The sequence below is a fragment of the Haliotis cracherodii genome, unplaced genomic scaffold (genome assembly GCF_022045235.1).
Source record: "Haliotis cracherodii isolate W230 unplaced genomic scaffold, xgHalCrac1.p SCAF_15, whole genome shotgun sequence".
NCBI classification, from domain to species: Eukaryota; Metazoa; Mollusca; class Gastropoda; order Lepetellida; family Haliotidae; genus Haliotis; species Haliotis cracherodii.
In genome coordinates this window covers 14,814,448-14,958,626 of record NW_027266270.1, presented here as the reverse complement: position 1 = coordinate 14,958,626, position 144,179 = coordinate 14,814,448, and the positions used below count along the sequence as shown (strand labels likewise).

Here is a 144,179-nt window from a genome sequence, read left to right as displayed (position 1 = left end):
CCGGAAGGAATATCATATTCCGTTTGTCATTTTGCAGTATATATGGGCTTACCAGAAAGCAGCTTCGTCACCTACAGCATCACACAGGAGATAGTGACATCAAAGATAAGCGAGGAAATCGTGGGAAGAAGGCAAAAAATGCAACAGATGATTTTGTAATAGTTGAAATGAGGCAGTTCATATAAAGTTTCCCTTGTCGTTCCTCCCATTACTCACGCAAAAAGAACCCACATAGACGCTATCTACATCAAAGTCTCAGTACCAGGCGGACGTGGATAATGTTTCTTGACAAACACGACAGATCTGGAAAAAATGCTGTACTTGGCGAAAAGTCCTGCAACGGTAAATACAAATTGTGGCTTTTCCGTCGCATGTTCAATGCTGACTTTAATCTGGCATTCGGTGCACCAAGATCTGACACTTGCGAGACATGTGACAGACTAAATATTCAAACTTCTGACACAGAAGGTTCTTTCGATTCACAAGCGAGAACAGAACAGCATCAGCACCATCTCAAACTAGCTGAGGAAGGTTACACTTCCCGGAAAGCTGATACCGATGAAGCTAAATCGTTGTGGTCAAGCTATGCACAGAGGCATGGAAATCCATCATGTAGTGTAGACGCAACTGATGCTTACAGTACTATCAACAAAACTTCCCAATTCCCAATCTCACACATTGACAAGTTTTTTATCAAAGACAGCTATCAATGTACAATTTCATTGTTCACGACCATGTGGAAAATACTGCTGTAATGTATTATTATAGAGAAGTCGACGCAAAACGTGGCGGGTCAGAAGTAAGTTCATTGCTTCAACAAGTGTTTTCATATGCTCAAACAGGTGCCCCAAAATGTGTTCTGTATAGTGATGGCTGCAATGGTCAAAATAGAAACAGGATGGTGATGAGCTGCATGCTTAACCTAACCGACAATGAACATGTCTTTAAGCAAATTGATCACAAAATTCTATTGCCTGGACACAAAAGAATGCCAAACTTTACTGACGGTGGTCTTGTCGAACAACACCAGAAAGTGGAGCTGTGTTTGCTGCCTGAGCAGTACGGTGCACTTATCCAAAATGCACGAGTGAAAAACAAGTTTACAGCTTTCTATCCTGAGCAGAGTTCATTCAAAGATTATGATGTGTACTCAAAACATGTACTTAAGTCAAGCTATGTTGATCAGAATGGGGACAAAATTAAGGTTTCCAAAATGCGCTGGTTCAGTTATGATCAGTCAGATCTTTTCAACATTGAAACGGGTGTAAAAGAAACAGTCCACCATCCTCGAGAAATATGGATGAAATCCACACTTTCTCAGTCTGAACTTTGAAAGTGTCACTGTGTAAGGAGAAATGCAGTCAGGGCTGAAATCAAACCCAAATATAAAGGCAAGCTACCAGTCTCTGAGGCCAAATGGGATGATCTTCAGAAGATCGCACAGCTGCTTCCACAGGAATGTAGGTCGTTTTATAACAACCTAATGCATGAAGGAAGCTTGCCATCCATTGGAGACAATGACAGTGAAAGTGATTTGGACTATGAGTAATGTTTTTGGCTGACCAGCAAGCAATTTTGCAGTTGATTCTACTGTTCAGTGTTAAATGAGACTTGAGTAACCTAATGGTTGAGACTGATTGAAGAGATTTTGAAATTTTGAAATCACTCTTTTTACGCTTCAACTATTTTAACAATGTTGACATTTGTTTAAGTTTTTAAAAAGAGCTTTATTAGTATGTGTTTATACTTTCAGTAGTATTGTTATGTTAAATCCCATGTTAAATCAAAAGCAAATGGCTCAGAGCAAAACAGGCCAAAATACAGATATTGGCCCTTTCGACCCTACAACAAAACGTCAGTTAATATTTTTTAATATTTTTTTTCGAATGTTTTGTTAGCAACATTTATATGTCTGCTGCCAGAATGTGTTCAAGTTTTGGAATTTCTTGTTGAATAAATAATGTTCATTCCCAAGCATATGGTTATGGTTTTCATCACTTTTCTCAAAACACACTCCACATGACATTGGCCCTTATGCCTCTCAGCTCTTCAATTATATCTACTATCAGCTGTGTTCTGAACCAAAAAGGGAATGTCACATCCTGGTATATTTGCTGGTGCCACATTTACGTCGGAAGTTGATGAATGGATGAACGTGTACTTATGCGCTGTGATATAGCTGATATTAACGACATACAAATCACTGAGAAGGAGAACAAAGTTATACATGCTTTTCGGAAGAACCTACACCGACTCAACCGTGCCTGCCCAGATTCGATTATTTACACGCTGTGGTAATATTACTGATTCGATTATTTACACGCTGTGGTAATATTACTGATTCGATTATTTACACGCTGTGGTAATATTACTGATAGTGGTGGCCAAACAGCATTCATTAATGTCAAGTATCATAATGGCTTCACTTAGAAAACAAACCTTGTTTGTTACCATCTATATCGACTGGCATTCATTAAGTAAGAAGCGCACTTTTTTTGTTATTTTGTTTCTTTAGATGAGGAGGTTGCTGCCACATAGCAAATTCACCTAGGGAAATTATCTTTAAAATTCAAACTAAACTTGACACCATCTATCATTTGTGACTTTCCCATATTGGATAAGGAGTATAACTCAGTCCATGCTGAGACAAACTCGGTACATTTTTTCAATTAGCAACTAACGTGTCGCTGCTAAAAATGTCACCCAACGTTTCGCTTATTATATGAGAGGGTTTATCTTTCAAAGCTGACCCAAGAGGCAATATTCATATAACATTATACAGGCTTTACACATATAGGGACTTGTTCATAGTTTATTGCTGCGTTTCTACCCTCAGAGCGTCTAAAGATAAATATGGTCAGAAGACATGATGCAGGAAGTCAACGAACAAATGTCAGATTACTGGCGTTTACTTTTATGGAGATTTCTCCGGTTAAACTCCGTATTGGAGAATCACGTAACCTCTCAATACTGTATTCTTGGTATGTTTCTGGTGCATTTATGATATTAATGAATCATAGTGAGTGAGTATGGTTTTACGCCGCTTTTAGCAATATTCCAGCAACATCACGGCGGGGGACACCAGAAATGGGCTTCACACATTGTACCCATGTCGGGAATCGAACCCGGGTTTTCGGCGTAAGGAGCGAACGCTTTAACCACTAGGCTACCCGACCGCCCCTAATGAATCATAAAACAGTAGACAGTTAATGTTCAATGATTTTGTATTAAGGCCATAAACATTTGTAAGCTGTTTTTGTATCACCACTAAATAAAGACGACAAAACCATTTTCAATAATCATAAGAATTATCTGCTAAGATCAGAGCCAATTGTACGATTCCGATTATATCTTGAACATGTGCGTATTCCTTACTATCAAAGAGTGATAACAGCTTTATTCCAATTCTGTTTCTTCTTTCAGTTTCTGTTTTCTATTCATCATAATTTGAACATTCAACCAACGACAACTGACACACTGAAAGATATTTACAATTACAACCACAAACAGTCAAACAGAGACATCCTGATATCTGGTACCAGAGACCCATGCTACGTTTGCTGTAAATGCGCATCTATCGCCTGAGACATAAGTGCAGTTTCAGAAATACGATTCAGATGCATTAAAATGATTTGTTCAATCATGTATTTACATTTGGAAAATAACTACCACATTTCGTCAAGTATCGGCTATTGATTATTTTTAATTCAAAACCAAGAACTTGAAACAGACATTTATATAATCCCCAAATACATTCTCATACGTTTTACAATAGTAAATAAATAACATTTACACTGCATTGGAAATATAAATATGTTCAAATAGATGCGTGTACTCAAACACATTTTGAACAAAATTACTTAATTGGGATGATGTGATGTTTTCAATCATCTGCAGCCGCAACACCGAAACAACATAGTTACCAAAACTAACATACAATCAACTAAAGTGCTAAATTATTTCAAACATAGTTTATGATAATATGTCTATATTTAATGTTATATATATTACAGGGAATATGTATAGTTCACCAACAGCTAACTTATATGGTGCGCAACTCAATTAACATTGGAAACTATTAAACATCACAGTTGGTTATCATAATTAATGTAACTATGCAGTATTGATTCTTGATGTAAAAACAGTACTGATATAAGTTAACGTGTAACTGCTATTAATCTTACACGACATGTTGAGGTGTAACATTCCGAGGTAAGGTTAGGTGCTTGTACTAGTACCGGTTTTATAGTACCAGCTCTCTGATTTTCCATGCCGCAATTTTAACATGAATACCCCACTCAGACACAGGGTATTGAGTCCGACCCGACCAGTGCTTGCTTTACCTACTTAATTACGAACGCCAGGCAGGGTAACAACACGTACCATTTTTAACGTATTTTCCTTCGACGCGATCGAACCATCGACGGTACACTTTTCGGGCAAACGCTCTACCCACTAGACCACAGCATCAGCAACATTCTGAAGTTACGTTTGTATAAGGATCCTGCACAGTTTATGCATTCGCTATCACTTAGGAACTTCGAGGACCCAAGGGAAGTATGCAAAGAAAGTTTTTACCAATTACTATTCAAGTGTTTTTTAAATGTACAGCCATAGATGCCCGTCGACGTTGTCTACAATGGCATATAGATTCAATTACACGCTTGCATACTAGTGCTTCAGTTTGGACGTTTAATGTGAAATAACGCATTCAAAGACAGATATTAGTGCCCGATACTAAATGTTCATTGTGCGTTCATTCTGAAAGCATCTGATTGCTTCCACCAGCTTGGCGTCTCTTATTTTATCCGTGTGCGTTTTATGACGACAGCGAATCAGCAAATAGACGGCTACCATTTGCTTCAATTTCCCACAAATTGCATATGGTGCCATGGTCTCCACATTGGTTAAAGGGATTGATATTAAGGTCTGGCATCGGTAGCCATGGACGAGGTTATCATTTTTATTTCTAATAAACGACACACATTAATGTTAATTGTTTGATAGGCATTACTTTGAAGTTGACGGATGACAAGATAGACACAATTTTATGGATAACAACTTCTTTAATACTGTAAAAAGCGACGTTTCGGTATAGATCCTTATACCGTTGTCACGCGAGACTGAATGAGGGACATCGTACATAATATATATAGTAGGTGGGGGTTTAACAGTAACAACAATTGCATACATGAGTGGGATAACATAGGTAGGTGTTATCAACAAAGGGATAATACTGTCACAACACGATGGACAAGTTGTTTTAGATTTATTCGATTGGAAGATCATATGTCATGCTTACATACAGGAGCTCATTATTTAACCCAAATGTACAACTTAATCGAAATGCCTAAAAATAAACACCAACTGAATACTCAAACAAAACTAACGATTTTTCGCGCCCTTTTAATATTCCCAGGCCTGAAAGACGATAGCAACGACGCGTCGAAATCCGGATTGGTACATTTGAGAATAATTGTTTAATTTACAGTGTACATTTGAAATGAAAGAATCTCCTCTGAAGCATAATCTAAGAGAGGAAATACGCAGCTTCTGTATATGTGCTCGACTAAATTTCTGTATACTCTGACATATCTGTCTAGCCTCCGTTGGATTAGGAGTCAGATTGGTTCGTCTTAGACATTGAGACGCAGGTATATATATCACCTAATACAGACTGACACAATGTTGCCAGTAGGCTGTGCTTTGCTGCAGACAACATCAAATTACTAAAAATGAAACGGAACCATCTGTTTACTGTCAACTGTTTGAATAGCCTCAAGTTCGTTGAATTTACCCCCAGCTGACACATGTCGTAAATTGATGTACCTTGTACAAATGCCAAACTATCATTGTCCGTTTCAATGATGTTCAATGATGTAGGTATTTGTATCTGCATTGCATCTATCACAATAAGAAATATCTGCTTGTAGAGTAATCCACGTAGATTAATGGAAGTTCAAGTAATGTGGGGCGTTGTTTATGTGTTTGCTCGTCACGCCTACAGGGGCGGGTTCGGTTACTCACGTTGGTATAAGGTGTCAAATATAAATGTGAACACAGAGGCGAACCCTGCGTATGCAGCCTTTACTAGTTAGTAAAACTAGAGAAAAACATTTCATATCTGAAAGTAAACGTTATGACAAAACACAGATCTAACTTTTGGTCATGTATCTGTATCTTTGTATGTTTTAGGTGCTAATCACATCATGTTTCCAGAGTTGATATATTCGCCAGTAAAAATGAAAATGTGACATTTCTGTCCGCGAATGGTTGATATTAACCAAGTATGTAAGCCCACTCGTTTCTTTGATGTTTCTTTGTCATTTTCTGAAAGGGGTTTATTTTGCGGTTTTGATGATAATAAAGACTTCTTTCGCAACACGTGCACGCGCCTGACTAATATGTAATTTTATGACAACAAATAATGCTCCATTTCACAATAATCACTCATCGTGAAATAAAATGTCTTTAACATTAAAGATGAAATGAGATACATGTTACTGTGACTAGGCAGTAGCAGCTTTTGAAACTTCATGTTGAAAGAATTACTTTCACGTCTGCACTTCGCTGCCATCTTTTCATACATCACAGGGGCGGTCGGGTAGCCTAGTGGTTAAAGCGTTCGCTCGTCACGCCGAAGACCCGGGTTCGATTCCCGACATGGGTACATTGTGTGAAGCCCATTTCTGGTGTCCCCCGCCGTGATATTGCTGGAATATTGCTAAAAGCGGCGTAAAACAATACTCACTCACTATGATTCATTAATATCATAAATGCACCAGAAACATACCAAGAATACAGTATTGTATACAGTATACATCACAACGCTAGAAAAACTGTTTCGCTAAGGCATGTAGCTCTCCAATAGAAGTTCTGGCATAATTGAACACTTAAACAATTTAAGAAATATATGAATAACTATCAAAGTGACCAAACGTAAAGAATGAGGATTAAATTAAATCTATTGTCAGTCATCATTATCTACATTGGCCATAGTGACGATCCTAAGATTTGAAATTCAATTGTGCCAAGTATTGTCTTTTTCTGTACACAAAATAGGGTCAAATGCCACCATGCATAGCAGTTTGAAAGTGAGAGATACATTGTGGTCTGACTTTCCTTTTCATATGAATACGCATTAATGCAACTGTACATCAAGCCATCATGTTCTTCCTTTACAAAATTTGAGTTCTTCACACAGAATGGTCCACCTAAAAAGCTACATCGTCCATACTATCATAATCATTAGTAAATTCCTGTTATCAAACTGTATAACAGGCCAGAAGATCTCCATGCTTGTGGAAAGAATCGACGGATACAGCGTCATCGTTCTGCAACGGCGTGCATCTTCTGCCGTGCTGTCATCCACCGGTTTCCCGGCACTTATAAGATTATTTAAATGTGTATTACTAAATGTGACGATAAAACCATGTTCGACCACGCCCTATAAATGGATTCATTTAGAAAGCACTAATATTTTATCCTCTTAACATGTACTTGCAGGCTGTACAGACGGGACGCAGCTGGTTGGTTTCTAATACTGTGTGTGGACTGGCTCAAAATGTTTTAATAATCTGTTAAATTTCTTATATAAACTTATTTAATATTATCAGAATCGGACTGGAGATTAGTATTGGTCTACAGCAACCTTTGCTTGTCGTAAGAGGCGCCTAGGTGGAACAGATTACTTTTTCGATTCATGTCATCGTACCCCGAGGCGTGAGGCTTGATTATTTACAGCTTTAAGGCTTGAATGTCACATGAGAACGGCGTTAAACAACAAACCAACAATCCAAACGAAATGTATCTTTCGCTAATTACAGATATAAAACACGATTGAGATCGGAGGCAGGCATCTTCAACACCATCAGCGTATGTTCTATGCTTTCGGGGGCGGTCGGGTAGCCCAGTGGTTAAAGCGTTCGGTCGTCACACAGATGATCCGTGTTCGATTCCCGATATGGGTACAATGTGTGAAGCCCATTTCTGGTGTCCCCCGCCGTCATAGTGCTGGAATATTGCTAAAAGCGGCGTAAAACCATACTCACTCACTCTGTGCTTCCGCGAGCTCAAGTAATAATTATTATATTTAGACCTTGTGTTTGACCAATCCAGTAACAATATGGATTTCTCTTAATACGAGCCGTGATGGCCGATGGAATTGAGCCGATGATAATATTTGTTCAAAGGAAAAATATCTGCTATGCTGAAACGTGTTTGATCATCCGTTATTACTAGCATTACGTTTATCTGATGTCAATAACACACACTTTAAGAATGCATCCCTGAATTCTGAGAAAAACTGGGTGCTTGGATGGAGTATGATTGGAGAGGTATACAGAAATACAAGAAATGCAGGATCTTCTGAAAGACAGCACACTAGTCGGTTGTACATTTGGGTTTCAAGTGAATGGGACGGCCTGTCTGTACGTGATACACCGACGACCAACACTGCAGCGACTATGCAGTCCTCTCTACTCATTGGAAATGAAGCAAAACGTTTCTTGTTACTTACACGAACTCTCAGTCGGATATTCCTTGTGTTTGCCACTGAACCTGATTGTTTTGTCTTTAACGCCGTTGTACAAGTACTTCAGTCAGAATACGTATTTCATTTTTAATATGAATTATGGGAAGATGAGTATCATCAACATTTATGACATACAACAACATTTAACAACGTTCACACTTCGGTGAAACCTTTCTGGACGCCCAGGGTGCTAATATACATCTATATGAAACAAGAAAATGTAAAGCCGAGTGGGCTGCCCATATATCTACATTGGTCGCTGTGTTCACATCAGACCTTCCTGGGTAGTGTTGTAAACTCTCGCACCATCACGGGAAATCTCTTCTGTCCGTCATTAGGCCACGCGCAGAAGGTGGACATAAGGGCCCTTGACTATCGATCTCGGTCAATGAAGCGATAGCACTTGCTCCCATTGAAACTCATTTCATGGAATTCTAAAAATACATCATATTGTTCTCAGTTCCTCATATACGTATTATCTTTCCCTGCGCATTGATTTTAACCCGTAAAACACGTGTAGAGTATACAGTGTATCTATCATTTCGAAACTGATTCTCAAAACAAACAATCAAGACAAGCGACAAAACAAATTTCCGAAATCATAAGAAATCCCTCCTAAAAGCAGAGTGCAGAGTACGATTCCGACTATGTCATAAGCATGTGTTTATGAAGTAGAGATGATACCAGGTGTTCGCTAAAATGTGAGCGTAAAATAACTTTTGACCAAGAGACGCATTACACTCCTTAAAAACTTCGTAGAAAGACCATGCTCAATTGTACCTCAAAAGTTGTGAAAGGTAACCGCCAAAGGTTGAAGCTGCTGGAATATTGCTTGACTTAAAGGGAAAGTTAATGACAAGTTTTGTCACTGTGAATATTTATGCATAGACATACATTTGAAATAGTTGTTTCACTGAACTCGTTTATTTCTAGTTCAGGTTCATCGTCGATATTCCTGAAGCTTACACGTTCGTGACATTTCTGGAAACATATGAAACATAAAATTTGAGCTGGATAATTATCATTTATTGGATACTACGTCACAATTTGTTCGATAAAATAGCTGTACCACAAACGATACCTCGTCGTTAGACACGTTGACATTTCTTTTGCCCCTAGCCCATGGCAATCGATATCGTGTTTTCTGTTTCAATATCGGCGGTGCGTTTATTGAGACAGTGTGTGACTTCTCCAGTTAATGCTTGACACTACACCGGCAACATTTCAGCGATACAAATACAAGCATGCAAGATAGAACAGAAAAGATAATTTCACAAATTCAAAATACACAAACTAGATAGATAAAAGATGTTAACATATACGTCTTTTCCATTGGACGGAAGGCCGGTCACATGACCGCAGAACTGACGTTCATATGCTTCTCATCAACAAAACATGGACGTTGATACGTTTTTCACGAGACTGTATTCTTGAAATGACGTAAACACAGACGGACTACGTCCGGAATTCCCGAGCACAAATAAATTCAGAAGCGTTGTTGCCGATCATTTGACACTCTAATCTTGTACACAGCGTGTTGTATACACTGGATCAAAATATCAAATATCCTTGTAACGACCCATCCTAGTGAATAATACGACGAAACACATGCCAACACTGTACTCTGCACAAATGAAACGCCGAGGTGATTTAAGTTGTATGTAGTATATGTCATATAAATAATCAACAGATGGTAATCGATTGTTCATAATTGGCATTGACCCTAGTATTATATGGCACATATGGAACATTGAATTTTTAAGGCGAATGTCATATGTTCTCAATATCTTGTATAGCCACCATTACAGTCCAAAACTGACTGGCATCGTCGTCCCATTGAAGCAGCCAGATCCCGAATTGTAGCCTGGTTAATGTTTACCCACTCTGCATGCAGTACTTGTGCCATCTGTCGGAGGTTCAGTGGTTTCTGCTGACGTGCTAGAGGACGTTCATCCAGTGCGTCCTATAATTGTTCGATTGGGTTTAAATCTTGATACCTGGAGGGCCATGGCATGAGCTGAATGTTGTGAATTTTGAAAAAGGCTGTTGTCAGTCTTGCTGTGTGAGGTCGGTGGTTGTCTTGTTTGAAAATGACGTTCGCTTGTTGAATAATAGGACGTATGTTGTGCAGAAGAATCTTATCCGTGTAACGTTGAACCGTTACAAATTCCCCAGAACTTGCACCTTATCTGTTGGCTGTCCACATCATCTCACTACCACCACATCTGTCCACTTCCTGTATGCAGTTTCGTGCATAACTGTCCCCGCGACGCCTTAAAACACGACGTCTACCATCCGCACGGCGAAGCATGAAACGTGACTCGTCACTAACTCGAACTTGCCTCCATCGCAGTTGTGGCCATACGCTGTGATCTAGACACCAATGACGTCGCAGCCGACGATGAAGGTGCCTCAAACCGACACCTCGAATTTGTCGTCAAGCGCGAATACCTTCAGTGCTTAAACTGTTCCCCACTGTCTAGGCTGATATCCTGGTATTGAATATAATCCTGGTATTGCCGTGGTTGTAGAGGTGGCCGTGGTGGTTCTTTCACGTAAATGACGTAGCCGTATGAATCTGTCCTCTGCTCTATTAGTAATACGTGGTGGACCGGATCTGGGAATGTCACGAGTTGTCCCGTGTGTCTGATAACGGTTCCACAGTCTTGTAATGGTGCTTGGTGCTACGTTGATAAAACTGGATTCAGCTAAAGATAATTCTCCTGTTTGCCGTCGGTCGATGGCGTTGTGGCGTTGTGCTTCCATCAGTCGTGACATGTTTTCGCGGTAAAATTGCTTTAAGATTGTGATGACATGCAAATGAAAACCCAACGTTTTTGGGGGCCCAACAAGTGATGTTGCACGTGCATGTCATGTTGGTGTGTTTCGGCGCCAGGCTCTGGCGTGGATGTTATATTTCCAAACTTTTCAACAAAAGTCTGCAGTACCCCATTCTTTCCGAACAAATTAATCTCAATCGATACATAAATGACCAATTCATTCAGTTATTAATTTTGTATGAATGTTGGCAACTCCCATGAACCTCCTATTCGCCACATTGACAACTTCGGAAGTCTCCCCAGTCCCGCTGATTGTGTCGGCCACTGTCACTAACGAAATAAGGTTGTTCTTCACAGACATTTCTCGTCCATGATCATTTAAATCTGTTAGTTGTAACCAACTACAAAAGATGTTACTATAGTGCAATTTCAGCACACATAAGCTACTGTCTTGTCTTGGCTTGGCTTTGGGAACTATTTTATCCGTGATACCGTATGGCTATAAACGTGTAGTCTACTAAATGACAATGTGTGAATGCACCCTTCGAGGTACAAAATAAGGTCTGGATATACATCTTATGAGAATCCCCGACATTATATCATGTTTGCCCTCGCTCTATGATAGTTCATTTTCCAAAGAACTCACACAAATGAAAGTCAATTCTCAAGTGTGCGTGCTTACATATATTCAAACTATTTTTAAAGCGCTTACATGTACATATACAAAAAATGTCACTATTTTTATTATGTCGTTAAAATGTATGAAGGTCAGCAAGTAGTAAATTTGTGCAACACTCCACTACCTTCAACAAACCATCGTCATGAGTGAATATTGTCAACCCTAAACCCGTGCTAGTGGTCTTTACTAAAATGGTAAACGTCAAAGACATGTATTACTTCGGGGTTTCCTCCCACACTAAGCTGATATACATACTATGCGTTATTATTGCATAATGCCGTAGCAACACTCAACTAAAACTTCACGCTTTGGTATAGTGTATGTTTACTCGTATTAAAACAGTTAAAATATGCACAAAAACTGTTACCATAACAATACTAACGGGTTTTCTATGTTTATAATGCAACGAGAACAACTGACTACGACATGACAAAGAGAAAGCGATAAAAGGAATTGTCTATTTAATTTCTTCCTTTTACGCATAGACACAGAAAATAATATGTCCTCAGGACGCAACTGTGTGTCGTAAGACCAATTTTGGATCAGGTCGTCAGGCAAGGTGACTTGGTTGATTGCATGTCATCGTACCCCAACGGTGTAGAACGGTGCTCATATTATCAAACACTGCTTCGTCTGTCCCCGACTCGAAATTTCCAGACAAACGTGATATGGCAGGAAAATTGCTATACGACCATTGCGTAACACAACAGATGAATAATTTAAACAAAACGTGTGATTATCTGATGCATGGTCTTTCGTTGTGTATACGGTGTCCCTATGTGTTCCTTGTTACGCGAGAGTGGTGAGATAGCCTCATGTTTAAAGACCCGCTTGTCACGCGAAGATCCGGGTTCGATTCCCCACATGGGTACACTGTGAAGCCCATTTCAGGCCTTCTCCGCTGTCACATTGTTGGCATATTGCTGCAAGCGGCGTACGCCAATACTCACTCTCACGCACGAATGGTCTAACACAATGTCATGATTTATCTATACATCAAATGTCCACTAAGTTCGCACTAATGTATAGTTACAAGTGTGTTTATTCATGTATGGGAGGCCATTTCAGTTATATATAGTAATATACAATTGACACAATTTACATTGCAAACAATCTTAAGGGTATAATATTACGACTTGGTACGTAATAATAGGGCTTCCTTCACATACTTAGCTACATGTCTGAGTATACAGTCATTTTTGGTATTTAAGAGATAACTAAAAGTCTTAATACATGGATTGTTATAGATGTATTATAACTGTCATTAAGTTTCTCAATTTGTTTTCTGTTAAATCTGTTAAATCTTCAATAAACCACCTTCACTTCACTGAAATCGTTATTCCTATTCTGCTTCTTTACTTTAATACGTGGTTCAATATGCCCAGTATCACATTACGTGAAGGTCGATTCACTACTCAGATTGCACAATGCTGTAATTCCTTTTAACGATGGCCCAAAAGAATTTCTTCCAACTGTAGAACGAAATCGATTTTGGGACTTCCACATTCGGGTGATAGATAATATTTGTAGTGACAAGAATATTGCCCTGATGTGACGTCAGTTGATAACGTCTTACGTTCAAACGTTATTGTGTTTTCATGTTGACAATTGCAAAAACGGGTTTCACACTTGCATATGAAACCCCTAAAGAACACTGGTTTTGTTTTCACCATGACATTTAGATCTGTTATTCGACAGATTCAGACCATTCGCTTTTCTCTGACGAAGCTAAGGAAAGGAAGCAAAAACATCCTTGAATGTTTCGATGGCCCCCAGGCCTGTCACGATTGATGTTTCGGCAAAACCTGTTAAATAATAAGCGTATTATTAAAACATTAATGGCGTATCCGTGTACCTTTAAATGCGCTCTCAAAACGCAAACGAGGTTTTCATACAACAGTGACTTACGTTTCATGTCAACAGCAGATATGTTTCTGAATAAAAACTATTGACAATCAGGCCCACTAAGGTAAATGGAAACCTGAAGAGAAAACAGAAGAAAAATACCAGAGAATATTTTATGAAACGAACACTAAATAGGTTCAGTTAAGTGATACTCCTCTTATTACAGCAGGCGACAGACGAGCATCTAAGACGCTTTAAATTTCACCTACAGCTTTATGTCAGTGTGTGACAAGAAAACGACGATTTTCCTTAACGCGGACATGTTTGTCATATATCAAAAAAGGGACAAAACCATTTCCACAGTCTTCAGTCCATTGTCCGATTCCGATTATATAATAAAATGCGCTCAGGAAACTATCAAAGAGAAAAAATCGATCGCATCTATGCCTTTCAAGCTTTTCGCAGACACCTGGTGCTATCACTGATTTTCAGTGTTGTGGTGAAGAAACAATTTGTACAAGCTTTAGGTAACAGTTGTTGCCAAAAAATACTCTTTTTGAGACAGAACTAGCCTGTCCTCTCTTGAAGAAAATATGTTCAAAACGGGGGCGGTCGGGTAGCCTAGTGGTTAAAGCGTTCGCTCGTCACGCCGAAGACCCGGGTTCGATTCCCGACATGGGTACAATGTGTGAAGCCCATTTCTGGTGTCCCCCGCCGTGATATTGCTGGAATATTGCTAAAAGCGGCGTAAAACCATACTCACACACACACACACATGTTCAAAACGTGAGTGAGTGAGTGAGTGAGTATGGTTTTACGCCGCTTTTAGCAATATTCCAGCAATATCAGGGCGGGGGACACCAGAAATGGGCTTCACACATTGTACCCATGTCGGGAATCAACGCTCTAACCACTAGGCTACCAGACCGCTCCTGTTCAAAACATGTACAACCAGCTTAAAATTGGTGTTTTGTTTTTTAACCCTCAGTTAAATATTAGGTGTGCGAGTATCATTATTTTACTATTCAATGCTCATAAAATTCATTTGGAACGGCGGCCAGAGGTTTCAACGATTATAATACAATGGAATAGAACACACAATAGCAACCGAAGCTCTGAACACACGTTATGTTTATCGTCATTGTAAAATGCAACTAGTTATCTATCCTTTTCCATAGCACTCTCTCCCCACGTGAATCACACACATGACGTCATTCTGCAATGCTAAACCGTCACATTGGAACGCTTTGACGCCAGGATACAATGGATGACGTCATATGAAACCGTGATTAACGAGTAGAATGTTCTCAATTTGTGAAAAAACATAATCTGGTTAATTTCGATCAAACTTCAAATTTAGTTAGTGAGGTATCCATTTCACCCAGGCGAATGGTCCGTTTTCTTTAAATGTGGGATGAAGAAAGAAATACACTAGCGCACAGAAAAAAGGCGGTTATATATTATGATACCACAGCTCTAAATATCAGCCTCAAGCTATGTACACTATCCTTTTTTCAGTTTTAGGAAGTAAAATATAGTTTGTTTCTTAATTGTAAAAAAAGATACAAAGCCATTCCCATAACTACAAAACATAACAGCAAAAAACGCTACCGTGGACTCCAACCTTACCAATAGCATGTGTCTATGAATCACCATCAAACAGCGACGACACCAGGCATCCGCCAAAAGGCATTTCCTGCCCTACCCGTCACAAACACAAGAACATTGTTTCCCCGGTCTCTGATGTCTGAATGCAATTTGATAGAACTGACATATTTGCTGAAAATAATTATGGTTACTTCGTATATATATATAGTGAACAACAAAAGTTCCTCTGACATTGAATAAGATTAAATGCAAAGTTATGTTTTTACTGAAACAATTTCGGTTTGCAACAGATAAAAGACTCCTGTAAGTGTTCAAATGATTTAATTTGCCATACTGACTTCAGGAAATGCGTGATTTCATAACAAAAACATGAACATGCCAAAATGTCAGTCTACAAATCAATAGCGTGTTTGTCCACCTCTGGTTGGATGCAAGCAATACATCTTCGTCTCATGGAATGGACCAGGCGTCGCACAAAGTCCCTTTGGGATATCTGTCCATATCTGCTGGGGCATGTTTCGAAGTTCCTGGAATGTCGGTGGAACACGTGGTTGACGTCGAAGGCGCCGATCCGTCTCATCCCACATGTGCTCGATTGGTGATAGATCAGGGGAGCGAGCCGGCCAGGGAATGACATTCACGTTGTTTTGTTGAAGAGTATCCCGAAGAAGTCGAGCAATGTGAGGCCGGGCGTTGTCATATTGAAAGGTAATGCCTAAGCCATGACGACGCAAAAATGATAGAACAGCAGGACGGATGATCTCATCGCGGTAGCGCTTTCCATTGAGATTTCCCTTTCCCACTATCAAACGGGTCCTCTGTCTTGCCGTAATCCCATCCCCGAACCGATCTTCTTCCATGACACAATGATTGACGTAACGTTCACCTCGACGTCGGTACACTCAAATCCGTCCATCGCTGTGGCTGAGGTGAAAACGAGAGTTGTCAGTGAATAGAACACTGCATGGCCGGCCAGCGTAGACGCTGTCTGCACCACTGTAGACGTGCTTGACGGTGGTTTACAGTCAAAATGGGACGTCTGGTGTGTCTTCTGGCGACAACCCCTGCAATCCCGGCGACGACGTACGGTTTGTGGAGATATTCGTCGAAGGCCAGGGATGCTTCTTGCAGTCACTGTTGTTGGCTTGAATCGATTTCGTAGGCGTGTTGTTCGAATCCAGTTTGCCTTGGCGATTATTGGTTACGCGTGGCCTGCCACTCCGAGGATGGTCTCTGACTGCATTCGTCTGCTGCCAACGTTGCCATAAACACCAAATGGTGTTTCTGTGGACGTTAAATTGTCTTTCAGCATCACGTTGACTCGATCCTGCTTCAAGCATACCAATGGCTCGCAGAAGCTCATTTTCGGACAGGCGTGGCATTTTGTAATGTTGAATAATTGCGTAATTTTGTTGTTTTTCTGAGTGGTTGTTGTCAGCACGATGCTAAACAATGCATATGGAATCCCGTTAACGCACATGCTTTTATACCCATTCTTGGGTAGTGAAATGCATTGGGCTTGCATAAAAGTCAACTTTTGCATGGAATGCATGCTTTTCTGTAGCAGTTGCGTTTTTGTGACTTGATTCGATACATGTACTACAATATTGAAAAACAAATTTTACTTGTTTGAAAAAAATACTAAAATATTGGTTTCACAGGACACTTGTGTAACGCCACACTCCACAATATTCCAGCTTAATAGGTATGAAGTAATGTCTAAGGTATCAGCATGATATGCGGGACATATTATATGGGTTTTCGATTGGTAATCGATTTAAAGCATGATTATTGTTACTTTGGCTGACACTCAGACGGAATTTATTATTCTGGGGAACTAGTGAATGTCAGGAGTTTTTCAACAGCATGTCTTTTCTCCCTTGTCATAATCCCCTCTATGTGAAGGACCACTTTATTTCTAAGATGGCACAGAGATCGTTTTAGGAAAGTTCAGCTGTGTCAGATATATTACATTGGATTTTTTTTTTCAGACCTTAGGAATGTTCAGCTGTATCAGATATATTACATTGGATTTGGTGTTTTAGGTGTTTTATGTAAATATGGAATTATATCTTGGCTGGACTAACATGTCTATGCATGGTCCAATCAAAATTGCTTAACGAAATCGACATCCGGTCTGGCGTGCAAATTTCGGTCGATTTTTAAAGCATGTGTACCGTCAACTCGGCGTCATCAGATATTTTGCTAATCCTTCCATATCCTAGTAAAGGTGCCCACGTGATTTGACGCACTTCTCGAAGTAAGACCCGTTTTTTTACAATACAGATCTTGATTATCGTTCATATTGTCTTGCCTTTGCACCGCCACTTTGTTTGAAGAAAATGCAAGTGACATGAGAGGTTGGATCTGATTGGTCAATATGAGAGGCATAGAAGGGGCATAACTCGTAATAGTTACTGGGGGTATTACGAGCGAGCCTGGAAATTTTGGAATATTGGAATATTGCTAAAAGTGGCGTAAGAGCGTACCTACGCACCCTCTAACACATACCGTATAGTATAGTATAGAATACCAATGAGACGTTGTTAGGATGATCACCGACAGTTGTATTTAGGATAAAGGAAATTTGTTACGTGTACACAGCTGGTGACATCATTCATATATATAATTCATATCCATTTATATGATTTTCACCGCTATTTTGCTTTAACGCCTAATGGAATCGGTTTCTTCAGACAATCGAGACTGATTATTCTCCGGCGTTATATATTTACCTGTTATTCCCAAAGTACACATAGTCGATGAGGGTATAACATCTTTTAGTTACCCATGGTGTTAATACACTTTTAATATTGGACCAATATTCAACATCTGTCTAATCTACCGAACATTGTAACCTACGCCATATTTGTACTTAAAGGGGCATTCTACGCCACGATCTACAAATCAGGGAGTCCTAGCAAATCTCCGACAGCAGTCACTCTTTAACTTAACTTTGGCAAATTACCTTCATCAGAGGAAGAGTAAGCAAGCATTTACGTGTTTTGCCACCAGATTGAAAGTGACATTGGGTGATTATTTTTTAAGACATAAATCGATCCTATCCAAGAGGATTCGTTAACGTTTTGGGGATTAATCAATTCAACCATAGGATTGGTAAATGTGTACCAGCATAAAAGGTGGTTATATCTTCTTCTTTCTGTCTGTGTTCCACGGGAAATGGAAATACCCTTTAGAAAAGACTTTACTGTCATGAACCTAAATCAACCGACTGAACCATTAACATGGCATATGTAATCAAAACAGAGTCTCAAACTGACACAAAATAATAACAAGCTATCGACTCTGTGAAATAACATCTTCGTGGCTTGTATTCTCTGACTTTTTGACTCAACCTTTCCCGCGAGGAGTTCCGTGCCCAATGCTGGCCAAAATGGAGTCATCTTGGATGCATAAGTTCGGGGATGATATTTCTTCACAAATAACCTTTCTGGTTCAATTTTGTTGGTGGTTTCTTTATACAAATCCTATGTACCGGAGATAATGATGACTTACACCCCACATAATTGCCTCGGTTACCCTTTCTGAAAACTTGATAATTTACCATTTTTACGTTTCATGAATAGACAAAGGCATCACGTCTCCAAAGGGAGCAGTTGCAAAAAGAAATCCTATAGTTTTGAGACATACCCCCACATTCATCCCTTCTCCACACTTTATTGTGAGAATATAGAAAATATAACATATAAATCTAAATACCATGGCATAGAGGGTATCAGAACGTTCAACAAACGTTTTGGAGCTGCATCAGCACACAGTCCAAAGGATTTTTTTTCGCCGTGCAGAGTTGCGTCCTTCGGGCACGCCCGAAACCCATAATTGCAGATCGGCTCGCCCCGATTGTGTTTCTAGGTTTGTCAGCACCATACCTGTGCTCGCGGGTTTCATCAAAGTGATAAACGTCTGAGACTTCTGGCTTTTCTCCTACATGTACATTGCTGGTTGTGATGTAACTGGAATACTGCTGAAAGCAGCGTTAAACCCAACTCATCCATTCACTTAAAGAAGATTCTTAAACGGGCACGTGCCGTTTTATATTTCAGCTCAATTTTCTTACGATGTTCATTTTCAGAGTGAAAGAAATGGGAGCTCTCATGTATTGACTTGAACTGAACAAAACTGAAACGTTGAGTTTATCTGGTGGAAAGCTTACAGAGTTCAGACAGCGATAAACCGCTGCTCACTCACACTCATTATCAAATTAATGTGATTGTGTCCCTGGGTGTACATATTGAACAATATTCTACTTGAAGACTTTGGATTTATTTATGTATTCCTCCCATAATATACATGCTGGCTTTTGTTATCTGTTCTCCTGAAAGCAGAAACTGGAAAGGCATGATATTTGTAAATTTCCCATGACACTTATGAAACCCATCAAAGAGTCTGTCTCGCACTGAAAGATAGGGTATGGCTTAAGTCTCGCCAGTAATTGAATGAGTTCGTATTAGTAAGGAATTATGTAAGGACCCTTGAATTCACATAAATAAAAGCGACAAAACCATTTCCATAATCATAAGAAATATCTGCTAAAATCAGATTTCGATTATATCATAGGCATATGTTCATGAATCACAATCAAATAGTGATACTTCTGTTTGTCGGATAATGCTACCACCCTATCCTGAATACTCATCTATGAGCAGTTGTAACAAATCACAGTCACCTTATTTCGATGAGAAGCATAAGCGCTGGCCCTATTTTCATTGTTGCATATAATTCTGCCTAGGGCCTTCATAAGTGGTATAAGTGATATGAAGCCCTTTACAATTGTTTCTGAAATAGGCGCAACTGATATTGGAGGTCAAATTAACTTTCAATGTCTGCTTCATTGAAGTTTGAAACACAATATGCCTCACTCTGAGGGTGACATGTACCAGATTTCATTGCACTACAGAGAGCACTTCCTCAGTTACTGTGAACATTTTTTACTGAAAGCTGGTATGTCTAGATATAACAGGTACTTGTACCGTTACAAATAATGTTATTGTCATCTCACCAGGACCAAAGGCCCAAGTGAGCACACTCGATGACTTTATACTTTCACTCAGAACAAACTGAAAGTCTGAACATGAAATTTAAGGATATCATCATTCATGTATTAGAACTGATGTTTGTTCATTAAACAGTTTAACATATAAAAGGAATTATAGATGAAATTGAAAAATTGTCTTCTCCACAAGTACATGCCCATAGATCACAACTTTAACAACTAAAATAACACAAAATAAAACAACAGCTATCTGATATGCTCAGGCTAACATTATTTACTAGAAAAAAGACATCTCGAAAATCCTTATCCGGATACCTACCAATGTTCAATTTTCTGGGTTAGTTCCAAATATATTTTTAGGTGTTTCACACTTAATTGAACAAAATGCACCGCCAAATTGTGACATTTTCTTTTTGAAATTCTGAATGAGGTATCCGGTGTGGTATTCGGTGCCGGATCCTTTGACAACCAGGTTGAGTTATCCGGTGAGGTATCCGGTGCCGGATATCCGGATTCCAGGAGGCATGCTTTCCAGTGAGGTGTCCAATGCCGGATACCACGGATAAACAAAACTAAAAATCACATGAACACACATTACACAAATGAAAGTTGGTTACTACATGTAATTACTGGCAAATGTTTTGTTGTTATGCATATCGGATTATTACCTCGAAGTATAAAATTCCCAAACTCCACAAAGTTCACGAAGGTCAAAAGGTATTATAACCAACTTTTTTCATCCCGAACTGTGGCTTACTTCACTTTGTTCTGTGACAATGAGAGGGCAGGGGTGGCCCTGTCGTCTAAGGCGCCGCGATTCGCTGTGCAGAGTTGCGTCCCTTGGGCACGCCAGAAACCTATGATTGTGGGTTCGAATCCCGGTCCGCCCCAATTATGTTTCTAGGTTTGTCATCACCATACCCGTGCTCGTGGGTTTCACCGAAGTGGTAAACGTCTGAGACCTGCATCACTTCGGGCTTTCCTCCCACATTAAGCTGACACGCCGTGATATAACTTGAATAATGTTAAAAGCGGCGTTAAACCCAACTCACTCACTCACTCACTCTGTGACAATGAGGATATGATTTGCAGTAGTTGCAAGGTTCTTTGGGAAAACAGACCTATTTTGATACCAAAAACGAGAAACATAAGACGCTTTTGAACTTTACCTGCACTTATTATGAGCCAATATGTTTTATACATGTAGTGCATCTATCTGAAAGAACATTAAAGAACCCATTTAATTTTGATATATTACGCACATGCGGCGTCAGTAGGTCTAGTGGTCAGAATCTGATCCAAGAATGTACTGTCGAGGTGAGCAGATAGATAAAAAGCACAATACAATCATTATAATGTGTCAATTATTTTGCAATGGGAGGTAGACTTTACATATAAATTGAATCGGGTGTTTTTTTCGTCTAAAAGGTCAGTCACGTCCAACTTACTGTAAACAGTTAACCGGGTGGTAACGAGCACGTATATATTGTTGACAGACCTTGAATCATAATTGTGACGAATATAGGATTAGAACTCACGACCATCGGATCCTGATAGCTTAGAGACATATAAAGACTGCCCCCAAAATCAGTAAATGTCCTATCGTGTGACTGGACTTCTGGTCCTTCATTTTCTCGTCTGCTTTGTTCATGACTTTTACGCCCAATGGAATCTGCTTCGTCGGATAATCGAGGATGTTTATTCCTTGGCGTTGACGTTTAATATGAATTATTAGAAATGAGTCACCCAGTGACTAACTACCTCAGGGGCCTGAATACTGATGGTCGAATAACTTCGTGTAAATCCTTAGTCTGATTGTTGTGACACTGCATGTGTCACCTGACTTATCAGATGTTTTTACGTTTAAATAGGAATCATCCAACTGGACTGCGTGGGTGCTTTTTGGAGAATTCATTCGTTTATTTAAATGCAGAACTCGTCATGACCGTTTTCACTTTTACAAAGTGGCGGTTCATGTGACACCTAAGTACTAAAACATGCATTTGTTCCAAGACAAATGGACCTCGTTTAAGAAACCATTTCAATATGTATGAAATCTATATGCAGTGCCGTCTGGGGAACCAGCCTTTCTAAACTATACAGAGATTCTTGATTAATACGCTTATATGAACATAAAACTCGTCATGAACTTAATATTCTCTTTTACAAAATGTTGGATGATATGACACCAAAGTACTTCCAAACACTTTGTTCCACGATTGCCTCATTTACGAAACCATTCCAACCATTTAAGAAATATTAATTGACATTCCCAACTATGACTTTCGCTCATAATGCAACTCTTTCCCATTTCCCCTCAAAGCTATCATAAAATGATGCAAGACGTCCATCACTGTTATATTCTAGGAATTTCCATGATATGGCCACTTTCGACTTGGCTGCTCGGATTTAAACGCCCACGTGTTTCACTGGCATCATCCCTCGACCCATTATGTTCCTTTGGTCACCCATATGAAGATTAAGTTCACTGTATGAATGTCCACGCTCTGACAATAACCGCAAGTGTTCATATTTCCACAAGTGGACCATATGTGACAATATAAACGGTTATGTGTTTATAACGTTAACCCTATCAACTTCAATCAGCGATAATTAACGAATCTCTTCATCTTTTCTTTTGTTATATTTTTACCGCTATTTAACATTTACGCCATATGAAATCTGTTTCGTGGAATAACCGTGACTGGTTATTCTCTGGCGTTGACGTTTTGTATTTTCGAGACCCATGCAAATATATTCATAGTAATCATAGGTCTATACAGTTGAAAGAAGCCTAATTTTGGTAGATAATCATATTACAATTCCTGCAGTTTGTTCGTTCTTTTTTGAAAATTCTCATTATATCCTTTCGCTTGATTTCAAAACGTGGTCTGAGAAGTATGGCTGACTGCACCAGGGAACGTGATTTCTGTAGCCAGTGTTTACCAGCGAGTATTTCCATATTTTTTCCAACTGATTGTCATCAACTGTGTTACTGTTTCTTGCCAATAAAAATCAAAAACTGATGTAGCCTGAGTTCCATGTCACTTTTCATCAGTTAAATGTTACCAATATACTTTACATTTTGTTGTCCAACGGACATATGGCATTATAACCAGAAAGGTGAAAACTAGTCCTCACTGACACAAGATAAAAGACATTACATAAGAACCAAGACACATCCATTTAATCCAAGTTATTTATTCTAACAGGACTTCATCGTGTAAATGTGTTCCTCATAATAGTGAGTGAGTGAGTTAATATTTAACGTCACATCGGCAATATTGCAGCCATATTGTGACGAGATAAAATTTGACTTTAACAATATATATCTAAACTGTAAAAACATCTGTCGACGAAGGACAGTAAAACAACTAGATTATCACAGATATATGTTTAAAACTAGTACATAACTATAAAATATGACAATTCGGAACATTACAATAGATAAAATGAGGCTATATATCACCAGCAACTAAAGCGATGTCACCTTACTGAGGACCGAATTCGAAGGGACTTACAGTACCTTTGCTACCTGCATGGACCCCAGCAGGATTTACACCATCCCTTTTGACACTAGCGACCATTGACAGTGTTTAGCCGGATATTTAAAACCAACAAATATACTACGATTAAAACACTGGCAGATATAAAATTACTTTGATTAATGTGGGCTTACATATGCTCTCAGGGGGACAATAATTTTACGCTACTTCAACCCCCTTCGAGGATATAGCCACTAACAATCTCTGTTAATTATCATATACTACCAATTTGTAAAATATATATCTTTGTACATCAAAATTTAATAATTAATTCTATTTCCTTTAAAAAACCGATGATAAAATGAGGATATACTTGATTAAAAAGATCCTTTATTGATAACACTTTGAAATATTTATCCCTTTTGTTGGAAAAATCAATACAGTCAAGCAAAACATGCTTGACTGTGATTCTTTCATCACAAGGGATACAAAACGGAGGATCCTCGCCTTTTAACAAATATTCATGGGTATATCTTGAATGGCCAATACGACTTCGCCGCAAAATGAACTCTTCAAATCTGGACTGACAGCCCAAGTAGGTGTAACCGACATTTGGTTTAATTTCATGTAATTTATTGATACCTACTTGGGCGTCCGACTTCTTTTGCATTAAATCACGGATGTAAGATCCAATCACGGGTTTAAAATCAGTGTATGGGATCAGAAGTGGTGTCACAGATTTGTTGAGTGCTGCTTTTGCAGCAGCAGCAGCAAGTTGACATCAATATATTCTCTTCCTTATGTGACTCTCTTCTAAATGCCTTTCAAAGACCAGAAGGATTATGTCATATATTATCCCAGCTATCGAGAACGAATATTACTTTTTACAATATGTCCACCTGTAAGTCCTTTCTGCTCTACATTAAGGAGAAACTATATGCCTGGGTATCACATTAATCAGTCACATGAGATGAAATTCCAGTGTTTATTAAAGCTACGCTACTCGTTGTACAGACACAAATTTGTACATATAAGATAGCTACGCGATAAATCGCAAAGAACAATGAAGAACGAAGCATGGTTCATTTCACGATAAAAAAATTGTTCTATCATGACGTCATTTCTGGAGATTTGAAATGCGCTCGCAACTTGTTGACCTCGTAAATTGGACGACTTTAGTATTTAGAGGGAAGTGTCGAGTGTGTTGTTCCCCATAGATATAGCTCGGCAACGGAGATAAACGCAATTGCCGAACGATCTCATTCAAAAATTGAAATGATATAATGACAATCACTATTGGGAGAAATGGTACAGATAATTTACGTGAAAATTGTGAAAATATTCGGTAAATACCAGACTAACCTCCCTGTTCATAAAATGGACTTGATCGACATTGCCGAGGTCGGATTGTATTCAGTGAGTTATCAATATCTAAATACCGGTAAAGCAGCCTCTCATGGTTTAGTCTCCCTGCAGTGTTGTATTGTACGATAAACAACACCCACTCGTAGTTAAACACCTCTGATTAAATGTACTATGGGCATGGGGCATTAAATAAAGTGCATATACAAATTGATTGATTGAAGCGCCCGCTAAAGCAAGTAACGCAGGTGGTTGCGTGTCACGTTGTCCCTGTGGCATGTCGGTAGTTGATCATGTTGCAATGCATCAACCACTGTTGGCAAGCACCACGTTGAATTCATACCGTCGTAAGATAGTTGAAATATTTTTGACTGCAGCGTATAACGATATTAACAAACTCTCATTACCAGAAAAGATTTGGGGTGAAAATTAAGAATGGAAGACACTCCTTTTCAGATAATTATAATGTATGCTGTTAAATTCATAGCAATTTTCAGGTATATAAAAAAGCTCGTTCTTTCAGACGTGAAGTATTTCGCTCCGATGACGTTCACATCTAATCTGAACCAAAACAACTCATTACATTTTAGCTATCGTCATACAGATATATTTCCGTGACATAACTGGAATACTGTTAAAAGCGGTGTTAAACCCAACTCACCTACTAATACACCTATAAACAATGCTTGTAAATATTATTAATAGTATTCTATAGGGTACTGCTGAATTCAATACATTCCATTCAGAGAACTGATACCTCTGTTCATTTATGGGGTTATATTGAATAAATGTCGGTAGGAAACGTCCAAGTTGAACACACTCTCATTAATATGACTACAATAAGTCCATACCTGCGAGGGAGCGGGTAAAGATCGCTTTGTGTGTGTGGTTCACGTTCTGAGAGATAACTACAGTTTAGGTTAAAGTAACTTTTCTCCCGCAGGCTACACATCCAGAGCAACAAAACCCTTTGATACAGCCACTCATTCTATTACCGTGCCAGGGGTTCATGGTGTGAGTACAGTCAGATGATTGGGCTCAGTTTCATGGTCACACACCGAGGAAGAAACAATATTTGGCCACTCGATGCCCTGTACAGAAACAATTGATCTGCACAAGCATGCACGCACGCACGCACGCACGCACGCACGCACGCACGCACGCACGCGCGCTATTCCATTGCAACTACATGATTGTTCTGGATTTTTTTTTAATAATCTCACTTGACAATCCCGGCCTCGCTAATTGTGATACATATTCGTTATTTTTTAAGGGGCTTTAGACATTCTGGCGTGATCGAAAAAGTGATCCCAGCTCTCAACATTTATACGTAAATGTCAACTGCATGCAAAAGCATATTTTTCATGACACATCTCCCTCGGTTCAAGTAATTTCCAACATGTCGCCATCCATATTACCACATGTGCAGAGAAAAAGATATATAAAACCTTCTTTTTTTTACCAAATGAAGGGATTAATGTAACATCCAAGCACAGCCGCATCGGTACTTGGTATGCTCTGATAAGCACTTGTGTTTGGTTGCAGAGCTAGCGTCATAACTATTTATGTAAATGTTATACTATTACTACTATAATTGGATCTATTATTCATTAACTGTGCATGTAAAAACACACACACACACAAAAAAACCTGCATGTAACTACAGATAAGAATTAGCATGTCACATATGATCCACAACGTACATTAGCGTTTGATGATACATTGCCAGACTGCCGGGAAGGCTGGGATTGTCAATTAATGACACTCTGAGTGGTACTTTCTCCACTGCCGTCAATGATTGTTGCTTTTTCCTCTGCCGACACTTGAGAATTACTTTCTCTAATGCACACAGCGAGTGTTACTTTCCCTACTGCCGAAATCGAGTATTACATTCTACACTGTCCACAATGATTATCATTTTCTTCAATGCCGATAATGGGTTTTACTATTCTTGCTGTCAACACAACGTTATCCATTCCCCACAGTTGAGAGTTACTCTTTCCAATGCCGACACCGTATTACCTTCTGAGCTCCCGAAACTAAGTATACCTTTCCCATGCCGACACTAAGTATTACCTTCTCAACTGCCGACACTAAGTATTACTTTCCCATGCCGACACTAAGTATTACCTTCTCAACTCCCGAAACTAAGTATTACTTTTTTTAACTGCCTACACTGAGTATTACCTTCTCAACTGCCGACACTAAGTATTAATTTTACATGCCGACACTGAGTATTACCTTCTCAACTCCCGAAACTAAGTATTACTTGCCCATGCCGACACTAAGAAATAATTTTTCAACTGCCTACACTGAGTATTACCTTCTCAACTGCCGACACTAAGTATTACTTTCCCATGCCGACACTAAGTATTACCTTCTCAACTGCCGACACTAAGTATTACTTTCCCATGCCGACACTTAGTATTTCCTTCTCAACTGCCGACACTAAGTATTACTTTCCCATGCCGACACTAAGTTATACTTTTTCAACTGCCTACACTGAGTATTACCTTCTCAACTGCCGACACTAAGTATTAATTTCCCATGCCGACACTGAGCATTACTTTCTTAACTGCCGAAATCGAGTATTACTTTCACATGCCGACAGTGAGTATTACCTTCTCAACCGCCGACACTAAGTATTACTTTCCCATGCCGACACTTAGTATTACCTTCTCAACTGCCGAAACTAAGTATTACTTTCCCATGCCAACACTGAGTATTACCTTCTTAACTGCCGACACTAAGTACTAATTGTCTTCGTATTGCAATTGCTAGGATCGATGCTCATGATATCAATCAATGGATTGATTGTCTTGACCAGATTCGATTATTTACAGATCGCTGTCATATAGCTCGGAGACTTCTGAGTGCGACTTCAAACAACAAACAACAAACACACAAACACACAAACACTCTCTAAGCACACACAGATGTGATCCCTAAATGAAGGACTAAGAATAAATATTTTGGTTTGAACAATAATTTTGAAATTATACTTGTTTGAATGTATACTACATAACGTCGCACAGCATATGAATATCTTACTTTTATCTTTCACAGTTCACACCACGTCCTTTTAGTTGCGCTTTTATCACTCAGCAACAAAACCTATTCCATGGCCACAAGAAATCTTTGCTGAAGCTGAGTCGATTGTACGTTTCCGGCTATGTTTAAGAATCGCTATCTAACAGCTGTTTTAGAAAAGGTGAGCGTACCCTGCCCAACTAATGTTCAATTTTCAAATGTGGTTATCCAAACGGTTGAAACGCAACGTACATATCAATTCTCTCTCACCGCTCTATTTGGAAAAGCTTTGCTAAGTGTGTATGCTATAAACTATATTATCCCACACAGAGTTAGATACTTCTGATCTGGACGCCGCTGTACATGTTCATTTTCCTGTTATAGATTATCAGCTTGGATCCCTCTTACCCCATGCAGAGAATGGACCATTCCTCCTATTCACTGACAGCAATATTTACAGAGGTCTGTCCGAAATGTGGCAGCGGCCGACGCTATCGTGCGACAGTCTCAGTCCCCTAACACTGACACGTGGTTTTGGACGAGGCTTCTATCAAGCCTCCACGGATTGATTCCCTGGAACTATCGTTGTTAGAGAAAGCTACGAGAGCGATAGTAAGCGGTGACAGCACTCTGTGACACTGTGAAAGAAAGTAAGAAAGTGTGTTTTCAAATCATTACTGACAACATAAATCACACTTTTATTCGTATAAAAAACGTTCACATTTAAAAAAGCAACATCATTTCTTCAGGACGCATGCAAGTATATTAAGTCACAGGACACAGGACTATATCTTATTACATTTTTCTGGTTGTTATGCGAGCCTCCGAGGAAGTAAAGGATTCGCTATCACGGAGCTGAAGATCAGGACTTCTCTTGTGAAACTTGTGATGATAATCCAGCATCATGCGTGACTGGTGCCTGACATGGTTTATTTGCCTTGCACTGACTTCCCTAGGTAAGTGATGTTTTTGTTTTTTCTGAGATTTGAAATAACCTCGGACCTCGGTGTTGTACCCATGTATAAAGCGAACCCGGGTCATCGGTTGACTAACATAACCAACCTCCCTTTTCAGTAATGTGTGCAATGTTTTATGAACTTCATATGCATATGCGCACTGTTTAAGTGTTTGATATACCAGTACTGGGAAATAGGTCTTTGAGGTCATAGTTAATCATTATTTATTCTCTACGTTGCTTACTAGTGTCAGTGTTAATGTGTCATGTGAAACGGGGTTTAACGTTGCGTTTGAGATTATTTCACTTATATAGCTACGTGCATACACGTGTGGCTGTAGCTTTTTTCAAACGATGTAAGCTCTTGGCTACCCCAAACATACTTAAAAATTATAGATGGTTTGCCCACAGCCCTCAAATATGTATTTTTTATTATTCATATATGTTTAATTTGATCTTATGTTTCTTTACACGAAAAATCTTAAGCTTGGTACTTTATTACACGATACGTGTCCGAACTTTTAAATATATTTCCAAGATAAGTCATAGCAACATCTACTAATGTACTGTGTGATCTCTGGAATTTGCTTTAGTAAGTATCCAACTAATATATTAGTGCACATAAAGGCTGTCTGCTCCTCGAAAGGATTTTCACCACTAAATATAGATAGGCACATACGACGATCGCAGACAGAACCATTTTAGTTAAAATTAGTATGTGGTACCATGAGTGAAAGTAACGTCCATCTGAGGCCACTGCTATAGACATCAATCATTCCTCGCGGTCGGCAGTGGCCCAGATAACGGCTATTACAGTGTAATATTCACAGTCCAGTTCCGCCTAATTACTACTGACAAACATGATTCTTCTGCTGTGCGTCACATGCATGGACAACATGTGGAGGGTTATACCGAATTCTTGAATTCTATGTGAACCATTTTAGCTGCTTCTACATGGGATGCCCTATGTTCATTCGTGGAGTCGATCCTAAATTGTGTCAGAATCCACTGACGTCAGTTCGAATCCCAGACTTGCGCCGATTACGACCTTGCTCATGGGCTCATGTTAAACGTATGGGATTTTATCGAAAAATAGACATTGCTTGAAAACATACATCTACTTCCGACTGTTTAAAACAAATTATCTGCCACCAAAAATACATTTTGGCAAGGTGCAAGGTGTAATTCTAAAAATCTATTTAGGTTTTTACTTTTAAATTAAACAAACTCTAGTTTTGCATGGAAGCTGAAAATGTATCTAGTCTCCATACAAAACCCCAATGAATAATAACCCTTTTTGCTATTATTTATGGTATAGACTTTTATGTCATGCTGCTTATTCAGTTTATTTTCATACAAGGTAATTAAATACATGGACCCGTGAAGATTCCGGGGTTGAATAGGTCTTCAGCAACCCATGCTTGCCGTAAAAGGTGACTATGCTTGTCGTAAAAGGCGACTAACGGGATCGGGTTGTCAGGCTCGCTGACTTGGTTGATGCATGTCATCAATCCCAATTGCGGGGATTGATACTCATGATATTAATCACTGGATAGTCTGGTTTAGACTCGATTATTTACTGACCGCCGTCCGTTAGCTGGAATATTGCTGAATGCGGCGTTAAACAACAAGCCAACCAACCAACCAACCAACATGGCTCCATGTTTACATTACATTTACATATGTTTTACATCACCGAAATCAAATGTTGATTTTTACTATGCGGCTGAAAACTACCTTTTAACACAATACCAGTAAGATAATACTTAGCTATACAGACTAGCTTGGACATTTGTGAAACTATTTCATCCAGGAATGCAAACGAATTACCATTCCGACATTGTTACTAATATTATGTAATGCGTAACAGTGAGTGAGTGAGTGAGTGAGCTTTTAGCAATATTGCAGCAATATCACGGCGGGGGACACCAGAAATGGGCTTCACACATTGTACCCATGTGGGGAATCGAACCCAGGTCTTCGGCGTGACGAGCGAACGCTTTAACCACTAGGCTACCCGACCGCCCCTATAATGCGTTACAGTTTTAGTTTTAGTTTTTACTGATTGATCAGTCTTCTGTGTAGACAAGGAAACACGTGCCAAGACTGACCAAGGCAGCTTGATGGGTATTTCTTCATATATAACGTAACGAACATTTGAATTTGAAAGTTTAAAGAAAATAAATAATAGTGATTCTAGTATACTGAAACCTTTAGAAAGCCTTTTAGTCACATTTCCGACCCAAGTAAACAACGAGTAAATGTTAAGGCTGCAAAAAAGGAAAACAGTCTCCTTTGGGATAGAACAGGTCCTCTGCAACTATGCATGTCACATAAAGCGACAAAATCGACTTGGTTTCCCAACGACGTGAGGCAATACTTATAATGTCAGTCACAGGTTCGTCTGGTCCAGACTCGATTATTTACTGGTCGTCGTCATGACGCTTGAATACTGTTCAGTGCAGCGTTCAACGACAGACAAATAAACGCAGTGACACCTCATTGAGCCTCTGATCTGTTTGTTTGTTCTTTGTTTTTTTTACGCCGCACTCAGCAATATTCCAGCTATATGACGGCGGTCTGTAAATTATCGAGTCTGGACCAGGCAATCCGGTGATTAATATCATGACCATCGATCCGCGCAATTGGGATCGATGACATACATCAACCAAGTCAGCGAGCCTGACCACCCGATCCCGTTAGTCGCCTTTTACGACAAGCATAGTCACCTTTTACGGCAAGCATAGTCACCTTTTACGGCAAGCATAGTCACCTTTTACGGCAAGCATAGTCGCCTTTTACGACAAGCATAGTCGCCTTTTACGACAAGCATAGTCGCCTTTTACGGCAAGCACAGTCGCCTTTTACGGCAAGCATGAGAGACTCATGACCTTGACCTTAACATTAAATAATGATCACCTACATGACGAATTGAACTCTCTTGTTGCAAGGCAAGCAATGTTATTGATTGGAAGCAACTCAATCCATACATTAATCCACTTGTGCAACATTGGTATCACGCTCTCACACTCTCCAGCGTTCCTATAATAAGATCACATTGTTGGACGCAATGTCCGTTTAATGAACGTCATTTAAGAAGCATTATCCGTCTATACGTATGTACCACTACGACAAGGTGTAACACTGCACTGCTCTTCTACCCTGTAGGGATTGAATAGAAACTAATGAGTTTAAAAATAGCACCATCTTGACAGAAATGTGCATTGGGACTATCGACTTGTTCTCGTGAACTCATTGTTATGTCATGATGCAACAGCTTCTGGACCACAAATGAGACAATCTGTTAGACAAGAGAGAACTGATATGAAGTTTGTATCAACGTATGTTACAATCATGAAGCATGTGAGTGGTGAAATAGGGTTTAACGTCGCATTCCATATTTTCGCACTCATATAGAATACATACAGAGACAGGAATGACAGCAACATGTGCCATTTTTAAGTCTTCTGTTATAACGCGGCCTGCCGCGATCTAAACACCAACCTTCCGCTCTCCAGGCAGACGCTTTATCCACTAGACCCCGGAGGCTATCTCTGAGTCAGGCGTATGACCGGACGTATGCGACCACGATACATGTATCACTCATACTTGAGTTAGTGTACTTGGTTTAACGCCAGTTTGAATAATATTCTTTTAGTCATGTCATGATGATTAACGCCGCAATTGCCCATCTGTACCTATAACATCTGTAAATAGTCAAGTCCAGGCAAACGAGTGGTTGATGAGCATGATGAACACTGTTGTCGAACAACAAAAGACCATAACCCACAGAGCCTGACCACCGAACCCTATTTTAGTGAGGTGAAGTCGGATGGGGTTTAAAATTGCGTCCAAGATTATTGCACTTGTATAGCGACGTGCATGCACGTGTGTGTGTGTGGCTGCTTGTACTAGTCCGGACTGATGCCGATTTATTGTGCTAGCCCACTGAGATACCATGCCGCAGTTTAACATGAATACCCCACTCAGACACAGTATACTGACTCCGAGCCTACCAGTCCTTGTTTTAACCCTTAATGCCGAGCGCCAGACAGGGTAACAACAAGTACCATCTTTTAACGTCTTTTGGTATGACGCGGCCGGTGATCGAATCCTGGACTGTCCGCTCTCCGGTGGACGTTCTACCACTAGATCATGGAGGCGGTCCATATTTCAGTACGTTTTTACGATAACCATGAGTTATCGGGGTCATACTTCGACTCGGAATCCCAACAAGGATTGTCATCTTAATGTGAGACGAAGCCCCAAAGTAACATGCGTAAACATGTACTATAGCTACATGAACTGTAGTTTGCAAACTCACAAGCAGTTGTATGGTGTGAATAGAACCGTAGTCAATGGGAATCCAACCATGATAGCGGATCCTTACACAACCCTGAAAAACTGTTTCGGCACCATGGATATGGCCACATGTGTACACTGCTGTAGGGATCATATGGCCACATGTGTACACTGCTGTAGGGATCATATGGCTACATGTGTACGCTGCTGTAGGGATCATATGGCCACATGTGTACACTGCTGTAGGGATCATATGGCCACATGTGTACACTGTTGTAGGGATCATATGGCTACATGTGAACGCTGCTGTAGGGATCATATGGCCACATGTGTACGCTGCTGTAGGGATCATATGGCCACATGTGTACGCTGCTGTAGGGATCATATGGCTACATGTGTACACTGCTGTAGGGATCATATGGCCACATGTATATGCTGCTGTAGGGATCATATGGCCACATGTGTACGCTACTGTAGGGATCATATGGCCACATGTGTACACTGCTGTAGGGATCATATGGCCACATGTGTACACTGCTGTAGGCAGCAAACGCAGAACATCTACAATGTATTAGTGACTGATCAATACTTGGATATAACCACGTTGGCATGGGGTTCTTAAGCTTCTGCTGTCATTTCGACCCAGTAGTAATAACAATGTGGCGATATCGTTGATAACTATAGGGACATATGAGGAGGATGGGTGGTCACAATAGCAGCTACCTTTTGACCGTCTCTTATGTTGCCTGTGGGGGAGATCGATCAAATGTTGTAACTACAAGCCATATATTCACTGAACAAGACCATATATGCGAATAAGACCACATGTGCATATATGAACCGTGAAGGTTCGGGGTAGAATAGGTTTTCAGCAACCCATGCTTGCCATTTAAGGCGACTATGCTTGTCGTAAGAGGCGACTAACCGGATCGGGTTGTCAGGTTCGCTGACTTGGTTGATGCGTGTCATAGTATCCCAATTACGTGGATCGATGTTCAAAATGTCAGTCACTGGATTGTCTGGTCCAAACTTATTTATGTACATACCGCCGTCATTAAACAACAAACGAACAACATGTACATATAAAGATGGTCATGGTCAAATGTCATTTCCTGGTGTGTTTCCCATGTCTCAGGATGATCTCCTGGCGTATATGTAGTGCACACAGGATTAGGTTCTAAATAAATAAAAGCGACACAACCCTGTCCATATTCATAAGAAAGCAGAATCGATTGTACGATTCCGACTATATCATGAGCATGTGTTTATGACTCACTATCAAAAAGTGATGATACCAGGGATTCGCGAAAATGTGAACTTATAAAGCCCCACCGGTTGCTCCCGTCACAAACACATACAAAGGCAAGTCAATTGTTCACCTGAAAATAACACGGGAAAATATGGCAAAAGTCCAAATAGGCAACTGCATCGGACATTATATTTGTCACCGATGCGTCAAATTTGGAAATGTCCTCCAAGAAAACCATAAAACTGTTTGAAATCTTTACTGGTGCCCTGGGTGATGTAACCCTTATCAAACAACGTTTGAGCAATCTTGTGGAATGTGGGATCAAGGGCGGAGACTGCAGGAATATTTCCCGACACACATATATAACATCTTTGTTACATTGCTGATCTGTTCCTTAACACTACTGAATCCTAATTTCTGGTTGGATTGGCAAACCTAAAACAAGGGAATCTGGCCAAGCGTAACTTCATGTATACAACAGATTTACCCACCCGAAGCAGAACAAAAGGTGCCCAGTGAAATTGCATCAACTGTTTCTTATTTTGATCTATGCATAAAGAGAAAGAGTGACAAGACTGTGTGATGACTTCATTGCGTAAACGCGTTTCCTTACTTATAAGCAGCAGAATCTCCGCGCTTATCTCTGCACATAGCACACGTAATTCAATATTGACATATCTTTTTAGTTTCAACAAAATCATCAAATGCGTCATCAGGCGACAAGCGTTTGGTTTTTATGTAAATTGTGAGTGGCGGGAGCTACCTGGAGGGCAGGACATGTTTACCCTTTTCAAGAACACCTGGTTTTATCACTGATTTTAGTGATCCACTCATATAATTTTCACAGCTATTTTGCCTTATACGCCAAGTGGATAAAGTGATAAACATGTTAAAAGTTTGTAATCTTATACGTTTCTCTTCAAGGAATAAGCGCAACGGTAAAATGGTATATTTATTTGGCCATGTGTCCCGAACTTATTCGCTCAGTGAATAAAAGATAAAATGTTAATTCACATCATTCCACAAAGATTTGTTTTATTAATATGATATCCATACTCGTGGCATCTTTAAACGAGTCAGCTGTGTCACCTACTATGTCTGATTGCGTCGTACATATATTTATGACTTAACATTCAATAATGCGCGTCACCTCTCGTTTCATCAGAATAGAAATAACCTACCGTGCTTTCAGTGAAAAGGTTTCGAACCTAGATTCGATACCTGTAAATTACATTCGAAACCCATACAGGTTGGAATCACATTTTGAAACTTCTAAATTTGAAAACATATACTTAGTTTATCTGCATGACACAATAACAGTTGTATTGTAAGTTTTTTTGTCTGTTGTTTAACGCCGCACTTAACTTATTACAACCTGAAGGTTTGGTGTCTCGGTAAATGTTTATTTGTTTGATGTAACAGCAGACGCCACAACCACAGCACTGATGTTATTGCAGAACATTCAGTCAATTTCAATTTGTTTTTATTTATTTCTTTGTTGTTCAACGCCACACCCACCAATAGTCCAGCTATATGACGGAGGTCAGTAAAGGATCGAGTCTGGACCAGACAATCCTGTGAACGACATCATAAGCATCGATCTACGTAATTAGGATACGATGACATGCATCAACCAAATGAGCGAGCCTGACCACCTGATCCCTTAAGTCGCTTCCTAAGACAAGCATTGTCGCTTCTCACAGCAAGCATGGGTTGCTAAGGACCTATTCTCTACATGGATCTTCACGGAGATCTGTGGAGATCGGTTTGAATTCAAGACTATTCAAACCGACATCCAAGGAAGCAAACAGAAGCGAGCTTTCTCATTTGTACACACCACTGTTATGACATTTCAAGGTTCTACAGAACTGGAAGTCTTAGCATTGTGGCGCAGTAAACAAGACGCCACAGTACACGATAGTTGCTTGGTTGGTTGGTTGTTTAACGCCGCACTCGGCAATATTCCAGCTATATGACGGCGGTCTGTAAATAATCGAGTCTAAACCAGACAATCCAGTGATTGATATCATGAGCATCGATCCATCCAATTGGGATCGATGACATGCATCAACCAAGTCAGCGAGTCTGACCACCCGATCCCGTTAGTCGCCTTTTACGGCAAGCATGGGTTGCTGAAGACTTATTATACCCCGGAATCTTCACGGGTCCAGGACGGGTCCAGCGCCAAAAGTCATCCCGTCATGATGTTCCTGGATATTACAATACGCTCCCTGAGTATTTGTTCGTTTTCTGCCTGAAATGTATTCCATACCTGTAAATAATGTAGGAACAACACGTTGTTAGCAACGTTAATGAAGTAAGATCTTTTTTTGAAATTTCCAAATGAACGGAAATTTCTGATAAATAATTTCTTTCGGGGTAAGCAAAATCATGGTCAAAGGGGATTCAGTATCGCTGGCAGAATCATCAGAATGCAGGATTCTAAAAGGTCATGGTAGAGTTACACATTCGTAATACAACGTTGATTTTTTGTGCGATTTATCCTGATGTATATATTTTAGCCGACGTCTTTGCTAGAATTGCCCTTTTCCCATATGAAATAGAACTTTATGAGTGCCTACCTGGGTAATGTGATATTTCAACCTTTACAATTATTTGTTGGGGATTACTGTTGACGCCTTTGTACATTGTGTGATATTTTAAAGACTGTCGTGACATTTAGAGAAAGCAAAAGGCTTACTCAATCATAAAACCCTGAAGTCCCCATGCACTATGCACCACAGCACGAAAAGGAGTGGTTTTCGTCGGACGGATTTGAGGCGTATACCACCGATGTGGCCCAAAATACATCCGGGCATCCGTACTCAAGATACTATATCCGTGATTGCAAATATCAAGCATTATAGAATCCGGGTATACTATTGTGGATACACCACAAGGAAAGGCCCATTTTTTTACGTTTGGTACAGTGTTGGCATTAATGTAAATGCATATATATTTCTCAATATTCCCAATAATTTGGTTATGTTCACAAACGTGTCTACTTAAGAAATACAAGGGAATGTTGCAGAAAGTAACATCAGTATCCATACCCGTTCATCATCATCATCATCATCATCATCATCTTTTATGCAGCATAGATGTAGGCCATCGGCACATACGCTTACGTTACAATGCAACCAACTTGCAGCCTTTGAACTACCTGTTAACACTATTGTTTCCTGATCCTGGCAGGTGCGTTATATCATATATGTCGGGGTTAGTGACACGAAACCAAATTAATTATATCTACGTGTGTGCACATACCATATACAATAAATTGAAACTCAACCAAACCGTATAAAGTACATCGGAAATATAAGGACATGTAACTCATTCAGTGCATGCATTTGGTATCTCTGTAGACTCGTGAAGTTTGGAACAAGAAAACATCGTTATCACTATCCCCCGCTACGGGGAACATTAGAACATTTGTTCCTTCATTAAAGGACTTTGGTTAATCCCAATGCCAATTTTCTAAACGCATACGCTGCAAACAGGATGAACAAATACAGTGAGAAAGACAGAATGAAACCAAAAAGAAAGAACGAATCAATGTTTGCAACTCAGTCTTGAAAAGTATATCTTTAATATTTAGACGAGCATGCAAACTTCCATTCATGTAACTTCAGAAGTTAGAGAAAGCGTGTCCCTATGGCAGCCACTATGCACAACGTAAACTAAATTATATTTACGGCACCAGTGTTTTAGCTTGGTCTAGGCATGTATCTCTTATATGCATGCAAACTTTCATGTAACTTCAGGGTTTTCTCGGAGCACTTGTCCCCTTTGAACATACTATGCACAAGGTTGCAAAGCACGTAACAAGGGCCATAACTCTGTACAATATGAATTTAGGACACGCGTTTCAAGTCATAACCAGTAATATCAGTGTGTAAAATTTCATTTCTCTAACTTAAATAGATTTTGAGGAAATTTGTTCTCTTTGAGAAGCGGACGGACGGACGGACGGACGGACTCCGTTCCTATATCCCCCGCCGCACTTCGAGGCGGACAATATGCAGTGGCATTCTGGATTTCAGTGATCCCGCCCAATATATTTACAGACCGACCCCCAAATCGTCATGTAATCTTACGTTCGCCAGGACTCTTCAAGACACGTACATGACTATCCAGAAAATGCAGCGTGAATTTCGACTCATCTGATAACATTTCACGAGTTTCCACCGGTTTCCTCGCTCTGCATTCCAATGGCATCTGGCCAGAAGATGTCGCATGTTGATGGTGCTACAACAAGTGGTCGCCTTGCATGCAGATTAGCTGCATGCATAGGACTTCTAATCGTCTGGGACCCGTCCCACAAAGCGATCTAAGCGAAAAGACGATGTTAACTCCTGTGCGGGGCCGATTTTGTGTCTGCAGAAACCTGTTCCAAAGTCTGTTCCAAATCACAGACTGAGACACATTGAACGTAATGAGTACCTCTCGCTGAGTTCACACACTGTAGACTTCGTAGTGGGGGAGGACATTGATACCTAGTACTATAGATACTAAGCTGCAAGTGGTCATGTGAAAGATAAACTTTAAGGTCGTTTGTAACATTAAAACAAGTGACCCAACAATATTATGAGGTAAGCGTTTTACGTTTAATGCCACCAAGAACACGAAGGTTTTATATAAAGTACTTATTTTTTTAACAAATCCATTGTATTCCAAGATAACATTCATGTCAACCTTTAAGCACCATAATAATATGCTCCGTGAAGATCCGGGGTAGAATAGCTCTTCAGCAAACCATGCTTGCCGTAAAAGACTACTATGCTTGTCGTTAGAGGCGACCAACGAGATCGGGTGGTTAGGCTCGCTGACTTGGTTGATGCATGTCATCGATCCCAATTGCGTGGATCGATACTCATGATATCAGTCACTGGATTGTCTGGTCCAGACTCGATTATTTACAGACCGCCGTCATATAGCTGGAATATTGCTGAGTGCGGCGTAAAACAACAAACTAACCAACCAACCAACCATAATGGTATGCTCAGTGAGAGATGCAATAAGAGTTGAGTTCATTTTGCAATGTCCGGGCAGAAGATGTAGGGTAGAACAATGCAGCCTATCAGACAGGTACCCGACCTACCATACTGTATGTCGGTTCACCTAACAATGGTTGTATTACCCCTGCAAAATTTAATGATCAAATAATGCATACTATTGAAAAGTAAAGTCAAATCAAATGAGACAATTGTGAATGGAGTATCTACTGTGCAGTGTTATTCACATTAGAAAGCCTTGAAGCACTTGCGCATTTGAGCTAATGATACTTGTTTCAAGTTGTGATTTATGTGTAGGGGAGATGGGTAGACGTTATATGTTTTGAAACGTTCGTTTTTGTTTGTTGTTTAACGCCACACTCAGCAATAGTCTATCCATATGACGGCGGTCTGTAAATAATAAGAGTCTGGACTAATTTGTAATTGTACCAGTGCAATTTTAATACACCTTTGTTATTTATAATCTCTTATCTCACATACATGCAGCTTCAAAGTGAACATTATTAGAACTGATGTATATCTCAACTACTGATCGACTTGGACTATATATCAATATGTACACATTTCGAGGTTGAAACAAAAGACGCCAAAAGGGAATTTCCATGGCAATTAGGATGAATTAAGAAAAAACAATCACATGTGGTGGTCATAACTCACTTTTTAAAAAACACCAGATGATGATGTCTGATAACAACGATTCTGAACGCTTCCATAGCACTTCGGTAAAGGCACCACCGTCAAGTGAAGTTTGTACAAACAGCCTGGTTCTTCCAGATAATTACTGTACAAACAGTATTTCATTTATTGTATAAACATGATGACCATCTACCACCTACATCCCTTCATGCCGTGATGTAACTGAATCATTGTCCAAAGCAGCGTTTAACCCAACTCACTCAGACAAAATACCCTTCACCAAAACATCCCTTTGTAGATCCTAGAAATCAAGATAGGCAGGCCAACTATAATACATTTTTGTGTACTGTGTCTCGCTCAGGAATAGTTCTCACGAATCGACAAATGTAGTATGACGTCTGTTAAAGATGTGTTTGCGTATCTTTAAAATAATGTTCAGATCAACTTCCTTGTTGCCCTATGCTTCATTGGCCCCCGTTCCATCTCGGCGAGTCATCTTAGAATGAAACGCTAACTAGATCAACTACATGTACATGAAATTAGTTGTCCTTCTAATGTCAGCTAGCTGAGGTCGGTTGCTCTGATCTAGTTTACGCCCATTACCGGCAAGCCATTAAGGTCACACGATGTTTTTGTGTGACATCTTTACTTGAGTTCGCCTCATTATATAGTTCTTTAACAATTTTAGCCCCGTATTTAACATCGAATGCTGAGGTTAAACCCCGGGTTATCGTTGATATCCAGGGGTTAAACCGAGTGGTGGAAGCCAATATTTTCCCTCGGTCAAAGTTACCCCTCTCACCACAAGCCTTCCATCTATTCCTACTCGTATTACATGCAGTTATCGTGAATAAATGTACATACATGGCCTTAAGGCTTAATAAGGTGCTGGCGTATACATTGAAATTAAATACAGAAGCTTACCCGAGTGTCTTTTGATATCAAATATATCAACACGAGTTGATAAAAGGGGAAAAACTCAGAGGCTTGCGATATATCCTGTGGGAGCCAGTTTTGGATGATAAATGTTGTTCACAGTCGTTTATTAATATTTGTTGTGCAATACAGGAATAAAAATTTTATGTTCAATTTTTTATGTTTGTGAAGATTATACAATAAGACCTATTTCTCCACGTGGTTTGTTGTGAGCTATGGTTTAAACTTGCTATTTGGTTCGTATGTAAGCCTTGGCCTTGCATAACGGTGGTAAATATCACGATCGCCCATGTAGTTGGAGTACGATGACACACAGTCTGCTTATGATTCACGTTACAGACGCTGAGCAACCGACCCGCACGTTCTTCAAATTGAGTGTTATCTGTGAATTACAGGGGGCATATTCTTACCTGGAAGTGCTACAGGGGAATTGAAACTTTGCAAAGGTGAACGTGCTTGTCAAGAGAAAATAAACTGTTTCACACAATGCTCAAGCGCCTACAGTACTCTCACGCTAACTACACAATCTGACTGTTTACTGTTCCATGTTCTGTCAGGTCTCCGATGAGACAGCAGTGACCAAATCAAGCCATCAACTAATGAGACCCCCGTAGCCATTCAATCGATACTGTGCAGTCTAATAATTAATTGTTTGTGTTTGCTAAGGACGAGCTAGCCACACTGCTCTGTTACTAATGACGTTCTCCTTAAATGGCAAGCGTGTATGAGAATGAGAGTGTTAAGTAAAATTGATACACGCGATTTATTTGTTTGTTTGTTTGTTGTTTAATGCGCATTATTTCCAGCTAGATGACGGCTCTATGGAAATAATATCGAGTCTGGAACAGACAATACAGGGATTGAGATAACGAGCATCGATCTGGGTAATTGGGATACGATGACATGCATCAACCAAGTCAGCGAGCCTGACCACCCGATCCCGTTAATCGCCTCTAACGACAAGCATAGTCACCTTTTAAGGGTTTATGATTTATCGCTAGCTGCTGTGAGAACCTTCTGCGCTGAGCATATGTCGGTGTTCTTTGAGTTTTGTTGTTGATATTTCGTAGTTAGTAACACTATAATAACCACAATAATATACCATCGGTGCAGCTGTAATATTTATAATCGTTAATTAATTCACCAAAGAATAAAATGAAACAAAACATTAGTCATTTAGGGTTAAAGATCATAATAGTATTGGGAATATAATGTTCCGTCGATACACATTTTTATGGACCTTTTTAGTACAGTGCATGAAGAGTTAATTACTTTTAATCGTTGACTGAGATTATTTCATAACATATGCAGCTAAAATATATTATTCCAAAATAGTGTTTTGAAAATGAAAAAAGGGGAAAAGAGACACTCGATAAAAGTTTAGGCGTATTCCCGACATCACGTGACCCGTCGTCATCGACGTCTTTGGCAATTACAGGGGATGTTCCTAGTACGACGTTATGCACTTTGTAATGGCATCGCAAGACAGTACAGTATACTCATATTTCCAAAGAGGTATCGATTTACGATCTTGATGTTACCGTTTTTTCAGCGATATTTTTTTATTCTAGCATTGTTGTATCATAAGACAGGGACAGAGTAAATACACATAGTCGATATTCAGATCTATTCGCACCACGTTTTATTCGTCAGTTTTGAGTTGTTAGGTTTTAGATTGATTCTATCATATACTTAGGCTGCATTTCAGAGGAAATCTCCCACTTGACTACCGACGCTGATCTCGCTGTACCCAAATTGTACTCATGGCAACATCATTAAATCGCCTTTTTTAGCATATAATGATCCCTGTGTTAAATAAATGTGTATACCGACATGCTTCACGCTAAACCATTTTTGTGGCGATAAAAGCGAAAAGTCAGTCCATTGTGTTTACCAAAATCATTTCTTACTGACAAAATATTTATATGGCACAAGTTAAGATCACAAGAACGAGGCCACGTTTAAGCACATTAACTAATGCAGAAATCATTGCTGTAAAAAGTAAGTTTTACTCAACATTTAAAACCTTTTTACATAAATTTATTGTGGGAATAGAGGTATTTCATGAACTTTTATCATGTTTTGGCATTGTCTGTATTTACCATTCTCCTGTAACATATTGCTGACCACACCACACCGCATTCATTCACGCGGCATCAATCGCGAATTCACAGTTGCGCGTGTCCAATTATTTCCACAAGCCCTACAAGATGATATCTCGTTCTCTATCGTTTGTTCTTGTTTAACGTCCCAGTCAGCAAAGTTAAAGACACATCACTGCGGCTGTTAAACAACTGAGTCTAAAACAGATAGAAGACGAGACAAGAAAAGAATAGATTAAAAGAGACTTGGGCACTCAGGCGCCTCGTATTTTACAAACCACTGGTTGATATTTTGAATTACATGCCTACCATATGAATATTAGCGTTGTCACCATGAAGCCATTCCAACCAACACCTCCCTCACGATGTCAAATCCTCCAATAGATAATGATTGAGGTCAACGTTGCCCCTAAATGTTATTGAATATATGTGGCCGTGGACGAGTTAGAACACACATATCGTTTGTTTGTTTGGTGTTTAACGCCCCACTCATCAATATTCCAGCTTTTTCACGACGGCCTGTAAATATTAAGAGTCTTGACCCGGATTCTCACGGGTTGTCCAAATTGTTCGCCTCTTACGACCAGCAGTGGGGTGCTTGGGACACTTGTCCTAATCATATGGAAACAATCTATCTTACCTTAATCTTTCAAAACAGTATCTGATTACAGCTTTAAATGCATTGCGTTTTCCGCAGACACAAAATCCAATGATTGTAGCAAACAATACATATTCTTCATTTGATGTATGATCATGTGGCGTCTGCAATAAATCTCCTAATGTTTTAAGAACAGTCACGCGGCATTAATGGTACCCTGATATAGCCTTCCTGTCTTATGCTTTGATGATAATGAATTCATTTCCAGGTGTATTTTAGCTGGTCTGCGAGTCTGTGAATGATGCTCGTTACCAGCATACAAACAGCTGCGATGAAGTAGCTCAAAATGAACAGTACACGAGAAACCGATACTGTCTAGCCATTGCATTGAGCTAATGTTGTGTCACGCCGCACTCAGCGGTATTACAGTTACATAACGTCGACCTGTAAATAATCATGTCTGGCCAAGGCAAACTAGTAACCGAAATGGTTTTACGCCGCTTCTAGTAATTCTCCATCAAAATCACGGCGGGGGGCACCGGAAATGGGCTTCAAACATGGAAACATCATGGACGGTCTACGGTTTTGGTGATACAATGACACGTAATCAGTTAATTCACAGCACCTATCCGACAAGCAGCATGTGTATCTGAATCACCACAAGTAGTGATGATACCAGGTGTTCGCAATAAGATGAGCGTATCCCCCCGCAGCGCATGCAGCCATCACAAACACATGCAAAGGCAAGTCCAATGTTCACATAAAAACACAACACTAGAACACATGGTACAAGTCAAAATAAGAAATTGCATCAGACATCATTTATGACACTGTTGCGTCACATTATGAATGTCCTCCACATAAGTCTTGTTAAAAGCGCTGCGGAGGCCTTGAAAGTTGTAAATATAGATAGGTATTTTATTCGGTATTTTAGGCCACACGGCCCATTGTACGTACAGTTGTCATTTTCAGTTACATTTGTTTAGTCACGTGATATACATGATATAAAAACTATCTGACAGAGAATATATGTGTCAACAATATGGCTAATGAACGTATAACAACAGAGTTCTTAGATTTTATAAGAGTGATCATTTACATCTTATTTTTATGCCTATTGTTAAACATTTGAATATACTTTTCTCTAAGATGTTCAAACTTTTCACATACTAATAAAACATGAAATTCATCCTCAATTTCTCCTTATTGGCAGTTTTTACAGATACCCATTTCAACGTCCCTTTTTTCACATCTACGTCTACAATTTACACTGAAATTGTGTAATGACACTCTGAATTTACATAATGCCCCAACCAGCGATTTACCATCTAACATACTTATATACCTCTCTGGTTCTATAGCAGACTTGACATCCTTGTAATGGCTAAGGAAACGAGAAGAAGATATACTATCGTGCCAGTTTTGCTTATATATATCCTGTAACCTTTGTTTAAAAGAGTATAGGAACAAATTTGTATCCCCTACATTTTGGGATATCCACACAAAGGAATAGCCAGTTGTAAGCCCAATCAAACAGCTCTTAAGCAAGAGCTGCATGACAATCTCTGCGTAGATAGAATGTGCACGGTTGCACATCAAAAGTTGTGAAATGTAGACATCAAAGGCTGGAGCTGCTGGCAGTTGACTATTGGAATGTTGAAGTCATCTCTCTTGTCTTGTGGATAGTTTGTTTCACTCTGAATCTGTTAGTTAATCCTATGGGTCAAATACTCTTGTCTTGGATTCAGTCAGAAGAGGAGCACAATAGGTTCCCATGTGGATGCCAACTTCTTGCCTGTATGTTATATCCCCAAATGTCACATAAATGTTATCAATGAGAAAGTCCTGCATTTCACTTATTGTTCTTTCAGTAAACTTCAGCATGCAGATAACATTTCTTTCACTTGTGACACACTGTCCTGAACCTTAGAAGAGGAAGGTGTTTGTTTGTTTGTTTGTTTGTTTAACGCCACACCCAAGCATATTCCAGCTATCTGTAAATAGCTACGATCTGTAAATAATCGAGTCTGGACCAGACAATCCAGTAATTGGTATCATGAGCATCGATCCACGCAATTGGGATACGATGACATGCATCAACCAATTCAGCAAGCCTGACCGTGTTGGAATACCGGAAACAGGTTCCAAATACTGCAAGACATTCCATTCACAAGGACGATTTCGACTAAACCATAAGCATGCGTTCATAAATCATCAGATAGTGATGATACCAGGTATTCGCAAACATGATGCGAAAAACATATGCAGACAATATAATGCATAACAATATCGACCATGATGTAGGTATGCTATTTAAGTGAGTGAGTGAATGAATGAGGTAGGTTTTGCATCGCTCTTTGCAATATTCTAGCTGTGGCTTGGAGTCGAACCCGGGTATTCGAACCGACGTTTTAACCATTTGTCTATTGCACCGCCCCTTATAGGCGGTAGAGGTATGGTTAGACATTATGCCTATGTATTAGAAAGAATATGGTTCGAACAAATAATATATGTATCTATTATTTTATTATCAGTTCGGTAATAAACGGTAATACTGCACTTATGTCTGGTCAATGCACGACAATACCATTCTTGATTAATTCTCACGAAACATAAGAACGTATTCAGATCATTTTTAATCTCACCTCTAGTACCATTTATTAGATATACGAACACGATATTGCAATCGGGCAGAAACAATGTGATCTTTGTGCTGAATGTTTCTCTAATGAAGAAATACTTCCTACTGCGACACAAAGAGTCATTTAGTGTTAAACCACATCAGTATAAACTGGAGGATATGTACCCAAAGATGAACCAATTAACAATCAACGACATGATATGTTCATAGATCTTGAAATGTCATTTTGTGACAGAAGATGATTCATCGCGAGTGGTTTTAATGTGAGAACTATCCATCATGCCTTGGTTAATCGGTATTTCACGATCCCTTGGCGCGACGAATATCGATTAATGGGACATGGTTGATATTTCTCAGATGGAAAGTACGTTTGAAATAAAACTACAACAGATAAGACGCGTTATGGTCCATACAGGGCCATGCTCTCAATTTAATGTTCCATATATTAATCAAATGATAGACGCGTGATCGGTGTATCGCCCCGACCTTTGATGTAATCTTTCACCTGATTTTGTTCAATACACTAAATGCAATTATACCGAATCTTATTATGCTGTTTCTTTATAAAATAACGAAACTACATCATTCCAAGGGAAATTATTATTTGCTTTAAGACAAGGTCACCAGGGTGATCATGGGTGGTCAGACTAGATCACTGGTTTATTTGCATTATACGCCGACGGCGTGGGGTATACTACCATCTGCATATTTGTCTGGATTATTTTTCGTGAAATAGCTCGAGTAGTGTTGACTGCATTTATAACACATTCATAAGATACGTCACTGCACTTGGTTGCCACGTTAAACCGAGAAACACATCCAACGTGACTAAAGCGGAATAGTTCACTCATTTGCATGAACCATAGTCTTGGCCAGGCAATACAACAGTTCCTTATGCTTCTCTAAAACGCCCACCAAACGGACATGTAGGTCGGTATAATGTGGGACATGCCTTTTCTTTACCATAGGGACCCTATGGCGTTGATCGATGTTTCAACCACTGGCTTACCTGGTCTATATTCAGCTGTTCGCAGACAGACGATAAATCTGTAATATTGATGACTGTGAAGGTTTTTTTGTTTTGTTTTTTCATATTTAATACTCTATTTCAGTTTCGTACATTATGAATCTTGCCATGTAACGCAACCATGAAGTTATATAGGTAATTATTTATATTTAATATATAGATAGGTTTATTTTGTTGTTTGTTTGTTGTTTAGCACCGAACGTAGTAATATTCCAGCTATATGATGGCGGTCTGTAAATAATCGAGTCTGGACCAGTGGTTGACATCATGGGCAACGATCCAAGCAATTTGGATACGATGACATGCATCCAAGTCAGCGAGCCTGACCGCCCGATCCCGTTAGTCGCCGCTTACGACAAGCATAGTCGCCATAGTAAATGGCGGACTGGGCCAGAAAATCCAGTGATCATCGACTTGTTATTGGGATACGATGACATACATTAACCAAGAACGCTAGCGACCCTGACCACCTGATCCCGTTAGTCGCCTCTGACGACTAGCAGAGTCGCAATAGTAAATGGTGGACTGGACCAGAAAATCCTGTGATTGACATCATGATCATCGACTTGTTATTGGGATACGATGACATGAATCAACCTAGAAAGCTAGCGAGCCTGACCATCTGATCCCGTTAGTCGCCTCTTTCGTCAAGCATAGTCGCCTTTTACAACAATTGCTGAAGATCAACTCTAACCCGCGTCTTAATGGGTTGGATATTCTGAATATCTCTATGACAACAAAAGCCATTGTTGCCATTGAAAGGAACACCGTCCAAGCAGATACATACTGATCAATCTTATCGACGGTATATTTCGTTCGCCTACTGGTTATATTTGAGATGACGGACCAAATGTAACTAAACAACTTTAGCCTCCAGCATGCGTTTCTGAACATTTTCCTAAATTCAGACTCATCCAACTGGGATAATTGGATGAAAAAATAATATGCAGAGAGGCAGGTTCCGCTAAGAACTCCTCCGAGAAATAATCTCAGGTGTTTTAACGACCTTTGACCAAGATTACAATCCACCACAAGAATCGTCTCAGAGAAAAAATACTCCATAAACTCTGTTATCGATAGATGTTAAGGCAGTGTGAATGTGTCCCACTTCAAAAAGTTATATTTTGACTTATAACCCGGGGAAGTCTCGTGGAAGAAAAACGACTTTTATGTCCTACCTTTGGCATCAGCTGGAAACCGAGCACAACTTCAAACAATGAATACAGGTCGAGTTGAAAATGAAGGTCAGAGGGCTACACGTAGATCAATACGTGGCTGATAAACCTCCCCATGTTAAGGTTTATTTCTGCATTCAAATATTATTTTTCAATTTTATTCAGTGAGTGAGTTCAATCTTTGCAGTTATATTGATTAAGTTATATAGATTCAAGAAGAAGTTATGGAATTAACCAAGGAAGACACACAGAGAGAGCACTGAGGGACGCCATGCACAAAATGTCCATATATGTTAGAAATAGAGGGGGGTGGGGGGGTTATCATTAATAAATGTTGACCCTAATGACCTAGAAATTTCAGTTCCACACAAGGCACTAATTACAGCGTCTAGACTTACTTTGAAAATGTCACTCTTATTTATAACATATCGCCTATAGATCTGTGCGCTATATACCAGTCGTGATTAATTGATAAAACAGATTTCATTACGTTATAGGATATCAGTAAAGAGTTTATGAATAGATCACTGAAAACTAGATGAATTGATCACTAAAAATCAGTGATGACACTGGGTGTGCGCGAAATGGGGTAAACATGTCCTTCCCTACAGGTAGCACCCGCCAATCACTAAACTTGTTTTGACGAGAATATGTGTCTTGCCTGAAGCCTGCCATGCGATGGGGGCGTGTAAGCGTGGATCTTTTTCTCATGCCGTGCTCTATATTCGTCTGAAATCTGATCCTTGTATTATATCACACTACGATATTACCCGACCTTTTAACACGAGTCTTAATCAAGTCTGCACTCTGCATTAACAATGGCATGTTTATGATAGGTATCTGAATGCTGCTTTATTAGCTCTATCGCCTCTATCGCACGGAAGAGGCAAGATGAAAATTTGGCGTTTCCGAGCAATTTCACCGAAAAGAGTATTCTGCCATCCATATCATTACCTACTTTATCAAACTGCCATACTTAACCGGAAAGCTCGTCAAATCTCAAATAAAACATATTGACGCCATTACAATTCTGCACTTTACAAATGAATATATTCAAATCCCTCGCAGAGAGCCAGACAATAATCAGCAGTACTGCGAGATATATTGAGATATCTCTCAACCAGAGATAGCGTACTTCTTTCACTAAGTCGAGGGTTAATGAATCAGTTCCTCATGACATGCGTCTCGAGCCCTACAGATATATGCTTCAGATACTCTACACAAATACTACTTGACTCTCAGGAGACCACGACACAGAGTCTTCTGACCGTTGTGCCCAGTCTGTCTTTGTTGGTTCCAGACTCATCTGCCCCACTGGATACATATAGCATCCAGTTAATTAATTGAGGGGAGCGTTTGTCCCAACTTTATTATACCCCCGACCTTAAAGGGCGGCGGGGGTATATAATTATGCCAAGGAATTCCGTCCGGCCTTCCAAGGACATTTTTTGTGCGACCTACAACTTAAAATCTACTGCATAGATTATTTTCAAACTTGGTGAACACACTTTTGATACTCATCGAAGAGATGCAGTGCAAAGTTCGATTTCAATATTTTGATTTGCTGAACATATACAGCTTACTTAGAATTTATATGCAGTGCAGACTTTCACATGTGTATTTTCTGAAATATGATGTTTTTCATGTTGTGAACAGAAATGTTTTTGCTTCCACTTTTGTGCGACATGGATTATTTTCTAAATTGCTTGTACAGTTTCTATACCAATAGGAGAGTCGCCGTACGACGCGTTGTGTAAATATATGGATTTTCTGAAACATTACAGTTATTTTACATTTTTTTACTTAATAGAATGTTTTTACTGAAAAATCTGTGCGATCTATAACTAAAAAACTACTTGATTTATTCTTTTGAAATTTAGGGAACAGTTTCCATACTAATAGCAGAAGTGCAGTGCAAAGTTTAATTCTGAAAAAAGTTTGAATATTTGTGACTTAAACAACCACTTCATGGATTATTTTCCTATTGGGAATACAGCTTTTTTCACTATTAGGAGAGATGCATTGCAAAGTTCTATGCCCTTAAGTGGATTTTCTGAGAAAATTTTGCCTTTTTATGTTTGGAGCTAAGAAATATGTTTAAATCGAAGGCGGGGGTATCAGTGAGCCCTGCTCACTTTTTGCCTATATTCGTCAAGCTTTGACTCAACAGGACGCGCAGGACAATGGAGAGCTCCTTATGTAGGCTTATTGTGCTATTGGATTTAGTACCTTTTAGAGATGATCTGGTGAGGCCCTGTTCACGTCATGCCTTACCCGCTCATGTCACTGCACGAGACTGTTGTTTGTTCCCTTGAAATACGCCTTGAGAACGTGTCTTCCATCCTCGATTATCCAGTGTATTATGTCTCAATTCTAAACTGATAAACACCCTTGACCCATTTACTACCATGGCGAATGGGCCCATGGTATTATAATTATCGAATGGAGACCTAGTACACTGGATACACGATGGTGCATGTTATGGTAGGGGAGACACGCGTTTAGCTTCTGGTCTTACATTTTCAATCAACAAAGATCGATGATGTGTCCGAGTCGGTCGTAATTCCTACAATACTTGACACAGAGGCTGTCCGTTGTGGCAACCCTTGTACTAGCGAATAATATGCCGGGGAGATTCAGGCCTAAACACAGTCCTTTCACTATGTAACTTTGGAGTCGCACTTTCAATAAACACTCAATTCAGGTGAGTTGCACGGTTCAAATGGCTCCGGAGAACGTGATGACCATTGTCATTACCAATGAAAGAAAAAGAAAAAAGTGAGTGTTTTAGGTTTTACGCCATTTTAGCAATATTCCAACCATGACACAACGAATGACCTTCATACATTCAATCCGTGTATAGATTCAATATCTTCGACGATAAGAGATAAATAACACTTTAACCACTGGACTACCTCACTGCCCCTTTGAAAGGGACAGACGCATAACTCTAAATAATATTATTGTAGACATTCACATTAAATACAATGTATTTGATCGTGTTGCCTCAGCATAACCCCATCCAGAAAGTGGTTCATTTCTAACTAATGAAATATACAAGCTTCATTAATAACCAGTAACTCTGTCCGCAGACCTTACACTATGTCAATTGGATAACAATAGACACTGCCAATTCCGAACTTGTACGACTTCCGGTTTCGCATCCCAGATCAGGATATGCTTCTCCGGAGCCATTTGAACCGGTTTAGGAGCAAGACAACCTGTGGTGGACATTTCAAATGTATTTTATAACCAAGAATAATCCTCTTGAGGGAAATAAGAAGATCCTCTTTGTCTAGTTAGACTTTGCGTCTTGGCTAAATTGCCTATAAATCAGCGCTGGATTTCTTAAGTTGGGTCGCCTTCACTAGGGTCATGTTTTGAACAAATGAATTCGATTAGCCAGGCTATGGAAGGGTGACCTTGCCAAGTCCCTTCACTCAGTGTATTTATTCGCTCGGGAGATCAAGTGTTTCTGAGTGCGCTTGTCTGGCGGGAAATAATTTGCTATTTACGTCTTGAGCAGTATATTGTGTCCTTGTGTCTTGGGGGTAATTTAGTTGCACACTTGGCGTTAGTGAAATTTAATCATCTTATTTGATGTGTTATTATGACAAGACTGCAATAATCACTCTTTCTCTATAAAAAAAAACAACTTCAAGAACATAAACATTATATTGTTCAAGATATTACCAACAAATGTAAATCATTTCGTAAAATTAACATTAAAAATAAACCTCGCAGTATTATTACATGTACGTTTTAACTAGGTTCCAAGTGTCATTAGAAATCGTTCCTTATTTTGTATTCCATTATAGATCAAATGTTATAAACATCAATATTCTTATTCTGCTGACAGCATAATTTTAATATTATACATGACCAACTGGCTTTTAACATTACAGCGGCAGCTGACATCTTATACCTGGTACGGAAAGTTCATCATGTATTGATTGTTGCAACCAGATATCACGTCGTGTAGCTTAAATCAGGCGTTTTAACGCATTTGCACACCATTATACCTGCTTACTGGGACGCCGAGATGCTCTAAGATTCATTCTTTACGTCCAGTTTGATCATGAACTTATTGTGTGCATTATATTTAACCAGAAAATGCCTAGAAACATTCTATTGAGGAGCCATCAACTTCCTCTGGGTTCACTCTGTGGAGCTATCCTCAAAGTGAATAGCGCTGGCGGGCACGATGACAGGGTAATAGCAGCACTGTATGCAGGGATGTGGTTCCAAATGTTTTAGAAGGTGAATATGCAGGATCTCTCTCAAAGCAACCTAGAAATCTCTTATGAAAGACCTTTACGGCAAATTATGTCCATGGTCTCAAATAACTGCATAGTGGACTTTGCTGTCATAAAATTTGGAAGAACACTGGTTAAAAAACCTACAATTTATCCCCAGACAAAACTCTTTTACTACAAATACGAGAGGTTGTGAGGGGGATTTTGAAGCTATAATTAGCTTCCTCGACAGCACACACGGAAATTGAACATTATGCTCGCTGAGCCCTCGGCAATCTAGAAAATAGAAGTGAGAAACATTGGGGTGGAGCGAGCGTAACGAAATGGTAGCCCACGGCTATGTCCTTGCATGAAAGATTGATCCGACCTTTTGCAGAAGATTACATCTTGCAAAACCTTCATATGAAGGACAGGCTCTGTTTGCGTGTGAGGAATCTGTTTTGTAGAAATTAGAAGCTCCATATTCATGGTTGATATGGAATCGGACTGATTGTGAAATTCAATGATAAAATTATGGTAATGTTCTTAGAGCATATGTTTTTACAAATGAATCACGATTGAATTGGTTTTCTGAATGTTATGAATTTTATTGGAAGAGCAGGTTCAGTATATTCAATCCTGAGCGGTACACAGTAATATTTCACGTTGACGTCTTGAGGACACCATAAGTCCCCAAATACTAACGTGTATGTATTAAGACGGTATAAATGTCTTGCTGAAAGACGCAGTTTTCACGGCTAGCTGTACATGTAAATAATGTAGATAGGATCAACCAATTCAGCGAGCCTGAACCTTCTCTCCAATTTATCGCCTCTCACGGCGAGAAAACATTACTGGGGATAAATCCAAATCCGGAATCCCGTCAGTGCCGATCATGTATAGGTACTTATATTCACAGGACATTACATGCTGAGTGTTATATTCACGAAGCTTTTATCAGAGGTTTGGTCAATCCCAGTAAACGTGTAGAAAATAATTCCGCGTCAGAATACGTCCACAGTTCCTCAAGGCCGACTGCAATGGGGATCAGGTAATCGGGGAGTGAGTGTTGTTTTTCTCCGCGGTCAGTATTATTCCAGCTGTCACGGCGTTCTGTAAACAAGAGATTAACCAGTCATGATTAGCCATCAAAACAGGTTCCATTTGGCGTAAAGGGTAAACTAGCTGTGAAGACTGTATGAATGGACCAATGAAAGTCAGTGATAACACTAGGTGCTTCATGTAACTCCCACCATTAACACAATTTGCATCAAAAGTGAATATTTATTCCCTGCCTGACGTAAGTAAACGGTTCTTGAGCAAACAGAGCAGAGTCTGATGTTATTGTCAGCGTTCCATGCCGACTCGATCCACTCTCGTCGACGCTCACAAGTAGCAATAAAGAGCTGGGGATAACGTTTGAAACTCGGAATCCACATGGTGGTTCTGTAACTCGGCTGAAGACGTTTATGCTGTCAGTCACTGGTTTGCCTTGTATAGACTCTACTTTTCTAAAAGTTGTGTGACATTGCAAGAATAGTGATCACACTATGACGTTAAACATTCACTCATAGGACCATTAACAAATATTTACTAACCTTTTCGCGAACAACTGGTTTAATTACTATTTGATAGTGATTCATAAACACATGCTCATGATATAGTAGGAATCGACTCTGTTTTATGCAGAGATCTCTATTGGATATGGTAAGGGTTTTGTCGCTTTATTTATTGAATATATACCAAACAACAAACGTTCCTGTGACATTGAATAAGATTTAATGCCAAGTTATGTTTTTTTACCAGATCTGAAACAATTTCGGTTTGCAACAGATAAAAGACTCCTGTAAGTGTTCAAATGCCATACTGACTTCTCAAAATGCATGATTGCATGAAAAAAACCATGAAAATCCCAAAATGTCAATTTACAAATCAATAGTGTGTGTGTCCACCTCTGGTTGCGATGCAAGCAACACATCTTCGTCTCATGGAATAGACCAGGCGTCGCACAAAGTCCTGTGGGATATCTGTCTATATCTGCTGGAGCATGTTTCAAAGTTCCTGGAGTGTCTGTGGAACACGTGGTTGACGTCGAAGGCGCCGATCCATCTCATTCCACATGTGCTCGATTGGTGAGAGATCAGGGGAGCGAGCCGGCCAGGGAATGACATTCACGTTGTTTTGTGCCGAATCCTGAACAAGTCGAGCACTGTGAGGCCGGGCGTTGTCATGTTGAAAGGTAATGCCTGGACCATGACGTTGCATAAACGGTAGAACAACAGGGCCGATGATCTCGTCGCGGTAGCGCTGTCCATTGAGATTTCCCTCTACTACTATCAAACGGGTCCTCTGTCTTGCCGTAATTCCACCTTATACCATAACGCTGCTGCCCCCGAACCGATCTTCTTCCATGACACAATGATTGACGTAACGTTCACCTCGACGTCGGTACACTCGAATCCGTCCATCGCTGTGGCTGAGGTGAAAACGAGAGTCGTCAGTGAATAGAACTTGTCCCCTCACCATGGCATTGTGAAGATTTTTGTCGAAGGCCAGGGATGCTTCTTGCAGTTGCTGGCTGGAATCGATTTCGCAGGTGTGTTGTTCGAATCCAGTTGTTGTGTCGATTATTGGTTACACATGGCCTGCCACTCCGAGGATGGTCTCTGACTGCTTTTGTCTGTTGCCAACGTTGCCATAAACACCAAACGGTGTTTCTGTGGACGTTAAACTTTCTTGCAACATCACGTTGACTCGATCCTGCTTCAAGCATACCAATGGCTCGCAGACGTTCATTTTCGGACAGGCATGGCATTTCGTAATGTTGAATAATTGCGTAATTGTGTTGTTTTTCTGAGTGGTTGTTGTCAGCACGATGCTAAACAATGCATATGGAATCCCGTTAACGCACATGTTTTTATACCCACGTTTGGGTAGTGAAATGCATTGGGCTTGCATGAAAGTCAACTTTTGCATGGAATGCATGCTTTTCTGTAGCAGGTGCGTTTTTGTGACTTGATTCCATACATGTACTACAATATTGAAAACCAAACTTTACTTGTTTGAAAAATACACTAAAATATTGGCGATAACGCTTTAACCTTCATTTTAGTCATTCATTATTATATTATTAATGTCAAACAATTAGTATTTCCACACACTATGTCTCCTTCATTACGACTCCAGTGTAGAAACCCGACGTGTCTTAATGAGTGTATGGATTTTCGTGAAACACGCTCTTGGAAGAGGAATAAATTTAGTTGAAAACATTGGAAAGTGAAGCAAAACGAGGATTTAATGGCACGTACTTAATAGGATCTAGGGGACATTCGATTGAGAAAAAATGTGGTACTTGATGGCAGTGAAGGGTTAATGTATGCTGAATTATTTGTTGTGCTTTAAAAAAATGAACGCACAAGTATATCCCAACCTTTTAAAATAGAATGCAATGGATATATGACATGGAGAATGACCAGTGGCATGGTAAGTGTGAAATCGGAAACAGGGCGATTGAATTAGTTTTACCTTTATCAGCCATGTCGTGACGTTTCTTGGATTCTCAAAAACTCAAAGGATTTGCTTGACTTTTTGAAATCTCAAAAGAACCAAGTTCCATTCTGTCAAAACATTTGATTTTTCAACATTGTACACCACTATGCCACATGCCAAACTTAAGGAAAAATTTCATTCCTTGATCCATGGGGCATTTGTTACTAAACATGTGAACACAGATACAGTTACGTATCTATATTCAGAGGTTCAGGACAATTTGTGAAAAAGGAAAACAAATGCTGACGTTTACTGAGAAAACAATATGTGAAATGCTGGACTTCTTCATTGATAACATCAACTTATGAAGCCCCCCGTTACACTATCAGAATTATTTGGACTGACGAGATGTTGGAAGAAATAATTGATTTGTTTCAACAAAGAGCAGCAATTCTCGGGACCAAATATACATTTGCCTACCCTGACGCCGCCTATTCAACATAGCAATACACAAAATACATATAACAACAGCAAACAATTCAGTTGCATCCACCTTAGCAACATAATTCCCACCAAAACTTTGACGGCGTATCCAAAAGTTTGTGATAGCGTAACTGGGGCTTAATTTGGGGGCAAGACATTAAGGCATGAATTAGGCATCCACGTGGGCACCAATGTGTTTCTTTATGCATATGAATCGGAATTTCCGTTCGGATTGGCAAAGTCAAAACAATGTAATTTGGCCAAGAGGTTTAACTTAAGCTTCATTTATATCGATGATGTGATATCGTTCAATCACAATCAAATAGTTAATTCCCTTCCACTGATTTACCCACCTGAACTAGCAAAATAAAGGAGACCAGTGAGACCGCCTCACCTGTTTTATATCTATGCATACAGTTTCAGAGTGACAAAACACTTTGATGTTTACATTTCGCCATTTTTGAGATACAATCGAGCATGCTCTTTCAACCAAGATTTCAAAGAGCGTCATACGACTCTTGCGCAGAAGGTGTTTGATCAAGGTTCGTTACAACATTCAAGGCCTCAGTAAAGCTTCCGAAAGGTTTAACATGTTTAATGGTGGACATGTTGTGGAAATTACCTATTTTGACTTGTACCATTTGTTCCCATGTTTTTTTAGGTGAACAATTGACTTGCCTTTGGGTGTGTTTGTGACGGTGCCAACGGTGGGGCAAGGATATGTTCACCTTTTCGCGAACACCTGGTATCATTGCTATTTGATAGTCATTCATAAACACTCGACTACACTCGACTCTGCTTTATGCAGAGATTTCTATTGGATATGAAAGGTTTCTGTCGCGTTATATAGTTATATATTTTTTTATATAACGATATGCTATATACCTGATGTGACGTATCAGTCAACTAACTCTCTGAAACCTAAACATTGGACCTGTGCCTTGTTGTTTGCATTTATTCATTATTCAGGAAGTATACACTGCATACTCAAATGGTCTTTCGAAAATCAACATTATATTTTTGAGTAACTTGTTTCTTTTCCAAAATGTTACTGATTCATGAGTTTCGTCTCATCAAATGCTACTTTCGGCCATTCGCCACGGTCAGCCACGAGTTATGTGAAGTAATTTAGTGGCGGGTAGCCATGTCGTAAACCAAAGTGCTTTGATAAATATCTTCCATACTTTCTCGCTGACAACCTTTTTTTATTAGAATGAATAAATATTTTGAGGACAATTACATGATTAATGTAACTCCTACTTTCATAATGATTGAAATAAATCTTTGAATAACATGTTCAAATCATAGTTTTATCTGTAAAATAAATGTTTATTCATTCATCTAATGTTACCGATAAAACGCCCCTCTTTTTTGAAAAAAAAGAAGACATCGACGGTTCCTCCTGACAAACAATTTCCAGAGCAAATCATTTCCTGCACAAATCTGCCAACTTTTATCGTATAAAGCTGACAGCGCAGATAGGGGCATGTATTACTTTTAAACGAATGCCTGACATGATCGTTATCGATTTTGGAATCTAAAACTGCAGAGTGTTCGCATGCGGATGCGATGTGATCACGTCGAGATCAAATACAGGCAGAAGAACAGGTGGGCAGGCAAATACACCTACATATAAACGTGGTCAGTGAATTATTTATTTTACAGAAACTTATTCTGATCGCTATATAGATTATAGCTACTTGTTGAATAAAAAGATAAAATTTTCTTTATGATGGTCATTTATGATCAGAAAATTTGCTTGGTTGTTACACTTAAACATTTTATTTGTTGAAATATAGACGTTGTTTTGCATCCATTATTTCAAGACCGTCTTCGTGGTCTAGTGGTTGAGCGTCCGCCGGAGAGCGGAAGGTCCGGGGTTCGATCTCCGGCTGCATCATTCCAAAAGACGTTAAAAGATGGTACATGTGTGTACTTGTTGTTACCGTGTCTTGCACTCGGCATTAAGGGGCTAAAACAAGGACTGGTCGGCTCGGAGTCAGTATACTTTGTCTGATTGGGGTATTCATGTTATACTACGTCATGGTATCTCAGTGAGCTAGCACTTTAAATCGGCATCAGTCCGGACTAGTACAAGCAGCCACACAAACACAAACACAAACATGCAAGTCGCTATATAGGTGCAATGATCTTGGACGCGACGTTAAACCCCATTTCACCTCACCTCACCTCATCATAATTTCAAAAAATGATATAATGTTAATTCAACAAATACTGAAGAAACTAGCTGTGATTAGTGGAGATAAGTACTTGCCATTTCACCTACTGATTGACAGGCATACAACCAGATATTTTGATTATTGCCAATCATAATGACTGAAAATTGAAACACAAATGTGATTTTAGATGTATGCCATATAAATAATAAACAGATGGTAATCAATTTTCTAAATTTGCATACATCATTATCACTGACCCATGTTCCATATGGCACACATCGAACTGCCGATTTTAAAGGTGAAGGTCATCTGTTCTCAAAATCGTGTATGGCCACCATTAGAGTCAAAACTGACTGGCACCGTCGTCCCAAGGAAGCAATCAGATCCCGAATTTTGGCCTCGGGGATGTTCACCCACTCGGGTTACAGTGTTTGTGTCAGCTGTCGGAGTTTCTGGGGTTGTTGCTGACGTCCTTGCAGTCGTTGATCCAGCGCATAAATGTTCGATTGGGTCTTAATCTGGTGGGCCATGGAGGGACCTGTAAATTGTGATTCCTGAAAAAGTCTGTTGGAGGTCGGGCGTTGACTTGTTTGAAAACGGAGTTTGCTTGTTGCATAATGATAAGGACGTGTTGCCGAAGATTCTCATCCGTGTGACGTTGTGCCGTTAAATACCCCAACATTTGCACCAAGTCTGTTCTACCAGTGTAGAAGATAGCTGCACACATCAAGACACTACCGCCACCAAAGCTGTCCACTTGATGTATGCAGGTTAGTGCATAACGTTCCCCGCAACGCCTGTAAACACGACGTCTACCATCCGCACGGCGAATCATAAACGTTACTCGTCACTAAACCAAACTTCTCTCCATCGCAGTTGTGGCCATACTCTGTGACCTTGAATCTGTTCTGTGCTCTAGTTGTGATACGTGGTCTATAGGATCTGGGAAGGTCACTAGCCGACAGTTACAGGGGTCCTGCAGTCAACACATGACCCTTCATCACGGCCGAGAACACCACCTTCATAAATCCTATTCTGACTATGGTGGCCGATTACCCTCGTATTTTCCTGAGATGTTTTGAAAATATTTCCCGTGGGTTTGTGACTGAAATGTTGATGTCGCTGTACTTCCAGAAAAGACCTTCAGGCATTCAGGTCGTAATTTCTCATTTGTTGAAATATGAAGCAGTGTTAGAATGTATACGGAAAGCATACTGAATTTTTTTAAGGCAAATAAGTTTCTGTTCAAGTCAAGTCATGTTCTGGAGAACGTAGATACGCATAACAGAACCTGAGTCCAAATACGGACAGAATGTTAGGAGAGAGAGAGAGAGAGAGAGAGAGAGAGAGAGAGAGAGAGAAAACCTGGGACCATATACGAACAGAATGTTAGGAGAGAGGGGGAGAGAGGGGGAGAGAGGGAGAACCTGATACCATATACGAACAGAATGTTAGAAGGAGAGAGAGAGAGAGAGAGAGAGAGAGAGAGAGAGAGAGAGAGAGAGAGAGAGAGAGAGAGAACCTGAGACCATATACGGACAGCATATTAGGAGAGAGAGAGAACCTGAGACCATATACGGACAGAATGTTAGGAGAGAGAGAGTTAATGTTTTGGGATGGTTCTACTGCTGGCGTTCCATGTATAAATAGATTACCCATTTCAAACATTCTCGGATCCCAAATGTCTTATAAGCTGCACGGGACATATTTTAACCCTGAATCCACAGAGGGTTGTATGGTGTATGATTTGTGATGTGCTTACAAAATTTCATCTTGGAATATTGAATCATAAGAACGCCATGTTGAAAAGCAAAAAAATACAAATTTAAAGACTTCCTTTATAGCAAAAGGCAACACTATAGAACGGTATCGGAGTTATGCCCCGAAATAAAATCGAATAGACGAATCCCGTTTCAGTATTCCCCGAAAAAGATATTACTCCAAAGATAAATTAATGTCTTTAGACACATTGATATTGAGTCTTACTAACAATAACACAAAGATATCGTTATGTGTGTTTCATGTGCGTCGATAGAAGTACAGTATCTTCGGTGTATAAAGTTAGTTGCATCCAATGTGTTTTCCGCTGTTGACAGCCGGTAGCAGACAGTAGTACCACACACAGGTTGTAGAAAACCCATGCAGAAACAGACTACAGAAATCCAGCGCATGCGTACACAATGTCAGCTCGCTTTCGTCGAAACATGAAGAGGACGGATTACCGGTCCGTCATTACTTCAAACTGTGGTAATAAAATTATGACTAGTACGTGTATACCTCATTCTTTCCGCCACAAATCAATGCTAATACATGCATAAATGACCAATTCATAGTCGTTATTAATTTTATGTGGATATCGGCATTTTACTACTTTTGCGTTTCGTTTTTGCAGAGCTTATATGTAAATATGTCAGTGTGTGAGTACTAACCTGTTCCCAACGCGTTAAACAATATTCCAGATGAATGGTCTCCGCATATTGTTAGCATGTAGACCGCTTCCGTGGTCTAATGATAGAGCGTCTGCCCGGAGAGCGGAAGGTCTGGGATTCGATCCCCGGCCGCGCCTAACCAAAAGATGTTACAATATGGTACTTGTTGTTACCCGCTTGGCGCTTGGTATTAAGGGGCTAAAACAAGTACTGGTCGGCTTGGAGTCAGAATACTGTGTCTGAGTGGGGTAGTCATGTTAAACTGCGGAATGGTATGTCTGTCGGCTAGCACTAGTCTTGGCGGTTACAAGCAGCCACACACGCGCACACACATGTGTGCATACACGTCGCTATATAAGTGCATTGTTTCATAGGCCTTGACTAATGACAACGGAGACACAAATTATGGATAACAACTTCTTTAATTGCTGTAAAGGCGTTACTGTTGTCCAGCAAGGCTGAATGATATGTTAGTGCAATAATCTTTACGCGACGTTAAACCCCATATCACCTCACCTCAACTCCCTTGTGAGCATGTGGGGAAATCGATTTTCGCTTTAATTGCTTGGGTATCCTATGACTCCTCCATGTCAGCGTCGTAAAATGAGAAATATCTAATGAAATACGTGATTATAACGACATGCTTTTGATACAGTCGGATTCGTACAATGGATTCTGATTTAAGCAGAGATTTTTTTACGATTATGGAACGGGTTTTGTCGCTTTTATTTATTAGTCTCTCCTCCACATTGGGATTAAAATTTGTTCAAAGCGGTTTTAAACCGGAGCCATTCTATTGTAAATGTTTACATTATTATGCCTCATATTTCTTTCTCATGAAACCTGAAAGGGTTTTGTTGCAAATAGCTTGTGCGTGGCCATGAACGTCTGTAAGCGTATGTTCCATTGATTGATAATACGCACTGGATTAAGATAACGTACACGAACAAGAGATCTAATTCGGTAAAATGAATATCCCCAGAAATAGTTGAGTGGTATATTTCTGCTATAAATCAAACAGGATATAAAAAATGCAGTCGCCACCGAGTAGACAAAACCCCTGTCAATGTTAGGCCACACAATGTTTCTGATCTATAACCTTTCTTTGATCTTATCTCCGTCTGCAAGAATCTCAGCTGTCCCGCAGCGGTTTATTTTACACTATGTGTTTATTCAATCGGTTCGTTAGTGTGCTATATCTTCCATTTGTTGTGCGTAGACGATGAAATAGATTTTACGTTGATGCTTGTGTTAATGCTATGAGTATATTTCGATTGTAGGTATCTCAGCTTTTTAAATGGATGCCCTCAAAAAAAACATTTTGTAGTTTTGTTACGCAAGATTTGTTTCCAAGCGATAACGGATTTGTGCGGAATCAGTTAGTTGAGAAAATGTTTTAGGCAGACATGCATTCTGGTTAAATCTAAGGATGCTGACGAAAACCGTCATACTTATTTCCTTTCTCAACTGAAAACCGGATGACGCCAATGGCGACGCAGTCACGTACGGCATGAAATCTCTGTCTCGCAAAGACAGCACGCCATCATAGAAACGATAATGATAAGGGACATCCTATTTCTCATTGATAATGTCACACAGTTTGGTTTGTCAACACACATGTAGCACATTGACCGATGCTGAAAGTGTTCCAAAGTCTACCAAATTTGGACATTTAGGTTCTTTTTTAAATACTGTGGGAAACTGATATTCATAAATGATATTGCAGGTGTAGAAATACTGTAACATGATGTTAAAAAGAATATGCTAATGATAATGTTGAATCTATGCTGTGTTTTGACACCCTCTGCGGACACATTGCTAGTCACTAAATATAACTTCGGTATTATTGAAATATATTAAACTCAAATAATTAAAGAACATCCGTTTTTCATATGACTCTAGTTCATCTGTCATAGTATTAGATACTAACTGTAGTCAAATGAAAAGATTCGGCGATCTTTACCTTCTGTCAATATGTAATTAAAACCTGGTCTTACATTTGTAGAAGTACGAACACATACATGTATGCATGCCCGTACTGTCGTGCAGCGGAAACCGTAATCTCATCATTGAAACTTCAAACAGACAACTTGTCATCTATGACAGTATGCAGCTGAAGAAATGTATCTATCTGCATTGAACGTATGATCATATGCAATCAAACTATCAATCTAACGCAAATTAACACACTTATTGTTGTATTTCAGACAGACCAAACACTGACAATCTTCGTTGATTCATACAAAACACTTTCATATGGCTTATTATCATATTGTGAATCTCCAGGCAATTTGGATTCCGATACAGGAAATGATGATATTCCTTTTCGCCAAGACCTGCATCATTCTCTCCTCATCACGCTGACACACCGTCATATAACTGAAACACGATTAAAAAGGCGTTAAACCCAACTGATTCACGCTATCGGTTAGGTTGTCATCATTGTCAAACGAGTTTTATCTAATAGAAGATATTGCACGTCTAATCGGTCCATCAGGTCAGAATATCATCTGGCGCACTTCAAATGTTACTGTTTATAACTATAATCGATCACATTTTATATCGTATTCCAATTCGATTTCGATCTAAATGTTCTGATTTGCATCATGAAAGTTGAGTTAAAACCGCCAACAACACATCAAACAAAACAGATCATTTGCATTTGAATCAGATCGAACTTTTGTAAAACATTTGTTTCAAATTTGAAAGTTAATTTACACATGACGAATAAAGCGTTTAAGCGTCCCGAGGCTGTTGTTGGCCGAGCTTTCGACAAAACTAATGTTATTTATAAAGTCAGTTCTTTGAGTCTGTGCTTCTCCTGTCAGTAGTTCTTGACGTCATGTGGCTTAATACAAAGACTCCTGTCTTCCTATCTAGCACGATGTTTCCTTAAAATGTGCCTTGCGGTGTTTGTAAGTTTGTTTGTTTGTTTGTTTGTTTGTTAAACAGCGCTCTCAGCAAAATTTCAGCTATGTGACGGAGGTCTCTAAATAATCGATACTGGACCAGAAATCCAGTGATTGACATCATGAGCATAGTTCTTCGCAAATGGGATACGATGACAGGCATCAACCAAGTCAGCGAGTGGTTAGTCGCCAAGCATAGTCGCATTGGTTTCTGAAGACTAACCCGGATCTTCACGAGTGTGTATGTTCGTAGTGATACTATCATGGATTTCATGGTTAAATATTTTATATGTTACCTCCTACTGCCATGACTTTTATATTTTATCATTTATATTTTTCGTATACCCTCAAAATTTTGAAGCTGAATATATTTGATCTGCATGTGGTTATATCAGTCAGTTTCCATGGAAACTTCGCGTAGGATATTAAATTTATTCGATCTCAACCCTTTACATATATAAACAGATGCGGCCATGTGCGAGCCATGAAATATTGTTGATGCGATGTTTCATCATAACAGCCAGTTTTTATCAGTACAGCCAGGGCCACGATGTTTTATCATAACGACCAGAGCTACGGTGTTTTATCATAACGACCAGAGCTACGGTGTTTTATCAGTACGACCAGAGCTACGATGTTACATCATAACGGCCAGGGGCACGATGGTACATCAGTACGGCCAGAACTACGATGTTTTATCATAACTGCTAGGTCCACGATGGTACATCAGTACGGCCAGAACTACGATGTTTTATCATAACGGCCAGGGCCACGATGGTACATCAGTACGACCAGAGCTACGATGTTTTATCATAACGGCCAGGGCCACGATGGTACATCAGTACGACCTGAGCTACGATGTTTTATCATAACGGCAAGAGCCACGCTGTTACAGCATTACGGCCAGAGCTAAGGTGTGTTATCATAACGGCCAGAGCTTTGGTGCTTAGCATAACGGCCAGGGCTACGGTGTTTTATCATAACGACCAGGACTATGGTGTTTTATCAGTTCGACCAGAGCTTCGGTGTTTTATCAGTACGGCCAGGACTACGGTGTTTCATCAGTACGACCAGGGCCACGATGTTTCATCAGTACGCCGAGAGGTACGTACGTGTTTTATCAGCACGGCCAGGGCCACAATGTTTCATCTAAACCACCAGAGATACGATGTTTTATCAGTACGGCAAAGGCCACGATGTTACATCAGTACTACCAGAGATACAGTCTTTTATCATAACAGCCAGGGCTACCGTGCTTAATCAGTTTGGCCAGGGCTACGATATTACAGGAGGACAGTCAGGGGTACGATGTTACATTATGCCGGCCAGGCCTACGATGTTACTTGAAGACAGTCAGGGGTACGATGTTACATTATGCCAACCAGGGCTACGATATCACTTGAAGACAGTCAGGGGTACGATGTTATATTATGCCGGCAAGGGCTACGATATCACTTGAAGACAGTCAGGGGTACGATGTTACATTATGCCGACCAGGGCTACGATATCACTCGAAGACAGTCAGGGATGCGATGTTACATTATGCCGGCCAGGGCTACGATATCACATTAAGACAGTTCAGCCAAGGCCAATGTGCATAGGCATTATTATGTGGAAGAGCTTGCATCGTATGACACAATAATTGCATCAGTTCGTCCGAAGCGTTTGATATACCCAGACGGATTCACTTGGAAACATCGCGTTGTACAAATCTCTTCTTGACGTAAGGCGGCTGATGTTGAGCTTCTGCTTAGTACTGCGGTACGTCTCACAGCTTAGTCTAGTGGCCAGTATGTTATCGCTCGGTATTTGCCAACTCATAAATGGCCCTCAAATGACCAAGAAAGAGCGGAGATTAGAGGCTGCGATTTCTTAAAATCCTTTCTCAAATCACTCGGTTTACACGTTGATACTTTTATGTGTTTACAATCTTCAGCATTGACAGTTGAAGGTCCCTCTGGCGGTAACCTTCTACTGTCAGGAATGAGGAGACGGCGGTAAGGGAGCAATCAGATGATTTTTAGAGAGGATTTTGGTTCATATTTAGGATCTCGAATTTTTCCCAACAAAAACAGGTGCTCAATAATTTTTGTTGTAAATAAATAAAAATAACGAACTGTATTCTCTTACCTACCACTCGGAGTATATGAATTGTTTTTACAGTAATACAGGTGCTAGATTATTATTCCCCGTCACGAAGTGGAACGGGTATATAGGAATGGGTGCCGTTCGTCCGTCCTTCCGTCCGTCACCATGAGATATATCTTAACCAAAATTGGCTAATAGATAGGTCTAGTGGAAAACTGGTGCCTTTAGATACTCTGGGATTGTTAAAAAAAAATATTTTTCGGGTTTCCCTGACAACGACGTTGACTTAGACTGAAAATGGCGGTAGTCCTCGTTTCCGTAGCAGATCTTGAAAACCGTACAATTTTCTTCACCAAACTTGGCACTTCAATAGGTCTAGTGGTAAACTGGCGCCTTTTGATAGTTTGGCAGAATGTTTCCTGAGCAAGAGCATAACTCGGAAACCATTTACACATTCTTCAAAAATATCTACGCAGGATTGTCCGAGAACCGTTACCATAATTATCTAATTGAGAAGTCTACCACTTGACAAAGGAACTTGGACATGGTTTATGTTGAATTTCTGTGAAAACACAATTTACAAGTGGCATACGAAGCAGTCTTCTTCATGGCAGTGCATGGTGGTAACATGACAAAAAAAAACAATGTGGCAACTTGAAGATTTCTTTGATGTGCGGAAATGACTCAACTCATTCACTCTCAAACTCACTATCTTGGAGCTACACTGGAGTTGTTGTTTACTGATCGTGCCAGTGCTGTAGCATTCCAGACTACAGTCTACTACTCAGATGATTGTACACCTCATGGTTACCCCTGCTCTCAATGATCTCTATGTAAAGTAAGAACTCCCTTACTTCTCTGATTATTGTTTGAGTAATAACACAACTCATTACAAATACAGTTATGTATCATAAACTGCAAAAGGCCAAACAACACCGGTAATAACCTTTTTAGTGCTTGCAATTAAGCCATTTGCAAAACGGTCAAGTGAACATAGTTCACGGGAGCTAATGCATTGCACACAACCGGGCATGTCATATTGGCGGGGGATATGAATATTTCATGCTTGATTTCAAGATAAAATCACACGCTAACATGCACACACACACACACACACACACACACACACACGCACGCACGCACGCACGCACGCACGCACGCACGCACGCACGCACGCACGCACGCACGCACGCACGCACGCACGCACGCACGCACGCACACAGGCACACAGACGCACACACACAAATCGAAAGTCAAACGGTTGTTCCCTGTCCAAACGAACAATTGTGTTCTTTCGCATGCACGCAGTATGTAATTGGCAATTGTGTGTTTTCAGACACACGCCATGTATTATTCAAGTTTCCAAAGTTGACAAATACACTTCTCACTAAAACTGTTCAAAACTAGGAAAGTGTAAATTGCAAAAGTAATCTATAAATCTACTTCATAAACGTCCTATTTATTGCGCTGGGTGTAGATCGCCTGAATGCGTTGGACAATAAAATTGATTATTCGCCGTCGATGCGCTGCCATTCGAAGCATACAAGTTTTACAATAAGCCTGATAACCAACGGAACAGCATCCACATAAAGCACGATTTCTGGCTACTAGAACTCCACAAACAAAACTTAAAAGACTCTGCCATCGCCAATAGCAATCAGGACCAATTGAACATGGAGCTTTCAAATTCTGATCCAGATTCATTTGGCGGTGGAAGTAGAGACATGCAGTATAAACATCAGTCATTATTGAGGATTTGTAGTCAACGTTTGTACCCTCGGATCTTCTCTTGAACAGAACACTAGTGATTCCTTGGATGAGGGTATCACATCCCATCTTTCACTTCGTTGACATCCTGTTTGTTAGGTCTCCAGTTGATGCCCTTATTCAATCAGTGGGTAAGACATAGCATGCTACGGCTACGTCTGAGTGGTTCCTAGAGATTGGCAAGAGAGCGCGTTTAAACATTTATTTCAATCGCTGAAATTGTAAGAACTTCTGTCGACGGTGCAAGCTTCATCTGTCTATCGAAGGAACTTTAAGGCACGAAGATTACAAGTTCCTGCTAATATGCGTTCGGGGCAGTATGCGTCAACAGATAGCTGGTCTAGACTATGGCAGCTTCTAGCAAGATATGGAACGATGGGGTAACCTTGGGGTTAAAGCGTTCACTCGTCACATCGAAGACCCAGGTTCGAATCCCACATTGGTACAATATGTGAAGCCCATGCTGGTGTCCCTCGCTGTGTTATTGCTGGGATATTGCTAAAAGCGGTTTAAGGACATACTCACTCACCCCAGGAAGATATCAACCGTTCATATGACCGGATTTCAATGTACTTGCAACGAGGTGTCCAAGAATAATGCCATTTCAGGCCATGGTGTACATGAATAGAATTACAACAAATCAACAAGACACGAAGATGAAATTTGGGCGAAAGCTTTGTCTTTGCAGTAATTAAGTGAGTGAATTACAATTTATGGCTATGTTTGAACAGTTTTACGTTGTTCAATCATGAGGAATTTCAGAGAAAATGAAGAGATATTTTCACCTTAGGACAAATCCTACGGGACGTTTTATGTATCTGTGCAAAATAATTTGTTTTCGCAAAATTAACGACATGTTTGAGTTCGATGTGTCAAGTATAATTAAAAGTTATACTATCAACGCATTCTTCCTGTTACCATATCTCGTTTTGTAGCAATTACCTTTCAAGGCGTGATTGTACGACGCGGACTTCAGTAAAGACGAGGCCAAAGAATAGACAAGAACGCGAAAAAAAACGACCAGATATATGTGCAGTTATAGGTCTCTTCAATAATAATTAGTATATGAATGTTTTGCGGCAAATTGAAAATGATAACGAATATTGTAACTTATCCTGTCACAGCCAACTCGTTCACATGGACAGGCGTTCACACTAACCTCTTTACAAAAGAGAAACACATGCATGTCTATTTGGCGTCCTCTGTAAAACCAGATCAGATACATTTATGACAAAGTTCGGAAGGCTAAACGTGTCAAATCTTTTCTCGAACGCAGTTCGATGACGTTTTTTAGTCAGACAGCATTGCAAATGATAATATTTAGTAGCTACAAAGTCTATACATTTCAATTAAATCAAATAACATTAACTTCGACAAAAGTGGAATTTGAGAAACTTGTGATTTAGGGACGACTTTCAAAGAACATTGTATGTTATTCTTTAATTATGATTTACTCCTAAACGAGCGTGGATACCTCACTTTATTCTTTCATTCTTTGAAAAGCACTTGTGAACTTAAAACTATAGAATTCTAATCATTTACATTATTGCATAGGAGCTTCCCTTGATATTTTCATGAATACCTGTACAAGAAGTGCTGTCACGTCATAGGCCATCTCAAACGTCACTGATAATTACACATTTTTGTCACTTCTCCAAGACACGAAGGTGAAAAGAAAATAGAATTCCTCTGTGGCTTTCAAAGTTGAAAGTAAAAAAAATAACAAATTACAGAATAGCCCACTTCATATGCATTTAATCGTCTGTCTCTGACCATTAATATTTAGATAGTATCGAAAGAATCTTACTTTAGCGCACACGAAGATACAGAGTAATTGCGGTTTTCAATGGATGTTCTGATCATGCAGATCCTATTTCTACGTTTGGATCTAAATATGGACTTGCACTTGATAGAATACAATGCATGAGACATTGATTTTGTGTCCGTAATGGTTAATATACGTTATTGAATTGCCACATTGGTTGCATTGAATATCATATCCTCTTATTTAAGAATAACCAATAAATAGATCCATAATTATTTTGAGCACGATCCAGAAAGCAATTCACATTCATCATCAGTGTCTGGAATTTCCTGAAGAGTTCATTAAAATGTCCTCTACAAATACTGACATGCTTTATGTAAAAGGCAGAGTTAATTAATTACATGATAATACGTCTTCAGACAACTGACACGACAGAATAAAAGAATCTAATTTTCAACCACGCGAAGGAAAATCATTTTCAGCTTGGCACTTTCTGTTCAGTTTGTTTCGTTCAATTTACATTTTTATGTTGACAACCATAATAGAAATGACCATGTTAATTACTCTTACACCTTGTACAATTTTCTAAAGCAAGGGTTTGAGTTTGATTTATTACTAATAAATGTGACTGACAGAGCCGGACCATCATTGAATGTCTGAAACATAAATGCCAATCGTCGTTCGAGAAATCGACCGAGAAATTGTTTTTGCATAATTGAATTAGATCTTTAAAACTGCACATTACTCGTTTTCCAACTTTTATTTACGCTTTCCAATTTATAATTGACCTAAACTCACGTTGCAGTAAGTGGTCACAATTACAATATCATTTGGGGCAATGACACAGTTTGAAACAGGACCTTAATTGTATTCATCTGGACTAGAATTGACATCTTGGTTAAAGAGACAAGTCTGTCTTTAAGTGACCATACATCATGAAAAACATTTGTCCCCTTACCATCTTACTGACTGTGATTAAGCAGAAGCGTAAAACCAGTCCTATATGGGCAAGGACACATCGATTCCTTTTTCAATTATATAAGGACAATCTTGTTCCTACTGGCTTCACTAATATGTATCTAATTTTACCTGGCTTCATTGCTATGTATATCTGTCATGCCCACACACACACACACACACACACACTGTCTCTCTCTCTCTCTCACACACACACACACACACACACACACACTCACTCACACAGACACACATATACAGAAACACACAGACACACACACAAACAGACAACCACACACACACAAACAAACACACACAGACATACACACACAAACACACACAGAGACAACCACACAAACACACAGAGACAACCACACACACACACACACACACACACACACACACACACACACCTACACACACACCTTGTTATTCACCTGATGAAGGGGAAAGAAGTATCCCTGAAAAACTCTGTATGTATGTTATCCATAATGATACTCCTTGTCGTTTTTTATCCATCTTCTCAATGCTTGTAAAGACTCTCGATAACATGGACAGTGTTACTTAACTGCACTTAACTTGCACGTATAATTCTGTGTAAGTGTGTATTTCTTCTGTACAGCTACTTCAGTTTCATTTCCTTGTCAATGAACAACACTGATCATTTCACAGTTCCCCAGTAAAGCAATTACCCGTGATGCAGTAACTAATGAAACACGACTGATTGTCCATTCAAGTGTGTTTGTGGTTCTGGAATGTTCATGCTGCTCTTATTTATTCAGATTATTAATCATTGCTATTGCAGGTCGCGCCGACCGCTTTGGTCATTTATGGTGCCAGTATCCCTGGTGTGTTAAGTATATCAACATATCATCTCCGTCCGTGAAGGATACGTCTATTCCTCCTGCCGGCACGTTTAAACCAAACCTAATATGCGCTCATCTCTGTGTAGTGCCAGATAGCTATAGTATAGATTAGGTTTAGTGATATGAAAAATAGAATTAGTTAGTGATACACTTTCAAGTAAATTAAGTTTGGGTGATTCACTATTTTCTTGAATGTGTTTGAGAATGATACATCACGGCGGCCAATTCACATTATCATCACACAAATCGTCACATAGTTTCAGCTGTCTGGGTCATATGGTTTCTGAGTACATATAGCTGTATATATGCTTATAACGAACTATTGTTATTGCGAACTAAAATGAGTGGTCACTTTAAGTTCGTTATAACCATTGTTTAATTTATTTTCAACATGAAGTTCTTTTCCTTTTCATGAATACATCTAAATCCCGTTGTGTTATTATACACGGCATCAATGGGTCGTTTTTTTATTCCAAGATCTTTCTTAAGAAGGTTATTCAAGTGTTTTCACAATTTGATTTTCATTATTAAATTAAAACATAACACAATTTATAGTCTAACCCGAGGCACAATCCTTCCATTAATATTTCTAAAAGTTGAGCCTCATGTCTCCAGCCTGTTCGGAGAAGTCAAAAGTTAACAGCCAGACGGACAGACGAAGGACGACACGCCGACGTGTCTGAAGATCACTTGGAAGTGGCGAGATTAAAAGAAATCTCAAACCATCGACGTACTACTGGATATTCAAACTGAGCAAAAATATGATCAGCAATGAAACATGTTGTGCTGTAAGGCAGATGAAAATAATGCACACGAATTCGTTGTCATCCAAGCACATATGAGACAGAAACCCCAGTAATATATATGTATATATAAGAGGTATACGTGTATCAGGAATGAAATCTCTAACAGCTGACATAAGCGCGAACTAATTGCGGCGGCAGCGGCGGAGTTCCAATTCGAGCAAACAATTTAAGCACGTAGATGCTTAATCATTTTTCTCCCAGTGACGTCACTGACATAAGTCTAAAGTCATCCGTGAGAATTCCAGATAAGAGTAGGTCTCCAGTAATCTATGCTTGTCGTTAGACAAATGAATGTATATTTAATAACACAAGGAGAGGATGCAGCTGCTCATGCCACCGCAAAGACGTGAGCACAGGAGTTTAAGCATTCCATGGAGAGCCTCGAAGACGACCCCCGTCCTGGAAGGCCTGTCACGTCAACACCATAACTGATCTAAATAATCCACGACAAGTTGACGACCGACCGGCGAATGACTGAGCGTTCAGTAAGCATGTCCCAGGGGAGAGTACATTTCATTATCACCGGATTTTAAATTTGGGTTCCAAATTTTCTGACATGTGATCAAAAACGCGCCAGGCACAACATGATTCGTGATAATCTAGCTCTGTTTGAAGCTGATCCAGATTGGTTCGTGCAACGATTTGTTACCATGGGTGAACTCTTGGTTCACCACTTCCAGTCGAAAACAACAATAAAAACAGTGGAAGCATTTGACATCACCACCTCCAAAGAAGGCAACGACTTTTCCCCATTGGCTGGAAAAGTTATGACCCCGTGTTCTGGGATGTCGAGGGTGTCATCATGAGGACGAAAAAAATTGTCAATGTAGGAGGTTATGTTGAAAATAAATCACGTAAATGTCTTCAGGTCAAGTGATTTTACGTATATCTCAGGTTCAGAAAGTAGCAATCACTCTTCATGTTTAATTCCCTGTGGAAATAGTGAAGGTCACTGCTTGTACAGCGTCCGCAGAACCGACATTATCCAAGTATCGGTCAGTTACACTGTGTCTTATGATTGATTGTTTGCAGCGGTTATCGTATCCCCTCGTCCGTTCAAGGTTTTATTTAACATTACTATTCGTTGTTTTGTATGTCACTACTAAGGTCTCCGGAGGATTCCGTCAGAAATATCTGCCAATGTGCGCTGTTTGATTTAGAGCGAACTTCTACATCTCCGACAGCCTAGAAATCATCAAATATTTTAGAGAATACTCGCCAATTTCCTAAATTTGTTGTGTGCCGACGGTGTGGGACGTTGTTCAACCACGGGTTTGCCAAGTCCAGATTCGAATTTACACAGGTCGTTATATCGCAGAAATAAAAGTTTCAAGCTGAGAGCTTGTTAACCTTGCTTTGGCGTGTCTGATGAAATGTGATGTCATTTTTAATGTAAGTGTGTTATTTAGCTCTTTTGCCACACGATTGTATTCATGTTAATGAAACAATCCTTGTTTAATTACTGATGCCTTTGCAATTATATCATCGAGAAAACACGAAGAATGCTCAGTGTGGCTCGTGGCTAGAGAATGTATTGACCACAGGTCTACCAAACCACTCCTCTACCTTTTGGAAATAATTATATTATATACATCTGTGCTTGTTAGGTAACAGTAAATTTTATTTTTAGACATTTATTTCATTATATCAAAACCTGCACGAACCAAACTCGGAAATAGTATCTTGTTTTCCTAACGATTGATCATGCATTGTAAAACCTATCAATAGGTAACATTACATTAACAGTCTGAACAATACATTGACAATCACTATGGTCACGCTATTACTACGCATCCCAGCCGTCATTAGCACAAAAATCTGTCGTGAAGATTAACAACTTCTGGTGCAAATATATACGGTCAACAATTTCCATAAATCATTGAAACCAACCATGATAAAACGTGTACGACTTGGCCCAACTCGCAACATCTTGATCATTGTGATCCCATTACAGAAGACCGACTATTCCCAGAAGAATGCCTTGGAGTCGCTGCCCATGGCATATCAATCAAGGAATGGCCAATAACAGACCGAAAGATGCCATGCATCAGGACTGTGCAATTTCAGAAGAAAGATGTCGACAGAAGACAATTTATCGTTTTCCTGTCGTGTCCGAGATTGAAAACGAAAGAATGTATCGATGTATGACCTTTTCCATTGCTGCACTAAGATGTCTCATACGTATTGTGTTTACTATATGAAATGTGATATACTTTATATGGACATAGTATGAAGTGTCTGACACTGCAAACACGAAAACGTCGTTTTTTTCCGTATATGGTCATTGGACGGAAAAACGACTAAAAATTCATTAAAATTGATTAATTGGTCAGCGTCTAGAAAGTGTCCAGAAAAGGGTCGAGTTTTTCAAGCGTAAAATGGACGAAAAAACGATGCTTTTTGCTCCGCCTTGTACAACTGTTAACGGCCAATCAGATGGCGCTGGTCCCCCGACGCACGTGATGTCCAAGGCTTCTTTTCGGAAGCTTTAGGTTTCGTATTACTGGCATGCCTTGCTCTAGTATCTGTCGCGCGCAGTGCAGCGAGATTTGCTGATAAGCTAGTTTTAGGATATGTTACATGTTAATGGAATTCAGACACGCGCCAAGAAGTCAAACCAAACAATGTTACTAAGTTTATTGTGGTAACGGCTATGTACAGTTACCCCTATCGGATAATGGGTTGTGTTTCATTTGGTTATAACAATAACTAATTTTGTAATGTGAAGTTTACAAGATATACGACTTGGACGCGAGGTCGGTCACATGACGTTCTTCACGTGACTGTATTCTTGAAAAGGCGTAAACACTGACTACTTCCACATTCCTGGGGAAAACCCTTGGAATTCCCTGGTACGAATTCATACAGAAGCGTGGTTGCAAGCCCATTTAAGGATACCCTCGCTGCAACCCATCCCAGAGAGAAAAAACACGAAAAAAAATCCAAACTGTCGCAGTGACAATTTACAGAAATCTATGAATTTACCTTAGTATCTATTTGACACATCGTCACAATCACCTTTCAATGATCGGCCAATTGATCAGTGATGCCAAAGGCTTGAAATAGCCACAGGTTAATTAACAACTTCGAAAATATCTCCCGTCACGTTTATCGTGTCGGCCATTTTGACGTATTGTACTTGATGTAAATGTATTACGACGCTCTGTCATTGTAATTGACTTACTGAGGTAATTCTGTAAAAGATCTTCTCATCTAATGAGGATATTGTTTGGAATATATTTCTTGTAAACATACTAAAACATATGTTCCTCGCTTTGGGGGAACTATTTTATTCCGGGGTGGCCCATTAAATCTAGTAGTAAGACAAGGCGCCATGCGTGATCTGTTATTTTATGTGTTTAAATTACGATTTGGGGCGTTAATAAAATACACTGACGCAAGTATATTCTATTCAAATCAATTGGATAATTGAATATGCTTTCTTTTACATATTACATAACATCACTGCACAAAATATGAACAGTTGCAGTAACACACTACGGTAATCGCATTAAACATCATTTTCAACTGTACAGTATTTCAGTATTTCAGTTATATCATGGTGTATCAGACTGATGTGGGATAAAAATCCGAAGTGGTTCAGGTCATCCAATGGGTGTTCGGGAAAAGGTGAGCGTATCCTGCCACACAAGTGGCACCCGTCACAAAACATGCAAGGACAAGTCAATTGTTCACCTGAACAAAGCACGGAAACACACAATGATGCCCGTCCTCAGTTTTACCGAGCATGTAAATTATTTTGTCCGTCAAAAACATGGACGAGTATAAACAATATGTTCATTCACGTAATACATGTCATATATTTGACAAAATGTATTGACTCGGAGCATTATTGTTAATCACAGCGTATGCAGTTGAACTCATCACCCATCCCATTATTGATAACCCTTCTTGAAGATCTATGAAATCAGAAGCTGCAACACTATCTTTTAACTGGCATGTCAGACTTCTATTTCATTACTCAGTTTTATTTGCACGGATTACTATGGAAGGGACATTGTCTCGTTGTCGCATTGTCGCATTGACGCCTTTACAAAAACAAGCAAAACGTTTCAAAATTAACAAAAGCGCGACAATTGGCCATTTGTCGCATTGTCGCGTGTTCGCATTGTCGCTCTTTGATAATCCATTTCTTTATTTTACAAAAGGGCGACGATGCCGTAACGCGACATTTTCAAGGTCAAAATATGTCTCGTTGTCGCATTGTCGCCCCATCACAAATGTGTATAAAAGGCGTAAAGTTCAGTTATTGTTACAGTTAGGAAGTTAAACCTGATAAATGTACGTCTTGAAATGAAAACACAAGTCCGTCCGCGAGTCCATAACGTTTTATTGTGAGCTCTTCTCTAAAAGTGCTTAGTGTTCAACTCCCAGTTCCAAACACGTAGTACCTCCTCATAATCCACATACCTCCAGTGCAGTGGTCTTCCGGAAGATCTTACTCTTGACCGTATTAGACAACTGACGAGTGCACGCCTGACCTGTGACCTCGTTGCAACCCTCGTGATGTGTTTGCCGAAGGGAGAGGTGTAGGAAATGTGTGCTCCAGCCCAGCGCAGAGCTCGCGACACACTGTCTACTGATGTATACAGTATATTGCAGTTGATATACTGCATACTGCATGTGATACTTATTTGCGGACATGTTACAACTTTCAAGATTCAAGATTCAATTTGCATATATTTCATATACAACAGACCGCCGTCATATATCACTGGAATACTGCTGAGAGCGGCGTTAAAACAAATTGTTTTCATAATGGAGCGCTGCAGTCATTTAAAATAGAACCGTATACATATGTACATGTAGTACCAACTCACTCTATTTGTTTCGAATATTCAGCAGAAAATATATTATTAACCAGGTCTTTGGGAAAAGATATCAGATTTTTATAAGCAGCCACATAGGGATGATAAAGGACCCCTCGCTGATTAGGTTCTTGTTTACTTAAGAGCAGAGTTGGCCATGTTAGATGATATAACCAAAATCCAGGCGCTCCGGCGGGGGGCAAGCTGGTCTTGTTAGTGTATGGTATGAGCTGTGACGTTGACCCAAGAGAATAATGTAAAACATGAGACCAACTCGAGTCTATAATGATTGGGAAAGTCTAGATTTCCACAGCTCTAGCCTGAAATTAAGAATTGTTCTATGCTCCATTTTAATTGTATTATTTTCATTTTGTAGACATGGATGGACCAACCAGGAAAGAAATTGATGGAATATTAATATTACATGTTACCACTGATTCAGTTAAATTCATTACACAATAATAAATTAGTATTTGACATTACGGCATTTGATTACTAGGGCATGATCATGTACATGTTCACTGTAGTATTGTACACACCAGTCAACTTGATTATAATTTTTATCAAAGTGTAGCGCGGCATCAACGATTACTTTATGATATCCTCACTTGTCATCGATGTATTGACATCGAACAATGGACGGCAATTCGAAATTCTTATGGATAGCTTCAATAGGGACAGCGCCGGTGTCAGTACAATTTTCCTAGTTAAAATAAGTATCTACAAAATATAATCTGAAGCAGACAAGAACAATATTTTTTTATTAATGCTTACTTTCATGGATAGAATTAAGGCAATCTAGGCTTGCCAAATCGTTCTAGACTTGAGCTGGATTCCTTTTAAATTTATTCTGTATGGTCTGGGAGACGAACGGGCGTCAGTATCGCATGGAGAACTGGGACAGCCTTAATCAGTGTAATCGGATATGTTGTGGAGTTTCGGTTTTGGGCTGTTTGCTGAATATATAGAATTGCGAGTTATGTATACTCTGTATTCTTTCGTCATGGTAGCATATATATTTTCTATGTTGCTTTTTGAATTATCCACAAATAATGAGAACTACAATGTAAACCTCTCTCTGGAGATATGCAATAATACTACTGAAGGGCATATCTAAAAAAATGGGACTTCTCGACAAATATTTCTTTCTTAAATACTACCCGTTACAGGTATTCTGATCATTATATCATACTTTATACAGTTTAAAAGTCAAATAATGGCAAATTGTGTATCTTTCTACATTTTGAATTAATTATATTTTCTGAAATAAAGCTTAACATCAGATAGTGATATACACGAATATGATCTATACTATTAGAAATGAATTATCAATTTTGTATTATGAATTAGATAAACAGAAATATGATAGTAAAACAAATTGTTTTAATCTATTCTTGTGAGTAGGTAACGATCTAGGCAACGCACTAACGTAGCCATTTATGAAAAATGAAATATTAAAAGTTTAGGGGTTTGAACATGCACATTAAATGACAGGGAAGAAAGCAACGCAATAATTAAATTATGAATCAAATTATGTTATAAATATAACAGAATATTTAGAAAATATAAGTTTAATTTCTCGTTGTTGGAAGGTGTTTAAAAATTATATAGATTTTGTTTGATTGTTTGTTGTTTAACGCCGCACTCAGCAATATACACGCTATATGACGGTGGTTCGTAAATAATCCAGTCTGGACCAAACATTTAGTCATTATCATCAAGATCACTGATCTACGCATTTGGGATACGATGACATGCATCAACCAAGTCAGCGAGCCAAATCGCCTTCGTAGAAGCATGGGTTGTTGAATGCCTATTCTAACCCGGATCTTCACGGGTATTTTTTAAAATAATAAGGTACAATGAAATTCTGTATATGTCCATAATAAGTGTGTATAAGTAGATGGATAATATGTCCAAGTAAATGGTATATGCATTAATTTAAATGCAAATGATTCAATGATGAGTTCTTTCACAAGTCCATATTTCAAGGCATGTATTTGATATTCATAATAACTCCACAAAAGCTACACAATGGCAACAAAACGGTACCAGCATCACAGATACCAATAATACATGAGATACATATAATTACTTTAAAGTTAAAACATGTATCTAAATAGAAAATTAGAAGGATACACTTCCGACATTTTTCGTATTTTGTTTTCGTTTGGAGAGAGAAGTTGTGATTGGTATCTGATGGGTGCAAACAGGTGTTCCCTTCCGCCCAGGCCTTGCGGCAATTCTATAGCCCAAAATGAAACAAGCCTTGTTCAACAGGTTCAGACTCAAATTTCTATCCCACTTGGGCTCCTTTTAAATTTAAATATAATTTCTCGTGTCGATATGTGTCAGAAGAAATGAAATATTACAGCACTGGTTATAGGTTATATGCGCATGTCAGCGTCGATCCTATAATATCCTTTTTTTGCAAAATACATATATACTGATGAATTAAGGTAGTAATACTACGCAAATATATGTCCAGATGCATACATCAGTATCATCTCGTGATCTTAATTCGTGCTTTGAGCCCTTTTTCTACCGGAGATTCTGGGGTGTTACATCACTCCAGAAAGCCAGGTCCAAATTCAAGTCATAATTTCATGGTCCGTCTTGTATGTTGGAAACCAATATCGCAATATGGCTAAATATTGCTGAACGTGGTATTAACCCGATTACTCACATTATTATTCCATTTTCTACAGTCATCTACGAACACTACCTTTAAGGAGGTATATCTGTATCATCCAAATGTCCATACATATATGTCCACATTTATATGTATAAAGCAAGTCGTCCTGCACTCTTCCTTAAAAGATAAATGTTAAGCATTTCCTCTGTATGGATTTATATAATGTAATTTCGTTTTAATGTAATGCTGATGCAGTAAACGTACCACAGACCTAATGCTAGAATAACATCTAATTTCTGAAATGAACATATTTTACAGAAAAAAAACAGTTGTGTTGGCTTTGTGTTGGACGTGTAGACGGCATTTCCAGGTTTGACGTATCAATGACAAAACTGATGTCAGATGCAATTCTCTGCCTTTTCGGGTGAACAATTGGCTTGCCTTTGGATGTGTTTGTGGCGGGTGCAACTAGTGGATCGGAATGAGCTCGCGTTTTTGCGAGCATCCAATGTCATCATTTATTATGATGAATCATGAAACATGCTCCTGATGTTGTCGCAATGGTGCAGTTGGCGCTACTTTTGGCAAGGGTTTCTCATGTTAATGGAAATGCTTATGTCGCTTTTGTTGACCGATAAACATGAAAAGATATAATGTTAGTGTATATGGTCATGTTATTAAGAAACAAACGACGAGTGGGAGTTGTTTATTGTACGATAAACAACGACCGAGACTCGTTTATTTCTATATGAGATATCAACATTACGTACAGCCTCTTTTAGGGTGTTAAATTAGGAAAAAATACACGCTTTACAATATTTACCCGTACTTAAATAATGATGATTCCTTGAATAGAATACGACAGCGGCCATGCTAGATAAATCCATTTTAGGATTTGAGTTTGGTCCCGCATATTCTCACAGTTTTCTCGTCAATCATCTGTACCTTTTCTCCCAATACCGATTGTCATATCACTCTCATTTTCGGATTCTCCAGCAACATTTATTGGGAACAACTCACTAGACACATACCTCTCAAAAATAAGGTCAAATTTACAAATTTTACTTTTCAAGTTGCGAGTGCATGTTCGAATCTCAATAAATGACGTCATGATAGAACAATGTTTTATCGTGAAATAAATATCGCTTCCTTCTTTGTTCTTTGTGATTTATCGCGTAGCTATCTTATATCATCAAATGCCAATTTCTAATTGCTTTATCATGACGTATCCGTGTCATGTAGCAATAACATACACAAATATCGTTGACTTCGACGTTGAATAGTGTCATGAAATATGATTATCCTCTTGTGTGCAATATTTCTGGTTGATAAATCTAACATATTCTTACTTTAAGAATAGCGACTATACATAATTATTTATCCCTTATCAGGTCCCTGTAACATTTGCAAAATGATACAAATATAAAAATACCACTGAACCTAAATGTAATGTTTTAATATCCTTACGTTGCTGAGTGCAGCATTTAACAACAAACAAACAAAGAATAATATCTTTAAGAATTATGTTAACAATTCCGATGCTAAAAATAATCTCACAATCTCCATACCTCTTTCGCTCTATGAAAACATAATAACTTTTTTTTTAATAATCTGAAGGAATAATAATGGCAATACTATCATAATTATCATCACTATTTATGTTACTTATCCTCAAGTGAAGTAGTCCTCCACAAGATACATTCAGTGAAGAAGCCCATGAACATATGAACTATGGAACATACATACAGTTGAAGTTAGCAAATGATATTATTCGGTCGAACGTCTATTCATGAACAACATTTCACGTGGGACCAACAGAGGGAATTATGACTATCGAATTGCTAATTATTTTTTATATTCATGCCAGCTCAAACGATCTATTGGCTTGATCCGATTTTTTTCCGTTTTTGTTGAAATAAAACTGAATAATATTAGCTGTTTACATATCAAAGTTTGCCAAATTGTTACAAAATGTTTGCCCACAGCAAGGCTACGTATCCCCAACATATTGTGCTAGGCACAGTATCACTGGACTGAGGGAGGGCGGTATTCCTCCTTGTGGGTCACCTGCTTGGCAATATGGGACGGGAAAACTGCAGGGGATGAGGGCAGTTAAGTTGATGGTACAGACAGATAAGAGAGATCATTTTACAAATGTGAAACCTCAGTCCACAAAGGAAGAGGCGAAAGCTGAAACTTGGTGAGGTTTACAGAACAAAGGCAGTTATTTCTAGTTTCTTACTGACTCTCGAAGATACATTTAATAAAACAATTACTGCGCGCGCGTGAGTGTGTGTGTGTGTGTGTGTGTGTGTGTGTGTGTGTGTGTGTGTGTGTGTGTGTGTGTGTGTGAGGTAGAAGAAGAATTGTACACCATAAAAATGGCTACGTATGTAGTTGGGGTAGATATGTTGAATGCCCGGCCAGTATGACCTTTGAGTCACTACAGTTGCAGTCATTAAAATGCGTAAAACAGTATTTGAGTGAAAGAAAACACTATAAGTGAGTGAAACAAAAGACCTCAGTACAGGCACACCTAGTCCCCCAACCCCAAGTCTGCATGTATCAATACTCATACCTGCCACATCCTCAACCACTTAACTTACTCACACAATCATCACACATCACATTCTTCTTTCCCCACCATTATGTCTACGTCAGCCATCATGGATCCATGCGCATGCTTTCATACATAATCCATCCTCCCACCATTCCCCAACATCCATCGAACTATAACTATATCCGCCCTCATGTGTCGGTATTCGTGCTTTCATACATACATACACCCCCCTACCATTCCCCTACATCCATCGCAGTATAACTATGACTATAACCGCCTTCGTGCATCCGCACTTATGTTCACATTGCATTGCATATGCATCGAATTACACGTTTAAAATATCGTAAATAGTTTACAACATGTACATATTCTATATCAGCAAACAGAGATTATTATAACGCAATAGATTTCATCCGTCAAAACATCACAGAGAAAGAGGGGCAGCCTGGAATTTTACAATGGCATCTGAATGCACTAAGACGTTCAACTGGTCAGGAGGTGAGAGTTGCGGAAGATTACGGTAAACTTCAGTTACAGATCTCCATTACGAATATCTAAAGTATGAATAAAGTTCACAGCTTGCTATGACGTGTACTTCATGCCTGCAGAATTAGCAATGTCCTTAGCTCTAAATTGTATGTCTAAATGCTTATGTAGACAAAGACCCAAATGTATATAGGCATGACCATATTATATTCTACGCAAATATCACCACATTTAAAAACAAAGCTAGATTGAATCTTTGAAGGGCATTAAGAACTGATACACACAAGGAAAAATATTTATGGATGTCAACGGAGGAACACTGCGTTTCGGAATATATACTTTCTCCTTCATCAGGTGCATATTATTAAATGCTATGAGGCAGAGAAAATATATTTGTACCTGTAAGAACAACAAAAGTAAAAAGATAGCAAAGAAGGGAACGCAACAAGGGAAGCCAACAGATAACTGGCATGGCACTGATTACCCCGCCTCCCGTTTGCCCATTGTCCATTTCCCATTACCAATCATTCATAAGTTAAGTTTTGGCTTTAATTTGTCCATTGATAATCAACCATCAACGTCTATTATCTCCACCCTAAAAATATGTAGTTTACTGAGAAAGTGGGATCCAAATATAATGTGTGTTACTGTTGACCACTTTCTTAAAGGCATTGTTGGTTCAAAGCTTTCGGTCATAGAAGCCGTGCCATTTTTCTCTTATCAGAGGAGTACACAAAGTATACGTCATTCTGACTAACATTTTTGGTTCGGTGGCTGGGTTAGATCGCCAACTTTGTGTTCTGGCGATTGGGTGCCTCACTCACTGTGTGGGTTCAAATCCCGGACGGGGCTCAGCCCAAGAAAGTACGAGAATCTGTACTTTACTCAGAAAGTGTTATCCTTATTATAACATTTGTTGTCAAGAAAACACAATAAATGTATATTCGGCTTTAGATGGGTAATGATATCACAGACATATACGGATATTGATGATGACTTGGAGAAGCTTCGTCACGCACGTCTTCTCAATTCAGGGATTGGTAAATCCAAATATGTGTGTGCGCGTGCGTGCGTGCGTGCGTGCGTAAATGTGGGCCTGTTGGATGTTACATAAAACATTCATCTTGAGCGGGATGGTAGTTCGAGTTGGATTAGCATGTTAACGATATGATCTTCTTTAGGCAGAGAATGCCGCGCATGAATGTATTGATGAAATTCCTAGGTACATGGGGCTTTTTCGTCCCCAGGAATACCCACAGTGGAGACTTCAATGGGGATAGGGTGTACACAATGTGCTACCTGGTAGATTGTGTGTCATCAGACCGGACAACGTTGGTTTTTGACTGATTGTGGCGTAAAACACACTTATTCATTTACTTATATCGGAAATTGAATGTTCATCTTAATTGTTATTGTTGAACATGTAATATATTTTTAAAGAAATAAAACAGTGACATAATAACTACAACTTTATGTGAGCGCGAGTAGCTTTTTTGGAATGAGATGAATAAGTCTTATAAAGTTGTAAGCTTCTTCACAACCGTGTAACTATGAATTGACTTTATTGGGTAATCAAAAAAGAGATAGGACCTAAAATAGCAAAATTTCATACGATTTCACTTGTCCACCATCTTGGATGCAAGGCGAAAACATTTCAGCGCAGTTGAAGCCACTGAGAATACCCCCTGCAGAGTTGGACGAACATTCTGCGGTGGCGCGGCTGAGTTGACCAGAGGCTATCAGTAGTATTTCCTGTCCAGGTTATTTAGGTCAGTTGTTTGTGTGTGTGTGTGTGTGTGTGTGTGTGCGTGTGTGCGTGTGCGTGTGTGTGTGTGTGTGTGTGTGTGTGTGTGTGTGTTTGCGTGCGTGTGTGTGTGTGTGTGTGTGTGTGTGTGTGTGTGTGTGTGTGTTTGCGTGCGTGCGTGCGTGTGGGGGGTGGGGACGGGTGAGATTAGGGGGATAGATGATAGATTTAGCAACAAGTAAGGTCATCTTGAGTGGGAGGGTATTCGCAGATGGATTAGCATATGAACTATGATTCTCTTTAGGCAGAAAATGAGGATCCACGATGTTCGACCTGGTAGAAGTGTGTTATCAAACCTAACAGCATTGGTTTTTTGACTGACTGTAGCGTCAAAACAAACTCATTCATTTACTTGAACTGAATGTTCATCTTAATTGTTATGGATAGTCACGGAGCCATGATCCAGAGAACAGGGTGTCATTAGATAGAATTAAACTAAGTAATAATAGGATTACCAGAAAAACGGGGTTTTACACACAAGCCAATAAACTTCGCTCATTAACACCAGAGTAAGTCAGTACAAGTTTGAAAACTGCCCCATAATTATGTATGACATGCTTGTCGGGTATTGCTACATATATATGTGAAAACAAAGTTATTAAAATGAAGAGCAAAACTGATGAAAGTTAACAATAAACGTGTATACGTGTTATATCGTTACTGCAAAAATAATGATTGTTTGTCTTTAGTATTAACATTCAAATACGTTATATCTGTATTAGCGATATTGTCTTTGTTCCACCGGTGAGTCAGCGTTAGCCGTACTATCTCGTAGTATAATTGAATTTCTGAAGACATCACGATACAGTTTTTACGATGCATCACGTCTGCACTAGCGCTTGATAACAGCCTTGTGTTTGGGTGTTTCGGTGGTTTAAATCGCTGCTCTTGATATTGTTGATTATACTTTGATACTATGAACAATATAATGTTATGTGAGAGGTTGACTTTAGAACGGTAACATACTAATAGTATATAGGATGACATAAACAGAACAATGAGAAGTTCGTCCAGATTAGTGTATAGGCAACATTTAATACTTAAAATAATTACATTCAACAACTCCCCTTTTAAGTCCATTTTCCTGACTTATAAGTAAATGCAAGAACAATCGGCCGGAATACAATGTATAGTTCTTGTCCACTTCCATATGACTATATAGCATACAATAAGCTATCGGGTCCCGTTTAGATCGGTTTGGGTGGCAGCCTAGATGGCCATAGAATAGTTTCATCTTGGAATCTCCCATATCACTGGGAATCCTCTTCAATTTAAATGGAGTTACTCGTTACGATTCCGAACCTTCACGTGACTGTGTTTATGAACCATTGTCAAATAGTGGTGACATTAAATCTAGGAAACAATACGCGAAATCGCGAGTGCACAGAACGGAAAATTTGGTCAAGGCATTAAGTAATCCGCATGCGCAAAACGATTGATTTCAGTACTTCCGCTAAGCGCTTCGAGTGCAGCGTCAAACGCGGGCCTGTAATCTAACACGCGGGGACTGACCAATGAAATCTGAGAAGTAGAAATACCGGTAGACGCTGTTGCTTGATTGACAATGTCAATCAAGAAAGGGAGGAGCTTAACGCTATCGTTCTCTCCCAGTAAATTCCGATGTCACATAACGACGTTATTTGGACGGAAAAACGATGGTTTGAAAACGTCCAAATAACGTCGTTTTTCCGTCGAATGACCATATACGGAAAAAAACGACGTTTTCGTGTTTGCAGTGTGACTTGACTTGAATAGAACCTGTTTTTAAGGGGGTCGAAAACAAATATCAATTTATATACTATGCCAGAAACAATGATGTCCGATGCAATTCACTCTTTGTATCTGTACCATATGTTCCCGTGTTTTTTTAGGTGAACAACTGACTTGCCTTTGAATGTGTTTGTGACGGTTGCCATGGGTGGGTCAGGTTACTCTTACCTTTTCGCGAACACATGGTATCATCACGATTTGATAGTGATTCATGAACACATGTTTATCGTATAGTCTGAATAATACAATCGACTCTGTTTATGGCAGAAATGTCATAAGTGCATGTGATATTCAGATCTGTCAACACATACTTTCTAAAGAAATCGAGTTGTTTTAATGTTGTGAGGAACACACGAATAATTGACCTCCAGAAACTGTGTAGCTGGGCTCATGCTAAGTTGGTGAACTGTTATAGGTAAACTCCATGGCCATACATGCAATATGTGTCGTATGGAGGGTGACTGAACGATTCAAGATATAGTCACCTTTCATAGGTCCAGCCCTGATTTGGATTGACATCCGCTTTTGGTTGGTTATGCTGAGTCTCGGATCGATTAAATCAAAACAAAGGAATTTGGTCGAGACGTTTAACTTAAGCCTCTGGTATATCGATGATCGGATCTGTTCAATAATGCTCAAGGAGCCAATTCCTTTCCACTGATTTAACCATTGGAGCTAGAAAAAACTCAGACCAGTGAAACCGCTTCATGTTTCACATTTAGATTTTTTAATAAAGACTCAGAGTGACAAAACCTACATGAGGAAATCTTGAAGACGTATGACAAGAGCGTTGACTTTCCAATGGTCGACTTTCACTTTTTGTCGAGCAACATTCCATCAACTCCAGTTTTGGTGTCTACATTTCTCAACCTTCGATATATAGTCGAGCATACTCTTTCTGCGACTGTTGCTTCAATGTTGTTTGAGCAGTGCCACATTATTTAAGACTTTCGTAGTGCTTTCATAAGTTTTTGTGGTAGGTATGTGAAGGTCATTTCCAAATATGACGCATCACTGACGAAAATGATGAAATTTGTACTTGTTCCCGTGTGTCTTCCCGTCAACAACTGACTTGCTTTTGCATGTGTTTGTGAGGCAGGATGTGCTCACCCTTTCACAAACACCTAGTGTCATCATTATTGGACAATGGTTCAATATATAGTCGGAACCGTACAAATGACTCTGCTTTGATCAGAGATTTCTTATGATCATGGAAAGGGTTTTGTCGCTTTAATTTATTTTGGTCTCTCTCCCGTGTTTAAACTATAAAAGAAACTTCAAAGCTGTTTAACACCCGATCCATTAATTGTGAAATGAATCAATGTACAGATTTCAGTATTACGCCCACAAATTGATAGCAACAAATATTTGACATTCAGCGCTTGATTCTTGCACATCATGTATGCAGTGAACGTAAGCTAATGTGATTTCTCAGTAATTTGGGAGACGCCATTTCCGATAACCGAAATTTATTTGCACAATTTCCAGATTCCGATCGCGTTCGGAACACGTTTCCCTTCAATCGCTTTTTCCAGAAATGCAATTCTATATTGACGTATACTAGGTGGCAGAAAAGATTCCATTTACACTTCGGATGTACTTCTGATCACCATTGCTTCTCTGGATAGTCCCCTGTTGAGTTGAAGCTGGGTCAGCCAAACCTGTATGTATTGATTTACAATGCATTTGGGGTATGAGGAAATAAAAATTTAGGTGTCAGTGGAATGAACACGGTTGACACATGGTGTTTTGTTTAGGTGTAGGTGGCGCAACTCCTCTCATTTCCGGGAAAACGTTAAGAATCAGCGTGGAACGTATGATCCAAATGAAAAGCAGTTATTTATTTTATTTGTTTGTTTAATGCCACACTCAGCAATATATTTGTCTTTCTGTAACTAAACGAGTCTGGAGCATACAATACAATGACTGACGTCATGAGGATCGATCTACGCAATTTGGATACAATGACATGCATCATTCAAGTCAGCGAGTCGCCTCTTACCACAAGCATTGGTTGCTGAAGATAAGTTCTTATTCGAATTTTCACGGGTTGTTAGAAAAATAGAGTGATGAACACCTAGTTTAACCATGGTAACACTGGCATGAATGCCATATAAATGCTCCTATAAATGTGAATGGCAATTAAGGAGTTATAACGTCAATGGGGGCGGTCGGGTAGCCTCGCGGTTAAAGCGTTCGCTCGTCACGCCGAAGACCCGGGTTCGATTCCCGACATGGGTACAATGTGTGAAGTCCTTTTCTCGTGTCCACCGCCGTGATGTTGCTGGATTATTGCTAAAAGCAGCGTAAAACCATACTCCCTCACTATACCGTCAATAAAGACATGGCAGACTTCAGCTGCTTTAAGTCGTCTTCTGTCTTCATGATGGTGTTATACAGCTGTTGCATTGTCATGCTCCTGTGAGGCGAGGTGAAAAGTAAATTCACGTCGCGTCCAAGATTATTGCACTTACATAGTGACGTGCATGCAGTGATATCCCACTGAGATACCATGCCGCAGTTTAACATGAATACCCAACTAAGACACATTATACTGACTCCGAGCCGATCAGTCCTTGTTTTATACCTTTCAATTCGAGCGCCAGCCATGGTAACAATAGCCATGGTAACAATACAAACCATCGTTTAACGTCTTTTGGTATGACTCGGCCGGGGATCAAACCCCGGACCTTTTGATCTCCAGCCGGAAGCTCTACAACCACACCATAGAGGTGGTCCATTCTCCTGTGTTATTAAAACATCCTGAATAAAATCGGCGACCCTTCAATAGTTGTACTGGTGTGTTTAGTCAAGTAATACACGTAACGCTTCTCAGCATCAATGCAATGTCCAAAGGCCAGGTATCTATGCTCAATCAATAAGCAGTCATTTCGGCTACAAATGACTTAATAATCAGATTTCGAATCCGATATAGGCAGAGTTAATTCTCAGATTTATGTTTTTAGATTGAAATGTTTATGATATTCATGACGTTGCCTTTGATAAAACATGATTTCGATGGAAACTGTTAATAAAAACGTTTCTTTCGATCTCCTTTCATTCTGCATTAGCTAAATTTATTATAAAATCCGCTTAAATTGCATGTTTCTTGCACAACATTAGACGTTAAAAATTTGCGCAACATTTTGTTTGGAAGGATTGATCCTGAATCAGCTGTTATTTCAACTAATGTTTGGAGACAACATATCATTGGATATTGCGTGCAAGACTACCAGTTAGATGTAGAGGATGCCCAATCGCGCAATGCTTTGAAGAGGATTACCATTGGAAAATATTTCCATTATCCCTGACTGTCACTTACGCGTCGTTCACAAACCAGAACCTTCTTTCCACAAGTCCTGCAATATTCGGCTTTTGATGAACATGGAGTCGAAATAGATTGTAGACGTCTCAACAATTTGATTCCATTTGTGGTAAAAGGTCACGTTGCTTTGATCTCTAGTCTGTGGTTATCATGAAGAGTATAGAGAACACCGTACCCCATGGCTGTTTTGTCAAAGGTGGAAAGCAACTTTTTATCGAGACCTTATTGGTAGTGTGACATACCTCAATACCCGCCTGTGGATGTAATAATGGTGTATATACACTTCGGTCTTTTGACCACGTACAATCGTTTGTTAAAATATAATACGTGAAGATCCGGGATAGAACTGGTCTTGTCTTGTCGTTAGAGGCTTCTATGCATGTCGTAAGAGGGAACTAACGGCAACGCGTGGTCAGGGTTGCTGACTTGGCGTATGCATTTCATTGTATCCTAGCTGCTTGAATCGATGCTCATGATACCAATCCGTGGATTGTCTGGTCCAGAATATATTATTTACAGACCGCCGTCATATAGCTGGAATAATGCAAGCAAGTGATAAAGGTGTTAGGATCTGCAACGAAACGTCGCACTCATTGTAATAAAGAAGTTGTTCATCCATAGAACTTGTCTTACTTCATCACACCAACTTCTAAATGCCACTTAAAGAAGTTATACGTCGTCTAAATGGAGATGTGGCAATCTCAACATCGATTGCTTGATAAAGGTGTTAGGATCTACACCGAAACGTCGCACTAATTGTAATAAATAAGGTTGTTCATCCATAGAACTTGTCTTACTTAGAATTAATTAGGCTGAGCGTTATGCCCGAGATTATATCGAATCATCGAAAATATTACTCCTCTGTTTTGTTTGATTAAAAAGCCGCATCTCGGCCATATAGCGACTAGGAACACAATCATAGCAGGCCAGAAATACAGCCCACTTAAATAGATGGTTCCTGAGAACCATCAAGAGAATTTGCTGTTTTAGGTAATACATTTTGGTTTGGGTCATTCTTGATTGTCCAAACTCGATAATTTACTGTTGCTGAGGATTGATTAGATAGTTAATTGGTTTGTCGAAATATTATCCTTGAAATACGTTGGTCCACAATTAATGTCAACCATCAGATGCTTACGTATACACAGACTGTCACGACTATACACAGACTGTCACGACTGTTCGTGTAAGAAAGAAATAAACAGCGGTACCTAGTTAAGTCTGTGTAGTAAGTCTTGTTTTTATTACACTTATCGTTGTAACGCTGACGTTTTCTTTGCCTCCTAGACGTGTCCTGTGAACGTTAACGTGTCTTATGGTGTTGTCATTGATGACGTTGAATGTTTTAGCTCTATGCTATGATGCTCAGTCATGAAAATGGTACCATTTAAAGCAACATTTCCCCCACGACATTATCCATGCAAGTGTCGTAGGGGATATACCTTCACGGGGCACTCAGAAATATTCCATCTATGTGACGGCGGTCTGTAAATGATCAAGTCTGAATCAGACAATCCAGTGATTGGTATCATGGGTATCCATCAGAGCAATTGGGATACGATGACATGCACCAACCAAGTCAGTGAGTCTGACCACCCGATCCAGTTAATAGCCTCCTACGGCAATCATGGGTAGCTGAGGACCTATTCTCTCCGCGGATCTGCGCGGGTCCTTTGCCCAGAGGCCCAAAGGGGCATGATTAGTCGTGATATCATGATAAGCAGTGCTTAGTCCCTCAGCGTTGCCAATATCCACATGTTATGATGACACCATACCACCGCTTGTTGTTTTCATTGCGTCTCATTACACCTCGACGGCGTTGGTAGTTGTTCATAATGTCAATCACATCTCTCTAGTCCAGACATCCATGATTTACGGGGCGCCGCCACATAGCTTGCCTGTTGCGGGATGCGGAATTACCAACAAACACACAAACAAACTTATACTCATATTACTTAGCATGTGTGTAATCAAAACTGCGAGTACAACTATTTTTATAGTAAATTACGTATTTTTCACTCGAAATAATTAACAAGACAAATGGTAAACAAAGTTCACTAATACCCCCGACTTCGACTATAACATAATCTCAGAAAATTCAAAACATCATCATATTTTTGTCAGAAAATAAACATATCGAAATCAAGCGTTGCACTGAACCTCTTCTATATTGGTATGGAAACTGTTCCCTTAATTTGAAAAGAATCCATGCAGTGTTTTCAAGATAAAGGTTGCGCAAATGTTTAAGTTCAAAACTTTAAAGTAAAACAATGAAGAAAAGCTGTACTTTTTCAGAAAATCCAAGTATTGAAATCACACTTCGGTCTGTACCTCCCCTATAGTTATAAAAAAATGTTCATCAAGTTTGAGACCCGTGAAGATTCCTGGGTAGAATATATATATAGGTTTTCAGCAACCCATGCTTGTCGTAAAAGTGACTATGCTTGTCGTAAAAGGCGACTAACAGGATCGGGTGGTCAGGCTCGCTGACTTGGTTGATGCATGTCATCGATCCCAATTGCGTGGATCGATGCTCATGATATCAATCACTGGATTGTCTGGTCCAGACTCGATTATTTACAGACCGCCGTCATATAGCTGGAATATTGCTGAGTGCGGCGTTAAACAACAAACCAAACCAGCCAATCATCAAGTTTGAAAAGAATCTATTTAATGGTTTTCAAGTTATGGGTCGCACAAAAAAAAGTCCTCAGAAAGACGGACGGATTCCTTGGTACAACATAATAACCAGTATGCGCAGCAAATGCAATGGGATGCATTGGTAAGGAGTGAACTCAGTGGCACGCACAACGCCAGCCTGTATCGGGGTAAACTGAGCCTAACATCTTGATCCTTAATCTTGACACAGCAGATTTGTGGATACAATCGGATCATTAATTTTCGCAGTAAATATGGGTATGACGCCGAGTCTTGTCACTCGATGCAAAAGGATTAAAGATTTCAAAATTAATTCTGATAATTAACTGTCGACGGCTTTGGCTATATATTTCTCCATGTGACTAAACTTATAATATATTAAAATTGATTATCAATTGTGTATAATAAATTAACACTTACTGTCACGGAGGTGACAAGATAGTCCTTTCAATCATAGGATTTATACCAACAATGACCATTCACTTATTAGAGTCCGGAGATATGCCGGACGATGATGACCAGTATGCGATGACCTCTCTCTGCCTTCCTTCAGGATATCCGCGACAACAGAGTTGTCTGTGCCTAGGCTTATAATGACTTTATTCAGATGCGACAAACCGCGGTGACCATTTGACATTACCGTAATAGAGTCTGACGCCGACAGGCAGCACACTACGGGTTTAGGAGCTATATATTTTTGGATTTCGTATTACCAATGGACTGGTACAATTAATAACTGGTGGTTATGTTGGCACAGCGATTATCCATTTAACAATTTGCATAAATGTCTGCACGTATGTTTTATAACGTCATAGGTGACGGTGTGACACGGTTTTTTTTATTCAGATTGTCAATAATCTTTGTTTCTGTCAGGAACTTCCTGACACTATGAACACATTGCGTTGTCGGTTAAACTGTTATTACAACCTGAAGGTTTGGTGTCTCGGTCAATGTTTATATGTTGGGTGTCATAGCATAGCCCTGAATTTATTGCAGAACATTCAGTCAATTTCTATATTTTTTATATTTTTTGTTGGTTGTTTAACGCCGCACTCAGCAATATTACAGCTCTACGGCGGCGGTCTGCAAATAATAGGTCTTCAGCAACCCATGCTTGCCTTAAGAATCGACTATGCTTGTCGTAAAAGGCGACTAACGGGATCGGATGGTCAGGCTCGCCGACTTGGTTGATGCAATTCATCGATCCCAATTGCGTGGATCGATGCTCATGATGTCAATCACTGGATTGTTTGGTCCAGACTCGATTATTTACAGACCGCAGTCATATAGCTGGAATATTGCTGAGTGCGGGGTGAAACAACAAACAAATAAACACATATTTGCAGACCAACGTGATTTAACAGGCGTAAACAACACTTCCCCACACAATAGCAAAGAAACTGAGAAACTCAGATTCTAAAATAGACACTCAAGGTAGATGTTTATGAGGTGCGCTTTGTTTCGGTAATCTTGTGCTTCTCAAACGTAGCAAATAGCTCGCAATGTGGGTGGGGTGTTGGCGATGTAGTGAAATCGCGTAGCCATTTTTATGATTATTAATTCATGTTCCTGGCTACCAATTGTATCTGACGTGTTTCTTCGCATTCTTCACCCCACGATAAATGCCTGCTGTTATTTCTTAAATAATGTGACCCACATTTAGTGACATATCTATCATTCCTTTTAAAAAGTTGTTTGATCAGGGTTACAATATTTTATTGTTAACGTGTGGAGAAAATTTCCAAATGAAGCGCATCATTCACAAAATGATGTCCGATGCAATGATTTAGTCAAGTTTAGGTTGAATTATCGACTGGTATTGCCGGTCGGACTGGCCGGCCGTAGGGGCCACAATGTAGGTTTTACGACGCTTTTAGCAATATTCCAGCAATATCACGGCGGGGAACACCAGAAATGGGCTTCACACATTGTACCCATGTCGGAAATCGAACCCGGGTCTTCAGCCGGATCTTTAAACACTAGGCTACCCGACCGCCCCTCACGGCGGCTGAACAAGACATGGTAATGCCACGAGTTCTTGACGTTAAGCACATCGATTGTCACTTAATTGGGCCGAATTTCGCATTGTTGCATGTTTAGTGATATAAAGACCCAAACGTAATGACCCAATGTCAATCAAACTGTCTTTTAACCATATGTGCATGTATTCACGTTGTTTGGCAAAATAGACGAGTCGAGATATATATATGAGTGTGTGTGTGTGTGTGTGTGTGTAGGGGGGGGGGGGGGGGGGGGGCGGGGACAACTTGTTCTGTTAATTGAACTAACATGTCATGCGGCCCGGTTTGGAGTTTCCCCAGTCCCCTGCGCTGACAGTGTGTCTTGGTATTACGGGGCACAGGTCGTTGCGCAATCTCGTAAATGCTCCAGAGTTGATCGTGGTCAATCAAGAAAGTGTTACAGAACATTCACACAGTTTATGAATCCTGATGCAATTTTGGGAATGTAATATATTCATTTCTAGCTGGCCAGCACAACCAAGACGGGAAACTTACGTTTAGCATAATGTGATGATGTTTACTGTTATTCTGATGAGGAACATTAACCTAACTTAATTGTATCGTGAAGGTAATATTAAGTAGGTTCAGCTGTGTGTGCTCTCCGCGGGCAATATCCTTCTATAATTAAATGCAATCACGAACAAATATCGTGGTTATCACATGATTCTGAGGAAAGCTGTGTCTGTGTTTTCTTTGGGGTTCTTTTACCATTTCCTTTAAGATTTATTTAGATCAATACATGTCAGTAGAAGTGCCACAACAGGAATCACGTTAGAATGACATGATCCAAATACGTAATCAACAGGATCTTTCTTGTTAATCAAAAACTTCTAGTTCATGATCTCAAACTTTGAGAAATGACACCGTGCTTGTTTCCAGTACTCTCCACAAATTGAAATATTTACAGCATCTCCAGAGCTATTCAACCGTTTAATATCTGAGCACTAGGCCTTTTAAGAGCTGTTAAATCGAAAGAATTTCTCTCACGTCTCCGACGAAAACTAACAAAATTATACCAATCAGTTCAAGGGATTGACAATCTTGCCTATTACAGCCCGTGCTATCGAATCAAGGCAGAATCGACGCAGGGTCCTTCATTTATCAATTATCTCAACACCATATAATCGATGAAAAGTAGCCTCCGGAATTTTATGAAAAATCGCATAATACAATCAGAGAAGGTTTATTAAGGTTATCCCGACTAAAATGGTTATTGGTTATCTCGAGGACCTATTTGGAAACTTGAAATAGATATAACTGGTCGTGCAACAACAGTAGTTGTCGACATTCCATGGTGCTGAGATTGGCCACCTGGAGGTCAAGAGAACTGAAGATAGCCAAGTGCGCTGGATGGTCGGCTTGGTACGGGGTCTGAGTGTGTAGAGCTAATAATGTTCCGACACTTGGCGTGTTATAAACACTAATATAGTATTTGTTACCAAACCTTGATGGTTTTAGAAATTGCTTGATAAACAGAAGAATGACACTTAAGTAGCCAAACACATTTATAAAGCAATATTTCTGTGTGAGTGTTCGGAAACTTTCACACTGACAGCAATATTATTTCAACCAGGGGGATGATATAAAACTCTGTGATATCCAGACAAAGGAAATACCACATTCATCCAAAATAGTTTTAGTAAAAGACAACCATTTATAAGTCAACATCCATGTCTCCGGAATAATATTTCACACTTCATGTTTAATGTCAAAAGTGAGGATTCAAGACGTAAACAAAAACAAAGAACTGAGCTTTATTATCCACACATTTTTAGTCACGTGACTACACAATGGCGATATAACGACATGTTCAGCAGGACATCTGCCCTGCCTTTTCGTGTGTTGGTGTCGGATGCCACCAAGCATATGTTATAGTCGGAATGGTACAACTGTCTCCGTCTCTATGATTATGGAAATAGTTTGGTCGGTTATAATTACGTTAACTATTGTATATTATATATCTCTTCCGATTTCGTGAACACCATCTCCTCCGACATACACACTTTCCCATATATTCAACTTTATGAGATGTCAAATCGTTATATTTTATTCCTTTATCTTGAACCATGCGGCCAATACTTGTGTTTAGCTTCCAGGTCACACATACTTGCTGCAATGACTAAGTACATTGAAGTTCATCAAACCATGAAAAAATAGTAAGGTGAGGTGAATTTGGGTTTAAACTTTCATGATTATTCCACTCAAAAAGCGACATGCTCGCTCGTGCGTGCGTGCGTGCGTGTGTGTGTGTGTGGCTGCTTGTACTAATCCCCGAGATACCACGCCACAGGATATCTTTAATATAGCGACAAAACCCTTTCACTATCCAATAGAAATCTCTGCATAAAGCAAAGGCGATTGAACAATTCCGACCATATCACGAGCCAGTTTTTATGAATCACTGTCAAATAGTAATGATACCCGTCACAAACACATGCAAAGGCAAGTCAATTGTTCACCTGAAAAAAACATGACAACATATGGTACAAGTCAAAAATGGGAATTTCACCGGACATAATTTTTGTCACTGATGCGTCAAATTTGGAAATGCCCTCCAGATGTCTACCGTAAAACCTATTGAAAGCCTTACTGAGGCCTTGAATGTTGTAACCCTTATCAAACAACTTCTGAGCAAGAGTCTTATAGCGCTCTTTGGGCATTCTCAAATGTATCTCAAAGGTTCCCAAATGTTAACACCAAAGACTGGAGCTTCTGGAATTTGCTCGACATAAAGGGTAAATTGACTATTGGAAAGCTGAAGTCATCCCTCTTGTCATACAGTCTTGTGGAGAGTGTTTTGTCACTCTGAATCTTTATGCATATATATGAAACAGATGAGGCGGTCTCACTGGTCCCCTTTAATTCTAGTTCAGGTGGATAAATCAGTGGAAGGCAATCAGCTATTTGATTGTTATTGGACGATAACAGATCCTCGATATACCTGAAGCTTAAGTTGCACTTCTTGGTCAAATTACTTTGTTTTGACTTTTCCAATCCGAACAAAAAATCCGATTCTTTATGCTTTGGGATGCCTACTTCTTGCCTAAATGTCTTATCCCCAAACTTTACGAAGATGGTAAAAATTCTTGATACAAGTGAAACAAGTACCATCTTTAAGCCTATTTTGGTATGATGCAACCAGATGATCGAACCACCAACCTTCCATTCTGTGCTCAGACGCTCTATCCACTATACCACAGAGGCAGCTTCAAGACAAACTATATCGCGACGCGCGTTAAACACTTATTTTCATCATTTTCCAAAGAACGTCAAATTATTTGTGCATGTGATGAAGTAAAGAGTTATGTTTGAAAAGAACCTGGACCTGCTTTTCAGTTTATTGTCACATAATGGATATACTACAAACAACACACTCACTAACAGCATGCGCCACGGTGTTGTATCAAAAGACATGCAATTAACACGTCAAGCACTGAAATAATCATGTCATGCGGTCCATTTGGTTGCAGTAGTAACCTGCTTGTTACAAGCGTTGGAATGTCTCGGGGCAGTGAAGCAGTCAAAGACTCCTTTAATGATGAATAATGGTGTCATCATGGATTCTAAGATAATATTTTAAGTACCTTCACATAACGAGTCTCAGACAAACACCTCCTAAAATTCGCATTTGCAGAATACCATCTCACAAATGTCCTAAGTGTCTCTTTGGTAGTATAGTGATGCCAGTTACATTTGCAAGCCAACAGAATTTCGTGAACGGTCCGACAAATAATAATGCTTATTTTGTAAAGGATTCCTGAAGATGGTTCTAATAGAAGCCTTCCCGAGCAGTAAGACTGAAACCCAATGGACAGAGTTGTCATTTAGTAAATTGCAGTCAGTCCGTGAATCAGAATGTTGCGTTCGGTAATATATCGTCCATAGAGTGACGAGACCAAGACACCTTTAACAGAACATGTACAGTAGAACAGTGAGGTGGAGATCACTGAGTCAATACCAGATGGATTGGTAATATGAACACATCTTCAGATAAATATAGGAAATGCAGTTAACGTAATAACTATGGCATATTTCACACATTCACAATTTATTATTCGGATCGATTTCTTTGAGGTATTGAAAAATAAAGTGACTGCTTTAACGGGAAAAACGTATTTTCATATGTGCTGCTTTAATGAGATTGCCTATCGATTGCAAAACATCCTTGAGGGTGACACTTTCATCACAGGCGATACATATAGGCGGTTTACCTTAGAATCAGTTAAAGACGACTATGCTTGTAAACAGGGACTAACGGGATCGGATGGTTAGGCTCGCTGACTTGGTTGATGCATGTCATCGTATCCCAACTGCGGAGATCGATGCTCGTCATGTCAATAATTGGATTGTCAGGTACCGACTCGATTATTTACAGACCGCCGTCATGTAGCTGAAATAGTGCAGCTTTAGACAAACAAACAAATATTCCCGGACTGACGTGATTTAAAAGGCGTAAACAACACACACACACACACACACACACACACACACACACACACACACACACACACACACACGCACGCACACACACACACACACACCATAGCAATGAAGCGTAGAAACGCATATTCTTAAATAGACACACAAGATAAATTTTTGATGAGTGGTTGGTTGCGGTAACCTTGTGCTTCTTAAACGTTGCAAATAACAAATCAATTAAAGTGTTCATCAATGAAACGACAGTGGCCAATCAGTCATCTCCGCAAAATGCCTGTTGGAGATGAAGATGCATTGTTGTTGTAGTAGTGTGTACATAAAAAAATATTTTAACGAATGTATCATCTTGAACATTGACACATTCGATTCCACCCCTGACGATGCGGGTCAGAATAGGTCTTCAGCAACCCATGCTTGGCGTAAAAGGCGATTACGCTTGTCGTTTTCGCCATCTGCTGATTAAGTAGCACACTGTGAAAACAGTAGTTTTGTTTGCTTCAAGGAAAGATTTTTTGTTCAATATCCAGGCTGTCCGTGTAGTGCAATAGCACAGTGGGCCGACCCTCCTGACTCAAACTATTCGTTATAAACATTTAACTTCAAAATGTATAATTTATTATCCCACCGACGATGGTGGGTTCAAATTCACCCTGATTATGATTCTACGTTTGTCAGCACCATGCTTTTTGGTTAAATCCAATTGGTAAACGCCCAAAACGTGGATCTCTATGACCTTCCTCCCATATTAAGCTGCTGCAACTGTAATATGGTTCCATTAGCGCCAAACCTCTCCCACGTCCCAAGTATTGGCATACTCCCACACCATAACGCAGATAAATTCACATATCGTGTCTCCTGAGGCAGGCAACTGACAAAGTTCTAAATTTGCCGCTGCCACAAGAAATGGGCTTCACACATTGTACCCATGTCGGGAATCGAACCCGGGTCTTCAGTGTGACGGGCGAACGCTCTAACCACTAGGCTACCCGACCGCCCTCAGGTAGGATAAGAGAGACACGAGAGAGGTAGCTTGGACACAGCGTGTTAAAATTCAAATAGAATGTCCCCGATAACCGAGGTAATAATTGTACGCGCTGCGATTATACGTGGAAACTATCTAAGAGATACTTATCAAGATGGAGTTATTTCTTCCAGAGGAGGGTCCTTTTGAATTTATTAATATCGCATTTAATCATTTTTCCTGATGACATAAAGCGACCAAATTATCTCATCTTAAAGCTTAATATGACTCATTGTTATAGTTTGTATTCACTACAATATGAACAAACACAATTCTCCTAATGTCAGTCAACAGATTTGGAAGTACGAAACCTAAGGCACAAAGAACAATGGGGAGTCGGACAACTTGGTATTTAGGATGCAAGCGTGACATTTCGAAAGCGAGGTCTGCATAGTTGCAATGTTTTTCCTGAATCGTGTCAATGACATTAGTGTCAAAAGGGACAGAAAATTCAATAATATAAATGATTTCATTGGATTTATCAAAAAGGGCAATTTAGGGTTTGTTGGCTTGGATACGTCTGAGGCTGAATACGGGCCTATTCCAAAGAATTTCGTATTTATCATAAGTCCTCTACATATTCCGGGTCGTACCATGGGTGGACCTCTGTGTCAAAACCACAAGCATGGCGAAGACGGTTATAAAATGATCGAGTTGCACCATCATCTCGTTCAAGATGCTGTGTTTGTGCCAAAGCTGGGCATCCACTTACAATGTGTTGAACAGTCTCATGAAATTCATTACATATATTATTATTATAAATTATTATTATTATTATTATTATTATTATTATTATTATAAATAGAACAACGTTATTTTCACCATCTCTATAATCCTTCAAAATATTATCTACACCCAAATGTCCATAAGTTTAATATTCTTTTATCTACAGCCAACACAAAGCTGATTATTAATATCGCTAAATATCTGTATCACAGTAAAGAAGAGAGAACACGTATTTTATCATTGTGACTGTTGCCATAAATATGCCATACATTTTGTACAAAGGGGCTGTGGCCTGTACTGTACTGAATAAAGAATACTATTATTATTATTTCCGCAAAACAATGTTTTGCTGAACTTAATGTTATATGTTAATCTATATTCCATATACTTGCACAGATCCACCTTCCATTGCTACTATTTTAGCATTTTAACTCGAATTCTTGTAACTGTATTGCAAAACGAACATATTTTTATGTTTCACGTTATTTAGCAGCAGTGGTGTCACTGAACTTGTACACAGCAGACGATATTCAAAATTAACTTTTCGTTGTTTTAGTTTCGACAAAACCAGTAAGTGCTTTACTGTCACTGGATTGTCCAAACTCGATTGTTAACAGGTCACCGCCGCATGGCAGGAGTACTGCTGAGCGGTGTCAGGCAGCAAACACTATTAATTCTTTATGCAAATTGTGTGAGAGGCTGGTGCTGCCAGAAGGGCAGAACATGATTATCCTTTTCGCGAATACCTGGTGTCATCACTGATTTTCAGTGATTCGTTCATTATGTGCACCGCTATTTTACCTTCTACGCCCAACTGAATGTTTTTTCGGCCAATAATCGAGGATGATTACTCTCTAGCGTTGCGTTTTATAGTATGCCTTCCACAAAGAATGCACATTTCATTTGAAACGTCCCGTAAACCAAGAATAATAGTGAACATTTACAGAAACCTTACCAAATTTAAAACGAAAGATACGAAAAAAGTGGTAAAAAATCACATTTATTTGCTATCCTATTCTGCCCGGAGAGTTCCCCTAACAATGCAAATTATTGACGTGAATCATGTGGCGTAATGCAAGTGAAATGAACAGTTGGATAATCACTTCTAAATCGGGGTTGTTCGACTTGGTAAAACGTTAAAATGGTTGCAATAAAGACTTAACATTCTGCATTATCGACGTAAAGATGTTAAGTGTTCAATTTACTGCCTGGCACAACATCGACCGCCTTTTTGCTCAAACTTGGAATACAAAAAATATGTTTTCACTGTGAAGTTGAGAAAGAAAGATTTCAATCTTTCACTTACTTATGGTCGGACGCAGGACAGGGATACTTTCTTTGCAACTGTCAACTAAATATCACTGTGACTTAATTGTCTGTTTGCGTGTAACCCTACCCCGCTGGCATCATTTACTCGTCAGTGTATATATAGGCTTCCGTGACATACAATGTACAGTGTAGAATACATATTGCTTGACGAGAGCTTAACAATATTCACCCAATGGCTTTACAAAATGCAGCGTGACCAGTTACCACTCTAAATAAAAGCGACAAAACCGTTTCCATAGTCATAACAGTGAGTGAGTGAGTATGATTTTACGCAGCTTTTAGCAATATTCCACAATATCACGGTGGGGCCACAAGAAATTGGCTTCACACATTGTACCCATGTCGGCAATCGAACCCGGGCCTTCAGCGTGACGAGCGAACGCTTTAACCACTGGACTACCCCACCGCCCCATAATCATATGATAGGGGCCGTCGGGTAGCCTAGCGTTCGCTCGTCACACCAAAGACCCGGGTTCGATTCCAGACATGGGTACACTGTGCGAAAGCCATTTTTGGTGTCCCCATCCGTGATATTGCTGGAATATTGCTGAAAGCGGCGTTAAACCATACTCACTCACTCACTCACTCACTCATAAGAAATATCTTCAAACGTCCATTGTACGATTCCGACTATATCATGTGCATGTGTTAATGAATCACTATCAAATAGCGATCATACCTGGTGTTCTCGAAAACATAGCGTATCCTGCCCCAACACATGTATACTTCGTAAGTATGTGTTTACCTTTTATATGGACAATATTCACTGAGATGCAGACACATTCCATGAGACATGTGAGGATTCCGGGTAAGAGTACATGCCCCAAGGTTTGTTGGCCTGGATACGTCTGAGGATGTAAACGAGCTTATTCCAAGGGATTTTACCATGGATGGACCTCTGATCTGTGTTAAAACTACAAGCATGGCGAAGACGGTTATAAAATTATCGTGCCACTTCATCATGTCGCTTAAGATACTGTGTTTGTGCCAAAACTGGGCATCCACTGACAATGTGTTGGACAGTCTCATTAAATTCAATACATAATCTACATTTCATATTTACATTTTGATGCAAAATCACACATTGACGGTTTCCCACCTTCTCAACACACTGCACATAAACTCGATGCAGTGGTCGCTCAGAAAGCCTCTCCTTGAAAAACTGAGTCTGGGCCGATTTGATGTGGCACTTCGCATGGTTGACACCACCAACATACTCAACACTGACATTGGGATTATATTCCACATCCATGGCTCGTTTTTTAGAAAACTGAGGAATGCCTTGTTTTCATCATGAGTCTTGACATGCTTCACAAGAAGATCATTCAGACAAATAAATGTCCTGTGGACCTGTGGGATTCCGGGTAAGAGTACATGCCCCAAGTAACCTATTCAGGTCGTAAGAGGCGACGAAACAGATCGCATGTTTAGGTTCTGTGACTTGGTTGAAGGTATGTCATCATGGTCCAGTTGCGTGGATCACTGGATTGCCTGATCCAGACTCGATTTTTTCGAGACCGCCGTCAAATAGCTGGAATAAAACCGTGCGGCGTTAATCAAAAAACATTTCATGAATAGAGTTTGAATGATAATTTTATAACGCCAACACCAGAGAATAATCAGTCTGCCGAAACACACTCCACACTCGGTAAAAGACATAAACATAATGGAAATTATGTTTGTGTATCACTAAAAATCAATGATGACACTGGATATTCGGAAAGGGTAATAGTGGGTGAGTTTGTTATTACGCAACTGTCAGCAATATTACAGCAATATCACGACGGGGGACGCCAGAAATAGGCTTCACACATTGTATCCATGTTTGGAATCGAACCCGGTTTCTCGGGGTGACGAGCGAACGCTTTAACCACAAGGCCCCGACAGCCCCGTCAGGATAATACATGCGGAAGTAGTTGGACAAATATCCATAGTAATACATGCATGCAAAAGATAAAGGTATCACAGGACCACATACTTGTTGATAAACACTAGTGAGTGAGTGAGTTGGGTTTCACGCCGCTTTGAACAATATCCAAGTCATATCCCGGGGTGTCAGATTGATGTGGGAGAAAAACCCGAGGGTTTGATACAGGTCTTAGACGTTTACCACTTTCGTGAAACCAACGAGCACGAGTGTGATACCGACAAACCTAGCAATCATTGGTTTCTTGCGTGTCCAAAGGACGCAACTCTGCACAGGCGCTTTAAACGACTGGGCCACCCGCGTCCCTCATTATCAGCCATAACGATATGAGAATACATAACAAGAACATTTAATACATAATTTATGTTCACTTCTTGTTTATTACCAATATGTGGGGTTCGATTCCCGACCTGGGTACAACGTGTGAAGCTCATTTCTGGTGTCTCCTGCCGTGATATTGCTGGAATATTGCTAAAAGCGGGGTAAAATCATACTCACTAATCAATATGTGCAATACATTCAAACTTGAATCACTTTATAGCAAGTATGGTTTGAAGATATGTGAAGCCGACAACGATTGATGTTTTCTCATATCTGTCACAGTTGCACTTTTGTACAGAAATACCTCTGTTAATATTGTAAGGCTTCAATATATTGATATCATGACGTTTGAAGCCAAGGACAAGAAATACATGACTTCTTCTATCGATAGAAACGTAGGGTTTGATCTGAAGTTTAAAGAGACTGGCTGATTACATTCCGTGTTCTGTGTGTTTTGCTGTTTTATTTCTTTTCTGGTTCGATTTGCCAACTAATTGAATTCTCAGCAGTGAACGAGTTCCTATTAAAGCCTCGGGGTGATCATGTCTGATTTTATTTTAATTTAATTCTTTGATTTAAAGATTATTATGTTCTCTTTTGCCTCTGGGAGACAACTGTCCGATAGAAAACATAATGGTATCAAGATCAACTCGGGGGATTTAGCTAGATTCGCAATATAATTAATATATCAAATAATAACATCCTGATGAATATGTTTGCGAAACGGTTTCTTGTGTAATATGAATAAGTAGATAATAAAGGTTTAAATATGTACGATACTATAATGCAAGGGGTACAGGTCAACTACGAGCTTTGAGTTGATTTAAGCGAAGCAGCACAATGTCATGTACATCGCTCGATTTCGCAGCTACGTATGAGCCCTGCTGCAGACTGCTACATACTGCTTTTTACTGCAACAGACCTATGCAGACCTTCTTATTACCCATGGGGAAAAGAGGCAGGTTGTCAGACACTAAAATAATCCGCACTTTAGAAAAACGTCGTACAGGATTGACCTCGTGTTATGCGTTTTTATCCGAGTCTTTATTGGCATTCAGAAGTTGTATGTAAGCATGACAACAGGTATTATAATGGATAACAACTTCTTTATTAGACGTACACACGCTTGCGCTTCCTCCAGACGTGAATGCTTGTACAGAGGGATATGGTTTTGCTGCCAGGAGATGGAGTTGTTAGGATTGTTAATCATATGTTCTGGTAGGGCTGATTACAGGGTTTTTTTCTGGATGGAGAACTTGTGTTCTTTAAGGCGTTTGTGTGCACATCTGCGGGCTTCATGTATGATTGTCCACAATTGCATTGTAACTGGTACACACATCCTCGCGGTTTGAAAGTGATCTGGCTGATTGGTTTATCTTCACTGTGCCACCACACTGCCCTAATTAACAGCTACTGTGTTTATATTAGCACAAGGGGCTTGTCAAAAGCGCTCACAGTACTTATTGTGAATTCTACTTAAATCGTATCCATGAGCTTGTGAATTGTGTTCACAATATCAAAATCTATTAAAACTATCATGTTGTGAGGGTTCTGAAGTTTGAGGTGAAATGGGGTTTAGAGTCGCGTTCAAGATTATTGCACTTCCTACTCTAGATGAAATACTAAACCCTCAAAATAAACTAGAAATCTTCAAGGCCCTAGGCGTATTCCTAATCAAAACAGACCTAATTAAGCGCATCTAAAAACCAATTAATCTACCAATCCAAAATCCAATAAACATACAAACACCCACCTCACTAGGCTCCCTTAGTTCCCTCCTCCACCCACCTCGGCATTTATTCCAAATTTAAAAATTCCAAAAATTCGATATAAGCAACCCCTGAACGCCCCCTCTTGGGTTGCACACACCACTTTCACCCTTTTCGGAATACACTAAATGGTCCGGCCAGGCCCGTGTGCGAAATACGCTACAGTCGGAAAGCGCACGTTAAATCTTCTATATCAGTCAGTCAGTCATTGCACTTAACAGCGACGTGCATGCACGTGTGTGTGTGTGTGTGTGTGTGTGTGTGTGTCTGCTTGAACTATTCCGGACTACTGCCGATTTTATAGTGCTTTCCACTGAGATACCATTCCGCAGTTTAACAAACCCTTGTTTTAGCCCCTTAATGCCGAGCGCCCAGACAGGCTAACAACAACTACCATCTTTTAACGTCTTTTGGTATGACGCAGCCAGGAATCGAACCCTTGCCTTCCGCTTCCCAGACAGACGCTCTACCACTAGACCACCGAGGCGGTCGAACGTGTTCAAACAAAAATATTTTATTCACTCGAGATGACCACCAGCGGTGGTACATGAGCAATGCAATTAATTAAAAGTATATATGTAACATGACACAGCAAGATGACAAGGACATAAACCCAATGATTAAGTTAATTCTTTTTTAATAAACTGTAACATTGTGGAGAATATTTTTCGTTTAAACATTGAATTCTACAGATGATACAACGGAACAGATAGTGGAATTCGTAACCATGTGCATTTGTATCACATGGTGTGCATAAGCGATCTTCATTAGGTATACCTGTTGAGAAATATTTCGAGGCAGTAGTAAGTAATTTTCAAATGATGAGTAGTCTTTAAGATACTCGTAGTACTTCCTTTAAGATTCTTGTAGTAATTCCTTTTTGAAGAGATGAGTTTTAGAATCAGAATCTTCAGCGACCCATGCTTGTCGTAAAAGGTGACTAATGGGGGATCGGGTGGTCAGGCTCGGTGACATGGTTGATGCTTGTCATCGTATCCCAACTACGTGCATCGATGCTTATGATGTCAATTACTGGAGAGATGATTATTCACAGACCGCTGGAAAATTGCTGAATGCGGCGTTTAACAACAAACAAACAAATTTGAAGAGATGACGACACCTCTTCTCTGTGACTGGATAAACTGAGGCGGGGGGTATTCTCAAGTTGAAATAAAATGTACCCTTTGTTATAATAATCATCAGGGGAATCAAACATAAACGTAAGACAACAATCATCAAAAATACTTTTCATATGGATTAAGCCATAGAAAGGGTGTATGCTATATGTTTGTTGTGATTTATCATAAATTTTAACATAAAAGACGCGAAGTTATTTTTATGTTGTGAAGGCTGACTCAGCTTGCAACAATAACTTACCATTCTTTCACAAATATTTTTACTGAGCGGTTCGCCGTGTACCATGAAGTTTGTCGTGGACAGTCTTATACCTAGTTTTAAGAATTTTTGATGGACCTTTCGATTATTTCGGTGTTATGAAAGCCCCTTATTTCAGGAAAATAAAGTAAAATAGGGACAATAATTATATCAAACGTTTCGATAAGGTAATCTGGTGGAAATGTAAATTTCTTGCAAGTTGTAACAGGCTCATTGTAGCGTTCACACCAATTTCAGCAATATACTAGTATTTAACAGATGTATTCATTTTTTTATTTAGGTGTAATACTTAAGTAATTATAGCTGTCAATCACGTCTATCGCATACTGACCGAATTTAAATTTGTCTTTACACCTATTAGCTGGACCTGACCCCAAAATTACTTTTTACGGGTTTTTTTCTATATTAACATCAGGTTTCCAGTCGTTTCAGTACTTATTATACGTATTGAGTGTGTTCTGTAGCTGTTGTCTGTTTTCCCCAAAATGTACTGTTTCATCAGCGAATAGAAGTAAAGAGAGTTTCATAAAAACTAATGATTCAATCCCATGACTGTCTTCTAAATGATTATCAATAAGAGTTGTGACAGGTTTCCTCCTTGTCTAAAGCCAATGAAGCCAGGGAAAAGGTCGGACATATTACGATTTATCATCACACATGATTTAATGTTACTGTACATATTTGTAATTAGATTATATATTTTGCCTTTAACAAAGTGTCCAAGCATTTTTATCCTTGGTCCCACTCTCCATATTTTGTCGAACGCCTTAGAGAAATCAATAAACGCACAATACAGTTTCCTTGACTTTAACTGTTGAAATTGGAATAAAGTTTGAGAAATAAACAGATTATCTATTGTAGAGAAACCCTTTCGAAATCCAGCCTGTATATGATATGTTATATATAATTTACATTCTTCCATAAATCCAGTAAATCCATTATTTATTATACTTGTAACTAAATTCCCTAGGCAACTAAGAATTGAAATTGGCTTGTATAAGCTTGGCTCAGTGCGGTCGCCCTTCCTTTTGTAAGTATTCCTAATAATTAGTTAGCCAAACATCAGGTAATCTGTTAGTGGTAAAAATAAAGTTAAAATAGTCAGTATAGAATGGTAAGAACTTTGAAGCTGAAGCATCTAAATATTCATTTGCAATACGATCTTATCCAGAAGATTTCCTCGGTTTTAATCCCTTACTGACTGTCAGTATTTCTGTCTCTGTAATGTCATTATTAAAAAAGTCATTTTAATCTGTGATGTCATTTTAGAAAATAATCTCATACTTTATGACAGTTTATTAAACCAAACAAGTACGTCACACGCTTCAAATTCGCTGCTTTGTATTATACTATCGATTTATTTCCTTTTTACATGTACATCCAGACTACAGATACAATATACAAGTCACACATGAATAACAAATACTTCCGATATATTGGCCCGGGACTCCTGGTCAATGCCTATGAGCTTGACGCACCCGACCACTTTCGACTTTCAATTTCATTTCATGCAAGAAGTTCAACGTGGCTATATATGTTTAAACTATTTCGATCGGTATCTAAACTTACGACATTTGATGCTGCGGCTGTGCCGTAGGTGTCTTACTCTAAATATATTTGTGGCACAGAAATGGTTGTTTATGAATGAACTTACACCACTGCACGATCAGATCACTCAATCTGATCAACAATATCCCGATGAACATTTCGTGGAAGTGTGCTTGAAGTCTGATTTTGTGGCCAACAATGTGAATGAAAACATTCCGTATTGATCCCTAGCGTTAAACTTTGTGTTTAGGTCCCAGTTTTCTTTTCTTACTCTGATGGTGATCTTACTCTTCCTTTGAGGTTGCCACTGAGACAATATCCAAGCAGACTAGATTTCTACTTGTTCAGTAGGGGCATGCAGTTGACATTAAGGTATTTGTTGACCACACTAATTTCCTAATTTGCATTTTCCAAAATATTTAAACAGGATGTTATTTTAGCTGAAAGAGCTAGAAAACCGAACCATGTTGATTGCACAGCGGGGACAAAGGCAGTTCAAGTGACTCAAAGGACGGCGTTGTTGGACTTGCTATGCCTTCAGGCACTTAAAAGTGTCTCCTCAAATCATCCTATAATCGTAGATATTTTAGAACTTTTCAATGATCTTTCTACTGGCCAATGTGACGTCTTTTGCTGGTGGCCAAGTCATTTAGGTATAACAGGTAACTCAAAAGCCGATGCTTGAGCTTAAGCAGCTCTTGACAAACCGTTATCTCCACTACTTATCCCGTACAGCGATTTCAAACCAACCACTAAGAGTTATACTCGGTATCTCATGCAAAAGAGGTGGGACACCCAGGTCGGAAGCAATTAACTTCGCAAATTAAAACCAACAATCGGTTATACCTACTTGGGTTGTCAGTCACGACATGCCGAGGTCGTTTTACGACGATGTCGTATTGGCCACAGTCGGTTTACACACGAATATCTGCTTAAGACAGATGAGGAAGAACCTCCTAAGTGTATCTCTTGTGATGAAAGGTTCACCGTCAAGAATTATATAGTTAACTCACTCACATGTACATACGTCTTCACACTGTTACATACTGTCACATACTGCTTCACAATCCTACAGACAGTACAGACAACTACGTGACGTTTTTGTCGCGACTCGCCAGACATCCTTGCAAACAGTACGTTAATATAGAAATGCGTAACCTTTAAATGTCTGTCCCACTTCATCTCTGCAAGTAGATGAAAGTAATGTTTATTTTAAAGAGGACCATTTGTCTGCATTGGCGGCTCTATTGCCCACCACTTTGTCTCCGTGAAACCGTCTCGAAAGCGTTGATGACACAATCCTGTTGACTCATCTGAAATCCAGCGTTAGAAAAGTAGGACATGAACGTGAAGAGCAGGCACGTGGCCGGGATGACCTTCCATATGGTAATCAATCTGACTGCGTTGGTTGGTTTGGTGTTTAACGCCGCACTCAGCAATATTCCACCTATATGACGGCGGTCTGTAAATAATCGAGTGATTAATATCATGAGCATCGATCCACGCAATTGGGATCGATGACATGCATCAATCAAGTCAGCGAGCCTGACCACCCGATCCCGATAGTCGCCTTTTACGACAAGCATAGTCACCCCTTTACGGCAAGCATGGGTTGCTGAAGACCTATTCTACCCCGGAATCTACACGGATCTAATCTGACTGCGTCTCATTTAAACCTTTGGCGATATGTGTATGAATCATAATATAAAGCCGAATTGTAGAGATGGGTGAATGTATAAATGCAACTTATATATTCTGCAGGTAATAAAAACAATACACATTCTCGAAGAGGGTATTTGTGATGCGCTTTACTCCTTACGGTCCAGCATGCTCAAAGTGCTACAATGTACCATTGATTACGAAAGATGGAAAGGTTGGGTGGGTGTTTTGTTGTTTTACGCTGCACTCAGCAATAGTCCAGCTATATGACGGCGGTCTGTAAATAAACGAGTCTGGACTAGACAATCCAGTGAGCATCGACCCATGCAATTGTGATCGATGACATGCACCAACCAAGTCAGCGAGCCTGACCACCCGATCCCGTTAGTCGCCTCTTACAACAAGCATAGTGAACCTATTCCGGATCTTCACGGGTTAGAAAGCTGGAATGAATTAATTTTGAGCATAGCTGTAAATGAGTTCGGGGTCCTTGTGCTGAATCTGAACCTGAGGACAGGTTTGTAAGTTGAGATAAATTCAGTAAGGTGTGGCGGTGCAAGACCATGCCTACATTTGTATGCGAAGCACGTGGTCTTAAACTGGATTCTGGCAACTATTGGCAACCAATGTAGATCCAGATGACATGTCGACTAACATGAAACTAATTGCTTTAGAAACATGTTACCATCACAAGCAAATGTGGGTAGAACACGAACGAGCGTGTCTACTGGTGTGAGTGTGGGAGTTGAATTTAAAGCGGCTTTTAACGGTATTCCAGTTATATACCGGCGTGTCAGCTTAATGTGGGAGGAAAGCTCAAAATGCTGCAGGTCTCAGACGTTTACTATTTTGATGAAACCCAGCTTAGCTACTGAATAAGGCCTTGGTTCCCTAGGCTACAAAGGTACCACAAATGGGTACGGTACAATGTGTGATGTCCTTTCTTGATGTCCCAAGCGTGATATGTGTGGACTATTGGGACTACCAAACTTACTTAGTTACTTACTTTGGAGATTTAACGTGCGCTTTCCGACTGATGCGTATTTCGCACACGGGCCAGGCCAGGCCAGGCCATTTAATGTGTTTCCGAAAGGGGCGAAAGTGGTGTGTGCAACCCAAGAGAGAGCTTTAGGGGTTGCTTATATAGAATTTGGGAATTTTGAGATTTGGAATAGATGTCGATGGGGTTGGGGAGGAGAACTAAGGGAGCTGGGTATGGTGGATGTTTGTTTGTTTATGTGATTTTGATTTGGTAGATTATAGTGTTTTTAGATGCGTTTTATTAGTTCCGTTTTGATTAAGAATACGCCTAAGGCCTTGAAGTTTTCTAGTTTATTTTGTGGGTTTAGTATTGCTTCTAGAGTGAGAGCCTTGTTTAGATTGAGGGTGGTTTGTAATGCGGTTCGATGTGTTAGGTAGTGTGTGCAGTGGATGAGTGCGTGTTCTGGGGTTTCTAGTTGTTTGCAGTGTGGACAGTTACCTGTAGTGTGTTTTTTTATTTTTTTTAGGTGGTTATTTAGGTTGGTGTGTCCTGTTTGGAGTTTAGTGATTACTCTGTCGATTTTTTTTGATGGATGGAGAATTTTTGGTTTGGTTAGTGGTTTGCTGAGTACTTGTTTCATTTGGCTATTTGAGTTAAGATATAGGTTATGCCTTTTTTGGTGATTTTTTGCTTGTTTACGCATTTGATTTCTGATTTTGAGATGGGTAAGTTTAAGCTTATTTCTGGGATTTTGAGGGATAGTTTGGCTGCCTTATCGGCGTTTTCATTACCGTATATTCCTGCGTGGGCGGGTATCCACGAGAATGTTATTTGTTTGCCTGCCTTAGTTAGGTCGTTGGAGCTTTTAAGTATTTGATTTATTAATTTAGGTCGGTTTTTGGTATTTTTGTTTTTGAGGGCTTGCAGTCCACTTAGGGAGTCGGTAAGTGTTAGGATTTTTTTTGTGGTTTTTGGATTCTTGATTATGGAGGGCTGAGGCCATGCCCCTTAGACTACCAAACAACGTGTTCTGGTCATAAGAGGCATCTCAATGGATGGGGTTGTCAGGCTTGGTGACTCGGTTGATTTGCATGTCATCTTACCTCGACGTCATGGATCGTTGCTCACATTAATTACTGTTGTCTTTGGCCAAGACATGTTTATTTACTGGCCCACGCCATATGCATGGAGTTGGGATACGGGGAACAAACAACCCACCAACAAACAATCCAGCAGAATTAGACATAGCAACAGTTTTCCTTCTCATAATGAGTAGTGAAAATAGAAAGTGAATAGGGTTCAACACCACTACCTTGGCAGTGTTTCACCTCTGATCCCGCGAGTAGTACCCAACATTGTGCAAATAGACATATGGAATTAGCATTTTTGTATTTGACGGATGGGGCCTCTTATGGAACTACCTTTAGTGTTTAATTTGGAGCAATCGAAAGATTAAGTAATTATTTCTATTTTTTATATTTTTTATTAAGCTCGAAATTTTCGGCTTTTATATTTTAGACGATTTCCTGCAATTCAAACAGTCAAATAGTTATACGGCCCAACCAAACTCAAAAGGAACAATTTCATAATCGCAATCGTACAATCGACTCTTTCTTATGAATATGAAAGGATTTTGTCGCTTTCATTTACCTCCAATGCCATTTGTTCCTGTGCTAGCTCCTCGCCATGTTTGTTAATCATGTCCAAACTGAAAACTCACCTCTCTAATTTCCACTGCCTCACCTAGACATTATCTAGTCTTCGTCTTCATTGCGTGTATATACGTAACTTAGCAGCCTGTTGATACGTTGGTTGAGGCGCACCACGATCACTAACACCAGAAGTCATCACATGACCCACACCACATGCCGTCAGGGTACCATTTTACATAATCAACCACAGACCCTCACCACCCAATCACCAATTGAGTCAGCGCTATCAACAATCCGGTACCGGGAATCTATTCCTGAATTTCCACATGGTTTTAATCATGTCTCCACAACCAGAGACCTAAAATGGGCCAGATTAATTATAGGTATAGATATAAGGAATATATCTACATGACAATGCCTATTCAAGTAAAATTTGACGAACATATATTTAACAAATCTTTGACAACCACGACAGCAGCAATCCAATGATGTTGCCACTGAGTCGTCCCTTGTCGCTGACACACGTCTCCTGAGGGTCGCTTAACGATGTACTAGGAAGAGAATTAGATTCCATTTCTTGAGAACATCAAGGCTCCTATTCGCCTCTGCATTTTGGAATCGTAAAGTCAAATGCTTAAAATGAAAAAAATCAGTTTTACGCCTCTTTCAATGACAGCAATGAACTGCCACACTGGGCCTAGTAGGTAGCATTATTTTGTTCACACCTTAGAACTTACCGATATTCCAAGCAGTTCAAATCATTAATTTCTTTGAAGTGAAAATGTCTATAGATTTAGCTACAAATAACTGAAGCCAATGATAGTTACCCATCATGTTACCTTACATCGACCATGGAGCGTCGTTGTTTCTTCTACTTCTTTGACGTCATCAGTATGAACCTGGGATCTTGTACCTTGTCATTACCTCAATGCACGGCGAGCTCAACCTGTAGATAACTGACTTATGGATGTGTCTTCCAACCTACAATGTCCTTGGCAGTGTTTGCGTCAACCCTTGAATGAGTATATTTTGTACAGTGAAAGCAATATCCCAGTGTTTGAGAGCGAATTTGGTTTAACGCCGATTTCCATAGTGTGTGATCGTGAAACCGAAAACGATGAGCAAGGGTATAGTGCTGACAACCCATAATCAGGGCGGATCGGGATTAAAACCCACGATCATAGGTTCTAGGCACGCCTGAGGGACTCTAGTCAATTTGGCCGCCCGTGTCTCCTTACTCTCCGAATTGATGTACAATACTGATTCTGTTGTTTGTTTTACCACAGTCATCTATTATCTCTATCGTGTTGGCATTAATACATTATGCACTTGAGAATTCTAGGTTTTATTAAATGAATGTTTTTGAAGTATGTGACTTTGAAGCAGTTGGATTAATGGTCCACTGTAAATAATCGATTAGTGACATGGGAAATTAGTGACTGAAAGCATGAACGTCGACCTTTTCCAGCAGTGTACGATAACAATTAAGAACACGACCATTCGATCCTTATCATAGTAGCTCATTGAACACGAGGAGGCATGTTTTACCCGGAACTCCAACTTGACACGCCAACATATAACCCTTAAAGGATATTCCCTAAGTTAAAACTCGTTGACCTATTCCTAAGCGCTAAATACACTGTAGGGCATTTCGAAGTTAAACAGTCTCAGTTACATTTGGAGGATGAAATTACTGCTTAAACCCCCTATACTTCCAGGATTTAATGTAAGACAGCATCTTTACCCGGTCATGAATTATCAATAGCCTCAATTTCACCCCCTAGCATTGCCTTATTTGCCTGATACGACTCTTGAAGGTCAGAAGCTCCGCAGCTTAGTTGTACACGTATCTGTGATGTAACAGCTCTGGGGCTAATGCTCACATAAATCAAGATGGTTTATCTCGTGTCCTGTATGCATGCACTTCTATTATTGAACACTGTATGGGGTAGTACGTCACAATACACCAGAGTAATCCCAAAACCATTCATTAATATTTTTCAATATTTCCAAGAGAGAGTAGGCGCATGTACAAAATCCTATAACAGGACTACCACGCCTCCTATCAAATCGAAAGTGTGCCCCTTTGAAGCGGAAACAATGAAGATAATTACTTTCAACTTTTTTACTCTTTTTACGACAGTTCTTGTCAGCCTCTCAGCCTAATGATCATCTGGACTTCGCCTTATTCGACCGAGCGTGTCATGACTAAGCTGATGGACACAAGGGAAATCCCAGACTTAAGTCACAGTCGCTGTTATAGAACTTGAAGGATAACAAATGGGATTCTAACAGATCACAGAAGAGCTTCTGTACTGCAGCGTTTATTTGGCCGCGTTTATTTCACGTTCATCGATCAGCTTCAAATCAGTCTAAGAAATTTTTACAGCGGCAAAAGAAGATTTGCAATTGCTGAGGTGTAATCGAAGTTGCCTTCCAGGAATTCAGTTTGAAGGGATATTAACGTTCATGCGTTTTGATATAATTTTTTTAATATTCTTAATAATGCTATTCACATGCATATGTCCTTCCATGGCGGTGGCGCGGGTGGCCCACTGGTCTAAGGAGCCGCAATTCACTGTGCAGTGTTGCGTCCGATGGGCACACCAGAAACCTATAATTGTGTGTTCGAATCCCTGTTCGACCCGATTATGTTTCTAGGTCTGTCAGCACCGTCCCCGTGCTCCAGGGTTTCATCGAAGTGGTGAACGTCTTAGACCTGCATCATCAACTGACACGCCGTGATATAACTGGAACACTGTTACAAGTGGCATTTAATGGAATACACTTACTCACTACAGCGGCGAAGATTTGAATATGCTCAGGTGTAATCGAAGATTCCTGCCAATAATTCAATTTGAAAGGATATGTACAGGTTCTTGCGTTTTGATATCTAATTGTTCTCAATTATTTATATCATTCATATGTCTGTGTCCTTCCATGGAAAACCATGTCCTTCATGCTTTAAGTACTGTGACAGTCATTTATATATCTTTAACAGATTTGAAATATATCATTGTGACAAACATTAGTAAAGTAGGAATAGGGCTAACGCCAAGCTAAAGGTGCATTTATATTCGTATCTCTGTCAAAGGCAGTTCAAATGGGACCGGGTCCAACCAAAATGAAGTTTCACCTTACACTAATCACGGTGCAGGTTTAACGATGACAGGTCTTGCGAGGTCAGATCTAGATGTCATGCATTTTTCAGACATCCAACTTATCTTAAATATCTATCTCTCCCATGCTGACTTCACTTAAATATATATCTATCCATCTATATCATGTTGACTTCCCTTAAATATCTATCAATCTTTCATCCATCTATCCATCCATCCATGCATCCATTCACCCTGTTCTAACTTATCTATAGCTAGCTGAGCCACCGCCATATAGCTGTCCTTTTGTTGGCTACACGCAATCAAATCACACTCTGTGACGTACCATTTAGTGAAGATGCAACCTCGTCATATTGCACCCGCTAATGATCTGAATGAAGACATGTTGTATGGGTTTCCCTGACGTGCCCGTGTTTTTCACTCTAATCCTTCAGTGCATCAAGGGGTTTAATTATCTTCCCTTTAACGCCATAACTTGCCTCAGGTTTCTCTAATAATGAGAAAACCTCGTAAATACTTGTCAACTTTATTTTCTTTAACCATAATTATTCAAGAAAGGAATTTTGCGTTTTCCATTGTTAAGGGTTCCCTATCAATACCTGCAACGTGAGGTCATGAATGCGAACATTATTGTTATCAATTATCTCATGATTTAGAGATTAATTTCCTACGAGTCCTCTATTCAAATTAGCCAAAGGCACAGTGTTGCTCTGTCGTCGATGGCTTGCTTACAGATCCATTCGCGTGGTTTTCACCGCTATTTGCACTTTGCGCCTAGTGGAATTTATTTAGGCAGATGAAGATTCCGGGGTAGAATTGGTCTTCAGCAACCCATGCTTGCCGTAAAAGGTGACTACGCTTGTCGTTAAAGGCGACTAACGGAATCGGGTGGTCAGGCTCGCTGACTTGGTTGATGCATGTCATCGATCCCAATTGCGTGGATCGATGCTCATGATATTAATCACTGTATTGTCTGGTGCAGACTCGATTATTTACAGACCACCGTCATATAGCTGGGATATTGCTGAGTGCGGCGTTAAACAACAAACCAAACCAAAACAAAAAATGATCGAGAGCGGTGGCATTTTATATTTATAAGATTGTGAAGATCAATAATGTTAATAAGTATAATGAAAGAATACTAGTATAAGTCTGGTTAACACATCCGCGCCCGGAACCGAGGTTAGAATGGGTCTCGTAAGAGATGTCTAAATTAGATCAGGTTGTCAAGCTCTGAGCATTCGTGCCATCGTACACCAAAGGCTTTAGGCGTTGGTCATAATATCAATCGAATGGCTTCTCTGGTCCGGAGCATAGCATGAATATTTGTGGCTGCGACATGAAAACAAATCACAAACAAACAATGATAGGAAACAATCCGTTACTAAGCATATATCGTATCAAGTCGATATTGTTCTGACATGTGCTTAGGATCCCAGGCAACACAGTGAGAATACAAATGATATTAGCACTATTACATTTCGTTATTGCCGTTAAAGCCGATAATGTTTGTTGTAAGAGGCGAATAACGGCATCGGGTTATCATGCTCGCTGAATTGGTTCATGCATGTCATCGTATCCCGATAGCGTGGATCGATGGTCATGATGTCAGTCACTGGATTGTCTGGTCAAGACTCGATTATTTACAGACCGCCGTCATATAGCTGGAATAATGCTTAGCGCGGCCTTAAACAACAAACAAACAAAACATTTCGTTTATCGATTTAAAAAAACAGTCAATAAATTGCTGGAAATGTACGCAGGGAATGAACATTACTGACATTGTAAAGTAAAGTACACGGTGATACTATTTCACTTAGGTGTGGGCCTTGCTTTCTGAAACCAGATAATCGTCATCATAGTGTTATAATGGAAGTAAAACTGCTATACACAATACACAGTACTTACACAATACACAAGTTTGAAGACTAGATTGGCGGATAATATTCTACATTACTTAGCCTTGTATTTTACGGAGAATATTTTCCTCTCAACATAAAGATTTTGAAACTGTTCTACTCATTTGCTGAAGTTGTGTCTAACAGTAATCTTCAGGAGTGCATTTTTTTCCGACTAGTGGTTAAAGCGGGTGAAGCCCTTGTGTTGATGTCTTGTCCCGGGGCCAATGGTGATATTGCTGAAATATTGCTAAAAGCGAAGTACAACCCTATGTACTCACCAACCCCATAAGCCATTCACTCCTACCCTCACCTTGGCACATATCATGCTGCATCTTTATACTCATATAATGGACAATATATACGGACACATACAGGGTATGTTCTTGAAAAATCGTTAACATTTCGTTCCTTTCCAAATCGTACATGCTGATAGAACTTTACGTTCCGAAAGAAATGCGCCCTGCTTGGTCAATAACTAAATTGCGATGCATCATTCAGAGCGCAGTCATACATGAACGTGAAGGCATTAATATTAATATTGTTATCTATAACGTTCCCTTAAGTCAGACTAAAACACATGATCAATATTAACCACAACTACATTTAGTCACAGTATCTGCTGTAATAATTATGTCTTGTCCGAAACCAGGAACGAGAATCACCTTACAAGGATGCTTGATATATTAGGGAGTGAGTATGGTTTTATGCTGCTTTTAGCACTATTCAAGCAATATCACGGCGGGGGACACCAGAAATGAGCTTTACACAATTTACCCATGTTGGGAATCGAACTCTCATCATTGTAATCGTACATTTTACCCATGTCGAACCCAAGCCTTCGACTTGACTAGGCTACCCTACCGCCCTGGATATATAAGAACCATCACGCATTCATTTGGATGTGAAACACCTTTTAGCTTTGTTTGTTGTTTAACGCGACCGCCTCCGTAGAGCGTCCGCCCGGGGAGCGGAAAGTCCGGGTTTCGATCCCCGGCCGCGTCATACCAAAAAGACGTTAAAAGATGGTACTAAGGGGCTCAAACAAGGACTGGTCGGCTCGGAGTCAGTATAGTGTATCTGAGTGGTTTGGTTTGGTTTGTTGTTAACGCAGCACTCAGCAATATTCCAGCCATATAACGACGATCTGTCAATAAATCGAGTCTGGACCAGACAATCCAGTGATTAATATCATAAGCATCGATCCACGCAATTGGGATCGATGTCATGCATCAACCAAGTCAGCGAGCCTGACTACCCAATCCCTTTTACGACAAACATAGTCACCTTTTCCGGCAAGCATGGGTTGCTGAAGACCTATTCTACCCCGGAATCTTGAGTTGGGTAACTGCGGCATGGTATCTCAGTTGGTTAGCGCTATAAATCGGCATTAGTCCCGACTAGTACAAGCAGCCACACACACACACACACGGAAGCGACGTTAAACCCAATTTCACCTCAACGTACCTGTTGTTCAACGCCGCTCCCAGCAATATTCCAGCTATATGACGGCACCATTTAACTATTTTAAGTTAACTCGCCCATTTGAGGGCACGCAGTGCATGTTCTGATTTTCGTGTTTGATACTGATAATGATTGGACCGAATTCTGTCCCTTTTGTTCTTATGTTAGTTCAGTTTGAACCAAAACTACAATTTCAGTCAAGCCAACCTCAATAGCTTCATCTGTGAGGTCGGATGTGTGCATACAGGTAGTTTTAATTGATATTAAAAATATGAGTGACCTATGACGGATAATTAACAACAATCAAGTTTTGCTTTTGTCATTTGATTCCAAGGGTTTATAAAAAATATATATATAAAACATCAACTCAGGGAATAACCACTGATGAAAATGACTGAAATAGCTGGACAAAACCAGACGTATTTGTTTGATATGCTTTCACCTAAATGTATTTGGCGTCAGATTTTACACTATAGTAAGGACTACCGTCTACTCTTCAATAATGACTTCTCCTTTAAACACATTTATCATTTATTTGACACACAATATATGAACACTATGTTGCTCTGATCTATTGTACCAGAAGAAGCACAAAGCTTTCCCTCAGAGATTCTGGCGTCGTGATTCACTTTCATGATTGTTGCGATAACAACTTAGTCATTTAAAATATTGTTCTGGGGAAAATATCAGACAAAAGGTGGTTTCAGAGAAATGAAATGTTGAGGCTGTTTGATTTAAATCCATTTTGCCTTCCATAATAAAGCTCCTGGTTCTGAATTATGGAATATTTTTTTGTAAGTCGCCAATATCTCCCGTAATAAACCACGTGTTTCAGTATTCTAAATTTAAGGCCATGTTACATGCACATACTATCAAACGTACATTGCAATCATTGTTAATAAGGTCAGCCTTAAGAGAAAACGGTCGCGAAAACAGGATCCGTTTGCAACGTGAATCTCCGGGCACTTGCAGTACGATTCACATCATAAATACATTCTCGAAAGTTAGAAGTGAATTTCTCGTATCTCATAAAGTAGCATATACCATATTGACACACTACATCCGTTCTAGTAAAGTGACTCCTTCCCGAGGCAACGGAGTTAACTGACTAGAAAAGTCGCGGTTCTACCCTTTCCGTTCAACATTGGAATTTCGGAGTCATGTTTTGGCGTTACTAACGAGACATATGCAGTCCAATCACAATCGGGTAACGAAATCGACATCGTAAACAACACTGCGACTGCCATGCAGATTTCGCCTGTCTGCAGGACTGGAAATAAAACGAGAAAACCCTTTCCATAGCCAATAGAAATGTCTGCATAGAGCAGACTCGACTGTACGAATCCGACTATGTCATGAGCATGTGTATATGAATCACTATCAAATTGTAATGATCCCAGATGTTCGCGAAAAGGTGAGCATATCCTGTCCCACCGATGGCACCCGTCACAAACACAGGCAAAGACATGTCAACTGTTCACCTAACAAAACACGGGAACATATGGTACAAGTCAAAATAGGGAATTGCATCGGACATGAGTTTTGTCACTAATACGTCAAATTTGGAAATGTCCTCCTCGTGTCTACCATCCAAACATGTGTAGTGTCATCTTGTCGACAGATATTTTCCAAATATTTGCATGTTTTAATCAACATGCTCAACTGTTGTGCTTACAATCCACATTCACTGGGTATCTGAGACATGGAATGTACACATGTTCTCTCATATTTTGTAATTACTAGTAACTTGACGAGGTCGTCTTGACTTTGACGTAGCTATTTTGTTTGAACAATGCAAGTGATGTCTGGTTGGTTGGTTGGTTGGTTTGTTGTTTAACGCCGCACTCTGCAATATTGCAGCTATATGACGGCGGTCTGTAAATCCAGTGATTGATATCATAAGCATAGATCCACACAATTGGGATCGATGACATGCTTCAACCAAGTCAGCGAGCCTGACCACCCGATCCCATTAGTCGCCTTTTACGACAAGCATAGTCACCTTTTACGGCAAGCATGGGTTGCTGAAGACCTATTCTACCCTGGAATCTTCACGGGTCAGTGATATCTGAGGAGGAATGTAGTTAGTCAATAGGAAGGGCATAACTCATTGAGGCACAATCGAGCCTCGAAATTCCACCCTAGTTCAGCAAAGGTGAAACTGGACTTTTGTAGTCCCTTGCCTCGGAAGATGGTGAAGTGATAGAATGGCCTGGTCTGTTTTCAGTCCATGCAACCTTAGTTTGATTGAAAAATCTTTACCAACGGACGTAAAGTCATTCATATACGCTCACCTTTCTTTTTAAAGGAAATACAGTGCCAGTCTTAACAAAGCACGTTTGAACTTCGGAAACTTATTGTCAAAACGAAAGGTTGAAAATAAATCAACAAAGTGTGTAGCTATTTAGTTATTTTCACCAACTCCTTTTATCGTAGGTACGTCATACCCATGAGAGACCATGTAAATGCACTGATATGGTACCATTAGTGTATCATATTTTATAGAGAAAACACAACGGATATAACGTCCTTTGATATTTAAAGCCATTGCCTTCTGCTATTAAAGCATTGCGTGTGACGTCCAGAATGCAACCATGCTTGTAAGATATTAACCGGTACATTATATGTGTAGAAGTTATGCTACACACAATCACATACATCACGAAAGTGTCCTCTCTAAAGAAGTATTTCCTTAAAGAACGTCTGAAAAACAGACGGGAAAATGGGGCAACTACTTTCACTGCCTAATAGCATTGGTAGTTTCTTTTTACACATATTATTTATGATATTTTGTTGCAAAAGGGTTTTACAATGATATGTCGGTTACACACGCAAAGGTAATTGAGATACATGTTGGAGATGTACATTGTATGTCTATTAAATCATGAAAGTACCTTGCCATATAGTTACACATGGTTGGCAGACCTGGCGCAATATCTTCAATATACTATACATGACATAATGTATATGTAATTATTTGTTTGTTGGCTGTTTCACATCACAATCACCAATATCCAATCTATATGAAGGAAGCTTGTAAATAATCGAATCTGGGCCAGACAAAAAAGTTATTGATATTATGATTTAATATACAACCTCAATGCCAGAGAATATCTGACGAAACAGTTGAGTTGATCTCTGATTATCAGTGATGACACACGGTGGGGATTTTTAAATAGGGATTTGTGCAATGGTAGGTTACAAAATGCAGAGATGCGGTTGAAAGGGTTAAAAGGACAATATTCGAATGTTTGGCAACAAATTTAGGGCATAAAACACAATAAATATGAAGCAAAAGATGACATTGCAAGTATTAGGAATGACAGAGATCTTGAAATGTGGCGCTTTTCTATTTCATGTTGGCTTACGAAAGTGTATCACTCTCCAATAGAGATGTGATGATACTAGTTGTTTGGGAAGTCTGTGCTTATCCTGTCCCACCGGTGGCACCCGTCACAAACATGCATTGAAAAGTCATTAGTTCACGTGAAAAAAACCACGGGAATATATGGTACAATTCAAAATAGGGAATTGCATCAGACGTATTTTTTCCGCTGGACATCAGCTTGAGCTCGAGTGTGTGAGTGAGTTTGGTTTTATGCTGCTTATAGCAATATTCCAGCAATATCACGGCGGGGAACACCAGAAATGGGCTTCACACATTGTACCCATATCGGGATTCGAACCCGGGTCTTCGGCGTGACGAGCGCTGGAGCTCAATATAAATGAAACTATAAATTCGTTCCCAACAGTGATCGTGCGGAAAGCTGATGTCGGACTAATGTGGTCTGAAGTAACGAGATTTCACTGTAATCAAATACTTTAAATTAACAAAGTGTTATAACAAGTTTTCTTTTGTTCCAGGCGCTTGTATTAAGTGTTACAGATGTGACAACAAAAAGAATGGGGCTTGCGGAGAGGAGTTTAAATCCTACCAGTTCACCGCCTACGAGTGTATTGACCAAAACATGAAGTGTGGAAAGCAGACCCAGCTCCCTCTGGAAGACGGTATACTGGAACAGTGTTTGCTTGTTTGTTTGTTTGTTTGTTGTTTAACGCCGCACTCAGCAATATTCCAGCTATATGACGGCGGTCTGTAAATAATCGAGTCTGGACCAGACAATCCAGTGATTAATATCATGAGCATCGATCCACGCAATTGGGATCGATAACATGCATCAACCAAGTCAGCGAGCCTGACCAACCGATCCCGTTAGTCGCCTCCAACGACATGCATAGTCACCTTTTACGGCAAGCATGGGTTGCTGAAGACCTATTCTACCCCGGAATCTTCAGGGGTCTCTGGAACAGGGTTATTTGTGTCTTATATTTGTGTTCCTTGAAAGGGGTATGTTGTTTGTCACCGTCGGAAACAGATCGGTTGTGTCTATATCTCAGCGTTGTGTTTGTGATGTGATCATGAACAGGCAAGCCAATAGTTGATAGTGGTTACGGTGTTGACCAGTCGTCTAAGGTGCCACAATTCGCTTCAAGAAACAAATAGTCGAGGGTTTGAATACTGGCTCGCCCTGGTAACTTTTCCAGGTTTGTCAGCAGCTAAGTTTCACGAAAATGGTAATCGTGTGAATCAATTGGGACTTTCCTCCCACATCACGCTGAAACGCCATGATATAAATGGATTACTATCGAACGCGGCGTCAAACCCGCGAAGGAATGATGTTTTATACCGTCACCAAAACATCAGCTACGTTTATGTCAAAACGTGTTGCTAGTAATGTAACCTTGTCCAGGTAAACCAATAGTTGATGGCCGACTCCGCAATCACAATCCACAATCATTATGTCAAACAATAGAGAACTTATTTCAACGACCTGGTCCCCGTTTTCGTCCACACTTAAGACAAACATAGCTCAATGAGGACCTATTTGGCCCCGGGATGCACTCAATTCCACATCTCTAGCAAAAATACCTTCGTACCGAGGCTGTTAGTTTAACTGTCACTTGTAGTAAGGGACCGGCCATTTGGTATTCTGGCGACACAAGATATTTATTAATTTAAAACTATGAGCCTGAATCTCTGTTTAAAAAAGAAAAACAATGTAAACATATATTTCTGGTGGCAGACAGTCTCTTTTTTTAACAGTCTGAAACATTATTATCTTCTTTTTCGATACAATATCAAATGGTCAGTCCTTTAGATGGCAAAATTATTGTCGACGTTACAGTATGTTTGACAAACTTACTAACTGTCCTTATCTGTTGTAAGCTTCGGTTTATAAAGGGACTATAAGTTGTGATTTGCGTGTATACTTACATGGGTGATAACAAGTGCATATTTTACGATAGAGTGATTATTTTGAGTTACAAAATACATTTTAATTTCTCTGAATATAACTTACGGTTTCATTAACATTCAACACACTGAAACGTTGTGAGGATTCTCCGGAACCTACATTTGTGATTTCCTTCCAGGTTGGGTTGGCGTTATGCGGAGCTGTTACTCCCTCGGTTCCCTTCCTGGGATCAACGAGACCAATGGCTGCCACTACTGGATAAACCCCTCTGACAATTTCACTGCTCTCATATGCTTCTGTGACACTGATATGTGCAATGTCGGCAGTATGCAGGGCCTGGCGTCAGAAGCAATTACCTTTACATTTGTATTAAGTGCAGTTATCCTCTTTATGCAAAGTTTCCTGTGGTCTTGAGAAGAAACATAAATATGAATGGTTGTCCCTTTTCTAATGTACTATCTGTCAATGTTAATAGTGTTTCAATCAATAAAGAATTACATACGCGATGTGTATGTAGAACTTGTTTGGTTCAAACTGATTAAGTTTTCAATAGAATTATACATAAAAATGAGTTCAAATATCCGCACGTGTCTGGTTTAAATATGTTTTCTGTTCAGCAACAATCACAGCCTGCTTATATCAATACAGCTCCAGCCAAAAAACAATTACAAACATGCTAACAAAATGCAAATTGGCAAAATGACATTCATTTACGGAGCACCAAATGAAGACATTATTGCAAAAAAGCTTTTTTCAAAAAGCTACAAAAATAACGTTGTAAGATACACAATATTCATTCAGTATAGTTGTATAGTAAACTACGGTTATAACGAATTCAAAGGGACTACTAATTTTAGTTTGTTATAACCATAATTCGTTATAAGCTTGTATACTGCATAACTACAACATATAGTCGGGACCAAAAAGTTAGTTCGTTATATCCGTTAGTTCGTTATAAGCGTGTTCGTTATAACCGTAGTTAACTGTAGTTTGCTTTCAACTTCTTGATGAAATGTCATTGAGCTATTTCGAATGTCCAAGTTCTTAAGCGTTTAGCTCTGGCCAGTAACGTGAACGTTATTACATTTTACCTCGTGTGAATAACGCGACTATATCATATAATATGGATAACGTTTATACAAAACTTATGTGTGTTTACCTTCATTGTATAAAATTTATGAGTTGACGTTTGCATATGGATATGACAAAATGACAATGTGTGAGATTGTAAATCGTATATCAAGCATCCTTGCCAATTCCATATGCCGTTTTAATATCAAACAATTCGACCAACATGTACACGTCTTTACACCGCGAAATAAAAAGTAGTACACAAGGTTAATGATGATTTTCCTAGACATACGTAAAACTCTAATAGTTCAAACATGTTAATTAAACGATAAATTTTTATCTCCAACGTTCTAGGAATTAACGTCCTAAAACATCAGGTAGTTCGGTTCAAGTGTAACCAGTCACATGGTCCAAAAGCTGTGGTATATGCCCAAAAGGGACAACAGATGTTTCATGGAGAGACCCATTTCATCAATACTTTACAGGTCTGTATGCACAACGTTCCTCCATCATCCGTGATTACATTCGGCCCATTCGCACTGTTGTCGCTATTTTGAACCAGCGCATCAAGACAATGTCTGGTTCTAGCGACAGCTCAAGATCAATGAGCATCTAGATTACATCGCGCGGCTATCGGTGAGGGCATCCGCGTTTCACGTTGTTTCAGTATATCGGCTTTTGATTGGAGATTAACGCCGCACTCAGCTATATATTACAGCTATATGGCGGTGGTCTGTAAAATATCGGGTCTGGACCAGACAATCCAGTGACTGACATCATGGGCATCGATCTACGTTGGGATACGATGACCTGCATCAACCTAGCCAGCGAGCCTGACCACACGAGGTGTTGCTGAAGACCAATTCTCACCCTGATCTTCACGGGTCTAGTTAATAGGCAACTGTAGTGTTCGCAAAACGTTCATGCACGCACGTACAATAGGGTTCATTTGACTCCATACGTTATCAAAGTAGACACAATTAATGAATGACAACTTCTTTACTACTGTAAAGGCGACGTTTCAAGATAGATCCTTTCACCGATGTCAAGCAAGACTGAATGAGGAACATTGTACAGAATACTAGTATATGTAGTGGGTGGAGGATTAACAATAGAGGATTAACAGCAAGAACAATAGCATACATGAGTTGGAGAACGAGTAGGTGATGACAACAGAAGGATAATACTATCACAACATGATGGTCAGAGAACACATAGGTTGTCTTTGAGTTATTCCAGGAGCTCACGAGAAGATACACACGTCACTACTACATCGAAAGACTGTCGTTTGTATTCACAGGTAATGGAAGAACGTATTTGATTTGAAGCCTGTGGCGTATTGCTGATGCTAAATGAACTTCAGCCTACTTTGTATTGTATCACTGTGGTGTCCATTTGTCTGTTGGTTTCTTAAATATGTTTTCTTTGTTGTGTTGAAACTCATCCATACCCTTTTATGTCTTGGCGCCGTCTGGTTTCAAATCAGTTATCATAGTCATTCACTCACACGATCGCAGTTGTTGTTTTTCGTGCAGATATGTTTGTATGTTGAGTGTGAACACATAATGTATGCCTAGGTGAGGTTTTGTAAAATGATTTCCCTTTATTTCGGTACCGAGCGATAATCGGATGATATATTTTAATGTGATTTGATCATTGAACTGTTTCTAGGCGTATGTCTCTGCTTCGGAGGTGCATTATTTATATCTACATTACACACATAAAACAGTTATATACATAATGCTGGAATACATCTCGTACAAAACGTGTTTTGGGTAGTAGTATCAAGATATATATGTGTTAACAGAATGTCACTATTAAAACACGTGGCATCTGCGTGTTCAAATGTTCCTGTGATCCCCTCTGTACCGTTGGAGGATGCCATTGCAGTGACGTATATTTAGAAAAGGTTTGGTTTTTTGGTTGGTGTTTGAACGTATTATGCTAAAGAAGACATGGGTCAGATGAGAAACATGACGTCCTTCATACATTTTATTTTTCATTTCAATGTTTACTGTCAAACTAAATGCACGATACTAATTTTATATATTGTCGTTCCCTTGGTGTGTTTGTAATGTATATCGTTACCAAATGCAAGCAATCAGGTTTTTACAAGATGAAAAGCTTACAAAAGGAAACTATATGTGCTAAAAATAATGTTCTTGGCGTTCTGGTCCGCATATTTTCCATTTGAACTTTGGATTTATTGTTCATCTAAGGAAATGCAAAGTAACATGAGTCAGTGTTTTGGAGAATCTTGTATTTAATTCAAACAGAGCTAGCTACTCTCAAGTCGCACCACAAGTTCGGGTATACGGGATCTATCAGTGAAACAGAAGTGGCAATATTGGCGCGATTTAAAGAATATGTCATGTTATTTGTATGTCTATCACCATGTATGTATACACTACTTCCGTGAGTCCATTTGACGTTTTAGTTTCTTATGTATATTTTCTGCCTTAACATGTTCCCCCGTTTGAAAAGAACTGGTCACGGGAGACTAGCTTTCATTAGCCACGGTGCGCAGGACAGTGTAACCATTCCTGAAATTATTTCACCTGCTATTTCTTATGACCATAGAAAAGGTTTTATCGCTTTTAAGTAACACACACGTGGAAACGTCTCAAATGGAATGTTTTAGTATGTCCATTTGTATTAGTAAATATATTTGATCTGATCATTTCAATTTTTACCCACAGGTGATTATGCTAGCGTTTGCTATAGTGTTAGAAAAGCATAAAATCCGCTATCAAAATAGTTTGTTTGATTTCGAATTTGACAATGGTACTAGAAAGAGATCTAGAAGACATTAAATCTTCTTGAATAATTCTAAGTGACGAAACCTCTGCTTTGGATCACGTACGAGATTCTCACACATGTGTTTCATGGTAAATGATTTATATCGATGTATATATTCATGGACACTGTTTCATAGTAAGCCCAGCTCATTTGCACTTATAAGACGTGACAATTAACTTTTGTATGCATTGTGGTCCAACATAAGAAGCCCTGGTTTTGTGAGATGTCGCCATTTGTAAATAAAGTAATAACCATGATGTTGTTTTCCTTGTTGTCACAGATTAAAGAAACAAAAAGGGCATGAGCAACCATGTGTGTAGTGGACAAGTGATCACGTTATTTAACGCCGCAGACTAAACCCCAGCCTTATCACAGCAGGCCAGGAAAACATGGGACTTAAAACACCAGCAACGATTCCAAATTTGTCCTGAAAGAATATGAACCTTTGTCTGTCAACAAAAACCCGTGCTTGCAGGTCTCAATCTACGACCTTTGTCATTTTGACATATTCTCCCACATTAGCTTCCACGCCGTTATGATTATACTGTTCAAAACACCAGCAACGATTCCAAATTCGCCCTGATTAATATGGGGGAGTGAGTAAGTGAGTGAGTTTATGCTTAACATCACATCGGCAATATTTCTGCCATATGGTGACGAGAAGTTATACATTATTTCCACATATATTTAAACTAAATAAAATCCTGTCATCGATGGACAGTATAACCAGACTATCACAGATTAACATTTAACAAAAAAGGGCTATAGATCGCCAGCATCTGAAGGTAGGTCACCATGCTTGGGTCCATGGGGACTTACAGTACTTTTACTACCCGCATTGACACCAGCCGGATTTACATCATCCCTTCCGCTGTTGACAATTATTGACAAATTTAGTCAAAGATAAATGACCATATATACTGCGATTAAAAACGCGGCAAAAATAAATATACTTTGAAAGACGTGGTCTGTCATTCTGCGTTAAAGAACAGGCACGCTCGTATACTCAATGCTGGAAATCTATTACTTACCATTCAAGGCTTCTGCAAAAGGTTTTATGGCAGACTTGTGAGGACATTGCCAAATTTGACGCATCAGTGACAAAAACGATGTCTGGTGCAATTCGTTATTTGACCGTGTAGTTTAACGGTTAACTTGCCTTTACATGTGTTTGTGACGTGTTTGTGACGGGTGGCACCGGTGGAGGAGGATACGCTCACCTTTCGGGAAACCTGGTATCATCATACTGGCACAGATGTTTTGTGGAAAGGCTTACGTTGCTTTTATTCATATACTAAGTATCAGTATTATCACGTGCCAGCAATATTCAAGCTATTACAGAGCCGCTTGTACACAGTCGTCGCATACGATGACAATATATCAAGTCACCAACCTCCCTTTGTACTCGTCGTTTACCACAAGCATGTCGCATATGCCAGTTCTCTAATCATTACGTAGTTCCATAATCATTAGTTCAAAGAGAGATATATCGCTGGTCCCGCAAATGTTCCACCAAATCACTGTCTCTATGATTAACCATCATCTTTTATACAATCGAGAACGTACTTTCATTACATTCACAGAAAGTATTTGAGACAAGTGGAATTAATACTATGTGGATTCTCTAAAACTCAAAGGATTTGCTTGATTTTTTGCAAGGTCAACTTTGAATACCACAATCCCACATGCCAAACTTAAGAAAACTTCATTCCTTGATCCATGTGGCTTTTGTTACAAAACGTTGTGACCATAGATACAGCCGTCGCATGACAGGAGTTCTGCTGTGCCGCGTAAGGAAATATATTTAATTATAAAGCAAATTTGTGAATGGCGGGTGCTATTGATATTCAGAGCAACACAACACTCGCCTCAAGGCTGTACGACAGAAGTGGCCTCAACTTCAGCCTTTGGTCTTTACATTTCACAACTTTAGAGTCACAATCGAGCATGCACAGATCGTCACACAACTCGTGCTCAGAAGTGTTGTGATCAAGGTTACCTCCTTCAAAGCTTTCAGTTTTATGGAAGACATGAGGAGGTCATCTCCAAATTTGACGCATCAGTGACACAAATGATGCCATTTCTTACTTTGACTTGTACCATATGTTCCCGTGTTGTTTCAAGTGAACAATTGCCTTGCCTTTCGACGTAACTAATTCCTTTCGATGAATATATTTGTCAAAATATCAACGATTCATATTTTTTATTTAAATTAGTACATACGGTTTTCACTGTGTACTGCCTTACATTTGCCATGACATTGTAATTGGACATCGAATTTACCATCTTCGGCTTCAGATTATATTTCTCACTATTAGTTTAATTTGCGTCAACACGGCCTGGAAGTGTAGTTTGATATGTTCTGTTGGTTTTATGCCGGTGTCACTAATATTCCAGCAATATGGCGGCGGGGGACATCCGACATGGACCTCACACACTGTGCTTGTGTAGGGAATCGAACCCGGGCTTTCGGCGTAACAAACGAACGCTTTAACCACTAGTATACCCTAACGGCCGTTTTGATACCTTAAGCTCTGAGGTTCAAAGCCGTGGATTCCAGCCGATTATTAGTAGAGTAGATGCAGACCATTATTCTTGCTCCTTCCGTGGTATGGAAGCAATGTTTTAACATCCAGCCGCACACAAAAGCGACAAACACATTTCATAATCATAAGAAAAGCAGTACGATTGTACATTATCGACAGTATTTTGAACATGTGTATATGAATCACTATCAACTGATGATGATACCAGTTGTTCGAAAAAGGTGAGTGTATCCTCCCCAACCGGTGCCACCCGTGACAAACACGTGCAAACATGTATGGTACAAGTCAAAAGAGGAAATTGCATCGGACATAATTTTTTGTCACTGGTGCGTTAGGAAATAAAGGAGAATAATTTGAAGCAACTGGATTATTAATTATCCTGCTTGATGGCATAAAAAATGACAGCAGTATATGATTAAAAGCATCCGCTGATTTGATTCCCATAAAGCTTCAAAGGGTTGTTCACAGAGTCCTGAAAGCTGGGGGCTGTTTGACTGTAATTTCCTGCTTTCTAGTGACGTAAGACGCGAAAGGTTATTATTAAGTGTATTTCGTCTAAAACAAGTAGACTCATCTTCACAGGAAATTGAGAGCCATGTTGCCTTAACCCGGCATCTTGTCCTAACATGAGGGGGTCTTGTGGAGAATTGATAATTTCCTCCCTTTTTACAGATATTGAATGCGGTTGATCGTCAGGCAATAACTTAAATTACTTCAATTTAACATTGACAACCTTACCAGAAGCTCGTTTCCTGAATCTGCTGAAGTAACACAACGAAATGGGTCACCCAGTCAAGCTCGATGCAAATTCAGTTAGGAAGCACCTATCAAGAAAAACCATGGATGGACATGTATATATCACAGACAATGTATGATGTGGGCAAAAATGAAACTCCAGTAACATCAGACAATGCATATGAATACAGAGCTCATACTGTACTACGTGCTCATCGTCATGTTAACACATCTATGTCCAGTCATTAGTCCTTCCAACGGATTTGGAATACATAATCTACTTTTAATCCGGGGTAGAATAGGTCTTCAGCAACCCATGCTTGCCGTGAAAGGCGACTATGATTGTCGTAAGATCGGGTGGTCAGGCTCGCTGATACATGTCATCGTATCCCAATTGCGTGGATCGATGTTTAAGATGTCAACCACTGGATTGTCTGGACCAGACTCGATTATTTACAGACGACCGTCATATAGCTGGAATATTGCTGAGTGCGGCGTTAAACAGCAAACCAAACCAAACCAAAAACTATTAATCCAAACGGTCAGCTATGGTACATTGATTTTTACAGATGTTGAACAAACTTTTTAATTTTCTATTTTAAGCAGAGTTAGTGAGCATGATTTTACGCCTCTCTTAGCAATATTCCATTAATATCACGACGGGGCCACAAGGAATGGGCTCCAGATCTGTACCCATGTGTGGAATCGAACCCGGGTATTAGGCGTGACGAGCGAACACATTAACTAGGCTAACCTACAGCCCCGATTTTTTGCAGAAATGTCAAGATCTACATTTTACAGTATCACTTACTAAGTATAACAAAAGTTTCTGAAAACACACCTTAACAGCGGCGGTAACTTTCGCGTGGTACCATCACTATATCATAGGAATTCATAAACACATGCTCATGATATTGTCAATCGTACAACGAACTCTTACTTTTAGCTGCGATTTCTTATGATTATGGAAAGTGTTTTTCTCGTTATGATATCTACATCATTACGATCTGCCATAGTACAGAGGCTGCTCTGAACCGTGGTGTAAATGAGTAAGGGGAATGTTGATGATGGGGAAGTTTCCTTGTTGGTTCTCACGGTGGTGTTCGATACCATCGAATATGAAACGTTGATCTTGCGTTTCCATAAACCGAATTTAGATTTCAGAAAACCTTGTAGAATGGCTTGGTTCCAATCTCAGTGACCGCCATCAGTATAATGGCATTATCGGCTCAAATGTGTATCTGTAACGGTTGGACTGTACCCCAGGACCTTAAACCAATGTGGTTACACTCAACACCAAGCAGTTGACATCTTCCTGGATGGCACATCATCTCTATGGTGAAGAGAAGCAGATTTTAGATGGTGTTGGCCTGGAGACTGCTTCTAAAATAGCTTGCATCAAAAGCATAACAAATTGCATAAATAATCTCAGACAGTGGACAGTAAAGTCATGCTAATGCAAATTAAGACAGGCAATGATAATCTGCCTCCCTGCTTATCTGATCGTCATCTGTTTTGTCCTTTACACAAACTTGACGTCTATCTACATTCCTCCCTCAGCATGTATGTTGATATCAGTGACGTGGTCAAGAAGCGTTGTTTTAATCTGAGACACATGAGCAGCATAAGAAATATTCTCAGTGACAAGTCAGCAGCAGCTCTGGTGAGATCCATTTTACTTTCGTCCACCTACTGTAACAACTCAATACTTGAAGTCTACTAGTTGGAGTTTCCGCGTAGCAAGTGAAGCGACTGCTAGAAGTCCCGAACTCTGATAACTACCAGATTTCCACCAAGGATTGCCACGTAACGCTACCTCTGATATCTCTTCATTGCCTTCCCATTCAGGAGAGAATCAGCTTCAAATCTGTCTTTCCCATCAGAGTGAATCATCTTCGTGTATGATCAGGGGAAGGAATATCTCCCTGTGCGGATCATGAGATCACTTTCAGAACGCAAAACTGTTGGATATTGATCAATTGTTCGTTTAGCAGCCATTGCTTGGAATTCCCTGCATGTGGATCTCAAGTTTGCCCCTTCCCTACAAACATCTACATATTTCTGTTCTTTATCAAAGTCCACATATCGTTTTCATGACGTCAGATTAGTAGTAGTAGTAGTAGTAGTAGTAGTAGTAGTAGTCCTCGAAGGGTTGGGTGGTCCTACAGTATGCAAACTATGTGAGGCGATAGATTGAAAGCAGTAAATCGATGACAAGACTGGCGCTTCTAAGATGTCATAACGTTTGCGTCGCCTGAACTGTTATAAGCTTTCGTCCACAGTAAACGTTTGTTTTGAATTATCTGTGCTAAACACATGATAAGTAGATTAAAAGTAATGTTTAAGTATATACTGTGACATATTTCAGCAATTATAGAAGATTGTTTTTAATTCAATTCTACAAATTACATGTACATGTACTTTATCATTGTTTGAACGCACAGCACTTTACTTATGTTGTTTGCTAACACAAAAGAGGTCGCGTTCGTTTTGTTATATGAGATAAACATACTCTTTATTCTCTTGCATTGACAATTTACATATACATTATCACATTATATGGCAGTGTATTTATTGTTAAACAATGAGTGTAACTGTATTGCACTGTTTCTGTTGAGATTCAGTAGAAGTTCATTGCATTGTATTTGGACAATGAATAGTTTTCAGGAACGTAGTACTATTAAATGTAACGACTGGTGAGGAACTTATCATATTCATGATCAGATGCTCAAATTATCTATAAACTTCCGGAAGAGCCTGGATGGATAACAAGCATTATAGAAACATGTGGACTAGTTTGTGATGTATCTAGCGACACTATACTGGTCAAGCAAAATGTGGAAAGAGCAGCGGACGCGTCCCTGTATAATCTCACATTTCATCTGACATTACATCAAGACGAGATTTTATGTGAAGATCATTTATCCCAGCCAACGCCTGTCGGAAGCTTGACCACTGTTGCGGATAGGTGGATATTATTATCACGGGACCACTGGCACCAAGGCCATCATATTTGTATTTGATACTGCCATTGCATATTGTACTACCACTCTATTGCTGTGCTGTAATGTGCATTGATTTGTAAATCTTGTAAACTGTGTAATACTGTTGTTAAGTGTATATCATCTTTGACTGTTTGTTGGTTTCACACTAAATTCCTTTAGCTACAGATTTCTGTGTTTACATATTGTTTCAATTTGGAAATCGACACGTAACAATACTGCTGTTCTACGTAAATCTGTAAGTTTGACATCGCTAAATTTAATATTGGAAACCTCTGTCCATCGGTTGCACTCAGCAATGTTCCAGCTTTGACACGGCGGCCTGTAGAAATAATCGAGTCCGAACCAAACAATCCAGTGATTGATAACCACGCCGTCTGGGTACGATGACGTGCACTCAACTAAGTCACCGTGCCTAGCCGTCTGATCCATTAAATAGCCTCTTGCGACCAGAATAGGTTGCTCTGTACGGAAGCGTAATAGGGGCACGGTGAATTTATTTGATGTCTAAGTATCTCCTATGTAGGACTTAATATCTCCCATGTAGGACTTAATATCTCCTTCGTAGGACTTAGTATGGCCTCGAATTACGATCTCCTACGTAGGACTTAGTATGGACTAGAATAACTATCTCCAACGTAGGACTCAGTATCTCCTACGTAGGAGATAGGAAGTCCTACGTAGGAGATACTAAGTCTACGTAGGAGATAGTGATTCTAGGCAATACTAAGTCCTACGTACGAGATACTAAGTCCTACGTAGGAGATATTGAGTCCCATGTACGAGATAGTAAGTCCTACGTAGGAGATACTAACTCCTACGTAGGAGATAGTGATTCTAGGCCATACTAAGTCCTACGCAGAAGATACTAAGTCCTACGTAGGAGATACTTAGACAAAACAGAATTCACCGTGGCCCTACTACGCTTCCGAAGCTCTGCGATATTCTAGCTGTGTGAGAATGTAATACACACCGTCGGGGTACCATGACACCCAATCAACCTAACCATCACCATGCCTAGCCACCCATCAATTTACTCGCCACCTACAAGTATACGGGGCGGTCGGGTAGCCTAGTGGTTAAAGCGTTCGCTCGTAACGCCGAAGATCCGGGTTCGATTCCCGACATGGGTACAATGTGTGAATCCCATTTCTGGTGTCCCCCGCCGTGATATTGCTGGAATATTGCTAAAAGAGGCGTAAAACCATACTCACTCACTCACTCACTCACCTACAAGTATACATGTACATGTAGGTTGGTGGGCATTTTCTTGTCCGCTATCCCTACGGTGCTTACATATAGGCAGTAATCTTGGGGAATACACTTACCTTTAAGTCCAAAAAAAATCAAAAGTCAACAAATGTTGTTTGTCATTGCGGTACATTTTCAACAACATATTTATATATCTATCATAGAGTTTGAAATACTCGCTATGTCAAAAGCTAATCATATGATCCTGCAGTACAGTGTGCTGTGTCGATTGATACGGGGTATTAACACAGACCTCATCATGAATCCTACACAACGCGAGAGACATTTCACCTGATTTCGGCTACAAAACATTCTTCAGAACCGATCATTTACCTTTGGTGGAAGGAAATAGGATTTTTGTTCCAGACACATTACTTCCATCCGACACATTCATTTTTCTTACAGATCAGAAATGACAGAATTTCCCATAATACAATATGCATCCCATTCTTCTTGCGCTTACTTATTTATAAATATATTTATTTATGTAACAGAACCCATGCTTGCCGTAAAAGCTGACTATGCTTGTCGGAAGAGGTGATTAACGGGATCTGGTGGTCAGGGTCGATGACTTGGTTGAAGCATGTCATCGATCCCAATTGCTTTTGTCAATGTTCCTGATATCAATCACTGGATTGTCTGGTCCAGACATAGCTGGAATATTGGTAATTGCGGCGTAAATCAACCAACCAACCAACCAACCAAATATTGCTGCATTTCTTCACACTATTTACAATAAATGTTTAGAACTCGTCCGTATTCTCAGTTCACTGAGTGCCATCATGATATAGATGGTCCTTGTTTGATTTGGTCTTTTTGATGGGGTCTTCAGGGCATGTACACGCTCGAGACATCGAAGAGTGTTACAGTAATCTTTCACTGCAAGTATGACGCACACCATCAGGGTCAGTACTCACTTAATTTCCTCAGAGATTTGTAAACCAGCACAGTCTTATTAAATGGGATGATAGTCGATAATCCCTACGTCATGTTATCATACTGTATTTTCACTTAACTCGTTACTTCTTAGTGAGACTTTGGGGTCACATTGATTTCCTCTCTGCTGAAACCTGGAAAAATGGAAGGTCTAAAGCTGTAAGGATCGCCGTAATCTTATTCTCGTTGGGTTGGTCAGAATACAGACCGTAAGGGATAGCCTTTGTTATCTCTTAACCAAGAAAACCATCCCTAGATGACAGCTTCTCTCAAACTTGAATAACACCGTGGTTTCACGTCACGTCACGTCGTCCTACTTTTAGCGCACAGGTCACAAATCAGGCTAACTTCAGCTGCGATGGCCACGGGGTGTATGTGGATGGGTGACTGTATTCGACAAATACAACTTCAAATACGTTTCAAGGGGTTCGGTCCTTCTCCACATTGCGGCGTTTAACAACAAACAAAGAAAATTAAATGATTATGATAAACACGTACAGGGGACCCATGTCTCTTACCACTATATTTCCACAAGGTTTCTTCCGATAATGAGATCGTCGTTTTCAAATGCAGTTTGGTTGGATCTCCTTTTATCGAATCAGGCTAACGACGTAACTATGGTGGGGAATTTATTCAGGTGTCTTATCATTAATTAAAACAATAGCGATATTTTAGGCTGGTAATCGCGAATGTGATATAGCTGGAATATTTCAAACACTGAAACAAAAACGTTCAATCCCATTATTAAGAAATCTCTTAAGAGTTTGTTGTACGATTCCTACTTTATCTTAAGCATGTCCCTGAGTTCATGAATCATCATAGTGATGATACCAGGTGACTGATGGGTCAAGTATGGAAATGTCTTCCTCAAGTCTACCATAAAACATTCTGAAGGAATTCTGTAACTTTGATCAAGAGTCGTGGGGAGCTACTCGAAATCTTCGTAGACTTGTTTGTTTTATGTTTCACTCCGCAATATTCAGGCTAAATGACGGCGGTCTGAAAATAATCGTGTCTGGACCAGACAATCCAGGGACTGACATCATGAGCATCGATCTACGCAATTGGGATTCGATGACATGCATCAACCAAGTCAGCGAGCCCGATCACCCGCTCCCGTTAGTCGCCTCTTACGACAAGCATGGGTTGCTGAAGACCAGTTCCAATCCGGAATCTTCACAGGACGAAGTCTTCGTACTAAGAGTATGCTCAAAAGATCATAACCTAGTGGGAACCTTGCTGTTACATATACAAACATTACGGCATTACTCTATCAAATGCATTTTTCTGCTTGACATTTAAAGTGAGGTAATAATTAATCAACTGGAAAGGATGGGGTAAAACCACAAACAGAATGTGACTTCAAACCTTTCGGATCCGGACAGGGCATGAAGAGAGGTAATGACGGATGATTAATATCCCTCCATACAATTGTTGCTTGGATCCTGTGGATAGTACAGCTTTGTTGATATTCCCTCAACCGCAGCTTGCAGTGCGCTCAATGTTTGAACCTCATGGGAAGTTAAAACAATATACAGTGACTGTTGTTTTTGTTCATTAGATTAAAAGTGGACATGTATGTCATACTAATCTTCACAATAATTTTAAGCGTAAACGCAGTAGATGAGGTGCTTAGTTTAACCCCTGTACTTGATTTTTCCGACCGTTTTTCTTTGCCAGAAACTAATTTCAATATTGCATTAATATTTTTCATTCCATTAAAGTGTTCTAACTTGATCATTGGCATCGTAATGTTTTCGTGTGCCACGGGACTAAATTGGAATCTGTGTGAGAACTTCAGAACAAAATCAGTATGCGTGTGAAATCGATAAATCGCCTCGACACTGTCTCCCAATGCAATAGAATCATGTCACCATACATTTTAGGGGGTTTATTAAATCTTGACAAATCTAACCATGCCAGAGGCCATGTGATGGATTAATGTTCCACGAGCAATTTCATCACTCGGGGATATGGTCAATTTCATTCAGAAATTCCGAACTAGCTGTCAGGAACTTCTAAATTGCATTGGATGCTTGTTGTATATCACTTGAAAATCCCCTGCAGACTGTTATTAGGAACAACCCATCACGATTAATAGCCTCAATCAGTTCTTGTATAAAACAAATGGCATGCTTGGGAGAACTTATGTATCGTTCCGCGAACATTTCAGCACGATAGACTGTTGTGTGACTGTGCAATGTGCGTTATATATTTTAGTCCCATTCGTTTGATGTTTAACGCCACACTCGGCAATATTCCAGTTATGCGATTGCGGCCAGTAAATAATCAAATCCGGACCAGTCACGACAGTGATTGATAGTATGATCAAACCTGTCGGGTCATGACGACACGCAGTCAGCCAATGGAACCACTCGTCCCTTTATACGACAGGTATTGGCTACTGTGGACCTGTTGTATCCCGGAATCCAAACGATGGGATTTTCATATGAGAGTCTGTTTATTTCGATCTCCACTTATAGTTCTTAAAGCAGCCAAGCAATGTTTTCGGACCCACAACACAATTTTTATATTTTCGGTGAAACAATTTATATTTTGTTGTATTAATACTAATCAAAACATTGTTGTCAAGCATTTGTATTTCATGTTCAAATGCCATTGTTAGACGTGCTTATCTGCCTTAGTAAATCTTTCAACACGTTCATGGTAGAAATGTGGAGCACATTTCCAAACAATGAAGTCTGATGCAATTCGCTGGTTAGACTTGTACAAGACAACACGTGTTTTATTTCGGGTGTACAATTGACTTGCCTTTCCATGTGTTTGTGATGGGTGCCGCCGGTTGGGCAAGATACGCTCACCTTTTAAGTACATTATCGGAAGAACGTTGTGCCGTATTAGTGACAAAAAAAATGGTGACGCCGCTTCTGCCAATGGGTCACGTGCATTTATAATACTAAGTTTATATCGGCGGTGTTTGTCTGTTGTCAAGACCGCACTAAGCAATATATTCAAGTTATATGACGGCAACCTGTAAATAATTAGATCTGAATAAGACATTCCTCTGATTGACTAACGCCGGTACGATGACACTCAATTCCAGCTTGACCACCCATTTCATTTGGTCGCCTCTTAGGACAAGCATACATGTAGTTTTGTTTGTTTGTTGTTTAACGCCGCACTCGGCAATATTCCAGCTATATGACGGCTGTCTGTAAATAATCGAGTCTGGACAATCCAGTGATTAATATCACGAGCATCGATCCACGCAATTGGGATCGATGACATGCATCAACCAAGTCAGCGAGCCTGACCACCCGATCGCGTTAGTCGCCTCTTACGACAAGCATAGTCGCCTTTTACGGCAAGTATGGGTTGCTGAAGACCTATTCTACCCCGGATCTTCACGGGTCCGACTAGCATAGGATGCTGGCTACCCACAGGCTGAATAACAGTTGTTGATACTGTGAGCAACGTCCGAGTATGATACAATCAACAAAGTAATCAAGCCTGACAATCCGATCTCTTTGTTCGCCTTTCGCTACAAGCATTAGTTGCTAGTTGACCATGAGGTTTTCTCAATACTACAATTCGCACTATTATTGATGCATGTTAATTAAAAATATACATTTGTATCTTGGTTTATATATATATATGCATTACATTAAAAGAGCATATCGTTGACTGTAGGAGTATATATATTATATACAAATCGAATATTGTTAATGGAGGAATCTCCAGGAAAATAGAATGTATTGTTTGTTTGTTTGTATGTTGTTTAACGCCACACTCAGCAATATTCAAGCTATATGACAGCGGTCTGTAAATAATCGAGTCTGGACAAGACATTCCAGTGATTTAAATCATGAGCATCGACCCACGCAATTGGGATTCGGTGACATGCATCAACCACGTCAGCGAGCCTGACCACCCGATCCCGTGTATCGCCTTTTACGGCAAGCATGGGTTGCTGAAGAACTATTCTAATCCGGATCTTTACCGGTATTTTAAAAATTAATCCCCTCACCCATGACATCACATAGTCGATCTCTGATGTAACACAAGCTGCTAGTCGCTGTATGGGTTAGTGAATGTTACGTCACATCCGTAATATCCAAGCCATAGAACGAAAGCAAAAATATACATACATTTAAGCCATAGAGCAAGGGCAAGATGGTACATAGATTTAACTTGTGAAATAAACTAGACAGATAAATGTTAAGTGAGTGGGGTGGAATTAACGTCGTTTTAAATATTATTCCAGTTACATCAGGTAAGCATGTCTCAGACGTTCACCACTTTGGTGAAATCCACGAGCACGGGTATAGTACTGAAAAATTAAGAGCATAATAAGGGCGAATCTGGATTCGAACCCGCAATCATAGGTTTCTGGTGTGTGCAAGGGACACAACTCTGCACAGTTGTACATGTACCTTCTAACATCAGCTAAAGTGATCATGTCGACTTGCTGCTTTATAACATAAAGCGACTGCGAGTGCAAACTCCACACCGTCTGCCGAAGCCCCGGGTTCGATTCCTGACATGGGTACAATGAGTGCCCATTTCTGGTGTCCCCCGTCGTGATATAGCTGGAATATTGCTAAGTGAGGCGTAAAACTATACTCGCTCGCTCTGTTTTATGGCCTCATAGACAACATGGGCATCGATCCCCGCAATTGGGATACGATGAAATGCATCAACCAAGTCAGCGAGCCTTGCCACCCGATCCCGTTCGTCGCCTCTTACGACAAGCATGGATTACTGAAGACCTATTCTTCTTCTGATCTTCACGGGTCGTTTGTAACGTGCACAATATATATATATATATATATATATATATATATATATATATATATATATGAATCAAAAGCTATGAGTCGGTATTCGTATAAATAGTTGACCTGTTAATGCATTTGCAACTATATATATTGGTACCGTGGGTCCAACAGTTACGTTAATTACGTAAATACAATGAACATTACTGCCACTGTTGCTAGTTCTTAATATCCAATAAAGAAGTCAGTACACGTACAATGTACGTCAGCGCAGACTGACCGCATTATCTTCTTTTTGGGAGGTGCTTCATGTGTAAAACACTAATACTTTGAACAATATTCCAGTTATATCACGGTGTATTTTTAAGGAACTGTAGGGGGAGGACTTTAGTCCATTTAGTCGCTCAGATCAGTACTGAGTACGGGATGCATTACTTTGTGGATGGCACAAAATGGCTAACATGAACAAACAGGGGTTTCTGGTCCACAATCGAAAAGTTACAGACACTGGAATACTGCTGAGTGCGGAGACCCGTGAAGATCCGGGGTAGAAAAGGTCTTCAGCAACCCATGCTTGCCGTAAAAGGCGACTATGCTTGTCGTAAAAGGCGACTAACGGGATCGGGTGGTCAGGCTCGCTGACTTGATTGATGCATGTCATCGTATCCAAATTGCGTGGATCAGTGCTCATGATGTCAATCACTGGATTATTTACAGACTCACGTATTATATATAGCTGGAATATTGCTGAGTGCGGCGTTAAACCACAATCAAACTTAAAGCGATTCAGCGATGAGTGTACGAGTAGTCGTGTTACCTATATCAACAAAGACACATACGTCATTTATAATATTAATTCAAAGGTTTATGACAACAGAATGTATTTACACGTTCAAAAAACCTTGTTTGGCGGTCTCAGGGTTGTACGTATAAGAGCTTATACTATACCAACTCTTTGTTAATTCCAAGTCTTCGTATTTACTAAACATCACAAAACAATTTATTCATTTTCACTATTAGCACAAAATACAAACTATTAATTTATACCCCCACTGCTATTCATTTTGAGCAAATTTCTGAACAAACTGTTCATTGTAAAGAATCCCCCAATTCCACAAGAAATTAAATGAATGCTTCCTAAGAATACAGGACCAAAGCACCTAGGCTTGTCGTGAATGGATCGTCAGGATTGGTTGATTGCATGTTATAGTGTCGTGTTTGCCAGACTCAACGATTTACAGACTGCCGTCATAAAACTGTAAACAACAAAGTAATCGCACAGGATAGTGTATAACGTTAGAATAATGTTCACAGTCACGGACCCAAACCTTATATGGCGATGCCCGTTATATGACACAAAGTGCACAAGCGTAAGATTTTGTAGTGTTGGAATGCCAAAGGTTTGCACGTAGGTAGTCGTGTTCGCAAAGAATCGCGATTTCACTCTCCAGACAATCTTTCCGCCTACTTTCACCTGAACCCTTCCACTTACAAGTACTGGATTTCAGATGATGTTTGAAAAGGTTAAGATCACACGCACGTAAACTGAACCAGAACTACCGCGCAT

The 144,179-nt window shown here is 39.7% G+C and overlaps 1 protein-coding gene across 1 annotated transcript; it reads left to right on the top strand.

Annotated features, from left to right (window-relative positions):
• Positions 1-28,846: 28,846 nt before the first annotated feature.
• LOC139461848 (uncharacterized) lies at positions 28,847-126,371 on the top strand. Its single transcript, XM_071243325.1, has 3 exons — positions 28,847-29,292; positions 124,146-124,289; positions 125,715-126,371. The coding sequence occupies exons 1-3, from the start codon at positions 29,241-29,243 to the stop codon at positions 125,948-125,950; spliced, it is 432 nt and encodes a 143-aa protein (XP_071099426.1). The 5' UTR covers positions 28,847-29,240; the 3' UTR covers positions 125,951-126,371.
• Positions 126,372-144,179: the final 17,808 nt, after the last annotated feature.

What these genes read in the sequence shown, in the direction of transcription:
- LOC139461848 (XM_071243325.1), top strand. Translation starts at nt 29,241, where the DNA reads ATGCGTGACTGGTGCCTGACATGGTTTATTTGCCTTGCACTGACTTCC. An exon ending in CCTTGCACTGACTTCCCTAG is followed by an intron (nt 29,293 to 124,145) that starts GTAAGTGATGTT and finishes CTTTTGTTCCAG; the next exon opens with GCGCTTGTATTAAGTGTTAC. An exon ending in CCAGCTCCCTCTGGAAGACG is followed by an intron (nt 124,290 to 125,714) that starts GTATACTGGAAC and finishes ATTTCCTTCCAG; the next exon opens with GTTGGGTTGGCGTTATGCGG.